General features: G+C 38.9%; 9 protein-coding genes and 3 pseudogenes across 16 annotated transcripts in view; 8 read left to right on the forward strand and 4 right to left on the reverse strand.

The window, feature by feature from the left end:
- The window catches only part of LOC145502209 (putative bifunctional dTTP/UTP pyrophosphatase/methyltransferase protein), a 2,490-nt gene extending 1,100 nt beyond the window's left edge, over positions 1-1,390 (forward strand). The window contains exons 2-3 of the mRNA XM_081481466.1: positions 190-465; positions 1,176-1,390. Of these exons, the coding sequence (XP_081337592.1) occupies positions 190-465; positions 1,176-1,390 (491 nt within the window). The remainder of the gene's footprint in view (positions 1-189; positions 466-1,175) is intronic.
- A 3,187-nt stretch (positions 1,391-4,577) lies between these two features.
- On the forward strand, positions 4,578-6,772 carry LOC145502606 (putative bifunctional dTTP/UTP pyrophosphatase/methyltransferase protein; annotated as a pseudogene). The gene is made up of 2 exons (XR_014051365.1): positions 4,578-5,255; positions 5,960-6,772. The product of XR_014051365.1 is annotated as a putative bifunctional dTTP/UTP pyrophosphatase/methyltransferase protein (transcript).
- A 1,587-nt stretch (positions 6,773-8,359) lies between these two features.
- Positions 8,360-20,474, forward strand: LOC145502607 (putative bifunctional dTTP/UTP pyrophosphatase/methyltransferase protein). Of its 2 annotated transcripts, XM_081481935.1 has the most exons (3): positions 8,360-9,034; positions 10,915-11,112; positions 18,311-18,435. In XM_081481935.1, exons 1-2 carry the CDS (start codon positions 8,773-8,775, stop codon positions 11,091-11,093), a joined length of 441 nt encoding a protein of 146 aa, XP_081338061.1. In that variant the 5' UTR covers positions 8,360-8,772; the 3' UTR covers positions 11,094-11,112; positions 18,311-18,435. The 2 variants fall into 2 exon arrangements, with proteins under 2 accessions (XP_081338061.1, XP_081338060.1); XM_081481934.1 differs by lacking the exon at positions 8,360-9,034 and having other exon boundaries at positions 10,478-11,112; positions 18,311-20,474.
- A 140-nt stretch (positions 20,475-20,614) lies between these two features.
- On the forward strand, positions 20,615-23,428 carry LOC145502605 (leukocyte elastase inhibitor-like). The gene has a single exon (XM_081481933.1). The coding sequence runs from the start codon at positions 20,869-20,871 to the stop codon at positions 22,030-22,032; it is 1,164 nt and encodes a 387-aa protein (XP_081338059.1). The 5' UTR covers positions 20,615-20,868; the 3' UTR covers positions 22,033-23,428.
- A 1,738-nt stretch (positions 23,429-25,166) lies between these two features.
- Positions 25,167-28,073, reverse strand: LOC145502839 (leukocyte elastase inhibitor pseudogene; annotated as a pseudogene).
- Positions 28,074-29,589: 1,516 nt separating this feature from the next.
- Positions 29,590-32,756, reverse strand: LOC145503423 (leukocyte elastase inhibitor pseudogene; annotated as a pseudogene).
- Positions 32,757-32,926: 170 nt separating this feature from the next.
- LOC145503420 (DNA repair protein complementing XP-C cells-like) lies at positions 32,927-51,315 on the forward strand. 2 transcript variants are annotated; one of them, XM_081482883.1, is made up of 27 exons: positions 32,927-33,253; positions 34,306-34,797; positions 35,273-35,402; positions 36,554-36,632; positions 36,873-36,941; positions 37,132-37,220; positions 37,847-37,898; positions 38,504-38,542; positions 39,762-39,821; positions 39,993-40,037; positions 40,778-41,528; positions 42,056-42,106; positions 42,704-42,796; positions 43,186-43,307; positions 43,430-43,463; positions 43,700-43,757; positions 44,155-44,189; positions 44,686-44,762; positions 45,197-45,241; positions 45,669-45,713; positions 45,836-45,925; positions 46,672-46,753; positions 47,445-47,538; positions 48,209-48,302; positions 48,811-48,900; positions 49,327-49,417; positions 50,338-51,315. In XM_081482883.1, exons 1-27 carry the CDS (start codon positions 33,022-33,024, stop codon positions 50,469-50,471), a joined length of 3,273 nt encoding a protein of 1,090 aa, XP_081339009.1. In that variant the 5' UTR covers positions 32,927-33,021; the 3' UTR covers positions 50,472-51,315. The 2 variants fall into 2 exon arrangements, 1 of the variants encoding a protein (XP_081339009.1); XR_014051463.1 differs by lacking the exons at positions 48,209-48,302; positions 48,811-48,900; positions 49,327-49,417; positions 50,338-51,315 and adding an exon at positions 48,082-48,202 and having other exon boundaries at positions 47,445-47,985.
- Positions 51,316-52,085: 770 nt separating this feature from the next.
- LOC145503424 (centromere protein K-like) lies at positions 52,086-79,132 on the reverse strand. Of its 2 annotated transcripts, none has more exons than XM_081482888.1 (12): positions 77,615-79,132; positions 65,015-65,055; positions 63,306-63,473; positions 62,607-62,684; positions 59,483-59,561; positions 55,885-55,931; positions 55,411-55,493; positions 55,012-55,113; positions 54,322-54,391; positions 53,905-53,964; positions 53,670-53,732; positions 52,086-52,252 (listed from the first exon to the last, which is right to left on the reverse strand). In XM_081482888.1, the coding sequence occupies exons 1-12, from the start codon at positions 77,631-77,633 to the stop codon at positions 52,094-52,096; spliced, it is 969 nt and encodes a 322-aa protein (XP_081339014.1). In that variant the 5' UTR covers positions 77,634-79,132; the 3' UTR covers positions 52,086-52,093. The 2 variants fall into 2 exon arrangements, with proteins under 2 accessions (XP_081339014.1, XP_081339015.1); XM_081482889.1 differs by lacking the exon at positions 77,615-79,132 and adding an exon at positions 68,162-68,333.
- On the forward strand, positions 68,391-89,175 carry LOC145503422 (HMG box-containing protein 1-like). Of its 4 annotated transcripts, none has more exons than XM_081482886.1 (9): positions 68,391-69,536; positions 75,114-75,305; positions 79,151-79,356; positions 82,623-82,883; positions 83,562-83,812; positions 83,921-83,978; positions 84,477-84,655; positions 85,251-85,392; positions 86,331-89,175. In XM_081482886.1, the coding sequence occupies exons 2-9, from the start codon at positions 75,152-75,154 to the stop codon at positions 86,361-86,363; spliced, it is 1,284 nt and encodes a 427-aa protein (XP_081339012.1). In that variant the 5' UTR covers positions 68,391-69,536; positions 75,114-75,151; the 3' UTR covers positions 86,364-89,175. The 4 variants fall into 4 exon arrangements, with proteins under 4 accessions (XP_081339012.1, XP_081339011.1, XP_081339010.1 ...); XM_081482885.1 differs by having other exon boundaries at positions 68,392-68,625; XM_081482884.1 differs by lacking the exon at positions 68,391-69,536 and adding an exon at positions 73,231-73,591.
- Positions 89,176-92,875: 3,700 nt separating this feature from the next.
- Positions 92,876-104,133, reverse strand: LOC145460200 (HMG box-containing protein 1-like). The gene is given in 8 exon segments (XM_081444944.1): positions 92,876-92,992; positions 93,932-94,073; positions 94,744-94,922; positions 95,427-95,484; positions 95,587-95,837; positions 96,474-96,725; positions 99,010-99,215; positions 103,673-104,133. Coding segments are annotated over 8 exon segments (1,275 nt in total). The 5' UTR covers positions 103,827-104,133; the 3' UTR covers positions 92,876-92,959.
- A 4,328-nt stretch (positions 104,134-108,461) lies between these two features.
- Positions 108,462-120,365, forward strand: LOC145460197 (HMG box-containing protein 1-like). The gene is made up of 8 exons (XM_081444940.1): positions 108,462-108,993; positions 112,576-112,781; positions 116,345-116,605; positions 117,265-117,515; positions 117,629-117,686; positions 118,187-118,365; positions 119,025-119,166; positions 120,107-120,365. Exons 1-8 carry the CDS (start codon positions 108,840-108,842, stop codon positions 120,137-120,139), a joined length of 1,284 nt encoding a protein of 427 aa, XP_081301066.1. The 5' UTR covers positions 108,462-108,839; the 3' UTR covers positions 120,140-120,365.
- A 5,691-nt stretch (positions 120,366-126,056) lies between these two features.
- On the forward strand, positions 126,057-137,655 carry LOC145502210 (uncharacterized). The gene is made up of 2 exons (XM_081481467.1): positions 126,057-126,500; positions 137,065-137,655. Exons 1-2 carry the CDS (start codon positions 126,057-126,059, stop codon positions 137,653-137,655), a joined length of 1,035 nt encoding a protein of 344 aa, XP_081337593.1.
- The last annotated feature ends 5,598 nt before the right edge of the window (positions 137,656-143,253 follow it).

Genomic DNA, 143,253 nt, shown 5'->3' on the forward strand with positions numbered 1-143,253 from the left:
CGGGTAACATATAAGAGGATTTTGCATGACCGTTGCAGAGGTTTGCGTGACTTCATCCGCTTGACGTTGACTCTCAGTCACGTAATTCTGGCTACTTAACGGCAATGGATTTTTTGGGTCTTATGCTGGATATCTAATTTTGTGGTTTCGTTCAAAATTCTAAACATTGTTATCATCTTATTTATCTAGGGGCTGCAGGAACCATGGCATATGCTTTGTGTCAGTACAATCCTAGCATGAAGATCACAGTTTGTGAACTGCCCTCAGTGGTAAACTGCGCTCACCACTTCAAGCCGTCCCTCGAGGCTTGCCCAAATCAAGGGAACGTCTCTTTTGTGGCTAGTGATTTCCTCCAGTCTGATTTACCAAAGGCTGATTTGTACGTGATATGTCGTACACTCCACAATATGTCTGATGAAAAAGTCGACTTGATTCTCTCGAAAGTTTTCAAAAGTTTGCCTTCAGGTATGCATTAGAACTCTTATGTATATGACTTTCTATTATGCACTAACTGCAGTTTTCCATTGACCCCTTCAACACCATTCGTGCACTTCCGTTGGGTTGCTGTTCCTTCACTCCAAAAAAACACACTTTCCAGAAAAAAAAGAAACAAAGAAAACGTTTCTGCAACATAATTTGACCAATAGGAGAAAATATATATAGATTATTGACCAAGCGTGAGGTCAAGATGGCTGGATATTGGACAATTCTTGCGTGTTTAGCCACAGCGCCGGATTTGGTTCATCTTGCCTTCTGACGGAGCAAGCCATAAAATAAGCTGTGTTTTTAACCAATCAGAAGGAACAAAACCACTCGCGACGTCGTATACGCTCGTTTTCCCGCGCTTAGCACGTGCTACCTGTTAAAACTTTGATTCTGATTGGATTAGTACGTCACCGTACGCTTACCGTGATTGGCCAGACTTTTCCTATGTTTTTGGCTTCATATCGTCTCTGACGGAAATTTTTCACAACTTCAACTATAACAACGCGCTAACTTTGATACGTTGCATTTAGAGAATTAAAAGCACTGTAACCATTGACAGTGAAAATTTCCCTTGATACTAAAACGGAAGTTAAGGTTTCCTCAAAGCTCCAGTTGCAATACCTATAATAATGTTAATATAATAAGTGGTATATCTACAAATGGTTACATTATTGCTGCATAATATTTAGGTGGCGCTCTTCTCATCTGTGAGCAATTTTTAAATGAGGATAAAAGCGGCCCGGAGGACGCTCTCTTTCAGTCACTGAACATGCTACTGTTATGTGAAGGAAAGGAAAGATCAGCAAACGAATACAAACATATTTTGGAGAAGCACGGTTTTGTCGACATTCAGGTGAAACTAGTTCACCTTACTATGGATGCCATTTTATGTAGAAAGATTTAAATTGTTACTCAGCATGGGGCGGGGTACGGGGAAGTGTTAATGATACCATTCTAAGTTTTCTGGGCTTCAATAAGTTTTATTATTATATGGCTTGTTCTTGTAGCCGATATAATGCGCGCTTTGATTGGCTAATTGTATAGGGCATTATTTAGCTCTTATTAACCGAGCAGGAGGTCTATTTGGGAGAATATTGACGGAGGTCGTGAGTACAGACCGAACGCAGTGAGGTCTGTACACACGACCGAGGTCAAGATTCTCCCATACAGATCGACTTAGCTCGGTTAATAAGATGTTTATTATGTGGCAAAGAAGAAAACTTCAATTCGTTTAATGTAACTGGTTTGCTGACATTTTGCTTGCGAACGGCGATGAGCTTAACTTAAACCTGCCCGGCGAAATTTGCTCATCCTCTTTACTTTTTTTTGTCATCAGGCTTTTTGGTACTTCCATAAATGATTGAGAAGCAAATAAAAGAAAATGGTGAACATTTTTGTATTTTAGTTTGCTACTTTTTCAACGTAAAATGAAATTGGTCTACATGCCGGTCTAGATGGGAAAATCTAGACCGCGGTCAATATCGCAATCAAATTCGCGAATTCGGTAGTTCCCAGTCCTTGTGAGACACAGCCATATAATAATCTCCCGTAATGCCCATGGCCCGATCACGGGTTTGCAAAAACATAGCAGAGAGCCATATAATAAACAACATATTAACCTCCAACATTCGGTCTTTACGGGAAAATCTCACGCCTCGGCCTTGCCGTATGCGGCAAGGTCTCAATCTGAGATTTTCCCGTAAAGACCTCACTCTCGGTTAATAAGTAGTTAATAATTTAATAGGATTCCGGGTTTAAGTTTTCGGGTTAAGTTTTCTAGGTTAATTAAAATAGGCTTCGAGGCTAGGCTTCAAAATGTGTTAGTCTAATGTGCAAATTGCAATTATACCTACATTTTGTATTGCTGTAGTTTAGCTTAGAATTTATCACCGTTTCAAAGATCAGAAATTTGGTTTTGTAGTTCAGAACATCATGACGAAACTGCATACATCAGAGAAAGTTAAAGTAAACTCGTGTTTACGAGGTCAGTTGCCAAGAACGTTTGTGGTTTGGATAACTTTATTTCCATTCAGTAAACAGAACTTCAACGTGTCTATCTGATTTAAGTTTAGCTCTTGTTAAATTAAGGTGATTCCTCACATTTGCATCGCGCATCCTTACTGCGCATAATTTATGGCGTCATTCGCGCGCGCTCGTGAAAGCATGGAGGATTTGCCTTGATATTGAGTTCTGTCAGTTGAAAATGGCTATAGCTCACTAACGAGCTCAGGTACCCCAAATTTTTTTCCAATCATTTTAATCAACTAATCATTAGCTTTGCGTGAGAAAAGACTGATCTGATTTCTATTGTTGAGAATTGAATAAATAAGGAAAATAGCAGCTGCACTGTAGTCTTTTCTATTTTGCAGTTTGATAGCAGTGGCAAGCAATTTAGTTCCAGCTTGAAGAAAGAAAAAAAAGATCATCGTCATTTCCTTTATAAGTGTCATCTTTTAGGGGTCATAAAAATCTCGAGTCACGCCCGGATTGCCCTCTTTTAGGCGTTTAATACAAATTTTCCGACGAGGATCTCCGACCTTTTCATTTGGGAGTTCCCCCGGGTTATATTTTGTTATTCTTATGTTATTCGTATTGTTATGTTATAGTCAGCCATCTTTGGGTTATGCATCCACGTTAAAAATGCTTTATAGTTTATACCATTCATTAAATGAGCTGGGGCATGACAGGAATATAGGACTGCAGCCAACTGCACGTTCAGGTGCTCATAAGAATACGTGGGTGTTTATATCATGCTCTCACGATCAATCTCCTGATGGTTTTGCTCTGTTCTCCCGCATTCTATTCGTCGGCGTCTCAGAATACGTTTTTTACCTATTGATCCCCCTTCCCCACCCCGGACTATAACGGTGTATTTTCCATATCCTCACTAGTGAGGATATGGATGACGTTCAGTTGAGCAACAGTTGAATGAAAAAGCTTCATCTGGTTTCTTAAGCTTTTAATGAAAAATTCACTTCTTCGATTTAACGAGAATGTAGGCAGACAAAGTCAAAATTACTCAATGAAAATGCATGCAAAGAAAGTCAAAATACTCAAGTTTTAGGAAACATCTTAGGTTGGCAAAAGTCAAAGGCTCGAAGTACGGTTTGGATTATTCAGAATAATGTTTACATGGCTGAAACTTCAATAACAGGAACTCGCAGCTAACTCGGCGGACATTTTGCAGCTAAAATGAAACTGCACACGTCATACGTCACGGCGATACGGCAGCCATTTTGAATTATATTTTCAAATAGCTATTATGGGATGCTCAGGGGGCAAATTAGTATGTATTTCCCCCTAAGTATCCCATAATAGCAATTTGAAATAAGAGAATTCAAGATAGCCGCCGTATCGCCGAAAAGGTCCATTAAATAGAGATTTTTACCATGATGGCCCAATAGGAATTAGGTTGGGTCAGTGTGCACGCTATATCATGACTTACATTACCAGTTATATGCTTATACGTGAATAAATTTAGTAAGCAGTGATGAAAACAAAAGAGACTTTTTCTGTTCACTGAACCAGTGATAATGGGTGTCACACCATTATCACTGCACTATTGGTTGCTAGATTGTTTTCCGCTCTATTAATTTCTCAACTTCTCATATATGCTTGGTCAAATTAATGCTTCAGCAATTAAATAATAAATAATTTCTTGTACTCAGAGTGCAATAAAATTCAACAGTAGGATCTGTCGTTGGGCTCAACCGATCGTAATTAGCCACGTGATTTTCACGTGATGTCATCTTCGTCATATTGGATGACATTGACAAAAGATTGCTCAATAGCTTGTTTTTCGTTTGTGTCATCCAAGCTCCATCAGACCTTGCCATTTCAACCAAACGATATATTCCTAAAATCGACCAGGATAGAAGACCTGCGTGTAAACCAGCTAAGGCTGATGTGCCGTACTTGTAAATTTATTAAAATTTATTTATATGTAGTGGTTGAGGTGTGGTAAAGTTTGCTTGTCCTTTCGTTATGTCTGTCCCTAATGGACCATAACTCTTTTATTTTGATTTGTTGTTACGTTGTCAATAAATGTGCACCTCTTTTGTCTTCGTTTGGCCTAATTAATATACAGAATGCAGGTCGCCTCCCTTCAGAGCCACTGCCATTCAAGATTTTATTCTTAGTATCCGTCGTTTCAAAATCGCTTGGGATTTGCTTAAAGTGAGCTAAGAAGCGCAATGGACGAAAGAAAAGCTGTGCAAGAGCCTTTCGCTGTCTCTGACAAGATTATGTATTTAATTCACGCTTACCGAGCTTCACAAGCTTTATTTACGGCTTGCGATCTTGGCATCTTCGACATACTGCACACATCATCAACTCCTCTATCGGCACAAGTGATATCGCAGAACTTGTCCTCGAATCCAGATGCTACAACTCGACTCCTAGACAGCCTCGTTTCCCTGGAACTGTTGGAAAAGGCCAAACAAGGTGACCTGTGGTTGTACAACAACACCACTATCGCAAACAGTTTTCTAACAAATGCAGTCGTGAATCCCTTGTGGATTTTATAGCCATAAATAACAAAATAGACTACCCTATGTTTGCCAACTTAGAAAGCGCAGTTCGAGAAGGGACAACCCAGTGGATGAAGACATTTGGACGGTCCTCAGAGGAACTGTGGAAAGAACAGTATGGAAGCCAAGAGGCTTGTTTAAGATTCACGGGTGCAATGCACGGTTCTTCACTGCATGGCTGTGACGCAGTGGCCCAGGCATTTGATTTAACAGCGTACACAAAATGCTGCGATTTAGGAGGTTAGATTTGTGAAGATGATGTTCAGTGTTCAGCATGATTTGTTTCGAGTTTCCAAAGGACAGAGAACTATTAAGGTTAGAATATCGGGAAAGGTACTTCAAGTAAGGGAAATACTAGTTGTTGATTTAATATGTGCGTTTAAGATGTCGATATTTTTGTCAGTTGGACACATTATGACATTCAACTTTGTCACTATGTTAGTTTTGTGTAGGGGTGGGCGAGGGAACATATGAACTCCTTTCCTGGGGTAGGTGAGGCAAGTAGCCCTTTTGGAAATACTAAGACCTTGCCACTCTCCATTTCCCAGAGATTACTAGGGGCTTACTGTCTTTGTAAATTTGCTTATTTTAGAGGGTAGAAGAGAGTTGTTTTCTTGATCGCAACATCCAAAACAAATATGGCGTCATGTGTCGAGGTTTTTTGATGAAACCAAAACCAAATAACATGTTTATTTCCAATCCATTTTAAAAAATTGCTATTACTTATCGTGTCAGGAATTGTTGGTATTGGATCGGGGGTAACATATAAGAGGATTTTGTGTGACCGTTGCAGTGGTTTGCGTGACTTCATCCGCTTGACGTTAACTCTCAGTCACGTACTTCTGGCTACGTAACGGCAAAGGATTTTTTGGGTCTTAGGCTGGATATCTAATTTTGTGGTTTCGTTCAAAATTCTAAACATTGTTATCATCTTATTTATCTAGGGGCTGCAGGAACCATGGCATATGCTTTGTGTCAGTACAATCCTCGCATGAAGATCACAGTTTGTGAACTGCCGTCAGTGGTAAACTGCGCTCACCACTTCAAGCCTTCCCTCGAGGCTTGCCCAATTCAAGGGAAGATCTCTTTTGTGGCTAGTGATTTCCTCCAGTCTGATTTACCAAAGGCTGATTTGTACGTGATATGTCGCACACTCCACAATATGTCTGATGAAAAAGTCGACTTGATTCTATCGAAAGTTTACAAAAGTTTACCCTCAGGTATGCGTTAAAACTCTTACGTATATCACTTTCTATTATGTACTTACTGCAATTTTCCATTGATCCCTTCAACAACATTCGTGCACTTCCGTTGGGTTGCCGTTCCTCCACTTAAAAAGAATACACCATACTCCAGAAAAAAGAAACAAAGAAAACGTTTCTGCAACATAATTTGACCAATAGGAGAAAATATATATAGGTTATTGACCAAGCGTGAGGTCAAGATGGCTGGATATTGGACAATTCTTGCGTGTTTAGCCAATCACTGCGCAAGATTTGTTTCATCTTGCCTGCTCACGGAGCAAGCCATAAAATAAGCCGTGTTTTTAACTAATCAGAAGGAACAAAACCACTCGCGACGTCGTATACGCTCGTTTTCCCGCGCTTAGCAGGTGTTACCTGTTAAAACTTTGATTCTGATTGGATCAGTACGTCACCGTACGCCAACCGTGATTGGCCAGACTTGTTTCCTTTGTTTTCGGCTTCTTATCGTCTCTGACGGAAATTTTTCACAACTTCAACTATAACAACGCGTTAACTTTGATACGTTGCATTTAGCGAATTAAAAGCACTGTAACCATTGACAATGAAAATTTCCCTTGATACTTAAACGGAAGTTAAGGTTTCCTCAAAGCTCCAGTTGCAATATCTATAATAATATTAATACAATAAGTGGTATATCTACAAGTGGTTACATTATTGCTGCATAATCTTTAGGTGGCGCTTTTCTCATCTGCGAGCAATTTTTAAATGAGAATAAAAGCGGCCCGGAGGACGCTCTCTGTCAGTCACTGAACATGCTACTGTTATGTGAAGGAAAGGAAAGAACAGCAAACGAATACAAACATATTTTGGAGAAGCACGGTTTTGTCGACATTCAGGTGAAACTAGTTCACCTTACTATGGATGCCATTTTATGCAGAAAGATTTAAATTGTTACTCAGCATGGGGCGGGGTACGAGGAAGTGTTAATGATACCATTCTAAGTTTTCTGGGCTTCAATAAGTTTTATTATTATATGGCTTGTTCTTGTAGCCGATATAATGCGCGCTTTGATTGGCTAATTGTATAGGGCATTATTTAGCTCTTATTAACCGAGCAGGAGGTCTGTTTGGGAGAGTATTGACGGAGGTCGTGAGTACAGACCGAACGCAGTGAGGTCTGTACACACGACCGAGGTCAAGATTCTCCCATACAGATCGACTTAGCTCGGTTAATAAGATGTTTATTATGTGGCAAAGAAGAAAACTTCAATTCGTTTAATGTAACTGGTTTGCTGACATTTTGCTTGCGAACGGCGATGAGCTTAACTTAAACCTGCCCGGCGAAATTTGCTCATCCTCTTTACTTTTTTTTGTCATCAGGCTTTTTGGTACTTCCATAAATGATTGAGAAGCAAATAAAAGAAAATGGTGAACATTTTTGTATTTTAGTTTGCTACTTTTTCAACGTAAAATGAAATTGGTCTACATGCCGGTCTAGATGGGAAAATCTAGACCGCGGTCAATATCGCAATCAAATTCGCGAATTCGGTAGTTCCCAGTCCTTGTGAGACACAGCCATATAATAATCTCCCGTAATGCCCATGGGCCGATCACGGGCTTGCAAAAACATAGCAGAGAGCCATGTATTTTCCGCTGTTATTCCAAGTAATTAGTCGCAGTTGTTTTCGTGTCACACCTGCCGCATCCACTATTGTGCATTCTGTTTTGCATGGATGTCCTGATTGGCCAGTTATTAGTATTTATACTCTACGCTGTCTCTTGAGTACCATTCACGCTCGCGGTTCCATACAGTACAAAATGCTGCGATTTAGGAGGTTAGATTTGTGAAGATGATGTTCAGTGTTCAGCATGATTTGTTTCGAGTTTCCAAAGGACAGAGAACTATTAAGGTTAGAATATCGGGAAAGGTACTTCAAGTAAGGGAAATACTAGTTGTTGATTTAATATGTGCGTTTAAGATGTCGATATTTTTGTCAGTTGGACACATTATGACATTCAACTTTGTCACTATGTTAGTTTTGTGTAGGGGTGGGCGAGGGAACATATGAACTCCTTTCCTGGGGTAGGTGAGGCAAGTAGCCCTTTTGGAAATACTAAGACCTTGCCACTCTCCATTTCCCAGAGATTACTAGGGGCTTACTGTCTTTGTAAATTTGCTTATTTTAGAGGGTAGAAGAGAGTTGTTTTCTTGATCGCAACATCCAAAACAAATATGGCGTCATGTGTCGAGGTTTTTTGATGAAACCAAAACCAAATAACATGTTTATTTCCAATCCATTTTAAAAAATTGCTATTACTTATCGTGTCAGGAATTGTTGGTATTGGATCGGGGGTAACATATAAGAGGATTTTGTGTGACCGTTGCAGTGGTTTGCGTGACTTCATCCGCTTGACGTTAACTCTCAGTCACGTACTTCTGGCTACGTAACGGCAAAGGATTTTTTGGGTCTTAGGCTGGATATCTAATTTTGTGGTTTCGTTCAAAATTCTAAACATTGTTATCATCTTATTTATCTAGGGGCTGCAGGAACCATGGCATATGCTTTGTGTCAGTACAATCCTCGCATGAAGATCACAGTTTGTGAACTGCCGTCAGTGGTAAACTGCGCTCACCACTTCAAGCCTTCCCTCGAGGCTTGCCCAATTCAAGGGAAGATCTCTTTTGTGGCTAGTGATTTCCTCCAGTCTGATTTACCAAAGGCTGATTTGTACGTGATATGTCGCACACTCCACAATATGTCTGATGAAAAAGTCGACTTGATTCTATCGAAAGTTTACAAAAGTTTACCCTCAGGTATGCGTTAAAACTCTTACGTATATCACTTTCTATTATGTACTTACTGCAATTTTCCATTGATCCCTTCAACAACATTCGTGCACTTCCGTTGGGTTGCCGTTCCTCCACTTAAAAAGAATACACCATACTCCAGAAAAAAGAAACAAAGAAAACGTTTCTGCAACATAATTTGACCAATAGGAGAAAATATATATAGGTTATTGACCAAGCGTGAGGTCAAGATGGCTGGATATTGGACAATTCTTGCGTGTTTAGCCAATCACTGCGCAAGATTTGTTTCATCTTGCCTGCTCACGGAGCAAGCCATAAAATAAGCCGTGTTTTTAACTAATCAGAAGGAACAAAACCACTCGCGACGTCGTATACGCTCGTTTTCCCGCGCTTAGCAGGTGTTACCTGTTAAAACTTTGATTCTGATTGGATCAGTACGTCACCGTACGCCAACCGTGATTGGCCAGACTTGTTTCCTTTGTTTTCGGCTTCTTATCGTCTCTGACGGAAATTTTTCACAACTTCAACTATAACAACGCGTTAACTTTGATACGTTGCATTTAGCGAATTAAAAGCACTGTAACCATTGACAATGAAAATTTCCCTTGATACTTAAACGGAAGTTAAGGTTTCCTCAAAGCTCCAGTTGCAATATCTATAATAATATTAATACAATAAGTGGTATATCTACAAGTGGTTACATTATTGCTGCATAATCTTTAGGTGGCGCTTTTCTCATCTGCGAGCAATTTTTAAATGAGAATAAAAGCGGCCCGGAGGACGCTCTCTGTCAGTCACTGAACATGCTACTGTTATGTGAAGGAAAGGAAAGAACAGCAAACGAATACAAACATATTTTGGAGAAGCACGGTTTTGTCGACATTCAGGTGAAACTAGTTCACCTTACTATGGATGCCATTTTATGCAGAAAGATTTAAATTGTTACTCAGCATGGGGCGGGGTACGAGGAAGTGTTAATGATACCATTCTAAGTTTTCTGGGCTTCAATAAGTTTTATTATTATATGGCTTGTTCTTGTAGCCGATATAATGCGCGCTTTGATTGGCTAATTGTATAGGGCATTATTTAGCTCTTATTAACCGAGCAGGAGGTCTGTTTGGGAGAGTATTGACGGAGGTCGTGAGTACAGACCGAACGCAGTGAGGTCTGTACACACGACCGAGGTCAAGATTCTCCCATACAGATCGACTTAGCTCGGTTAATAAGATGTTTATTATGTGGCAAAGAAGAAAACTTCAATTCGTTTAATGTAACTGGTTTGCTGACATTTTGCTTGCGAACGGCGATGAGCTTAACTTAAACCTGCCCGGCGAAATTTGCTCATCCTCTTTACTTTTTTTTGTCATCAGGCTTTTTGGTACTTCCATAAATGATTGAGAAGCAAATAAAAGAAAATGGTGAACATTTTTGTATTTTAGTTTGCTACTTTTTCAACGTAAAATGAAATTGGTCTACATGCCGGTCTAGATGGGAAAATCTAGACCGCGGTCAATATCGCAATCAAATTCGCGAATTCGGTAGTTCCCAGTCCTTGTGAGACACAGCCATATAATAATCTCCCGTAATGCCCATGGGCCGATCACGGGCTTGCAAAAACATAGCAGAGAGCCATGTATTTTCCGCTGTTATTCCAAGTAATTAGTCGCAGTTGTTTTCGTGTCACACCTGCCGCATCCACTATTGTGCATTCTGTTTTGCATGGATGTCCTGATTGGCCAGTTATTAGTATTTATACTCTACGCTGTCTCTTGAGTACCATTCACGCTCGCGGTTCCATACAGTTTATTCATCTTTCTGGTTTACGCCCCCCACCCCCCCCCCCCCTCCCGTTTACTACAGGTTTCGTCATTGGTTTTATCTTTCAGGCCGTAGAGACGCTTCTGGCGACTTCTTTCGCTGTTTCAAATGCGGCAAATTTGGACACTGGGCCAAGGACTGTAGATCCATGTTCTGGCCGGGAAGTTACCAGTCCCCTAGTTACAATTCTTGCCCTGGAATCTCCTACAACAAGCCAACCGCAGGCCAATCAACTCAACCAAAGTAATGAAGATGACTTGGCGCAGGTAGATCAAATTACACAGAATTACGAACTTGAAAGCGGACATTCATTAAGTGTTAAGGGTAATTTGAAGAATAATTTAGGTTTCTGGAGATCTATAGGTGCTCCGGATTTTATTTTGTCTATTATTGAAAACGGCTACAGGCTGCCGTTCATCAGTTTTCCGTTGGCCGTAAAGCTAAGAAATAATAAGTCAGCTCGACTTCATGCTGATTTTGTGGACCAAGCTGTTCTTGAGCTTGTTAACTCTGGTCGGGTGCGTATGGTTAATGAGCAGCCTTTTGTTGTAAATCCCTTGTCAGTTTCTATACAGCCATGGGGTAAAAAGAGGTTAATTCTTGATTTGCGCCATGTCAATAAGTCATTAATTATGCAAAGCGTTAAATACGAGGACTGGAAAATTGCTATGGCTTATTTTGCGAAAGACGCGTACATGTTTTCCTTTGATTTAAAAAGCGGTTATCACCATATCGACATTGCGCAAGAGCACCAAACTTTTCTGGGGTTTTCATGGCGGGCGTCTGATTCCATTAATGAAGTATTTTATGTTTTCACTGTGCTCCCGTTCGGTCTTTCCTCTGCCCCTTACGTTTTCACAAAGGTTTTGAAGCCTTTAGAAAAGTATTGGAGAATACAGGGTCTTCGTATAGCCATCTTCTTGGACGATGGTTGGGCGATTGTTCAGGATAGAGAAAGTTGTCGCACTAAGGCCATAGCTGTAAGGGGGGATTTGTATAACGCGGGCTTTGTCGTTAACGAAGACAAATCGGTATGGGAACCCACCTAAGTATTGGACTGGTTGGGTATAACCTGGAATTCTGCACTGGGTACTTTAAAAATTGTAAAAAGAAGAATTCTTAAGGTCATCAATACAATTGATCATATTATTGAAGCCGATTTCAAAGTGTCTGCCAGACAGTTGGCCTCCTTCACAGGTCAAATTATTTCCACCGGGCCTGTAGTTGGTAACATTGGCAGGATAATGACCAGACATTGTGTCTTGTCCACCTTGTGCAAAGATAACTGGGATTCTATATTCCGTCTCGACGATTACTGCAAGGAAGAACTGTATTTTTGGAAGGAAAATATGGTTAATATCAACTCTAGGTATTGCTTTGTAAGTAAAGATCCTAGTTATTTTGTATATTCGGATGCCAGTGCTACCGGAGGTGGAGCAATTATTGACTTTAACAATGATTTTGTGTGCCACAAAATGTGGTCGGAGAACGAGAGAGTTCAAAGTTCAACGTGGAGGGAGTTGTCTGTTATTGAGTTTTCATTGCAATCATTTGCCTCAGTGTTGGAAGGATCACACGTTAAGTGGTTTACTGATAGCCAAGCAGCTGCTAACATTGTTGAAGTGGGCAGCATGAAATTAGGTTTGCATAAGATGGCCCGAAGGATTTTTGATATTTGTATTCGATCGGGGATTCATTTAGAAGTGCAATGGATCCCTCGCACTTCGAATCAGCAAGCTGATTATATAAGTTGTTTAATTGATACTGATGATTGGCAAATTACTGAAGAATTTTTTCTTTTTCTTGATGGCCGGTGGGGCCCGCATAGTGTTGATTATTTTGCCAATTATTATAATCACAAGCTCCCCAAATATTTTTCGAGGTTTTGGAACCCCAAAACTTCGGGTGTTGATTTTTTCTTTCAGTCTCTTCGAGGAGAAAATTGCCTAGTAGTCCCTCCAGTTGGTATCTTCCCATGCGTATTGCATTATTTGAAATCTCAGCGGGCCGTTGGTACGCTCGTTGTACCTCTTTGGCCTTCGGCTCATTTTTGGCCTTTAATTACACACAAGTATAGTAGTTATCTTGTGGCTCACAGTATTCATATCGGGAATGAGGTTCTAACCCGCGGAAGAAACCTTAATTCGCTCTTAGGGTCTGGTCCTTTCACAGGAAATATTATTGCCTTTAGATTGAAATTTACTGAGTAATTTATTGAACGGCGTGCCCATTAGCCTAATGATTATTTACATTTGGTGGCGCTGGCCAAAGCAATATGTTGTTTATCTATGTGGCACTGGCCTAATTAATAGTCTGTCATTTCATGTGGCGCTGTCTTAAACAGCGTATAGTTGATTTATGTGGCGCTGGCCCAATCAATGGTTTTTGATTTACGGGGCACTGGTCCATTCAATAGTCTATCGTCTGATGTGGCACTGGCCCCAACAATGATCGATTTTTATACGGCTCTTTTTTTTGTTCTTTTATTATATATGTTTTGTTCTTGTCTTTCCAGGTAATCTTATCAAGTAATTCCTGGAAAGGCTTTCAACAATTTTCTTCAATCAACGTTTATGAGGTTTTAGAAGTTATGTTGAAGTCCAGGGCGGATACAACTACTAAAGCCTACGTTCGCGTTATTAGAAAGTTCTTGCAGTGGTCTAAAAGTAGACATTTCAACATGCAGTTACCTTTTCCCCTTAGTGTTGTTTCTCTATAGTTATTTGAAGTTCAGCAGTCTTGCACCTCTAGTTCCTCCGTAATTTTAGCCCATGCTGCCCTTAAATGGTTACATTCTTTTGGATCGTAATCCTTTGGATAGTGAATTTTGCAGGAATATTATCGAATCTGCCAAACGCCAGAAATCACAGCCAGTCATGAAAAAGAAGCCTATTACCACAGACATCATAAGGAGTATTTTAGATACTCATAACAAGAAAGATGCTAATTTAAAGAACCTTCGTATCGCTGCGTTATGCTCTTTAGCTTTTGCAGGATTTTTTCGTTACGACGAATTATGCAATATTGTTCCTAAGCATATTGAATTTCACAGCGATTATATAAGAATCTTTGTACCTCGTAGTAAGACAGATGTTTATAGGGAAGGGAATTTCGTCTTTATTAGTGCATCCAGGTCTAAGTACTGTCCTGTTGGTGTTTTACAACGGTATTTAGATTTATCTGGTTCACCGTAATAGTTCTAGCTATACCCTGAGAAGTGGAAAGATTTCTTATACTACTTGTAGAGATATCTTAAGAGATTATAAGCACTGTAACCATTCACAATGAAAATTTCCGTTGATACTAAAACGGAAGCTAAGGTTTCCTCAAAGCCCCAGTTGCAATATCTATAATAATATTATTATAATAAGTGGTCAAGAGATTAGCAAGGTAAGAGAGTGAATACCCCATATAGGTCCTCTAATAAGGTAATCCCTCTTAAGTTATTTTTAGACATGGTACCCAGTTCTTCCGAGGATGCTACTCGCGTGATGCGTCGACAACCGAAGCGATTCTCTGGAAAGTACCTGAGACGAAATGGCGGGAACGTCATTTTATATTGCTTGATTTCGTTTCATAGCAGAGATCATTTCTGCACTCTCAGCCGTCTTTTTGTTCGGCCGGGCTTTCGTTTGCTTTGTGCTCGTTTGGCTGTTCATTATTTGGCTGTTTATTCGGTTTTATGGAGTTTAATTAAGGAAACTTTAACGGCAGCGGGAACGAGTACAATGGCTGTGTAAGCGTGCGTTATAATTCTTTGTTCATTTCTTTGCCGTTGTTTACAAAAGGTCACAAAACAACAACGTGAAATAGCCATATTCTGCATATTCGAGATAACGAGAACTATAAGACGGCCAATTTTTAAAATTCCAATTTCGAATTTTGACGCTGTCTTACTTATTCTGTTTGGGATATTTCTGAGAGTATAGACACACGAGTCTAATTTCTCACGAGATTCGTAGGCTAAACATTAAGTCGTTTTTAATCGATGTTGCCTTTGGGGTTGCTGCTGTTGCTGCTTAAAGTGCTTTTGCTACTTGCGCAGCGAGCGTCCTCCTGCACTTTCGACCATTTGTTTGTTCGGTTGTGGCTAGCATGTGTTTGGGCGTTTGTTTGCTTTGCACTCGTTTTTCTACGCATTTCTCTGCCGTTCATTCAGTTTTTATTAGAGAGGTTAAGCGTGACGTTAGGGAGTTTAAGCATGACGTTTACGGCAGACAGCAAACGGCAAAGATAACCTCTGATTTTTTATTCTTTTCTTCTCATCCTTAAATAAATCACACAAAAATAGAAAAATGTCTCCTACTATTTACCACAAATACAAATATTTACACTCTACTGTACAAACAGCTGAAGACAGACGGCAAAAGTTTCATTTTTGCCGTTTGCCGTTTGCCGTTTGCCGTAAACGTCATGCTTAACCTCTCGGTTAACGGCAGACGGCAAACGGCAAAGATAACTTCTCATTTTGAGTTTTTTTCTTCTAATCCGTAAATAAAGCACACAAAAATAGAATAACGTCTCCTACTATTCACTACAAATACAAACAATTTCACACTGCTGTACACACAGCTGAAGAGAGATGGCAAAAGTTTCATTTTTGCCGTTTGCCGTTTGCCGTAAACGTCATGCTTAACCTCTATTGTTTGTGCAGGGGACATCCGTCTCTAATTTAAACTCCTATTTAAGTTTCGAGATGCATTAAAACATACCGAGAGCCGAAGCTGCTTCTGATCAAATACCAAAGAAGACATCCCCACAGCGTTGGAGGTTTTCCTTTGCTTTGAAACAAAACGAAGCGAAACATAAACAGATCCTCCACGAAAACATCCACGCAACGCGCGTGTAATATCCGCGGAAGAACTGGGTACAATGTCTAAAAATAACTTAAGAGGGATTACCTTATTTACAGGACCTATACGGGGGAGTCACTCTCTTACCTTGATAATCTCTTGAAGTGGTATATTACAAGTGGTTAAATTATTGCTGCATAATCTTTAGGTGGCGCTCTTCTCATCTGTGAGCAATTTTTAAATGAGAATAAAAGCGGCCCGGAGGACGCTCTCTCTCAATCACTGACCATGCTACTGTTATGTGAAGGAAAGGAAAGATCAGCGAAAGAATATAAACAGGTTTTGGAGAAGCATGGCTTCGTCGACATTCAAGCGAAACTAGTTCACCTTACTATGGATGCCATTTTATGCAAAAAGATTTAAGTTTAAGACAATTCTCTGTTTTAAAACTTAATGACAGTCCTTTAAGGGTTTCAAAGTTTTGGGGGGCTTTAACAATGTTCATAAATTTCAGTCCTTGGCTTGGGGGGGGGGGGGGTGGGAGGGGGCACTGTTAATCATACCCTTCCAAGCTCATTTTTCTGCGCTCCAATAAGTTTTATTATTATATGGCTTGTTCTTGTAGCCGATATAACGCGCGCTCTGATTGGCTAATTGTAGGGCATTATTCTCCCGTAATGCCCACGGGCTGATTCTGGACTTGCAAAAACAAAGCAAAAAGCCATATAATAAACAACATATTGACCTCGAAAGTTCGGTCTTTACGGGAAAATGTCAAAACCTCAGCCTTGCCATATACGGCAAGGTCTCGGTCTGAGATTTTCCCGTAAAGACCTCACTCTCGGTTAATAAGTAGTTAATAAGTCAAAAGGATTCGGGGTTTAAGTTTTCAGGTTAAGTTTTCCTAGGTTAATTAAAATAGGTTTGGAGGCTAAGCTTCAAAATGTGGTAGTCTAATATGCAAATTGCAATTATACCTACATTTTGTATTGCTAGAGTTTAGCTTAGAATTTATCACCGTTTCAAAGATCAGAAATTTTTGTTTTAGTTCAGAACATCATGACGAAGCTACACGCATCAGAGAAAGTTAAAGTAAAATCGTGTTTACGAGGTCAGTTGCCAAGAATGTTTATGGTTTTGGATAACTTTATTTCCATTCAGTAAACAGAATTTCAACGTGTCTATCTGATTTAAGATTAGCTTTTGTTAAATTAAGAGTAAAGATTTCTCAGTAAACCTAAGGATATATGACTCATTTAAGATTACATGAAATGTAACTGTTTCAAAATATTAATTCTGACTACACTAACACGAGACATTCAATGTGAATAGTTTTTTTGAGGATGGGTCAGTCAGTCATCTGTCATAGATGTATTACGTCTTACAACATAATCTGTATCCTTGCAAATTACAACTACTGGTGCTAACAATTAGAACTTGTACTACGCCAGATACGAAAAACCACTAAAATAAACTGAACACCCTTTGGATGTGGCCAGAAAATATGTGGAAACGGTTCCTCGGCTAATGCAGCAGCACAAGACCCCGAGGAAAGGGTACAAAATCAGTACCGTAGAACATTGACAACTATTCATTCAAGCTGTTATACCAAAAGCTTAATAATAACAAAACAAAGAGGACGAACACGAAGACTGACTAACCTAGAATGACCTAAATTTCCCGCCAAATGCCTAAATAGTCCTTAATCGTCCTATGACACCCCATGAGCCTCTCAATCGTGCCGTCAGAATAATAGCTTCTGACTAATTCGTCACTCAATGGTCATAAACTACGTTAGCTGGGTCCTGTTGGTTTCGTTTTCTTTTTTCTGCGCTAACCGCCTCAGAAGTTTAGCTCGTTTATGAGTATCTACTTCCCTAAACTGTTGATCAAAGGGGAAAAAGGTTTAAATTTGGTATTTTAATGGCCTATTCGTTAGCGGTACAGTGTACCAGAAGTTTTAATCCGGTGGTGAGACTCCCATGTGAAGAGATCGAGGATGCTCGTCTTGCTTAGGGATATAAATCACAGATTTTGATCTCGCTTAAGGTGTTCGGACTAAACGCCCCTGGTTATTTAGTCTTCAAAGTGTCTTTTAGGGTGCGCTTGAAGAAACTATATAAACAATCGTTGTCACTTCCGTTTTAAGTGGTATCTTTTAGGGGTGAAATAAATCTCGAGCCACGCCCGTATTGGTCTCCTTTAGGGGTTTAATTTTCCGACATGCATCTCCGACCTTTCATAATGTTATTCATATTGTTATGTTATAGTCAGCCATCATTGGGTTATGCATCTACGTTAAAAATTCTCTAAAGGGTATACCATTCATTAAATGAGCTGGGGCTTGAAAGGAATTCGCTCAGCCAACTGCACGTTCAGGTGGTCATAAGAATACGTGGGTGTTTATATCATACTCTCCCGATCAATCTCATGATGGTGTTTCTCTAATCATTTCGCCGCAGTCTGTTTCGTGGGAAATTATTCTCTGTAAAAGACGTAATGGTAATGCTAAGGATATTTCTAGGAAGTAATAGTGTTGCTACGGATATTTCTAGGAAGTAATAGTGTTGCTAAGAATATTTCTAGGAGGTCCAACAGCTTATCAATTATTAAAACACCGTAGTTTCGGATTCCCAGAAACTGACTAGTTTCTGTAACATTGAAATTTCAGTTTCTTGCCGTAAAATCCAACTTGGAGCAGTTATACACACCAGAAATCATTTGCATTGCTGTGAACTTGAAGCGCGAAAACCATAGCGCCGACGCCAACACGGAATTCGGATTTGTTCGCAGTCATGGTAAACGGATTCATTCTTTTCGGTCGCCCTGTTGTATTTGTAATACTGGCACTATTTCAAGGCGGTGTGTTGATAAATTTTCTTGTTAAGCACCACAGCATCAAAAATTGGTTCTTCCTTGCTGTACCGTTTCCCGCTTTTATAGCGTGGATCTGGCACGTAAACGACATAGCGGGACGTTTTCGCTGGATGTTTGTAGTCTGGCTGTTTCATGTTGGTATAGGATTGGTACCCTTCGTTGGAACCATATTTGCGCTCATCAAGAACAAGCTCATTGCAGGAGAACCATACGGTGCTGATAGCCTGAAATTGATCCTATGCGTTTCACCGCTTCTTCTGCTGATTTTATTAAACGACCCAAGCGTGGAAACAGACTCAAGTGATTATCGCGTGTTGATAACCGATCTTTCTTACAAGATGACCATCGATTTCTTCGATGGAGTGGACATGCTGAGTATCATTCTACAAGAAAACGAAGGCAATCATGGCATTCCAACGAGCTACGAAAGCGCTATAGTTGCTTTGGTGTGTATTAGCTTTCTGCTTTCTCCCATGGCTCTATTTGGGCACAAGGTAGATGAAAATGATCTTATTAGAAGCAGCAATGCAGTTGTAGCCGTCCGCATCGTCTTTCAAGTTTGTTTTAATACTCTGTTTCTCGCGCTTCGCGTGGTAATACACCTCAAGTACGGTGTAAATCTTTCTGTATTTACTGCCAAGAATGTGATTATGATTTTAATCGCACTTTTCAAGGTAATCTCCTTCTTAGAATGTTGCGAAAAAGAACATGAAATTGAAGTATAAATACTGACTTCCGCACTAAACTGGCGCTGAATTAGCAGCAGTTTCAAAGCTATACAACAGTGTATCTTATAAATATTTCATGATTTTTTTTCCCCAAACTTTCTCTTTTGACAAGTTCAATAAGTTTTCATATGTAACAAGATCAGGGTTAGATTGAAACTTCTCTTTCTTATTGATAATTCATCAAGTTAAAACAAAGAAAATCACAACCGTGAAGGAGGTTTGGATACCCGGTCTTTTAAATTAGCATAGATTTTGACGATTTTACTTCTCCGTTTACTCCTTAGTTTTTGTTTCGATTGAGAAGAAATATCAAACACTCGAGAAAATGTTTCATCAGCTATCCAAACACCTCGAATTTCGTCAAAATACTCCGCTGCGGGACGTATTTTCAACTCTCTTCTTGGTGTTTGGATGTCCCGATGAAACACTGTCTCCCGTGTTTTTGATATATTACAGTCGAACCTCGATTATCCGGATTTTTTGATTATCCGGACTTTTTCTCTAGTCCCAATTTTGTCATTAATATTTATTAGTCATGATCAAGATCCCTAGCAATGTTCTTTTTAAAACTATGGCGTTGAAAAGTGCAGTCAAAAGCGAGTTTATTTTGCTTTTAAAGAGCAAAAGCAGCGCTCGCACGCGTCGTAACTAATGAAGAACACTTGAATGAGCTCTGATTGGCTCAGAGTTAAGTGATTCAAGATGTACAGTAGACCATATTGTTTTCCAAACGATTTGTAAAAGTGTTGTTTCACAATTAAATGTTGCTTTATTTAAACAGTTTTGTTCTTCATTAATATTCATATTTTCGATTATCCGGACTATTTCGTCTAGTCCCAACGAGTCCGAATAATCGAGGTTCGACTGTACTGCAAAACATTAGTAAAACGAGAAAAAAGTTCTTAGATAGAATTTCAGCAAGACTGCGTTGCTTGTACGACAAGATCCACTCCTGCTATGATATTTTAGAATCAACAAATTTAATATTTACACGAGGTAAATAAATAAGTTTCCTCTGGTATCTTCTGTGAATTTCATGTGTTGTTATGAACGGAAGTGCAAGTCAAATATGCGACTTTTACAAATAAATATACAACTTAAAGTAAAGTGTAGGAAATCATCATGAAAGTTTTGCGTAGGAACACAATCTGCTACAAATGTAGGAGGTCTGCTAATTTTCTAACAAATAATCAAAATCTTCGAATTATAACAAAATATGCTGTGTCCCGCGTCATTGAAATTTCGGCTCAGTTAGCTATCTCAATCTCAGATTTTCTTCTTTTTTCACGGACCTCCTTTCTGACTAGAGACTGCATTGCATATTCAAGAAAGAACAAAATGCCCTAAACAACAACAGGTTTGTAACAAATGAAAAATTTAGAACATTTTGCGCCTCTAAGCGTCGCCAGGTTGGACAATGGTTGTGTTATTCTGAGCGAAATGTCTTGTTCTTGACGTATAGAGTATTAGGAGAAGTCGAAGCAACCTTATTACTGTCTTTTATTTTGTTAGCTAGGAACAAAGAGACCTCAGTTGGACAGTCGCAGTCCACGCCCCCCGACACACCCTGGCCCCATGCCACGCCTCCACTTCAAACGCTCGGAAGAACTGGTAACTAATAAAGATGGCTGCCTCTAAAAGTGGCTTCGTACCAGGAGCGACGAACAAATTCGCTCTTGATCTCCATAAATCCCTGGCAAATGACGATCAGTTTGCCAATGACAACCTTTTCTATTCTCCCGCAAGCCTTCTCATTGCTCTTGCGATGACATGTCATGGAGCGAGGGGAAACACTGCTGCAGAGATAATGAAAGTACTCCATGTTGCTTCGGTTTCTTCACCTGACCTCGACAAGAGCATGAAGAAATTCATTGACTCGTTGAATGGAGCCAGCGACGAGAACAACAAGCTGCTTACAGCAAACAGGTTGTTCGTTCAAAAGAGTTTTGAAATCCTGGAAGCCTTTAAAACAGGAACTCGTGAGTTTTATGATGCAGAACTCGCTCTGGTTGACTACATCACAAATGCAGAGAAAGCCAGAGAAGAGATTAACCACTGGGTGGAGCAGAAAACAAATGACAAGATCAAAGATCTCATTCCTCCCGGAATGTTGAGCTCAGATACAAGGCTGACTCTCGTGAATGCTATTTACTTCAAAGGCTTGTGGCTTGAGCAATTCAGCAAGGATGGAACATTTTCTGGGTCGTTCTTTGTGTCCCAGAATGAAGAAATCAAGGTAGAAATGATGCACCAAGAAGCTGATTTCAAGTATTTTGAGTCAAAGGAGTTGGCTTGTCAAGTGCTTGAAATGCCGTATGTTGGCCGAAAGATGTCCATGGTAATCTATCTTCCCAAAGAAATCAATGGCCTTGCCGAATTGGAAGAAAAGATGACCTATGACAACCTGCAGAAGTCTCTTTCTTTGCTTGATGCCTCAAAGAAAGAAGTGGAAGTGGTTTTGCCTAAATTTAAGCTGACTCAACAGTTTGATCTCAATGACATCTTGTCAAAAATGGGAGCACAAGAAATGTTTATTCCTGGTAAAGCTGATCTCTCCGGTATCACAGCTGCACCATTGTTTGTCTCCAAGGTGGTTCACAAGGCATTTGTTGAGGTGAATGAAGAAGGTACAGAAGCTGCTGCAGCTACTGCCATTGGGGTGGCTTTAATGTGTATGCCATTGCCGAAGCCAATGTTCAAAGCAGACCACCCATTTTTGTTTCTTATTCGGCACAATGATTCTGGTGCCATTCTCTTCCTTGGGCGTCTTATGAAGCCTAGTGATTAAGTATTGAGCACAGTTGAATCTCTTGCATCAATTGTGGACAAATGGATTTAGATTAAGATATGCTTGATTTGCTTTGTGCTTATTTTCCCCCCGTTTATCTGTGTAGGGTTTTATTGGTTATAGAATCTGGCATTCTCACACTCAGTTATCTTAAACTCTCGGCCATCTTAAAATCAAATTATTTTCCCTTGAATGAACCTTTCAGTCATTTGTTTTCCTGTTATCTCAAACCATTTTTTGTCCCGGGGGGATGGGTAGGTAAAAGGTAAAGTCTGCATACGAGCCAAGTGGCCCATCAGGCCGGAGCTTATCCCGGTTTCTGTAGCATGAAGCAACTACGAGTATTTCTACTCCCCCCTGGATGGGATGCTAGTCCATCGCAGGGTTACCCTCAGCATTAAGTTCGCCGGTACCCATTTATACACCTGGGTGGAGAGAGGCACTGTGAGAGTAAAGTGTCTTGCCCAAGAACACAACGCAATGTCCCCGGCCAGGGTACGAACCCGGACCGCTCGATCCGGAGACGAGCGCACTAACCATGAGGCCACCGCGCCTCCCGGGGGGAGGGGACTCCCCTAAAAAAAGAATGGTGGTGCTTGTTGTACCTTTTAGGGTTTAAAAACAGGGTTTTAGTACCTCTTCAGGTGTTCAGCCTCAAAAGGTCCGCAGCAGGAGCTTTTGTGATACCTTGTAGGGTTTTGAGTTGAAAACAATATGGCAGGAAATAATGTGTTGCTTTAGAATTGGTAACTCTTAGGCGTGAACAACATTTCAAGCCACACCCATAACACAGGATCTTGGCACTTCTTAGGGATTCTTTTTAAAATTTCCGATGAGCACCCCAGTCCTTTCTATTTGCGAGTTCCCCCAGGTTTTTTTGTTTCTCTTGAGGGTTCAGGATATTGGGATTTCCTGAACCACCCAACACCCAATAAAGAGTGTACAACCTCTATAATATCAACATTTAGTTAATTGAATGGTGGTCTCTATTTTGGGGCTGGCATTGACTCAAGTTTGTTCTGATCCACCTGTTGTTGATATTAAGATGTTGACTACATTTGAAAATGAAAAAAGTGTGATAATTTGGCAATAAATAATTATTATGAATAAAAAAATTCTCAGTGAATTGCAGTATATATGAAGGTGTATCTGATAAAGGCAAAGTTCAGTTAGGTATGAACAGTGAAAAGATAAAATAGAAGTTAATTGTTCTCAATACTATTTAATTACTCTTTGACTTAAGATCACGAGTACTGCTGAGACTAAAATAATAATATTAATATTACATGATATTTTCATAAAATCCTGCGTGTAAAAAATACAGAAATGTTACTTTTTAATGTATTAGTAATGAATCAATGAAATTGTGGGAAATAAATAATTTCATAGTAATGTATTGAGTGGATGATTCAGTGACATAAGGCAGCCCCTGTTAGCAACATGTGACATGTTCTTGAAATAGCAACATTAGAAGTTGAAAAACATTACAACAAGTGACGTGATATATGGTTTTTGACCAAGTGTGAAGTCAAGATGGCTGGATATTGGCCAAGTTCTTTTTTTTTTTTTTTTTTGCGTGTTTATGGACTGAGATGGAGACGAGGTCCACAAACAGGCAAAAAAAAAGAACAAGGCCAATATCCAGTCATCTTGACAGAACAAGCTTGGTCAACAAAGGATTAATTTTATTATATGGAAAGAGAATACTATGTTCTTGTGGGACTCAGCAGGTGATCCAGAGCTGGCAAGATAGCCCATCTTGCTTACTTGGGTAGCCAATCACAGCACAGAATTTGGTTCATCTTGCCCGCTCACGCAGGTAATCATATAATAAGTGTTGATATTGTGACAGGGCGTTGAGGACCTTCTGAAGTTGCCTTGTGAAAGGGTCTTAAACTCATATGGGAGACTGATATATACCCTTTTATATGTAACAGAAACTCACTGATGGTTGGTGCACCAGAGTCTGGATCACGCAGTCTGGGTTCCAGTCTGTCCTCATCAAGTGACATTCATAACACAATATAACAACATGGACATAAAGACAAAGATCACTGCAATACTTTTGCCATAATTTTTGTGGTGTATGTTATGCTGTTATTCACACTAGTGACAAGACAACATTAATTTGTTTTTAAAGTGTTTTTTGTGGGTGTATGTCACCTCGCCATTGCTGTTAGTGTGGACCAGGCCTAAATAGGGATCAGAAACCTGTTATTGTAGTCTTACAAAATGGGGTGCTTGAGAGGGCCTGCCGGCAGACTCGCATGCGCTGTGAAGCCATGATAGATGAGCTGGCAAGAAAAGTGACCTCCCTAACTTATCTTATGTAGCTCCACCACTTCTTCCCCTGCTTACAGGCTAGGTTGGGAAGGGGTAACCTGCAATGGACTAGTATCGCATCCAGGTCACTTCTTGCTACTTGTCATCAGGTCAACACATAACCACTCGCCAGTCACCTTTGAACTGAGATTTTGACATGGAACTGAAATGAAAAGGGAGATTTCATTTTTCCCTATGATCAGACTAAAATAAAGGAGACAATATTGGTCATTTACTCTTATAGATTGACATAGTGGCTCCGAAGAGAACGGTTTTATTTGCTAGAAATGGATTCTACTCAGGCTTGTCATTCTCACTGCCGAACTCAAACTCGTTCTCAAATTCCTCATCGTTTTTGCTTCCTCCAGTTTCTGCCTTTGCTTTCCCCCGGGGGTAACTCCCGTATAAAAGGACGGGGATGCTCTTTGTACATTTCAGGGGTTAAAAAAGTGGTTTTTGTACCTCTTAAAGTGTTCACCTTAAAAGATCCACTACGAGAACTTCCACGATGCCTTTAAGGGTATTGAGCCGAAAAACATGACGAGATATTTGGCAATCAACTTGAAGGTATTCAAAGTTATCGTCTACATCGCTTTTTAAAATTATGAAAGTGTCAATTAATGTGTTGTTTTAGAATTGGTTTCTCTTAGGGGTGAAAAAAATCCTAGCCACGCACTCAAAACAGGAACTTTGAATTTCTTAGGGTTCTTTTCAAAATTTCCAACGAGCACACTTGTCCTTTTTATATAATAATAATAATAATAATAATAATAATAATAATAGACTTGTATAGCGCTAGGACTATACAAACATACTCAAAAGCTCTTTACATTAAGTTAAAATAAATGAATAAATGGAAATCACTAAACTTTAAAACTATTACAACAACTATGCTAAACTTTAAAACTATTTCCACAAGTCAAAAGCTTTCTTAATATATGGAAGCATTCCCCCTCCCCCCTCCCCCCACGGGCTGCGTTATCTTAGTGCCGTCGAAATCCCGCGGGACTTGAACAATCTGGTGACCGTGAGACTCATACTACGCTTTCTGGATTCATTGAAGAACCCAGAGGCGGATCCAGGGGAGGGGTTAAGGGGGTTGCAAACCCCCCCCCCCCAACTTTGATAACTGTTATTTGTTTAACTCACCATAGAAATACTAGAATAAAAGAATAAAATAGTTTGACGTAGTTTGTTTCACTTCCACCAACTGACTGACTGTCAAGTTTAGGAAACGAAACTGTGCATTTGGCAACTACAATACATTATTATGTTTGACTCTCTGGTTGATAAAAGAAAAACCCGTAATTTTATATCACGCCTTCACAAACTTTTTTCAAGTGTCAAACATACTGGAAATGGTGTTTCAGAGGGTAAAATCAATTTTATTTTATTTTCGGGCGCATGGCCTCGGAGCCCCCTAGAAGCTCAGGGTTACTGTGCTCGCCATCCACTCAGTGGCGACGAAAGTTAAGGTGGTACAAGCCCCTCGTTCAGGAATTCCTGGATCCGTCCTTGGAAGCAAGCAACTACTAGAATTGCTTTGTGACCACTTCTTTCCCGACCGAATGCCGTAATTTCCATTGAGGAGATTTATTTAACAGCTAGGCAAGCCGAAGCACTTGCCGCAGTCATTTTTTTCGGTTTGGTTGTAATTTATCAAGCACGAGAGACAGTGTTTCATCGGGATATCCAAACACCGAGAAGAGAGTTGAAAATACGACGCGAAGCGGAGTATTTTTGACGAAATTCGAGGTGTTTGGATTGCCAATGAAACACTGTCTCGAGCGTTTGATATATCCTCTCAATCGAAACAAAAACTAAGGAGTAAACGGAGAAGTAAAATCGTCAAAATCTATGCTAATTAAAAGACAAGGTATCCACACCTTCTTTCATGGTTGTGATTTTCTTTGTTTTAACTTGATGAATTATTAATGAGTTTGAGAAATTTATAGTCATCATAAACACTCTAGACACCTAGATAGAGAATTTAACCATGGACACTACCTCAGTCACAATTTTTCTACCTACCACCCTAGTAAAATGCCAAATTATAGATAGAAAGAAATGTTAAGTGTCTGTAGGGAAAACCAAGGTTTGACTGTACTACATTAAACTCGATGACTGAAATATTACTTATAATTTATATAAAATAAATAAACTGAATTTTGTTCTACAAGGGATTTTTCTGTGGTTAAAATGTTTTTAAAACGCGATGTTTCAGGCTGTGTTACTGATCTTCTTCAGGCACCGTGGTTCTGGCTCAATATGGTGACTGCCCGAGACGTCGACGCGTTTTAAAAACATTTTAACCTCAGAAAAGTCCCGTGTGGAACAAGACTCACTTGATTTATTTTACATATCAACATGACAGGTTCTGAAAGTTTAAGATAAACTATGAAATATTACGATACTGGCTTCATGAGACGGCCCATGAACAATATGGAGCCAGAGTCGCTGTGCCGAATAAGAAACAGGAAGGGGTGGTCAGCCTTAAATATCCACTGCGAATCCGTGACACATTTTTCCAAAGCTTCCTCAGTAATTGCTCCTGCCTCGGTTCCTTCTTCATTCACCTCGACAAATGTTTTCTGTGCCACCTTGGAGACAAACAACGGCTCAGCTGTGATACCAGAGAGATCGGCTTTACCAGGAATGAACACATCTACCGCTCCCATTTTTGACAAGATGTCATTGAGATCAAACTGTTGAGTCAGCTTAAATTTAGGCAAGAACACTTCCACTTTTTTCTTTGAGGCATCAAGCAAAGAAAGAGACTTCTGCAGTTTGTCATAGGTCATCTTTTCTTCCAATTCGGCAAGGCCATTGATTTCTTTAGGAAGATAGATTACCATGGACATCTTTCCGCCAATATACGGCATTTCAATCACTTGACAAGCCAACTCGTGTGACTCAAAATACTTGAACTCACTTGTTTGATGCATCATGTTTACCTTGATTTCTTCATTCTGGTTTACAAAGAACGACCCAGAAAATGTTTTATGGTACATGAATTTCGTAAGCCAGAAACTTTTGAAGTAAATGGCATTCGCGAGAACCAGCCTTGTTTCTGTGCTCAGCAATCCGGGAGAAATGAGATCTTTGATTTTATCACTTGTTTTCTTCTCTACCCAGCGGTTGATCTGTCTTCTGGCCTTCTCAGCATTTCTGATGTAGTCAACTTGAGCGAGTTTTGCATCGAAAAACTCGCTTGTTCCTTTCTTGTAAGTTTTCAGGATTTCAAAACTCTTTTGAAGGAATAGTCTGTTTGCTGCGAACAGCTTGCTGTTTTTGCTACTTGCTGCGTTCAACGTATCAATGAATTTCCTCATGCTCTCGTTGAGGTCAGTTGGCGAGATCGAATCAACATGAAGGACTTTCATTATCTCTGCAGCAGTATTTCCCCTCGCTCCATAGCATGTCATTGCAAGAACAATGGTAAGGCTTGTGGGAGAATAGAAAAGGTTGTCATTGGCAAATTGATCACTATTTGCCAGGCATCTGTGAAGATCAAGAGCGAATTTGTTCGTCGCTTCTGCTATAACTCTACTTTCTGAAGCAGTCATTATCACTAAATTGCTGGTTTGTGCAACAAGTAGATGGGAAGTAACTAACCACAGTCTGGAGAGTAAAAGAGCCCAATTTCTTAATTAACTCTTTACTAAAATGTTCCAATATATTTTATTAATCATCATACGCGCGACACTTGAACAATACAAACTACAAGTGCACGGAGAGAAGTTATTTATGTTCTACCTCATTGACGGTGATACTCACGCAAAGGAATATAAGCAAGTCGAAACAATCATTTTTAAAGCTTATTTTGACGTAGAACTTGCTAGTAATGTTAACTAGCTACGTAAGGAGCCCTCATTTTTATAGTAATTCAGTCTGTTCCCTTCAGTGTTATATTCCCGTTTCAAACGCTTTCCAGCAGTCGAAAGACTGTCCAACTAGGGGGGGGGGGGGGCTCCCCTGGGTTACACGAGTCAGTGATGTCACGCAGTTACTTTAAAAGGCCACATTTCCGCTCAGAATAAATAGGGTCCAACATAGGTTTGGCGGGATGCGGGAAAAGATTAAAATCGAGGCGGGGTGCGGGATGACAAAAATTTTAATGGCGGCATGCGGAATGAAAACACTTCGAAGAGAGCGGGATTTGCGCATTTTCACGGGTGGGATGCGGGATAGTTTTAAAATTGACGGCGGGATACGGGATTCACAGGATACGAATGTTATACGGAGAACTGCGCCTATAACCAGGGGGATCTTAATAAATGTTCTGAGCGAAGCGGGATGGCGGGATTGAGCCAAGAATAGCAGCGGAATGCGGTATTGAAAAAGCGTATGATCGACCCTCAATAAAGGTCTAGACTGTTCGTAATTGACGTGTCTTGGACAGTCCAAAAATTGTTACGCGCAATATTGAATATACGCAATATTGAATCTAGTCAAGTCCTGTAACATTTTGGCCACTGATTATAGGGGTTCACGGCGCACGAATGAAGAATATTGCGGCGAATATTGCACGAAGCTCTCCGTGGGTATGTCCGCGCCTTTTTTGGGGAGCAATTTTCCGCCCCCTAAGAGAGAGGACGCTTCCGCCTTCAAAGTGGACGGCAACAAATCGACTTGAGAGCTCTGCTTCCTTAGAAAGCTGTGAGTCAAGCCCTGTAGCTGTGGAGTGGCTAGTGAAGTGATCATAAAGCTTTTTTCAACATGCATGCATACAGTGAGAAAGTCTAAATGAACATAAGACGTATGTTTGTTGCAGTGTTCGAAAAAAACAAACGAAATCACTAAATCCCGTGTCATTAAGAAGCAACAATCTCTCATTCTTTTGTGTACAAGTATAACATTTTTCACTCAGTAAAATCTGAGGATGTCGAGCCTCCCTTCAGGCCCAGCATACAATTATTCGAGAATGTATAGTCAGAAAAACATATGCTTTGCGCTCGTACATGTAACGCAGCGTTTAATAGTTAGCGTGAAGACTTTTATATTTACATTTTTTTTAAATTACCTTCGGTTTAAAATTAAAGGAATACCTTTAAACCAATTTTCGAACGAAATGTTCGAACCGACGTATTTCGTGCGTCTAAACGTTTTCACAAACCCATAGTGAGACACCTTAATTTGATCAGCCAGTCGGGATATTTTCCACAAGTCCTGGGAAAATCACTTCATCTTGAACATAATAACTTTTTAGTGTTTTCTTAAAGTTTAGTGGGCAACTAACTTAGGTTAAATTTATTGAAATCTTAAACAAATCAAGAATATATCGTTGGAATTCTATGAGTCCATGTTGGTGTTGCCAGACCTCATTCTTACCGAATCTCCAAGAAAAAAAAACCCCAAATATCATAACTGTTGTGGATTGAAAGAAAGTCCCTTTATACTGAACATAGCATCTTAATTATTTATTAGAACTTCTGAAAATTATTAATTAACGAAAAGAAGTTAAAAACAATTATTTTCATCACAACTTTTGATAAATGCCATTGCACATTTTTAGTTATCTTGCAAACTTCCTTACTTTAATAGTAATTCCCGTCAATATAGTTTTTCCCTTTCATAATTACAATTTAAATTAAATGAGTCCCTCTGTATCAATAAAGTAATATTTTCTTACTCAAAAGCCCCCTAAACCAATCTTATCATTTTGTAAATCACCAGCAACACATTTCAAAAAATCATATTGAAGAAAACTAATAATATTATTATTAATACTCTCATCTCTATGTTTTCAGGTTCATACACCCTCCCTTCATTTAATCTGATACAGCTCCACTATAGTATTTAATGCCAGTATAATTTTTTTCTCTTTCACAATTACAATATATTAAAATATGTGTCATTCTACATTAATAAAATATTCTTCTCTACTCACAAGCCTCCTAAACTAATCTTATTACCGTATTTGGTATATTATTAGCAGCACATTTCAAAAGATCATATTAAAATTAAGAAAACAAATTTTAAACAAATTAACTAAAAACTAATTCCTCTAAGTTTTCAGGTTCATAAATCCTTCCTTGTTTAACTAGATACAATTTCACTGTAGTATTCAATGATTCACTTGCTAACAGTAAAGTTTGCTTTTTTCAATGACTATCAAGAACTCCAGTGTAGCACTTTGTTCTGTCTGAGTAAACTCATCAACTTTGAAACTAGATCAACGTTGTTCTTCAAAGTCAAGAAAGACAAAAAAACCAAAACAAAGAAAAAACCCTCCTAATATTTCCTCTCCACCACCTGCACTGCTTCATTTCAATTTGAAAATCACTTTGGAACAAAATACCCATTCATTAAAGTATCTCTACTGAACATTATAAAATGAAAATACCGAGAGCTGTGTCTACACCGTAGGAAAAGGACTGCAGGAGCTGATAGTGTATTCGAGGAAAACACCTACATGTATGACCCAATAAGTGGACAATATTCTGTACCCAGCCACCTTAAAAATTAAAGCCTCAGAAGAGCCAGCAAAACTTTGGGGGCCCACACCTTATAAAGAAGTCTGGACGTATCCCAGACAAAGACCAGTGCTAACATTGAACTGCAATAACATAAAAATGGTTTCTGGCTTGAGCCCGTGATCCAATTGAAAACCAGTACCTGGGTAGAGGATAACTTAAAAAAAAAAGCACATGATCTTGACAAGATCTAAACCTGAGCCTGTGATAAGGCAAGGTGATACTGGTCAGCGGATATCTTGTTTTGACAGGTGTCAATTGGCGATAACAATTAACCATAACATTGATGTCCAATATCAAAGATAAATGCTGTAAACCAAGTTTGCAAGCCTCGGTCAAGTTATTAACCTGTGATCCATGCTGCTGGCCATGTTGACCTGCATGGTTTTCTATTTCTACAGTATGTGTGCATGTAGTTCTGTTCCTACGTGCTATTTTTTCAATACAAAAGACTCATTCTACAGGGACAGTCCATCTTACATCACTGCTACATGGCTTCTATCACTTCCTCAAAATGTTACAATATATGGATAATGATCACATACATTAAGTAAACGATTGGTTCTTCTCTATTGTGAAAACAGTACCTAAATAACTACATTTTCTGGCAAATTCTGCATTGCACCTGTAGGGAAAGGTTCAGTTGTACTGCATTATGTTTGAGTTGGTCTTACAAGATGGCCCAAAAACAGTATGGCACCAGAGTTGTTGTGCCGGATAAGAAACAGGAAGGGATGGTCAGCCTTGAAGATCGGCTTTGGCAACGGCATGGAAAACGTATTCATACCAATACCCGTAGCAGCTGCTGCCTCGGTACCTTCCTCATTCACCTCAACAAAGGCCTTGTGAACCACCTTGGACACAAACAGTGGCTCTGCTGTGATACCAGTGAGATCAGCTATACCAGGAATAAACATCTCTTCTGCTCCCATTTTTGACAAGATGTCATTGAGATCAAACTGCTGAGTTAGCTTAAATTTAGGAAAGAACACTTCCACCTCATCCATGGAGGCATCAAGCAAAGAAAGAGACTTCTGCAGGTTGTCATAGGTCATCTTTTCTACCAATTTGGCAAGGCCATTGATTTCTTTAGGAAGATAGATTACCATGGACATCTTTCGGCCAATATAAGGCATTTCAAGCACTTGACAAGCCAACTCTTGTGACTCAAAATACTTGAACTCACTTGTTTGATGCATCATGTTTACCTTGATTTCTTCATTCTGGGACACAAAGAACGACTTAGAAATTGTTTTTTCCTCCTTAAAGTTCTCAAGCCACAAGCCTTTGAAGTAAATAGCATTCACGAGAGTCAGCCTTGTGTCTGAGCTCAGCATTCCGGGAGGAATGAGATCTTTGATCTTATCATTTGTTTTCTGCTCCACCCAGTGGTTAATCTCTTCTCTGGCTTTCTCTGCATTTGTGATGTAGTCAACCAGAGCGAGTTCTGCATCATAAAACTCACGAGTTCCTGTTTTAAAGGCTTCCAGGATTTCAAAACTCTTTTGAACAAACAGTCTGTTTGCTGTAAGCAGCTTGTTGTTCTCGTCGCTGGCTCCATTCAACGTGTCAATGAATTTCTTCATGCTCTTGTTGAGGTCAGGTGAAGAAACCGAAGCAACATGGAGTACTTTCATTATCTCTGCAGCAGTGTTTCCCCTCGCTCCATAACATGTCATCGCAAGAGCAATGAGAAGGCTTGCGGGAGAATAGAAAAGGTTGTCATTGGCAAAGTGATCGCGATTTGCCAAGCATGTATGGAGATCAAGAGCGAATTTGTTTGTCGCTTCTGCCACAACAGCAACCTGCTCCGAGGCAGCCATGTTTGTTCTGTGGATGTCCAGGTCCTCTCAAGTTTCCCCTTCAAGTCGAGGCAGGACATCCTGTCCCCCAGCCCTGTCCCCACTGGTTTACAATTCCGATTTTGAAAGATAAGCCAACAAACAAATCATATTTGAAAGTTACCTTCACATTGGTCCAAGGGATTTACGGTTTTGGTTTCACTGTGTTCGTAAACTTCTCGGAAAAGTACTTGTAATTTAATTCTTCCAGTTCGTTTCATGGCACGCCAGTCACGCAACCTGCGACGCTTTGATCAGCGGTATTCCATAGGAAACACGGGAAACCCGCGAAAATGGCCGCCTTGTTGTCTGGAAGATAGTATAGTGCGTCGGCTAAATTGTATCAAAATATGGCAAGAAAGAGAGCTCAGTCCGCTAAAGGACAGAAGGGAAGCAGTAAGAAAACGTCCCCAACCCCCAGAGGTGGTGTTGACAGGAAATCCAATGCGATTTGCACGAAGAATTCCCGTTCTTCCACCACACGCGCACGATCAGTGAAGCGGGACTTGAAATCGACAGATACTCCTTCGAAGAGAACGCCAGTTAATGTAGACGATTCAATCGGCATAGCGAAAGAAAAAGGTAGGTATTCTTTAGACAAGGATTGCTGCGAACTGACACCAAAGCTACACTGAGGGCTTTTGTGAAGTAATTTGCTCGTAAGCTTATGTTTGTTAACCGATAAAACACGAATCAAAGATCGCCTGGATCTGTTACGTAACGATGTACCACAGAATCGTTGATATGTGCAAAAAATTGGTGATTAAGGTGATTAAGATGCATAGAGACCTTCTTAGCTCAAGTTTACAATGAATCACGTTTTGCAGTTTCTGCTATTAGCAATATTTGATCATTCCACCATGGGATAACATTTGGTTTGAAGAGTGAAGTCTGTACAAATCTTAAAGCTTGTGGGGGTTGGGGGGGGGGGGGGGGCTGGGGATGACAGATTACTCGTTGATGTCGGCGCGTTGACGCCGGTTTTTGCCGCATGATGTAGATGCCCGTAGGGAAAATTTAAATTTGAGGGGACCTGAAGGATAACACTGCTAGTGGTGTATAATGATCAATGGGCCAGTGGCCACACCCATAGGGGGTCTGGGGGCATCTTCTTGTAGGAAATTTTGAAAATGCCATTTGTTGCATTTTAAGACACTTAAAGTAAAATTTTTTGTCATCGTTAAGCTATCTTGAAGTATATTTTCAAAATTGCATTGCCACAATTATAGAATACATCAAGGCCTCTTGCAATAACACATTTTATATCCACATAATGGTCTACATTGTCTATTTTTAATTTACATTCCCTTAGAAAGTTAAGGTGCATCTCCATCTTGGCCACCCTGTTCCAGTAGGGGTGAAGTGACTAAGGATAATGCTATTATTGGTATAATTCTAGTCTGTTGTTGGTTCCCCCCCCCCTCCCAATTCTTGTCCAGACGTTTTTGTCACGTTGTCTTAGTGCCCATTCATACCGTACCCCTGGGTGAAGAGAGTTGCCAAGAGAGAAATGGTTGTCCCTCCCTAACTATGACTTAAGCATGGATTGATTCAAGACCTACATGACCTAGCAGGAAGTGGTAAATGAGGCTTACAGATTTTCATTTGGTGTGTCATTATTTTGAATTCCATAGGTGCCTCTCTGCGTGGCAAGAAAAGGAATTCATCCGTTCAAGATCTGTGTGACTCTCCTTCAAAAAAGCCCAAAATAGACTGTGCAAAGACCCCAAAGCAGAAGGGTGCTCAAATCATAGGTGATGACAAAAGTGGCCCTTTCCAAGAACAAGGTAAAACAGCTGCACTGTCAAAACGAGCATCAAAGGGTGGTAAACATAAAAATGAAATTACACTGCAGTCTGGTTCATCAGATCTACAAGAAGTTCGCAGTGCCGCTAAAGCAACAAAAGATAAAGGCAAACAGAGGAAGGCAAGTCCTTTGAAACAAAATCATGTAGCTACTCCAGAGGATCTCCAAAAGTCACCAAGGAAGGACACGGTTGTGGGGAAAAAGTTGAAACTGGACCTAGAAGGAGAAGTCAAAACAAAGGATGAATTAAAGGCTGGAGAGAAGAGTTCATCTGAAGAGTCTAGTGATGACGAGGGCGTGGCATGGGAAGATGTTGATGGTGAGAGGAGTATGCAGTTACACGCTTGTTTGATTGGAACAAAATATTTGTTTGCTCGTACAAATTATAGCCTTTCATTGCTGAACTATATTAACTATACTTTGGTTCATTAAAAAAGCAAAAATGGTATTACAGTAAAATCTCAATTTTTGGAATACTTAATTTTTCAAAACTCCCGATTCTTTGAATCAAGTCACTTCCCTCCACTAATTTTATCCTCAATTTCTTCAACTACTCGATTTTTCTAACCATTTTTTGTTTCCCTTGCAATTTCAAAAAATTGAATAATTTCCACTGTCAATAATAATGATTTAATTTGTTTAGCCATGCATTAGCTTTCACATACATTGAACAATGAAACTGCCCCGTTAACATACAGGCATTTAATTTATGGGGTCTGTGAGAATGGCAAGTAATAAATTATTATGATATACGTTGTACTCTGATAGATGTATTCCTTTTTTTTTTCTTATAGAGGCAAAAGTTGTTGACCATGTGATGGATGATCATGCAGCCTCAACATCACACCACCAACACTCACCCAGCAAAAAGAATGTTGAGATTAGCATCACAGTACCTGGAGCAAAAAAGAGGAAGAAAGGATGGTAACTTAGCATCTTGATGAAAATAGCTCTTGAAGACTTTTCTTGCAAAAGTCAAGCATGCTATTGTTAAATTTTCTGAATTGCATTTTCACCCAGTTTTGGAGGCCAACCATTTTCACTGGCACTCAAACTGGAAATTGTGCTGCTCCAGAAAACATCTGTCCTATATTTATACCCCTCTTGTGGAGTGTTCTTTGATTTGAAACCACCAGCCCCTTGCACCCCCCCCCCCCCCCCCCGCCTTTGAATTTCCAGCTTTGGTTCATGCTTTCCTTTAAAAAATTTGGCCTTTTGCACCCCTCTCTCTAGAATTTCCAGTAACCCTCCTTGGGGTGGGTATGGGTATTTTCTGGAACCACACAATATTATAAAGGCCACTTTAGTGCTCTTTCTATCCCTTGAATAAAAAGAGACTATCAGTATTCTGGGTTGTGCAAAATAATCTTTAGTTAATGGTAGATTATTGGTATGTACACTATTTACATGTAAGCTTATACTGCAATTTTTTGTGCTGGCAATTGCAAATAAGGTTTACATGTATGTGCAAATAACACATGTACCTCTACAGTGTTATGAGCATGCAGTACAAGACAAAAACTGTTATATAGAGTAATAAATTAATTGTTTATTGTTAATGTTTTATAGAAAGAAACATACTAAGAATTGATAAGTTAATAAAGATGGTGAATTTTAAGCTCGGTAATGAAATGTGAACACCGGGCAGGTGCTCTATCCACTGAGCTACGAGAACTTATGGAGAGCAAGGTCATTTAACTGAGTTCATTTAACTGAGTTCACTAATCATGTTGATTAGTTCTCCTTCACATTTCATTACCGAGCTTAAAATTCACCATCTTCATTAACTTATCACTACTCACAATGACTTCGATAGTGTTGATCCTAGCAGTATGCAGGACACCTGTCATATATGAACTCAGTTAAATGACGTTGCTCTCCATGAGTTCTCGTAGCTCAGTGGATAGAGCACCTGCCCGGTGTTCAGGAGTTCATGGGTTCGATTCCTGTTGGGGATTCAGAATTTTTCTTTGTCCCACGCTCGTGTCATGTTGATTAGTTCACCTTCACATACTAAGAATTTCTGCTAATAATAATAATTGTCTTCCTTTGTGTCATTGTTTTTTTTTTTCCAGGAGTCAGGAAGATGTTATGAAATATATTAAACGAGCAATCAATAGATTTAGAAAAGATGTTTCTATCAAAGTTCATAAGGTACTTGGCAAAATTTTACAGCCTTTAGATTATTTGCTGACTGTTCCAAATGTATGCACATGCACATGTATGTTGTCTTCTTCTAATCACTAATGTGAGGAAAAGAAAACAGCTGTAGTGTGCTGACAGCATTAAATTTGATACATATATATCATGGCAGACCTCTTAAGGTATGTGTTTGTTGAAGCAATTACAGCTGATATAGATCTTTTTTCACCTTCCTTTCATTATTCCCTTTAGGTTCACCTGTTGACGCTAGTTGCTCATGGATTTTTCAGAAATGGTGTCTGCAATGAGCCACTGATCCAGGTACATACATGTTAGAGGTATAAAATTAGTAGTTTATAATTGTGCAGACTGTGCGGAGTGACTGTGAGGTAGGCCAGACAGGGGTATAATATTATACTTTCATGTACAGTGTTTAATTTGATATCAGGGATGTTAAATTATAAGGTATGTTTGATCATATAATGTTAACAGTTTGTCATTCTTGCTCTAGGCTGTGCTGCTGTCACATGTTCCTGGTGATTTTATCTCTGGAAACAAAAGAAAGTGGGATGTTTCACGGCTGACAGACTTCTTGAAATGGTTAGTCTCCTGAACATCTCATGATTTTGTGAGTGGAATTGAAGGGGTGTGTGAAAAAAATGCCCTGATTGACTCTTGATCTCATGTCAAATTCTCCTTTTTTGTACAAGGAATCTAAAAGCAATTTGCTAGGAGAATCTTGTGGTCTATCAGATGTCCTTAGGGTCTTTTTCCATGCACCCCTTCAATTAATATTAATCTCAGTAACATTTTCTAACATTGCAATCAATGTAGTTAAATATTTTATATTTGATTCAATTTTATAGTTATGTTATATGAATTTGTAGCGACAATTACATGTAAGTACATTTAGAAAGTAACAGATGGGTTTTCATTTTAATCATGTTCAATAATGTTTTAAACATAGTAGCATACACATGTATGCATTGCAGACCTATGTTCTTTAAAATACATGTGGTGCTGTTTTATTACCAAGTTCAGTCAGTCGAGCCTGATACAGTAGTAGTTGAGAATGGAAAGTTTTGCAAGATTTGGTCACTGTGTTCTTGCTGTTTGTGATGACTAGCTTGTTGAAACATTGTTTATGAGCAAGTACCCAGGAAAGCTTGCTAAGATATTTTTTGCTATCAAAATTGTAATTTTGTGTTCTTTGTTTAAAAATACAGGTTTCAGAGTGAGTTCTCAAGCACTGATGATGCAAAAACAGGTGACAAAGAGGTACTTAAAATTATAACAGTTAGAGTATACAAAGCATAATTTCGGCATTTGTTGTTCAAAGTTTCCTGCTAAACATCACCAAGGTCTTAAAAAGGGCTCAGTTTCTTTGACCTTTTAGTGGCCCACAACAAAAAAAGTGACATCTGAGTCAGTTTTTGTCCTATCTTTATCTTTGTTTGTACCTGTATTTTATGGTTGCTCAGGGTTGTCCTGAAGTCTCAGCTGAGAAGAGATAATCGCTAGCTGGATTTTGCCAGGCAATCACTTATAATCATTCGATATCTGAACCATATCAAACCGTCTAAATGAAAAGTTTGCAATAAATTCCTGTCTACCTCGTGTACTGATGCCACCATAACAAGTAAAGTGATTGAAATAAAATCTTGTTTTGGGCACTTGTTTAGCGTGTTCTCTTTTCGTGTACTGTGTGTACCATCTTGCAAATGCGAAGCTTGGTAGCCCCACATTTAAAACATTGCAAAAGATTGGAAACAAAAAAATTTGTTCCAGGACTTTCGCAAAAAATGCTGACTGGTTCAATGAAAATTGTATCCGCATTTCGTAGCTACATCCCTAGTTGCTAATTAATTTCTTGTCTTTTCCAGACAGACAAGCAGATATCCAAGCTGCTAAACTTATCTGAGGTTTGTGGGGCTAATTATTTTTTTGACTACCAAATTGAGTACCAAGTTGATAAGTTAAACCTGAATGACCAGTGATTGAGAGTCCTGTATGTAATTCAGTCATTTTTCCCTTCTTCAATCAGTATAACATGTATTTCTTGAGCACAAATTCTTTCAGTGTCAGCTCTTGTATTAGGCTACATGTAAGTGATGACCATGTCTACTTAAGGTGGCTCAAAACAGTTTCCAACACTTAGATTTTGATGGGTCGTTATAACCACTCTTTATCACTTGATGCTACAATCATGGTATCAAAAAACTGCCCAATCATTTAAGGTGGCTCTAAACTGTACCTAGAGAGTTTTTGAATTATAAGCCCCTAAAGTTGTAATAAGGGTGCTTTTAGGAGGTCATACTGTTGCTATGGTAACCTATTGCATGATAACAATGTGTTCACTAATGATTGGGCAGTTTTTTGATACCATGATTGTAGCATCTAGTGATAAAGAGTGGTTATAAAGACCCATCAAAATCTAAGTGTTGGAAACTGTTCTGAGCTACCTTAAATCAGCAAAGATATATCTGCCTTCAGTTTTCCCCCAGTACTGGAATGCTCACTTCCCAGTACATAGCATGGTCTCTTTTGTCAACACAATACCTTCATTCACTTGATTGCAATTTATCCACTGTCATTATCTCACTTTGGACAGTTCAAGTGTACATGTAGTATGTTAACTGCGGACGAGCAGAAATAAAAAGCAGCTAGATCTGTGGCTATTGATTCAGTCTTGAACTGGAGGCAGCATGGCCGAGTGGTTAGGGCGCCAGACTTGAAATCTGGAGGTCACGGGTTCAAGGGCCACCCTTACCACTAAGCTGGAGTTGTTTCTTGGTAGACCCCAGTTCAACTCCTGGTCATGCTTGCAAATAGCCAGCTGGTCTGCCTCCAGCCAGGTGGGATATTTAAGCCTGTTATGTTTATTTGCAATATTTGTTTCTTTCAGGTTAGTGGCATACCTGAAAAGTAGCTAGTTGTAGCTAAGTGCATCATCTGCTATAAACATTCAACATTTAACATTTAACTGTGGACTGAGCACTCTTCTTGTTTTACAGCTTAAATTACATGTAGCTTAAATTGCATCGTGCCATGAAATAATTATGACATGAATTGCGAATACTGCGACTCTGTGATGTATCAATGTAGGAAATTAACAGGAAGTTACCATCCCTTTTTCCCCAGGTCTTTGTTGCCATTCTCAGAGCCCATGGATTGCTGACAAGGCTTGTGTATTCTTTGCAGGTAAGAGATTTTTGTAGGAAAAAATTGTTGTCCATAGTTTCAACGCAGTGCAAACCTTCAGCAGGACACTGGTTTGGGGAGAATAAAGTGACAGACATTTTAGGCCAATATAATTGCATGGCATTAGTGTATGACTCTGTTTTGACTCTGTGTTAACATTTTTCATGTCAGCCTATCTCAGCAAAAGGTGATGCCGAGAATAAAACAAGTCCAAAAGTAAGTGCTAAAAGTAAAAGTAGGAAATGGAGTCTTATACAAGGTCCCTTTGCAACTTCAGCCATATCACACTATGTTTTAGAGAGATCAGTCATTTTTGGTTGGTTGCATTAGCTGGAACTTTTGTGTTCATTAATCGACTTTTTGAATCAGTATCATGTTGCATCTAGAATCATCTGTGATCAAAATTCAGCAAGCCAAAAGTCAGCTTTTTTCTTCAAAGAACCCATTCAACTAGCCAAAGACAGTACTTGACTCCAGTAGAACCCAGAAAATAGCCTGATATTTACTATCAACTGCTTCAACTAAATGTCATTTGAAATGTAGTTATAGGTGTATGGTAAAATCCATACAGTCTAGTTTGGGTGATTTCAATGAAATCACCCAGACTAGACCACAATTGAAGTTGTAGTTTGTCTAAGAAGAGTAAGACCTGAATCTACTGTACATGCAGGAATATAACCTTAGTTTATGGTAATGGAAGTGAATTTTGCTTTTTAATGTACCTTTGTCAACAACAACAACTAGAATGACATAATCACATTAAGGAATAGATGTTAGAAGAGGATCTGATTAAATGTCAGGTGTAGCTAGTTTTCATGTAGGGAGCCAACAAGAAACGTTCCCTCACTCAGTCAGTTGCACCAACTTGGATTGCCTATAGCTCAATGTATACTGTTGTATATGTGCTCATTAGTGCAGTAACATAAACATACTAGAATGATAACTCTTTTGTGCAGACTACAAAGAAGACTCCCAAAGGAAGTAAAACAGCACTAAAAGGCACTCCTGAGGGCCATGCAAAGAATTCAGCACAAGCTAAGAAGCAGAAGGATACCATTAAACCAGAGGGCATCAAAACAGAAACTGAATCTGATCCACCAGCAACTAAATCAAAAGATGGCTCTCATAGTGGTAAATTAAATAAGGAACAGACAGAAAAAACTTTGAAAAAGAAGAGTGAGAAGTTATTAAATAACACAAAGAGCGCTACAAAGAACCCGAAAAATAATAGTAAAGCCAGTAAGGCTGAGTCAGAAGACAAGAATAGTACAAAAGACATAGCACTGAAGCAAAATAATAGGAAAAGACCATTACGCAAAAGAAAGAAGGTAGACTACTCCTCTTGTGGGAATGAGAGTGGAAGTGAAGCAGATGAGGAATGGAATGAAAAACTGACAAGTGAAAGTGAGGAGTCAGAAGACTTGACCAACTCTAGGGAGAACTCTAAGAAGAAAGACAAAACTCCTTTGGTGAGGAGAAGAGTGCCTTCTGCAGACAGTGGTGGTGGCACACCAAATGAAGGGAGTGGGACCTCATTTGTTGATCTTGTGGATGATGATAGTGATTTTGAAGTCTCAAGCAAGCCATTGGTGAAAAGAAGAGTATCTGCAGGTTCATCAGGAAGCAAGAAAAAGGCCATGAAGATTATTAGCTCTGATGATTCAGATGAAAGTCTCAAATGTCTTGGAAGTGTTTGTAATGAAAATGGTAAATAATTAAAATAGGTACATGTAATTGCATATCTTTTTGATGAGGGTTCAGCCCATTTACCTGAATGTGTGAATTAAAATTATTGTGATGCTTTATTTACCAAATAGAAGATGCTCTCTAACAAAACAGCACATACTTGAGGTCTTGAAAAACTGCTGACCTCAAATTGACCTCAAAAGTGCATTATCTCTCCTATTTGGTTTAGGATGTGACGTGAAAAAAGCGAAAATATTTACATTTGAGAGGGAGCTATGATTGCACTGGCAACACAGCATCCACGGGTATACAGCAGCTACTGTATAGTCTACAATAGAGTATTACTATACTGTACTTCTAGCCTCCAATACTTTATAGCCTCCAACAATAAAGCACCCAGTTTAAACAACAAACCTATTATCACTGCCTTGATTGATTGATTGATTGATTGACTGATTGACTGATTGATTGATTGACTGATTGCCTGAATGAGAGTTTAAAGACTAGCAAGCATGTGATACATGTACTCTTTTTGTTTTCTTGAACAGATATCAATTGGTGGACAGAAGTGTATTTGCCTGTCGACAAAAAATGGATATGTAAGTGTACAATTGCAAGCTTTAATGTTTCCCATTTGCTTAAAATGTAAGAAAAAAGATAGTGAATGAAGGACCTGGTTTACAAGTTACACGGCTAGAATGGTTAGTTTCTGCAGCAACTGGTGAGAGATGGTTGCAAAGAAACAAGCTGTGTGTGTGTCATGGAGGTTGCTAGTAAAGCCAGTTTCTCTGCACATGATCCCTTAGTGATGTATACATCATCAGTTTTCTAACCCTTTAAGACTATAGTTAGCAATAACAAGCTAAACAAGTGGTATTGCCTTGTGAAGACTATTATTTTCGATGCAATTAAAAGAGTCTGTTGTCACAGAGAAGTAGGTCTATTATTTTCCAGAAAGGCATTTTTTATTACATTGAAGCCTAAACTAAACGTACATGTGTCTACCCTTGCAAATTGAACCCATTGCATTTAAACCCTGAAGCCTATCCACCACCTCTGTCACATACAATAACATAACTGTTTGCAATGAGAGGCTGATTTTACCCTAAAACCAAGTTATGCTCCAGTGGAAGCTAAGAGGTACCAACCAAGAGACTAGTGTAACTGTTTTCTTCCATTATTTCATCTGTTTTCAGGTGTCCACCTTCAATCTTCCAGCGTCAATCACCCCGAGCTCTGTGAAAAACAGGCAGCCCAACCTATGGTTTATGTTGTCTCATTTGATAACAGTGAGTACAGCGAACTTGAAAGCTGCAGTATATATTCATTACATGTATATGTACCTATCTCATTCTTCCCACGCCAGCACTTAGCCATTTGACAGCTTGAGAAAGATAAAGGTAAATCAAAAACTGCTGTCAGTAACAAGTTAGGTAAGGTACAATGTAATGTTCTGAACATTACCTGTAGTGAGTTTCTTGTGCTGACAAGGGCCTAGCTCTCAAAGCATCATCTTCAGTAACTCACTGCAATGGTTAATTTACCTTCACCTACTTCAAACTGATAAATAGCTAAACATTTCACTTGCCTGCTGATACAGCTTCACAGTTTCTTAGAAACATGGAAACTAGTAACGAAAATGGATTTTTGCTTCATCTTTCATTTGTTTGTTTTTCAGAAAATGCTATCAAAGATGTTACCAATAGATATGCTTCTTCCTGGATGTCTAAGACCAGGAAACTTCGCATTGATTCAGATTGGTGGGATGACACCCTTCAGCCTTACAAATCAAGAAATAAGGTATCTTAAGTTGATCCCTTCACAAGCAACTCATGCAGTACCACTCAAATAGACATTAGTGTCAGTGATGACCTCTGTTTTATGCAACTTTTTAATATTTCAATTTTAATCTTTCTGGACAGAAAATGGATCAAATGGAAGATTCACTCCTTGAAGGTGGGTTTACTAGCTACCAGTTGCTCAGAGATAATGTTATCTACATGTACCAGAGACGTATTTTCAATGTCCAGTACTTTGTGGGATTTATTTGTGTAACTAAGAACTTAACTGATCGAAAAAAATTATTGATTAGTCAATGGATTGATTGATTTATGACTGATTACATTTTCAGACATTTTGTGCAGCCATGAATCTATTTCATTCATACACTTTTCCATTATTATTCCCTCCAGATCAGCTACTTGAGAAACCTTTGCCTACCAGCATAACTGAGTTTAAAAACCATCCACTGTAAGTATCAATAAATGATAATTTTTGCTACGTTAATTATAAATCTGTGTTTCCGTTCAGATTTAACAATGGGCCACCTTTGTTTCAAGGCCTGAAACAAGTACCCACGAGGAAAACTTGTAGTACAAACAAAAAGAGTAATTATGAAATATCAAAGTCAACAAGATGATAGAGTTACCAGTTTGAACTCCTCTAGCCTCACAAATCTTCCTATGGAACTGTTTTAAAGTAGTAACTGCTCGTCACATGAAACATCATCAACCATCGGCAACAACCAGCAAAGAATGTCTCCTATTATAACAGGAAGTACTAAAGTTTCAAACATGTTTTGAGATTGACATGCTGGCCAGTTTACTAGCTATTAAGTTGCAAAACACATATTTCTGGTTGTTTGCAGATATGTGCTACAGAGGCATGTCTTGAAATTTGAAGGTTAGTGTGAGGTAGAACAACATTACTGCATGAGGTTATCATGGGATATAATCGCCATCCATGTTACTCTGTTAGTGCTTGTTTGCAGTTTCTTCTCCATGTACAGTACCTGATCGCTTCACACTAAATAGGGTTTCAGCCATAAGGTTTCAGTTGTAGAGTCATAGATGCTCTTCTCTTTGTACTAGATTACTTTCTTTCTTCATCTTCGGTCTTTCCCTCCATTTCTCCCTTTCTTTTGTCTTTTTTTTTTCTGTCCATCAATCTCTCTGTCCATCTATCCATGCATGAATGACACTGTCTCAACAAAAATTTTAGTGCTCTATCAGTAGTAACTGGGGTCACTGAAGTTTCCATTCCAGTTTCATGTATGTACTGTCATAGCCAGCAGCACCGTTACAATCAGTCCTATTGCTCCATGTAATTTGGAAGGGTAGGTGACATCCTGATAGTGATTTATAATTTATTATACTGATTTGTTTTGTTTATTCCATAGCCATATACCCAGAAACTGCAGCCATTTTAGGTTACTGTCGTGGTGAGGCAGTGTACTCAAGAGAATGTCTTCATATGGTTGGTTTTGATACTAAGCATGCCCATTCGGCAAAGTTAATATTTATTTCAACTGCATCCAACACAACCCTTTTTGCCACAATACATGTTATATCATGTATCTCTCTCCAAGATGTTGGTTACAAGATACTTAAAATAATTATGTTCTTGCCAGTAGCATTACTGGACACAGTTTCCTGCCACTAAATTCTAAAAACGCAATACAGGAATAAAAGAAAAACCAAGATCATCTAGTTGGACTGTACAGTTTCCTACAAGCCAAACATTCATCCGTAGTAAAAAAAAAAAATGATGTTTTGAAGCCCAACATCTGGTCGTTTTACACTACGATGCAGAATGAAACACCTCTAGGGCATTTGGAAATTTAGTCTTGATATTGAGTTTATCAAAAATTATCTTAAGTTAATATGTTCTTATGTTGTTTTTTCTTGTAGCTGCACACAAGGGAAAAGTGGTTGAATGAGGCTTTAGTTGTCAAGGTACATGAAACCTCAGCTCACAGTGCTGTTTGTGAGTTGACATAATCACGAGATGCAATTTATCACGTCATAACCCTGGCTTGCTGTTAATCCCATTGGCGGTACTATCTACCCTTGATCATTTAGTGTCTGTTTTAAACAAGCGTGCTTAGTTGTCTGATCTTGGCCTCAGAACTGGTACAGCTTTTGATTGCAACAAAATCAACTTTACAAACTCGACCATCCTAAACTTGCCTATTCATTGTATATTCCTTAGGTTTTTACCGTGGTGGGGGTTACAATGAAATTCTACACGTGGCACATCTTCCTTTAGCCCATTATGAATGATTTGCAATATAAATGGAGCAGCCAATGGTCTAACGTGAACATTGATGCAAGGAAGCTTTTTTAATTATTGGAAATGATTGTACAAACATTTTTTTTTCAGCAAGGGGAGAAACCATACAAGATTGTCAAGGGACGACCAAAACGGGTAAGAACTGTACAGTTATGAAGTGTTGCCAGAAACTTGTTGTAGGTATTGTTTAAGTTTTTGTTGTTTAAGTAAACATCGCCATTAAGGTTGTTTTTTTGTTGTGTGGTGTGGTATTATAGAATCAACCAATTCATGAGCGAGATTCTGTGACCATTGACCTCTTTGGCAGATGGCAGACGGAGAAGTACAAACCACCACCAGCTAAAGATGTGAGTGAATTTAATGACCCCCTCCCCTAACAATGAAAATTCATAAATTTCTCATGGCTGATTAATATTTGATGAGGTAAGGTTTGCTAGTCTTGGTAAATCTGTCCTGGTGTAGTCTAGTCTATCTCTAGTTTAGTCTAGTCTATTTCTAGTCTTTTCAAGTCAATTCAGTTGTAGTCTATCTCTAATCAAGCGTATAGTATAGTATAGTCTAGTATAGTCTAGTCTAGTCTATTTGTTGTTTTGTTTTATTATTTCCTCCATTCGTTATTGTATTACAAAGATATTTTTTTACATTGCAAAGTCATTATTATAGCACAAGATATCTTTCTTTAAAAATATTTAAAGATATTAAAGAAAGCAAGAAATGGAGAAGACCAGAATATAGTAAGACTAATTAATGCCCTTAAAATACTGTATAATTATTACCAATTTTTAAAACACAGATCACTAGTTTAGTCGATTCAAGTGTAGTCTATCTCCAGTCAAACGTATAGTGTAGTCTATCTCTAGTGTAGTGCAGTCTACTCTATTCAAGTCAAGTCAGTTCAGGTGTAGTCTATTTTAGTCTTGTGTGGTGTAGTCTATTCTTTTCTGGTCTAGTCAAGTCAATTCAAGTGTAGACCATCTCCAGTCAAACGTATAGTGTAGTCTATCTCTAGTCAAGAGTAGTCTTGTCTAATCTAGCTCGCATTTTGAGGTGTGTACACGTATAAGTCAAAGTCTTGGTTGAATTTACTTTGTAGGGAAAAGTACCAAGGAATGAGTATGGCAATGTAGAGTTGTTCCTGCCTTGTATGCTTCCTCCAGGAACAAAACATATTCAAAGTACGTTGTGATATTTAGCCAATGGAATCATTCTTGTCGCCTCCATCTTCACTGACGATTTCACTACACATCCCTTGCGATACGTAACCATTGTTGCCCAATGGTAGTTTATAGTACAATGAAACCTGTATTAAGCGGACCCCATATTAAGCGGACACCCTCTATTGAGTGGACACCAGCTTGAGTCCCTAAATTTTCTTCCCACATTTACTGTAAAATAAACCTGCATTCAGCGGACACCTCTGTTAAGCGGACGCGGACACCAATATTAAGCCATTTTGTTGCAGAAAACCTGCAATAAGCGGCCTCTTCAAGGGCTTTTTGCTTCTACAAGTTCATGTCAGACTCCTTTAACATTGTTCAGCGATGTCGTTTTAAAGCTAAGTAGATTATTCCAGATTGATGCATTGACTGATTGGACATTCTGCTATGAGCAGTCTTCGACCTTATTGCACAATATATTAGGACCTGTTTAGAGCGGACACCCTGTATTAAGTGGACACTAGTGAGTGGCCCAAGGGTGTTCGCATAATACAGGTTTCACTGTAACATTCATTTGAATGTCCAGTGTATACGATGTAGCCTTGTAACTGGCGCTTGCCTGGCTGTGTACGTGTAGTGCTTTAGGTTGCTATAAGATGCAACGAGAAATCAAAACTAAGTGTTATTTCTTTCATTGTCTGTTTTTAAGTTAATGGAATCCAACGAGTTGCAAAGAAACTTGGCATTGATTGCGCCGGAGCTGTGGTTGGATTTGATTTTCATTGTGGCTTCAGCCATCCAGTGTAAGTATTCACTGTAATGTTATAGCCTGGGGGAACTACCATGTGGAAAGGTTGAAAAACGTTGAATTAGACCCCAGAGTGGACCAGTTTGGGCGTGGCTGGAGGTTTGTTTAACCCTTAAAAGATACCACTTGAAACAGAACTGACAGCGTTTGTTTTATTATTACTTCAAATGCACCCTAAAAGATACCTTGACGGCAAAAAGTAGTGGCGTTTCGTCATCAACACCCTAATTGAGACTAAAACCCTGTGAGTTACACCCCTTAGAGAGACGAAGAGCGTCCCCGACCGTTTCACGTGGGAGTACCCCTTCCCCAGGTATTGTCTTTTCGTTAGCAATCCTTACATCGACAGATTTTTTGCTATTGTGAAGCAATCATATGGTGAATCTAGTTTTGGTTGCAGTAGTGTGAAGATAAGCATTGTTTGTTGCATTGACGCTTTTTCGTCCTTCAACAGAAATTGTTTTGAAGCCTGTAGCGCACACACAGCAGGCAACAGTTAAAGTCTTTAATATTGCAGATAATGGGAGACAATTCAGAGGCATTTCTTTTTTTGTCAGTAATCGGCATGAGGAAGGAACGATCATTTTGGAACCGTTTTGAAATGAAACTCTTTAATGTTAAAAAGGAAATTAATTTTTACATATGTTGTGTTGTATTTATAACAGCATTGATGGTGTCGTGGTTTGTGAGGAGTTTGAGCAAGTGCTGCTGGACGCGTGGCAAGAAGAAGAGGAACAAGCCGAGAAGAAGAAGGCAGAGGTATGGTTATAACACTGTCTATAGAAACCTTAATGTACTGCATATTAAATTTCTAATCTACATTGTCCCTGTATATCTTGAGCGGTATTCAATTGACTGGCGGAAAACCAAACTCATAGTAATCACTCTGGCCAATCAAAAAAGACACAGACAATCCGATGAACCAATCAAAACTCAAAGCAGTTACATCTAGCTGACGTGAAGCGCGGGAAAACAAGTGCGAGCGAGTCACGAGTGGTACGGGCTCTACTTCTTATTGGTTAAGAAAGTAGCACGAGTTTTTTTTTAAGCCAATCTCTTAGCGAAGTAATGGAAAACCAAAGCTTTCAACAGTCACGTGAAAACCGCTCCAGACACAAGTTGTGCTCCCAACCAGGGTAGTAGATATGCCACCAATTGTAGAAAAATGATACAGTTTCAAAACTGTTGAGCAGAAATGAAGCTATTCGTTAAACTTGTAATGCCTTTTGTTTCTACAATTATTAACATTTTTGCTTTTGCTCAACAGAAGCGTGAAAAACGTATGTTGGCCAATTGGAGGCTTTTAACCAGATCGCTTTTAATAAGAGAGCGACTCAGGAAAAGATACGATACGGAGGTAACTGGCACAGTAAAGTGTGGAAAGTAACATCGCTGTTGACCTTTAGATTTCGCTATGTCACGCAGCAAATTGTAAACATTTTAACGCAAATAGTAACAAATTATGACGCAAAATGTAACATTAACCCGAAATGTAACAACTTTGAACGCAAAATGTCATCTACAAAAAAAATTGTGTTTGTCATGGTAAGTTGGTGACTGTCCGAAGAAGTTGTTCCAATTTGCTTTCAGAAATTAATACATTTCGAATGAAAGAATCGTTACAGTTTGCGTGGTGTTATTTACATTTCGGGTTTATGTCACATTTTGCGAAAAAATGTTACTTTTTTGAGTTACTGTTCTATCATTTTGCGTTGTTACCACTCACGGCGTAGCTAGTACTTTTTCTTCGGCGTAACAACATTTAGCACTCTTTTTTTTCTAGGAGACCAGCAATGCAGAAGCTTCAAGCAGTGCCAATGGAAATGACGATGTAGTAACAGACACTTCAGTTTCATGGCCTCTTAACAGACAAGGTAGCGTTATGTTGATTCAGTGTTAGAAGTATTTGTATACACCATTAGTAAATAGCTAATTGTGACCAGAATGCTCAATCGTCAACTAAAATGCTGGTCGTTCATAACTTTGACAACAGCTTCCTCTGTATAGCATACTTATTTTACAAGCATGCGTTAAGTTTCCTAAGGAACTTATCGAAAACACCCAGAAAAGTAGTGCCCCTCGATCACTGCTGCACGCAGGGTGAAAACAGAGCGAGCAGTAGAAGTCGGGTCTGTTGTCTATACAGCCGCAGCTTGGGGTACTTCTACTCCCTGGATGGGATGCTAGTCCATCGTAGGGTTACCCCCTAGCAATGAATACCCCAGTACCCATTTATACGTCTGGGTGAAGAGAGGCACTGTGAAGGTAGTGGCTTTCCCAAGGACACAACTCAACGAGTCTGCGTGTGTGACATGTTGTTGCTAACAGTAACTTGCCTGCAAATGGCTTGTTTCCAGTTCCTTTGTATTTGATGACGTCACATAGGACCAGGAAAAGGTTGAATGAAAATCCTAAAACGACCCTTTTTCCTGCAGTCATCTGTAATGATTAACTGTTGCAAGACACTTATCAAAAGGCAGGGTTTCTTGCAAAGTGACACAATATTTCATGTTTTTTGTTGTTTGTTTTGCAACAACCTTACAGAAGGGAGCACCTTATTCCATTGTAGCAATCTAACAATCCCTTACAGGGGCAGATCTATGGGGAGGGTGCAGGGGGGGTGCGCACCCCCCTCCCCCTTAGATGAAGCCTTCTTCTTTGTATTTGCTTTTAAAATTTGTTTACCTCACCAGTCAGTTATGCCAATCCTTAGTGGTACACCCCTCCTAAAAAAAAATCCTGGATCTGCCCCTGCCTTAGTCAAAACTTATTACTTTCTGGGATGTCTTTGCAGAGGGAAAATCAAGTGTTGCAGGTGAGGGACATTGTCATGTCTTTCCAAAGAGTGGACACAAGAAGGATGCAGTGACTGGAGAATGGACCAAATCATGCGCCTGTGGATTAACTCTTCCATTTGAGAAAATGTAGACAGAGAAATCGATCTCTGCTCTTCACTGCGATGATGTAGTGAAATGAAGGGAATGGCTGCAGGAACAGGTTCCATCTGCAAGACTGTGGAACCATCCTTGCAGGCCACTTTTTCGCAGTCATGCAGATCATCAAGATTAAAAAAAAAACCAAAAAATATATTATATCTATCTGGTATAGAGACACTATTTTTAAGCTATTTTATCCTAAAAAGTTGTATCATTTAATCCCTTATTATAACACTGCTCATTGTCATGAATAGTACTGAATTTCTGAGTGTCAAGGTTTTCCATCCAGTTCCACTCTACCTGTACTCCCAAACTAATGGCAATTTCCTGGGCAAACTAACGGAAATTGTGGTATTTATGCCACGAAAACAGCACGCTACAACAATGGGAATATCAAGCATACTTCATTTTTATGTAAAAGTATATTATCTTCCATTTGTACATTATCTTTTTTTTTTTTTGATGTTGCAGTTTTTCAAAACCAAAACGTTTATTATGTTAACAAGGTTATCCTTTTTGAGAACACTGACAAGCATTGCCAGAGGATAGCCACTGGCAGATATACTGTACGACCATGCTAACATGAACAGTTTACTCACTACAAATACACTGCAATGGTAGCAAAATGGTTCATGAAAAGACACTTTTATTCATTATTTTCTAATTTTTCTTTAATTTTTTTTTCTAAACTACATTGGCAGAGAATCTCTGTTACCATTGAGTTGCATTGTTCAGTTGTTTAGTTTGTGTAAGTTACCACTGTTATAGACAAATAACCATCTCTGCATATTTTGATAAATATCATCTCCTTTAAGAAAGGGGTTGGCAAAGATAAGGTCTGCAAAATTAGGCAGACCTCTGCACATTTCTATCATGTATGTCAACCAAAGTAGATGAAATTTGGAACAAAATACCATGTTCTGTATGTTTTGGGGTTAACTGATATTTCTTTTACTTTACATTGTATTCTTATTAAAATAAAAGATTTGTAATCTAGAGCAATTACTTTTCTGCTGTCATGAAGTTCTCTGCTTGCACTGCATAGGCATTTATGTGATTTTTCATGGGTAGAACTTCTCATTTTTAAAACACAAAGCTCAAACTACAGTTAACTTTCAGCCCAGAACCAGTATATGACAACATGGGATGAAGGGTCAAAAAAAGAGAACAGTCCAACGTTGTATCAGTCTAATAAAATTAACACTGTGATTATTATTCTCTCTTCAAACTTGCAGTCAGGTTTTTAGAATGTTGGGTCTTGACTGGCAAAGAGTTTGGAGTACAAAAACTAAATCTACCAAAACAAAACTGTTAAAATGTTTAGAATTTTTTGGCGTAAACCTGTGGAGATCTTGTCCCTACAAGTGTAGCTGTAGTTAAAAGGCATAAAATGAGAGCAGCTGATTGCCAATGGGAAACAACTTGTCTCAGATACCACAGTTTGTCTCTGCAGGATGGCTTTTTCTTTTGTATCAAGAAGTTGTGGCAGGCATCAAGAGGTTTGAGACATGCTCACATCAAGACTGACTGAAAGCTTGCAGAGCAACTGCAAGCCTTTTGTCTCTCGCAAACTGAGAGATTTTTTTCTCCTGAGTGGCACTGGCAGTCAGCAGACTATCGGTTGAAAGCAACAAGTCTGATAAGATTGCAGTCTTGAGGATGTCGCTGTGCTACACCACACCTTAGTAACAGCTCAATGTAAGGTGGCCAGTGAGCATCCTTAATTCTTAAGTATGGGTCATGTGGTCTACTGTACGACATGTTCATCAGGTCCTGTTAAGACAGAAATATTATTCTAAAAGAGGCAAAGGGAGAGCTACACGACATTAACCTTGAGAGTATGTCCAAATATTCTGACCACGTGTAGTATTTTCTTCCTCTGCAGAGGTAGAAAATTGAAGTTGGTATCAGAAAAAACAAATGTTGGGTAGCAGGGATGGGCTTGAGGGTTGGGGTGTTAACTGTTATAAGCACTGTTTGGGAAGAACGTAGAAAAATGCTTGGAAGTAAATGCTTTAAATCAGGAACAAAATTGGTACAGAAAACTAGAAATATCATAAGTACATTACCAAACATATCGCAAACTTTGCACAAACTTTTGCAAAGATTGGAAGATGGCCCAAATTTTCAGGCAACATTTATGACTACATAGTATTTCTCACTGTCCTCACCCTTGTTTCAAACAATAACAAAGATACTGTAAACTGCCACTTATAAGCCCCCACTCTTATAACCTTAACTACCCTGGTTATAGGCCTGTCTAACTGTAAACCAAAAAATACATATGGGTTATTGACCAAGTGTGAGGTCAAGATGGCTGGATATTGGCCAAGTTCTTTTTTCGCGTGTTTATGGACCAAGACGGAGTCAAGGTCCTTAAACTCACAAAAAAAGAAGAGGCCAATATCCAGCGATCTTGACCGAATAAGCTTGGTCATTAAAGGATTTATTATATGGCTTTCGGGGAAATCTTTTCTTCCAGGACACAGTAGGTGGTCCATCTTGCCCGCTCGGGTAGCCAATCACAGTGCAGGATTTGATTCATCTTGCCTGCTCATGGAGCTGGCCATAAAATAAATCTGGTTATAAGCCCCCTCTAGGTTTCCTTGTTTTGAGTTTGTTTTATTACATATGATGTTTAAAAGCTTAATTAAAACCAGTAAATGAAAAACCTTTTTCAGTCAACACAGCTATAGCTCATTTTGAAAATTATTTTATTCCAGATTTTAGTCCCCTCAGATATAAGCCCCTCCGTTTATAAGGCCTTCTAAAGCCCTTACAAAGTTGAATAAAACCGGGGATTACAAACCTCAGTTTATGGTACTGTAAATGTATCACAAACAATATTGCTTGCCTGCTCTTCGTTGGCAATTTCAAGTTCTCAAAACAGGCCCAGTTGTTTTTGTACTCAGGCAGTTTGTTATTTGGCATGGCAATGAGTTCTACGTGATCCTAACTACAACAACAGTGCAAGCAAAGGTGAAGCTTCTTTCATCTTTGTGCTTGAAGTTCACAAATCATTTGAATGGGCTTAATTTAACCTGGGTTGATTTTGTAGATCATGGAATTCAGTGCAATGCATCTGATACAGGGGAGGAAACAGAAAATCTGGTCAAATGGGTAGACAATGTACTAGTGTCCTGACATAGGATGTATGCATAACTTGGATAATTCAACATGAAGTACTTGCCTCTGTCAGCTGTTGTAGTGAAATGTACCTGATGTCTGGATTTAAAGGTGCTCTTGCTAGATTCTAAAAGAAATGGGTATGGAGAAAAGCTATTATGGAGAAATGCAATATTATAAACCATTTTACGTTCAAGATTTGGGTGCAGTTCCTAATTTGATGCAGTTCAGTTTCCCTTTCGTATGTGTAGGTATGGCTAGATTGGTTGTCAATTTTAAAAACTGCCAAGAAAACTTACCTTGTTTCCTTTCATGTCAGCAGCTGATGGGAGAGGAAAGTTTGAGGACAAGAAGGAGCCCTAAAAATAATGTTAAAGCAATATTCAGTTATCAATGTGTGGTTCCAGAAAATATCCATACCCTCTCAAAGGTGCTTATTTATGCCCTATGACCCACTTGGCATATAAAGGACAGATGACCCCAAGGAGGGTTATTGGAAATTTCAAGGGGGAGGGGGTCTCGAGAGCCAAAACTATTTATAGGAAAGTATGAATCAAACCTGGAATTTCTGGGTGGGGGGGGGGGGGGGTTCAAGCCCCCAAAAATGTCCAGGAATGGAGGGGTATGGATATTTCCTGGGACAAGACAGTAAATAAACTTAACCACACAGACAGACAAACGGACTGAAAAGCAATACACAAAATAATAATACCGACCAGTTTCTTCATTGTCTGGATGAGATAAACATCTGCAGCTTTCTTTTGTCTTTCAAGATCCTTTATCTGACTGAAAGAGAGTTAATTCAAGTATGAATACCTGTTCAATTCTAGCCTGTGGACGCAGACAGACTTCTGGCTTTTGTTTCATGTTGCCATGAAACAAATCTAGAAATCTGTCTGTGTTGCAATTGGCAGGCTAGTTCTTCTCTGAATGTGCATATAGCAGAGTATACCTGTACTTATCTAAATGAATTATTTGGAGGCTGGGTTTCTTGTAATAATTATTTTGTCTTCCTTCACAGTTTCTTTCCCCAGAGGCTTCCTCCCTAAAGACCACTGCTTCTGAGTTCTAATTCAGTCTTGGTACAATACTAAGTCTGTGTCAGACCAGCAGCCCATACAGCCCAAGTTTCTTCTGGTTTCTGTAGCTTCCAACTCTATGTAGGAGTATTTCTGCTCTCCCCTGGATGGAGCAAGGCACTGTCAGAGTAAAGTGTGTTGCCTAAGAACACAAAGCAACTGACTCCGGCCAGGGCTCGAACCCGGACCTCTCAATCTAGAATCTAATGCCTAGCTACAGGTGTATTTCTGATGTAGCTTTTCTCTCTAAACACTAAAAACATATACTTGTCATCAGCAAACTACACACACTTTTTACATTAAGTCCAGAATCTCTAAACTCTTTACCTTGTTACTTCTTTCACATTTTCTTTCTCTTGCTCTAGGCTATCAATTTTTATCCGAAGAGCATTGCTGACTTCCCTGTGTTGCTTGACAATCTCTTCTTCCCTGTGTGTCAAAAGAACATTCTATTTAAGGTGGCTGGCAACAGTTTCCAGCACTTTCCAGCACTTACTGTAGACTTGCTGGGAGCACACTGTGGTCATTTTCCTTGAAACATCAGATTACCATAGCAGTTCAGTATAACCTGTCAAAAAGACCTTTTACATCTGCACCAAGCAATAATAATTTTTTAAAAGAAAATCTCCCTTAGTGATCAAGCTACATGTTCATTTTGAGTAATCAACTATATATTGCATGTCATATATTAAATTATATATTGCAAAAAATTTATAAATTTCTTACCTTTTTAGTTCATCTTCCACTTCTTTACGCTGCCCTTTGACAACACCCAGTGTCTCCTCCAACTGTCTAACACTGGTCAGCAGCTACATTTGGCAAGGTAACATGACAACAAAAAACATTTTTAATTATTACTGCATTTTATCATGCTGATGGTGCAAGAATGCTGTTGAAGTAATTTCAAGCTGCATAATTGCCTCTTATTGCTTATGTTACATGTATGTCCACCACAAAAAACCTCATTATTGGAAAGAAGAAAATGAAATTCACTGGCACAATGAGCTAGTAGATTTCAATTTTTTTCAGGACTGCCTTCATAATGCAGTCAAGTACTGCTTAAAAATGCTGTACATTGAAAAAATGTTAAAATTTAACAAATAACGGAACTGGAAAGTCTCAACAAAGATTGTACAACAAGCTGAATTCATCAGTTTAAGCTATTAAAGTCAGCAATAACACTATGTTAAAAAATGTTACCTGGCTTTTCAGGTGGGTTTTGGTGTATTCAGGATTGGTTGACGTCACTGGTAATGAAAAACAAATTGCACAAGTTAAGGAAAGTTTTCTAACAATTCTTTTCTTTTAATGCACCATTTAATACTAAAAACCAAATCAGGTAAGTTGACGGAGGAAGTCCTACAGTTGGACTCTGCAAATTCGCACTTGGTTATTTCAAACTACCTGTTATTTCAAACTCAAAACCATTTCCTTTGATTTACCCTTCAGTCATTTACTATCAGTTTTTTTCCTTCCATTTCCCCTTAAAGTTCGAAATAGCAGCCGGGTTTGACTGTACATGTATCAGTAGCACTCACACAGCACTCCAAGCCCTGGGTTCTCGCCTTTTGATGACCTCCTTCTGTAAAATGGTCGCCACAGCGGCGCAGGAAAAACCTAGGTCCGATTGCCCGGGGCAAGTAAGTTTTACTCTTGGGCAAGTGAAAATGGAAGATCAATGATCCAGTGAGAAAGTGAAATTAGCCTCAGTAGTCTTGTTAGTGATAATTTCCAGTCAAAAACAATTACAAAACTTCAGACTGCAAGATGAGCAAAACAATGAGTTGAAAGCATGGATTTTGTTGAACAGTCTTAACTACTGTTTATGAAAGTAAATAAAACAATTCAAAAAAGAAATTTGGCTTGGTAATTGTTCCACAAAAACCCTTGTTGTTGAGCAGTTATCCTTTTGTACAATGTACTGCTCTAGTAGACCAAATTAGCAACCTGTTCATAAAATTTAGTTGTCATGGTCACCAAAAAGGACACAGCTTGGTGTACTGTCAAATAACAGATGAAAACACAGAGTTTGCGCATGGTTGAGACAGTCACAAAACACACTCCAATGTCCACTGGGAACTGACAGACACAATAACTGAGTACCAAGGGTATCTAATCAATGACATCCATGACATCAATGAGTAATCAATAGGCAATTGATGGGTAATCAGTTGATTAGTCATTGATTTTTGCCGATGATCAATGAGTAATTGATGAGTAATTGATAGGCCACAAAATCTTTAGTCATTGATTAGTCATTGATTGCATCGATTAGTCATTGATTGCATTGATTAGTCAATGATTTCATTTACTCGTTGATATAATCTTGTGCGTAATTATCGAATATGAACAAAATAACAACAACTGACTCAATTAAAACATATTTTTTATTTATTTATTTATTTATTTATTTATTTATTTACTTATTCTTTCTCACGTTTGGTACTTATACATTCGAAGCACCAGAAGACATGTTGCTTGCATCTCCATCATTATCTCTGGCCCATTGCCATTTGTTGTTGAACCAAACCTTCACAGTTGCCACATCAAGGTTGATTAGCTTAGCAAATTCTCCCATCACCCCTTGACTTTCTTTAGACAATGCCTGAAGGGCCGTGAACAAAGACATGAACAAAGCAAGGAAAGCGACATAGCCTGCAAATATACCCGTCCACCTTTATGTATTTGATTATGATGGTTCTTCGCTAAGACAAAGCAGTTTTATTTTCTTGACAAACGTTTGCTGCAAGAAATATATAACGACATAGTCGATTCCTGTGCTTATTAGTGTCACTTTCAGACTGGTTACTGTTCAGCTATTTTGTTAATTAATAAATAAAGTGAAATTTTACAAATCTGTATTTACGGTTACTGATCTACATGTCTCAACATGCTGATACATTGTTTGGCCTTTAGCGTAGGTGTTATTACACTATACATAAACAGGAACGCCTGTGAAAAAAGCCCAACACTTAAAAACACAGATAAAAGAATAACCAAAATATCGGTATCGGTCCAAAAAAGCAAGAAATTTGTAATATTAGAGCAGGATGATAGTTGATGTGTAATCAATGGGTAATCGATGAGTAATCAATAGGTCATCAAAGAGTAATTAATAATATCAATGGCTAATCAATGTCATCAATGCCATTGATGAGTAATCAATAGGCCACAAAATTATTGGGTTTCGATTACCCATCGATTACTCATTGATCAAAGCTAATAATCAATGAATAATCGGTTGATTACCCATCGACTGCTCATTGATTATTCATTGATGTCATTGATCATAGATTAGATACCCCTGGTGAGTTAAATGACTGACATATTGACCACACTATTCCTATATACAGGGTCATGATCTAAAAATGGAATGAAAAGGGTTTTATTACTCCTCGCGCATGCATGTATAAACAGGTCCCAGCCTACCACTGTGTATAAGCCTTCAGGGCTTGCATGTACGTATTCATTACATGTAAATACACTTTTTATCGCTCAGTAGGTGACAATCTCAGTAGGGCAACTACGTGTAAGGGCAAGTTAAGGCAGCTGTATGCATCTTAAAATACCCTGTGGCCATAAGAACAGCAGATGGTGAAAGTTTTAAAATAATAGAATAAATGACTGGCAGTCAGACTTAAAACAATGTAAAAGAACATTACAATTATGAGCCCACAAGTACATGTAAGGTTGAACCTGGGTCAGCTGCACAGCAGACGCTAATTATATCATGACCACTGAGCCACAGAGGCCGGCTACAACTTTGCAGAATAAAATAAAAATAATAAAATAATTTAACATGACAAAACCGATCAGCGGATCCATATCAGTAAATGCTGGCATAAACAAGTGATCAGTAAATAAAAGATACATGATGCTGGTTAGATCGTTATACAAACTAAAAATCAAATACAACGTTGAAATAAGAGGAATACCTACACACTGCATTTTTGTTGTGTCTTATCAAAGTCAACTAAGAATTTAAAAGTTTTAGTTTTAAAAGTTCTCAGGGTATTGCAGGGGTGGAGTTGTTAGGGAGATTGTTCCATTCCTTTCTAGCAGTGTATTAGAATTTGGCTTGGCCCATAACCGTTTTGGTTCTCGGGAGATGAAGATCCCTACTGTGTCTCAGGGCCTTACCATGGACTTTGGATCCCAATAAAAACTATCCTTACATCAACCTTGCATAATTAATTATGATCATTCACAAGTACGTGTATAAATTTGTTACAAAAAGTTACAACACTTCTTGGTGTTAAATACATATTTTGACAGTAACTTCTGTCATCATCAGTTACAACTTAGAGTGAATTTGAATATCATTGAATGAGTCAATATACATTCAAGTTCTAAAGAATAGCTGTTACCTAGTAGAATAACTTACTTAACATAAATAAAATACAATAAGGGAAACTCTAGTTGTAATAAATGATGACAGAAGTTACTGTTGAAACATGTATTTAAAACTGAAAAGCATTATCCTTTTTTTAAATTTACCTGTATTCACGAGTAGCCTGCTGGTAACAAGACATATGTATATCGTGTTACTGTCATTGTTATTTTTTTAATGCTAACTGCAAACAGGTTAACCGGAGTTATATTCAGGCTGAACGCAATGCTATTCACAGACAGGCTAACCGGAGTGCTATTTAGGCTATAACCAGGATGTACAGTAATTATAACTCAGCCTAACCTATTAAAAAAAGTCTGGACTACCAGACATTTTGTCTTTTTAAAACCTTGACCAACTACCAGTCATTAAGACACTTGGTACTATAAAATAAGTGTGTCAACCCACCCTGAAGTCCTTGGTTTTCCAATGCTAAAAGTTCTGTTTGAAGTTTTTTCTCTTTCACTTTTAAGACTCGTTCAAGGACCTGTACAGATGTATCAAAGAATTAAACCACTGATGGAACTTAACTGTACATGTCTCTATTACCTTGACTTACACAGTGCACATAGATGTGTATTTTAATACACATTTACCACCATTAAAAGGATGTTGGCACTAAAATATTTGAATTTTTTTTTTTCCTAACTTATACATTGTCAAGATATTAAGTTCCTTAAATGTCACAGATGCAACAAAAAATATGGGGTTCCCAACTTTATTTCAGAGATAAAGTCAGTGGAAAAAATGTCCTGATTTGCTCTCCAGGGCCCAGTTCTTCAAAACTGCGATTAGCGCTAATTGGGGATTAAATTGCTTGACCGACGATTAAAATTTAATCTACAATTAGATTTGCGTTGCTCAGAGCCCGATTAGTGCTAATCAAACTCTAATCAGCGGGTTAAATTTAATATACCTCCGTAGGAGGATAAACTCCCTAATCTGCCGATTAAACTTAAAGAAAAATGTCCAGCTTGTTGTTTCATCTCCCTCTCATTGGACAAATGTTATCGATATAATCATAACATACTCGCTTATAGAGAGCAAAAAGCTTCAGACTCGTTAGAGATTTGGGGGAGTGTCCATTGAATACATCACAAACCTCATAGAGGCGGATTTATGGAGAAAAACGAAGCATGGCCATGCTCTTCCACCAATACACCAAAGTGCTGCTAGCACTAAGATTTTATGCTAGTGGCAACTTCTTTCAAGTTATCGGCGATACAGTTCGAGTAAACAAGGCCGCAGTTTTACGGGCAGTTTATTCATCGGGGGAACCATTTGAAAACAAAAGTTTCGCGCAATTCTATGACGTGAAATAGCGTAAGAATACATTATAATCAATTAAAATAATCCGCTTAATCACGGATTAGTTAATTGGCCGATTAATCTCCTTTTGAACTGTTTTCTAACCCCAGATTAGCAAACCCATGATTAGGAAATTTGATCAACAATTAGGTTTAATTGGAGGTTAGTTTAATCGCCGGTTTGAACAACCAGGCCCAGGGTTTTTGGTTAAAAATATCTGAGGTAACCTTAATCTTGTCACATTCAGTGGGCCTGTTACCTCAATAATTTCAAATGTTGTTATACTTTGTTTCAAAATTTAACCCTTAAAGATCATTTAAAACTACAATAATTTATTGTAGAGCTAATTGAAGAGCCCAAAAGATCTAGAGGTCAAGCAGATGTTGCAGGAGCAAAAGTTTCAGACTACTGATGTAGAGCTTTTTCTCAGTTTTGATCTTTCAAAAGAAAACTACATGTAAGGGTCACCAAACAAACAAGGTTTTTAACAGGAGGGCATCAGGATGTAACATGCGGGCAGAAAATCCAATACAAGGGAAATAATGCATACTATAACAAGCAAATTTGTGTTGTTTTTTTTGACTTAAAATACATGTAAGCTCAACTTTAACAAAAAGTGAGTACCATATAAAATATTGATGAAGCAGCCGGGCAAAGTTCTGTTCACAGCCGGTCAATTTGCCTGGTGCCTAGCCCTTAATAAGACCCCTGAATTCACACATACATGTGTTAGTAGCAGCGGCCACTGTGTCGCTAGGCGTAGCACTATTATTGTTCGATTCAGAACTTAATGAGTATGAATCTTGGTGTGGCATGTGGATTGTGTCCGTCTACAATAAGGGCACACATGCACAAACAATTAACACAAACTTCCTCAAGGTCAACAAACCTGAGGGAACAGTTCACAGAGACTTATTAAACAGTGGTCACCAAATATTCAACATGGTTAAATGCACGTAAAGGTTTAGCAGCGGCCAATACAAGTTGTTGCACTATTGTTGCTCATTTCAAAATGTTGTGTGTTTGATGCTTGACGTGGTGCATGGAACATGTAGTAATTTGGATGCATATTGCCAAGCAATTAGCACAAACTTCCTCAAGGTCAACACCCCTTGAGGGAACACTTCTCAGAGACTTACTAAAAAAGTGGTCGCCAAATCTCCAAGATGGCTAAATCCACACAAAGTTGTAGCAGTGGCTACTAGCACTATTGTTCAGTTCATAAGGAAATGTGTTCAATGCTTGACGTGGCTTGTGGATTTATGTATTCTAGTAGTGAGAAAGCACATGTTTAAACAATTAGCATGAACTTCCTTAAGGTCACCCACACAAGGGTACAATTCTCGGAAATTTATTAAACCTAAGTGAATCTTTCTCAAGTGCAATATCTCAGACTGAGATAAATCCCTTCTAGGTCTGGTTTCAAGGATCCTGTGATCTACTCTATGATCGTCACATGTACTTAGTTATTTTACATGCAGGGACCACACTATTAAGTTTTTGACAGAAATTGGTAGTCCGCAGTGAGAGGCTTGACACAGAGTGGCACACAGCATATGCAGACGTGAGATACATGCATTTGAACAAATCTGTAATACAGAAGGTAAAAATACTTACTTTCTTTTCTTATTATTTACTTAACCTTTTAGATGGGAAAAGGTTAACACTGCATTTCAGATCTGAGACTAGAAATGGGTAATTCACAAGGAGAGGTTTAACACCAAGCAGCACGCAGCATATAGGGGCGTGAGATATTTGAACAAATATGTAACACGGAAGGTAAATATCCAATTTGTTGTGTTAAATTTGTTACTGAATAACCTTTTTAGATAGGTAATGCTAACACTGCATTTTAGATTTTAAAGTTTTAACAAAACAAATTAAAGAGGTAATTAAATGCAAATCGAGACTGAGAACATTCATGGGGGTCAGGTTACTACATGTATGACTGAAGTTCACCATTTCTGTCAGTAGTGAAAAAAAAAATTAAAAGGATAAAAAAGAGCCGCTGGGGTATCCTACATGTCATTAATTTTTAGTATAGAGTCACTACTTCAAAAATAACTGAAAAGGCTGAGTTTACTTTGATGTTCCTGCACATCCAGCTTGATATTGGAGTAAAACAACGCAACTGTACATTTGTGTACATCTAAGTGATAATTAATAATTAATTACACCAAAAAAAACATTATTTCTTAATTAACTGTTTGTTAAAATGACTCACCCTTGAAGCATCAAACTCTTCTTCATCCAAGCGAGACGTATTATTATTTGTAGAGCTAGCATCGAGACAAGTGTGGGTCTGCAATGAAACAGAGCACAAAACATAGATCAAATAATTCTAAGCACTTGCCCAAATGTTTTGTGCCTTCTTTGGGGTAAAGAAAGGGTGGCTTGCTTAGATGGTAAGCACTTTTAAAATTCAGTTTCAAATCATACATATACTGTAGCTGCAGCATTTTTCTGGTCACAATAAAAATATTATTTTGAAAATTTTCACTGTCATCAAAAAATGCCTGCACGTATAGTTTTATTTTTGGTAATGCACTAGTGCCAATTTGTTTGACAAGCGACCATGTGATTGCCAGCTGCTGAATACGTATCAAAAAATGACAAAAAAAAATCCAATGATTAATGTGCAATTTTGGTACAAACTGTATTGTGTTTTGAGATACGTGCATCACAGATTATTTCAGTTCAGTTTGATTTATTCTCTGTTTGTTGACCAGATACTTACATTATTTTATTCTTCGCACACTTTAATCTTTGAACATTTTAATCAAGCTTAATTCACAAAAAAGCAATGTAGTATTGTTGCCTCAATAATATTTAGTTTAAATATTTCACAAATGAAAATACAACACAAATGCAAAACAGATGAATATGAAATACAACACCATTGCCCGGTTCTTGCTGAACTTACACTGTTCAACTCTTGCCAAAGGTTTTCACAATCATTCCTCAACTGTGCCTCAGCTGGAATACGTTCAACAGAGATCTGTGCACGTTCTTCAATACCTTTGGTGGTATCTTGATCGTCCAAAGAAGTGCTAACATCAAAACGTAAGGAACGCCGTGCATCTTTAACAGTCTTTGAAAAAACAGTACATAAAATACGTGTAATTAATATAATAATATAATTAATATAATATTACTTCTTACATGGTGAATTCAAACCTCTTCAAAGGGGAATTTGTCTATTGAATATTCCAATTGATCATTTTCCAAAAATAGCTATAAAATCTCAGATCTTTGATACCTTAATAAGTAGATATTATAGATACTGAGCTTATTTCGTAGACATGTGAGAACAGAGACCAAAATTGCCAGAGCAAATGTCATTAGTCATTTGTTTAAAATAAAATAATACAGCTATAAAAGTGCTGACTAACTGGGTAGACCATTTTAGTGTTGAAGAAAATTGGATCCCTTTGAGAGCTGTTACATGATACAGTTTGAATTCTTCACATACTGACTGGCTAAGATGCTTAAAGTGGCACCAGGTAAGTGTTATTGCTGAGGGTAAATCATGTTTACAACATAAAAAACTGTGATTTACTATTTTGTGCAAATTAAATTTCTATCATTACATGTAGCATATAAAGACATCAGAGCAATGTTACACTTATCATGATAGAATTGTGAAAAAGTACTGTATATACTTAAGGACCAAACCCAAGTTTATTCATTTTTCTAGTAGTCAACAACTATATCTCCTTGATAGAAATTACAAACCTAAAAAGAGTTCTCCTACTTCACCTCAATTGCCAATAATTATCTCAAAATACAAAACTTATTTTGCTAGACAAGAAATGTATGGGTTTACACGCACGTTTTTACTGTACATAGTGCAAACACAAGTCAAGTTTTATAGGACAAAAGTTGGAAATTCAGTGGTAGACGTACTGTAACAGATCAAATATTACATTACAAGTGTATTATTATCGTTTTAATTTTATACTTCTTAAATTATATTATTAACTGTGCTATTGAGAAAACTTTCTTGGGCTAGTGAAAATGATTTTACTTTTACCGATTTTATTTGCACCCAGCCAGTGCCATATTATTATTTTTGAACACTTTTGAATTTCTTTTGCTTTCAAAACTATTCATTATTATCATAGGAAGAACTTTAAAGACCTCACAGAGCACGTTGCTAACAAATAATCATGGGAATATCTCATGAAAATTTTTCATGCCCCGGCAACTAAACATCTATAATCCTAAAATAACTTGTCCAAACTGGTACTTGAAGGGATGTATGAAACATTAAAGGACCCTATGGTCAGCCTCCCCCATTTCTGTTGCCATCAAAATCATTGATATTGCATGGTGAAACGAAATCTTAGTATTTTACTGTAAGTTGTGTTCCTGAAAGTATGTTTAATTATCTTAAGTAGTTTCACAGTGATTTCCTTTATTTCACCATGCTCCAAATAAAATTTCACAGCCAAACTCTCGCATGTAAACAAAAACAAAGGTGTGGCTGACTAAGGCCCTTTAAGAAGAATTTCTATGTTGACGTCAGGGCCAAAAGGGTTAAAGATAATCATAATTCTCTCAACTAATACTATAGTGAATGTGCACAGACCATCAAGGAGAATTTGCATGTACATCAACAACACCCCTTACCAGTTGATCTGAGGTGTTTCCGGACATACTGAGTGCAAATTCTGAGGAAATAAAAACACAACATGGCAAAATGAAAAAAAGGCACTATGTGTGTTAGAGTCAGTTAGGATACTTGTGTCTGTAAGGGTTACTACTTGCAATTAGTATGGCGAGCTAACCACTGTCGCGTGAGTGATATCTAGGTTAACCTATGTACTATTAATTTGAGCGAACGATAAATCCGGACACTAGTAAGGCTAACCATAGTGCTGTTTTGTCATTTTGCAATTACATGCTTTGTACATGCATAAAGCAAAATGTTGTTTGGCTACAGAAATAATCTAACAAATAATTCACAAGCTGTGCACTTTGGTGTTTGTACAAGGAAAAGTGTATTTAGTTCCTCCCCCAATTACTTGGCTCCCTTCCACTTTTAATTAATATATTTATGTTTTAGTTGATGTGTTGAATCCTTGCATCATTAGCTATCCCATACCCTGACACCATGCCCTCTGTTTGCAAATGCCACCATTTTTGGGCAGTGTTTTTAACTGTATCTGGTTTTGGTGAAAACAATGAGAATTTTATATCAAACCACTGGGGAAGACAGGCGAGAATGCATCAACGGAAATGAATCAGCGAAAAATGTATTGATACCATAAACACAATAGTGGGGATAGAGGCTTAATCCATGAAAGCTAGGAAAACAAAGCCCTTATTTCGCTGTGACAATATGACTCAGCTAACTGAATAATTTGCCAGAACTTGTTTGGGCAAGCCCAACTTTTTGTGTCACATGAAATCTTAAATCTTGACCATCTTTTGTTTTATTTTTATTTTATGACTTTTTCTGCACTGTCTTATGTTACGCTGAAGAAGATGCATGTCATCCAAAGTAGCGTAGTTTTACAGTTCAGTAGCATGTGTATACTATGGCAGAAACATTAAGTAACATTTCTTACTTTCTTACTGAAAGGGATGTACATTTGTACATGCCGCTCAGCAAAAACAGACCATAGTTTTAGCCATAGTTTTAGTAAGCAGAGTGACTGATAACCAAATTTCACAGATGTCCATGGATTTACACGAAAAAGTTAATTTACACGTAGTATTGAACATCAAATACATCAGTTGGCCCAAAGGATTAATTCTAGATACATGCATAAGTTATATCATTGCACCTGAGTTGCTGATAAACAATGGAATTAAATGGTGGGACTTCTCAGTACAAACAAATGTCATTTTAATTTGAGAATTGCAGGCTCTTCACTCTTGCAACACTGCATATGATATTTCAATGGAAAGATTCCAGCATATTTCATTGGCTTGCTTTCATATGTCATAAACAATACATGTAGAAATATTCAATGCGCTAATATTAAATTAAAGTTACCACTTGCACATGCCCCAAGCCCTATGAAAGGACCCTTCTATGCCAAACCCATCAGAGTCAAAACATAACATTTCGTTGGTTTTCATGTGATGTTGTCATACTGCAAAATAAAAATTATTTAAGCCTTCTGAGGTTTTAGTTTCGTTAGATATAATACTCTCTAAGAACTTACAAAGTTTTATCTCAACAGGGCTCATTGTTTTGCAATAGAGCACTTTTGAATTTTCAAGCATTTGCGTTTCTTGATGTCAAATGGCAGCCTGAGAAGGCTGTGGTATAAATAAAAAGACAACTTGTCTTTAAAATTTTTGCTAACTGATCGGTCATTTCATTGGATGAAGTACATGTATAAATTTCAATGTGTTGAAGCCCTAAGGTAATAAAGTTTAATGGCAAAACTCAACGACAGATGTTTTTGACAGTTATTTAAGAGTCACCAATGTTTGTACCCCTCTAAGAGACACCAACACGGTGTCTCCACGCAAAGCTCTGTAAATTTGGTAGTCTGTCACTGCTACCCTCAGCGAAAAAAAAAAAAAAAATCAAACAGGCCCATCTGTGTTTTACTGTTGTTAAATAGTGTTCAAGGTAATTGACTTTTCCAGGAATGTGTGGAAAATGACCTGATTGGTTGATCGATCATTCGCAGTTTAATGAAGTGTGGTATGTTTGTAAATTGTTGAACTCAACACTTTGCATTTTATCAGTCACGCTGACAAACATCTCAAGCGTTGGCTGCAGAGAACACAATGGAAATTTTCTTCACTTTGAGACTGAGATAGAGATTTAGAATTTTGCAGTGGAAATGCCAGATTAATCAGCTAAACAGCATTTCAAGGCAACATTTCATGGCTCAGCAAATTATTTTGTGAGTTGTCTAATTTTAACCTGTGAACATTCAAAGGTCATGAACTGCTTCATACAAAGATCACATGTAGAGAGTGAGTTCCTTTGCTGTCTCTACCTGTCACGTCAGCCGTTGTGACACTGAAGTAATCGTTTGATGCCTGGATAATTTATGCAAGGGGCACGATTATCAACGGCAACACACAGATGCCCTCTACGATTTTTCTTTCAGGGAGGGCAGCCATGACACAGGCTGGAAATTTGGGTGAGGTACCTTACCAAATAATGCACATAATAAAAACAGCATAGACCTAAATCTCAATTGGTAAGGTTGTTTATATGTCAAGTATCAATCACACCTCAGATTCCTGACTTAATATACGGAATGGTTACCACGCATGTTTATTTTTGATAGCATGACAGTGAAAACCAGTAACTGAAACTGCCAGCCACTTGTACACTGGATACATGTCTTACAAGCAAAACAAATAACGATTTTCGATCTTTAGACAAAAAAGAACAGATCAGATTTATATCTGATGGTAAGTTGTGCTTGCAAGTCAAGGAAGTAATTTTCCAAGACATTTCGAAAAATAGGCAGGAAACCAAAGAAAACAAATAAAGCTTAGAAATTGATATTAAGCTTAACACCGGCTATATAAGCTCGATGAGGAAAGTTACTTATTTTCAAGACGCGAATATGATTTGATTGTTGGTCTGTATCCAAGCTAGAAATTGCATGAACATTTTATCGAAAATTTCACCTGATTGCCGTTAAATCTTTGATGTTTATTTCTGATCTTTGTTGGGCGCCATGTTGTTTTGAAATGGCGGGAAATTGTCATCGTCCAAGCCACAAGCTTTCTTCGAACAGTTAAGGCTTACCTTGGGTAAATTGAGCCTGACTAAGATAAAATAAGGTTACTTACCTTCACGTTCGATGTACAAACAGCGATCTCCTAGAAAACACGGCCAAAATTTGATCTTTCGTCATTGGATCACTTGTGCTTTCGAACAAGGCGCCTCCAAACCTCCGATATTGACAAGTCCAGGCAAGCTCTTTGCGCGCGTAATCATAGCATGTCACGTGATGTAAACGTGAGTGACATTACTCTATGAATGAACTAATTTTGTCATGTAGATTGTCATCATTAGCCAATCAAATCCGTTAAATTGGTGTTGATATGGCAACTCGCGTAAAAAAATTGAAAGGACAATGGCGTCGGTTACGGTGTAGTAAAGATTTTTCTGCGTTCGCGGCTGGCGGTAGTGAAGGTTTTGATTTTCCCGCAATCTGGACGAGAAACACAGCAGAATCCCCACTTCCCGTGGAAATTTTCACAGATCGTTTGCAATTGCGCTTTTTCCTGGCACCTTTTGCGAAAAATTCGAGGTAAGTGTGAAAATTTTCATTCAATTGCATGAGCTGCTCGATGTTTTGTAGGGCAGCTCGAAGATCCAGACCGCACAATATCCTAAAGATCCGAGCTCGCATGCGATCAGTTTTTTTCCACTTTTGGTGTTCTCCTGATGTGAAAATCGAAATCGAAATGTTATTTTTCACTTTGTGGATTGAACGTTCGATGATGTAACCATGTCTGGGCGCAGTACAACAAGACCGGTGCCAGTAATGGAAAGTAACAATAGTACAATAGTTTTATATCGTAAACAAGTGACTGAAAGACAGCTTCGATCCTTGCTACTGCTCGTTTTGAAAACTCACATGCTTCGTGAATGAAAAGATTGTTCGTTTATTGCCTTGAAATGTTAGATTCGGAAACTTTGTTCGGGGATTCCCCCAGGACGTGACGACTTTTAACTGAAAAGGTTTCCTTCGTGAAATCGGCGCGATCTTGTTTTGCCTTCCGCAGGCCGAAAATGGTTGACGCAACACTCGTTTGCAAATAGGAAGCAACGCTAAGACTGAAGCAAAGCGGATAATCTCGCACGTAGATGTTTTGAAGTGTTTTGCGTAGTGAAAATTTCATTTACCTTCTTGCGTTGCATCAGATGGTTTGCGATAAGAAAGCCGACCGCTCAATGACATTCCTTTACACAATGCTTAACCGCAAGATATGCCCAGACAAGACTTTTATTGCAAAATCAACTCATAAATCCTCAGTGAAGGTCATTTCAGAGATTAGGTTCAAAAGATCTGCTAAATTTTATTTGAGTTCTTTGTGAAATTATTCGTTTTTGTTTCATTCCGTCGCCCTGATGTCGAGGAAACAAGGTTTATCTGCGAGAAGAAGAAACAGTGAACGGATATTTTGAATGTTATTGTGATGCAAATTTATCGATCAGGTGAGGTTAACTCTATTGTTCATTGTTTTGCAGTTCAAAACAATAAGCTCTTTCACGATAAGAAAAGAGCCCCCGCGCAACCGGAAAATGACAATTTTCAACCGATTTCTGTCAAAACATACAACCCTGTTAAAGTTTCTGCAGAAAACAAACAGTCACGGGGGAGGAAATGAGAATTACGCGATGCATTTTTCAGCCTCTCTCAGGAAAATTTATAGTTCTAATGAAGCAACCAGTGATCGCTTCATCGATCGATTAACAGAGTTATTTTTCTAAATAGTGATTCGATTTGACAGCTCTCATATAAACAGAGTGTGTACCAAGCTGATACTATTCGGCGGTTTGGAAGTAACCTTTCGAATCAGTATCGTGCAATCCTTTCGTCATAATAGTTCGTTAATCATTTTACACAAAAGGTCAGCTCGCTTTTCGCCGGAAATCTTAGAAGCGGAGTAATAACGGCTTTTATTTCACACCTGACAAATTAACGTACAGCTGGGGTTTAAAAAATGATCTAATGCAGAGAAGATTAGGTTACCGTCGTACAGCACAGATGTGATTTGAAATTTCTGCTAGGCAATGTCTTAAATGACGACTCTGGTAATGATTGCATATACCGAGTGTCCCAGTAAAACCACTAATTAATAGTCAGTTATGTTAACGAGTCGGATTCCATCCAGGTAGAAATTTATAGGTTAAATGAAAACGAAAATGAAACTCGCTTGATTTCGCCTTGGATTTCCGAGTGCATTGAAATAATTCATTATGTCTTTCTCTTAGGATATGCCTGATAAAATGATTTCATGTCCAAGGTTGTATCTAGTAACAAGCAAACCGGGGCACTGGCCTCAATCATTTTTTGTTGTTTTTGTTATTTATAAGTCTCATAAACACCTTAAGGAAAGAATTCAACCATGGACATTGCCACAATTATAATTTTTTCATGGACATTGCCTAAGTCATAATTCTTTTACGGCTTTGGCCCTGATGTCGAATGCACATGCTGTAGTTGGAATTACACTGTTTCTCTTGATCTCTCTGCCCGCCATTTAAATGGAATTGTAGGATGTAATATGCTATATTTTAGTGTTTAATGGTGGCTTAGATAAAGCTGATAAAGTCTACAACAAAGTTTGAAAAAGTCTTCAAAGTGGTTACGTGCCCCGCTGTATTTGTAAACTCAAAGCTTCGAGTCCAAAACATCGGTTTTGTGATACTTTTGAATCTAAGTAATGACAGCCTCGTTCATTCCGCGAAGGAGGGCCTGAATAAAAATTTCAGTTTTCAGTGAATTTTCGTTCGCACAATTTCTGTTCCACGTCTTTCATTGTATTAAACTGACCAAGAATTCAAGATCTGAACTTGTTTTATAAATCAGTACAGCTCTCTTCAGTCCTTAATTCGAAAAGTTTTATATTAAAAATTGCTATAGTGGTGTTCAGAGTTCCAATTCTTGCAGAATAATAGTTGTAATTCAAAGCGGCTTTTAGTTTTACTTCTGGCAAACTTTGGTGTTATCCCTGTGTTGTAAATAGATTATTTCTATTGCTCTCAACGTCCTTTTGCCAAGTATTGCTTTATATATCCTAAAAAAGAGCAAACATTGCAATAATGCAAAACGAGTGTAATGTTTATTAAACATCCGTTCGGTAAGGATCAACTCGCTTCAACACAAACTCAACAATGACAACACAATTTGAAGTTTGTTTCAACTGAAGTAGGACTTTTTTAGTTAGCTTTTCAGTGATGTGCATGGTCGGCTATTAAATAGCTAGGCACTTGCTTTCAACCTGTAGGCGCCGGGAAAGAAAATTGGTTGCTAGTTTCAATAATAAGAAAACAGTTTTCGGCCAGTATGACGCCCAATTCGGCGTTTGTTTGTTCAAGGAATTGACATATTTTCGCATATATTAGGCTGTTTGAATTATTGTAGACATGAAGTCTGATGTTCTAATTTTATCGACAGTTAAGACTTCTGAGTGGTTGAAAACTTTATCATGTCGCGAGAGTCGCTTCAATTCTTTGCCTGGTTTGTCACTAAAAGGACAAAAAAATTGCAAACCCTTTCTCGTTTTCTCGGCGTAGTTTTCGCTTCTCTCCGCAGCCTATAATCAAATAAGTTCATTTAAAGTACTTCCTACAATGCAAACCTACATGGGCGTGGGACTTGTACAACTCGGTAAAATTTTCTCACAGGAATATTCACCCTTCCGGTACGACAACTAATGAAATTGACAGGTTGTATATGCTTCAGTGCTTTAAAAACCTTGAATGAATCGGTTATTTGTTTCATTTCAGACAAAGAGCTATTCATGTAAAATTTCACAGAATATTGATGATGGTGAAACATGTACTTTGTATATACCGAGTCTGAAAGGAAGAGAAAATGTTGTTCTTTCTTGTTATTTGGAATTGAGAGGCGTAACAAGGAAAAATGAAGAAGTAAAATTCTGTTTATTCTATCTAAAACTTAAGTTCGAGTTTGCTTAGTTCGCAACGGGGTGGTTTTCAAGCGTTCAGAAAATCGGAACTGTGCTCGCATGCTCTCGAAAGTACTCTTTAAAACTCATAAAATATGGAATGGCATCTGTAGTTTTGAGTGTTAACCTGAAAGTGCCACGGTCCCTTTACTGTGAATAGCTGGGTTTTACTTGAAGTCGGAAAACATGATTATCTTTGCACGACTTTCCTGTATTTAGACAGGCTGAATATTGTTTTCATCTCAGTGGTTTGAATTATTTCTTTGTCCGGCAATTCAAGTGCTTGTCGCACTTCAAATGTGATTGACGCTCAACTGATCGAAACGACAAAGAAGTTGTACGATATAGAATTAAATAATTTGTCAGTTCAGGGAAACAAAGCAAATTAACCTTTTCATTTTCTTGAGAGAGACAGTTTCGGCTGTCATTCTATGGAACGTATAAAACAATCTTCCAAATGTACTGAGGGAGGAATAATATATTTTGAATAATTTTGATACGATATTTCTGGGAATTTTTATAGGAGTCCATTCAAGCTGAAATAATTTCGGTACAAACTTCAGTGATGTATAAAATATCGGCCGCCTATGGAAAACAGGAACTTATTTAGCACTCTCAAGAGAAAATGAGGGGTATAGACACGAAAGGATTATCGTTAAATGGAAAAGTTTCTTTTGAACTTTAAAAGCGGTGTTTCAACAACAACAATCGTGATACAAGTGACAATAAGTCTTTATATGGAACACGTATGGACTTTATGAATGCACGCTTTGAGAAAATTTGTAGTCCTCTCGCAGTGATCGGGAAAATCATTTGCCCAGGCAGCACATTTTTAGAAATCAGATTTTCCAGAAATTAGTTGTCCTTGGATTTCGCTAATCAACCTAAGACCGGGCCAAACTTTCCGCTATCACCTTTTAACCGGTGTATTTGATCGCGGAAAAAGGCAGGAATCGCAGGTAACTTAAATATTTTGACCACATTTTCTACAGAAATCAGTACCTAGATTATTTCGTTAATGAAGATTCGGTTTCAATTGCTCGGGGTTTTACACTCTGTTTGCGCTAGTTTATGCAGTGAATGCTTTCATTTCGAAAACCGCAAACCTGAAAAGGCTGCGAATAGACATTTTCAAATGTTTCATCTTTCCGCACCAGCATACAAATTTCTTTCCAAAAGTTTTTAAAGTTCTTTGCAATCTTAAATTGACAGTGAAAATTGAAATTGCGTGAGAAAATTCTCTTGAGTACAAATTGCCTGATAAAGCTTACACTGCTATGGATACGCATGAAAAATCCTACAATGTTAATTGCCCCCGCAGGAAGTTTTTATTTGGAACAATAGGCTGGTTGCGTAAGAAAGTTTACAGTGGTCTGATCAGACTTGTTCCGATGTTGCTTCGCTTCGAGAAACGTGATTCGCTGAGTAGACTTGGTGCACTTTGCCATGCCAAGTTATCTGTTAGTGTCTTATCTCTTGAGTAGTTTTCTTTGTTGCTTGATCGAGTGGTAATTTCACGAAGATCTCCGTCACGGATCCCAAAGTGAAACAATCTGCAAGTCGAGGTTTGAATCAGTTGAGTATTTTCGTGTACTTTGTAGGTAGTTTTCAGTTTGTATGTTTTGATAAGCTCTGCCAGTAGCGCTTTGTATCGGTTTTTCTTTGAAACAACTTGCCGGTATTTTTAATGGTTTTTTTTCGTGGTTTTGTCGGCTTCCTTCAAAATTATACTTTCACGCTTGGCGATTCGAGAACATTTTTGCTTTAGCACAGTGCCATCTTCCGAGAAGTCTCTTGCAAAGTTTGCAAGCCGTGTCAGTTAGACAATTTAGTTTACGAGTGTTACACAGTCTTTACCCGGCCGGCACTACGAAATTTTTAAGAACTCATCCGCCACCACTTGAATGTCGAACTGTGAGTCAGGCTTAGGGGCTGCCGCAGGTTAAATTCTTTAGGAATTTGTCGAAATATAAGCGATCATTCAACCTTCCACTCAGGAAGTGAAATTAAAAGTGCCTGGTCAGCATTAAATTTAAATGACTTTCAATATAGCTGTAAGGAATGTGTCGAATCAACATAAAATGATGTTAAGCGAATACAAACTGGAACCCATTGAATGTGAAGAAAGGTTTCCTTGTAGAACTGAGAAATAGACAAATGTTTTTCCAGATCTGTCACGGAGTTTGAGACTTTCAAGCTTTCATTTAGCTTACATAATTTAAACAAGTTTAGTCAAAGGATAGTAGAATTATATAAACAATTGCTGTGTTCTCTAAACTAAAAGTTGCACTCAGTGAGGAATATATTGCTTATTTTTATTTTTATTTTTTTTTTAATCACTGCTTGGACTTGTTTCGATTTCGGCGGCGTATCGGCTGAATTTTCAAGGTCTCTGCACGGGTTTTAGCCGACTGGCTATGAAATTCGATCAAAGGTCGACACTACCGCCAGACCGGTAGATCAGTTACCCCGTCTCTCAAAACCTCGCGCACGCATCGATTCAGTCTCTTCTATATTTAGCAGACCACAAAATCAGAATTCCTTAACGAAGATCGATTGAACGGGGTTTAAATCCCATGTCAAACTGTTTGTCGAAACTGTACATACAGTCTGTGTTTACTTAAATTTGAGAAATTCACGGAAATTTGAACAGCTTTTCCGCCCGATTTAAGCGTCCAATACTGGATAACAGTTTTGTCAACCTGTACACGTTTTTCACGTATGTTTATTTAACATTAAGAAATGTTCCAGAATTTGCTAAAATGATATATTCGTTTCCACTAATTTTAACCTATTTCGTTTAATCCTAAGGGTTTCTCGGCACCAAATGTAATCCCTATTGTATTTCCGCCCGGCTCAAGTCTGCCAAAAGATTTAATTCTTCAAATTCTGCTGCGAAAGGATGGAAAGTTCCTTTAGAATTCCGCAATTAAAGCATGTGATTATTAGAACAAGTCATAGCCCATTTCTCAGACCATCTTCGCCGGGTGGCCTTAAGACTACAAAACCGGCACTTTGGTGTCATTTGGTTTCATCATACCCAAGGGCACTGTCGTCAGTTGCAATTATAAATAGGTAATCTTCCTTTTTATTTCAGATATTTAGATCGGGCCTGGTTAGATATATCACCCGCCAATGCAACCGTTCAAAGAGCGACAAATTAAACCGTACCGCTGTAGAAACTGCCAGAAGTCGTTCAAGAGCTCGAATGGCTTAAAGTACCATTTGGATAAAGTGCATTCTAACGAAGCGAACAGGATGGAGCTGGGGAACACCGGTGAAATGGAGGGTAAGTTAAGAATAATTTTCACGCAGTTTCCCTTCCATGTAAACAAGCCTTTGCTTGGTGAGAGCAACTTCCGATATGTGTTTTGAGTAAAAATAGTGTACTAGACAAATTGTTGCTTTGTTAAACAAGAAAAGAAATAGCTGTTTAATGGAATTGCCAGACGTTACCCGTTAGGTAATGTACGTTAAAATTCAACAGAAACTAGTGCTTTTAATCTAGTTAAGCATCTTCCTTCGTGTTTTTTTGTCGTCTGTTTTTTTTTTTTTTTTTTTTTTTTTTTTGCTAGAAAGAACTTTTCAACACTTTGATTTTATTGTTGAGTACCTTGTAAAACATTTGATTACATAGCTGTTGATACATACATCTTTCGCGTTTAAAAAAAACTAAAATCCTCGTCGACATCTATGTTGATCGAAGTTGTGTTTGACCGAGAATGAACTTCTTCCTGCCTTCGGCACCATTTTTGTTTTTTTCTTATGGTGTACATGTATGAAATGTTTGGGATTCTCTCTTTTGTTTTTTCACTTTTTTCATTCCACCGTACAGGTGACTCTTTTCGCGGCGTAAATGTATTGTTGGAGAAACAGGCTGATTTGTCGCAGCTTGCCAGACAGTCGATAATAGCTTTGTAATAGACTCGTTTTGATGTGTTAAGGCTGAATAACTTGAAAACTGAATAACCGAAAATTCTGGGGCTAGAAATTTGCTACTGGCGAAGTTATTGAAACTTATTGACAAACCAAGTTTCAAGTTTGTATAAACGAGATCTGTGCTCTTAGCCTTACTAGAACACGTGTCAAATTCTGTTTACACGTCGACAAGCATTCCTGATCTGTATTTTGACTCGCCCTAAGGCAGGCCAAATTACTGCACGACTTATAAATAATATACGGACTAATTATAGAACGCTTTCGAGTGATATAACGTGCAATATCCCACTTGTGACTTGTATTTTCTCGGTAGACCTTTAGGCGAGTCTGTATACCGAGAAAATACAAGTCACAAGTGGGAAGTTCCATGGTATACCACGAGAGAGTGTTGCATAACTGTTTACACCACGCCATAGAAAATACAGTGGTCAAAACAATCAATATGCACAACACAAGGTCGGATGTGATACCGTCGAATGCAATGCTTCCGAGAGGCATGCGATCGAATATCCCACGGGTCACTTGCATGTTTTTGGTGTGCACACGGGAAGATACACGTGAAAATTGGGATATTACGTGCTTTACCAAGAGCCACCGTTGCATAACTATTTTAAACCATGCCACAGAAACTTCAGAGGCCAACAAAACCAATACAGCGAACGATAAAGATTGGTTGTATACTTCACACTTGGTGTTTTCATGACAAGTGCTAAACGTTATTTGTCTCTGATTTCACTCTCTTTTTTTAGTTGAAAATAAAGTTACGTGTAGCTCTGAGCTTATTAATTTGATATTAGATATCGTTGATCAAATCTTAGAAAGAAAAAAAAAATGAATTAAGCCGCATAGAGTTTTTAACAAACTTATCATTTAAAGGAATTTAAGCTCTGTGCTCGCCATGTTGATTTATTTTGTCTCCTGCTGATTATACCACAACAAATGGTAATTGGCCATCCTGAAATGTCAAATAACCCATTAGCTTTTTGTTAAGCAACTGATAATTGGGCAAAACATTTTACAGAAAATATAATTAATATTGATTCCAGAACTGATGAGATTTTCCAAAAGTCCAAGTTCCATTTCCCAATAGCTAATTAAGGGTACGTTGAATTGGACGTTCGCAAGAAACTCGACTCAGATTAGTTGGGGGTCGCTTGTAAGTCTAGAAGTCGCTAAGTTACGGGTAATTGCAAATTTTAAAGTGATTTTCCACGGCCTAGCCAAGCGCTTGACGCACGGATAATTAACTTTGTGTATACAATGGATTAATCTGGCTGGTGTCTTGCATGATTTCAGATTGATGCGTAGAAAAATAAATGAACCTTTTAAGGTCAATAAGTTTAGGAAAAGACTGATTGAATTCCATGGCATTCGGCTGTCACCAGCTTCACCACTTAACGTCATTTGCAGTCCTGTCAATTGACTTTTTTTTTACCACCGCAGTTATGAAACTGCCTTTCATAAAAACCCCCTCAACCACGAGACTCAAAGCTGACCGGCTATAAATACCATTTTCTATTTCTTTTAAGTCAAATGACATGTCTCGGGTTGCATCCGCAGTGATATTAACAGTCATGTGAACTTACCGTTTTAGCAATAACAAAGTTAATCGATCGTTGATTTGGAAACAATGATGAATCCTCATTAACACCGGCTTACCCGTGCTTAGCCGCCTCATTAACGGGTGTAAATGTCCGCTCGAGGAAACAAATTAACAACACTTGTTCGTTTTCATCTATAGCGTACCATTGCACGAAGAATAAAATAAATTCATATTTTTAGAAGTTGACACATATTGCACTGATGTGATTGTTTACTTTCAAATTGCCGCTGGAGCTTTCATTCAATTCTGTGGGCTCGAGATTTGCTGGAAGCAATATCTGCCATCTTTTGTCACCTGAATGCAGAATTCTTGCGCAAAAAGAATTCGATTAAAAGTAGTGATGAGTGAAATCACGAAATAATTTCACGCGCGTTTTGTGAAAATTCTAATAATCTCCCGAGCCTTATTAAAGCTAGGCTTACTCTTGCGCTTCGAAAGTCAAGAACTTAGTTACACTTATGACATGGCGTGAGCCCGTGAGCGGGCTAGATGAACCAAATCCCGCGCTGTGATTGGCTATCCGAGCGGGCAAGATGGCATTATCTTGCGCAATCGGGACTACCCGCTGTATCCCGCAGTAAAAATTTCCTCGAAAGCCACACAACAGATCCTTTATTGACTTCGTCTCGGTCCATAAACACGCAAAAAAAAAAAAAAAAAAAAAGAGAACAAAGCCAATGTTCAGCCATCTTGACCTCACGTTTGATAAACAACCCATAAATATAGACTCGTGTACTGGGAACACTGAAAGGAAAGTGAATGCAAGTAACATTAATTTTAGTGTCCTGGCATTTTGCGACATTTTAGTGTCATTGTGGTGTCTTCATTAAGCCGAGTGTAGTCATTTTGAAATTTCACTTTGAGTTGGAGAATTCTTCCACTAAACTCACGTTATGTAAATTCGACCCGGCAGGAATTAAAAAAAATTGAAAATTGACCACAAACTTGCCTCAACTTATTTACCGCCCCTTTTTTACTCCCCGCTGTTCAGAATAGAATCTGGGACACACGAAAGGTAAATTCACCTTGGCCTTAAAGCCACACGATTTTTAATAGAGTTTTTTAAAATCTACATTGAGGCGCTCTCGTGGAAAAGGTTGCCCCAGAGATTACGAAATGCTGGTTCTACAAGGCGGTTTAAACGAAGCGGATCAAACAAATCTCTGATATAATGATTGCGACACGGCAATCATGTACAACATCAAGCCATTTTGTACTATTTTTTAGTATGACAGATGAGCTTACCGTGATCATAATAAGTAAAGTTTATGTTATGTTATGGCTTGAATTTACTAAGCGAAGACGGCGTCTCGTTCACAATCTTGGGAAAGAACACAGTACTCGTTTTCACTGCTACTTATTTTAAGATGTCGTCGTCACGAGTCACCTAACACGTGACCAAATGAAACGGAGGCTCTAAGAACGAGAATGGGGATAGGACGTCTTGTGCGCCTGCGTTCTAAGAACATTTGACGATCGCTGATAGCAGCTACCCTCATTTGATTTTTCCTTTTATTTGATGCTTAGCTAATTGAAACCTTATTACCTAACTATACCGTTTATTTATTTAGTTTTTGTTTTCTTTGATACAGAAAACGCGACAATAATGCTTACAAAACCTCGGAACGTGCCTCCGGCGCTAACTTTACGCCCCGAGGTAAACTTACTGACTGAGTTTGCAGTGATTGCCACCAGTCCTCAGAGTCCTTTGGTGCGGGAGGTCAGCGGAGAGAACGCAGATGCCAGGCGTCGTGAAGACGATAGTCCACCTCCTCAACTTGTTGACCCCAAGCAAATGGTATGTGATAGGGGAGTCCCAGTTCCCTTTTGTAATCACGAGCCCGGCGCGGCTGTGTGTGCAATAAGCATGACATTTTAGATTTTCTAAGGTTTGTAATTTATGGCTTCGTTACCAAAGAGAAACTGAACTGCTTTGAGAAATGTTATTTAATAACAAGTTTTAAAACCAGTTTTCACGCTCTCGCATTCGAATGTGAACTGGCTATAACAACGTGTGACCAACTTGTCGGTCATGTTCATGGTTTGTTTAATTGGGTTTTTTAAATTGGGTTTTTTTTAATTAGATTATGAGCTGGCAGGGCGTAGCCAGAGTCAACTTTCACGCGATAGAAACCCAGAGCGAATAATCTAATTAGCTAGATAAACGAGTTGACTCGCAGAACTGATAATCTCATATTTAGATTAATAGATATCAATCTGGTTTATAAATCTACTGGTCGTTTAAAACTTTATCTAAATCCTTTTTACACACACTTCGAAAACGCCAAGAAGCGGCCGCCAGTTTGTTAACAAGCGCTCACTGCTAGGCTACTCACTATCCATAACAGAATAGATAGTGAGTAGCGTAGCGAATCAGAGAACGCCATTCGCAATAGAACGCTAGTAGATTTATACTAATATGCCATAGAAAATACAGTGGTCAACACAATCGATCTAAGAATCGTCGAGTATTCAACTGTTTTCCTGCATTCTGATTGGCTGTATTTTCTATGCAATGGTATTAAAGCGATTTTTTTATCCATGTGTGAACACTAAAAGCGAAAAGCGTATTTGTCATGGATTGACCAAAACTTTGATATAGCATGAAGAATATATCTGAATTACATGATTGGTTTTGTGGTGTGTGCTAAAACTCGACTTCGCGAGTTTGTGCAGTTTTTGCAGATAGAAATGTATGAGAGACATGACGTTACGTAATCTAGTTTGCTGTTTTTCATGGCATTTCTCGAAATGCGTTTGTCTTGATGGAATTTTAGCTACTGAAAAAACTATTTTGCTACTTATATTACGACTAATAAGAAAAATGTTTTCGTGGTTTAACAAGCCATTGCTTTGATATTGGTGTTCAGTGTACAAAGTATTATTGTTTCAAGATAAGGAACTTACATCACGCATCCGACAACTGACTACATGTATTAATGTTCCGACCACACTAATTAATGCGTTTTTAAGAGTATCCATTTTCGTCTCAACGAAAACAAAGGAAACTATTTTCGATCACACTGGCGTTTTCGCTTTTTTTTTTTTTTTTTTTTTTTTTTTTTTCACACGTCCACATTGATTCGTTTTCATTCAAAAACGCATATTTTTTGATGCGTTTTTACCTATTATTCAGACTAAAATGACCGAAAACGCTGATTGAAACGACAATATATGACGCTTTTTTCGGTACCGTTTTCAAAAGCCTCCGTTTTCACCTATCCAAACTGGAAAAGGAGCGTTTTCAAAACTACGCTTTTTTAAAAGGTTCCACTTTTGAAACCGTTTTCAAAAGCCTCCGTTTTCATCAGACCTTTCGGGTTTTTTTTGTAGGAATATGTCTCTTAAAATAGACAGACATGTTACGCTGGAAATAACTCACTTTGTTTTCTATGGCGACAATCCCATTATTTGAAATGTAGACGATACAGCGTGCCTTTATTTAACTTACACGTGATATGTCTTGACCCATCTACGGCTTGGCTTTCATAAGCGTAAGTGCAAGGTCCATTCAACTACACTTACTCTGCAGACATCCTTTGAGGTTCGTGCGACAGTTACGCGTGACTTGTTAAAATGCTCCTATGATCAAATTGTCGATATCCATTTCTTTACATTTTCGTGCACAATAGGTCTTGCCTAGGTATCTTGCCAAATTTCAATGTATCGCGAACATTAGAAACGTACGTTTTTGGACCTTTTTCCGAGAATTTACGGCCGCCATTAATTTTCCTTGTTCCAAGTCTTGGTTGAGAATTGGAGTATATGACGTCAGATTCTCAAAAATACCTCACGGGTTGAAATTAAAATAACAATTACTATAACAACTCGCATAAAGAATAACAAAAACTTCGGCTCTTATATTCGTGCAATTTTCTACACTAATTGTTGTTATAATTTCAACCCGTGTGGTATTTTTGAGGATCTGACGTCATTTGCTCCGATTCTCAACCAGGACTTGACACAAGGAAAATTAATGGCGGCCGAAAATTCTCGGAAATAAAGGTCGAAAAAACGTGCCTTCTACTGTCCGCAATAGATTGAAATTTAGCATGCATAATATCTAGGAAAGACCTATTGTGCACGTGTACGAAAATGTAAATAAATGGATATCGAAAATTTGATCATAGGGGCACTTTAATTACATCGCAAAGAACGTTTGCGTGAGAGGGTGTTAAATCACCGAGAAGAAACAGACATCCAAGTTCAAAAGGTTTTGAATCTTATGATTGCGGTGGCGTTTCTTAGCGTTCAGGTATGCACGTGTTTTTCGCCTTCATTACTTATGAAGACCATGCTTAAGCAGGTGAGATCAAGGGCGGGAGAAACTCCCAACCTGTCGACAGAAATTTTGAAAAGAACGTACCAAAATCCTGCTTTGTGGGTGTGGCTTGAAAATATTTTCGCTGTGGACCTTTTGAGGCTGAACACCCTACCCTATAAGATACGAAGAGCATCCCTGTCCCTTTTATGCGCGAGTTCCCTGCGGGGGAGAGGCGGGGGCGGGGGGGCGAGATGCGAGACGAGAACAATAAGACTTAGATTTTGTTGTCAGCGCTTCAAACTTTGGAGAATTTTTCTGGTATGTCTTACTGAGCTAAAAGAAAATGCTGGAATAAGCTAAGACGATAGAGATTTGTATAAATTTCTCTATTCTGGGCCATTGAGCAGAACTGCAGAAAAATGAAAATTTCAGTATGTTGCTCGAGGCAACATGTATTCCTAATAGCCGAGTTGATAGACTCCTCGGGAAGTTTGTAAAGGATTCTCCGAGTAACCTTCTGGACATTTCTCAAACGTTTTGCAAATGTTTCCCAAGCGTTCGGGAATATTTGGAGCTGATTTGAATAATCTTCGGTTGAGTGCTAGATAACATTCGGAAATCTTCGGCTGATCTTCGGTGATCAGAATATGATTTTGACGTGCCGCGCATCGGTGTTGCCTGATTAAAAACCAAATTGTCACTTCGTATACGGGCCTATCTCGGTAGTTGATAGGAAAATAACAGATCCCGCAGCTAGAAGTGACGTATTTTTGGTTAACACCTAAGTTTTTTTTGTACAGGATTTTCAGACGAGCAACTGCCGACGGGTTTTAGAAACCAGTTCAGAATCTCCAACACAAACAGCGCTATCGCAAGAAGTGCCAGCTGCAAAGTGGCGCTGTTTTATGGCGGGAACTAAAATCAATTTCCCGGATGAAAATAACTGGACTTGGAGAACTGTTGGCGATTTAGACATGGAGGACATTTTAGCAGATCTGTTTCAGGATGGACTTCAAGTGGTTGATTATGAGAGAATTAACGCAAGACACAACGAAAACAGCGTAAGTTGAGTTTTTTGAATACTCAATTACTTGATTTGAGATCGTTTTTTCTAATGTATCTGGTTACCACGCTTTTATTACAGGAGAAGACCATGCTGAATAAGAGATCATCTACGTTATGTTTTAAGCTGAAAGGCAAAACAAAAATATTACTTGTAAATACGTTTCGAGCCCACGTCCTTTGCCAAAGCGATGCTTTGCATCTGGGTGAATGAACCGTGAAGATTTCCCCCTATTATTTCACTCATAGTTAACATTCGTGAGTTACTTCATAGATGTAAAATATCAGGAATTTTCTCTGTTTCGGTGAGAGGTGGGGGAGGGTGGGTGTGGAACTGGATAAGGACTAGGTAGTTCAGATGAGCAACGTACATAAACCAAGGTACATAAATCACGGTACATAAAAGTACATAAATCAAGGTACATAAACCAAAGTACATAAACCAAGGTACATAAATCAAGGTACATAAATCAAGGTACATAAATCAGTTTAAATTTAGAGCCAGTTCACAGTCCAAAACTACTTTTCAGTTCCTTTCCGAAGACGTATTTGACATTAACGTCACGTGTTTTTGTTTCTTTATTCATTTCTGTATCTATTGATTGATTGATTGATTAATTGATTGATTTATGATTGATTGATTGATTGATTGATTGATTGATTGATTGATTTGTTAGCAGGAATGGATCGTCTCCTTTAAATCGTGTAACGACCAAACGAGCCTGCAGGCGGAGATCACCGCCGACCATCCATTCTTTGTCAGGGGAACAGGCAAGCCAAGTTGGGCTTCGTTCAGTCCTGCTGCCACTGAATTGCGTCATGGGATAAGCTGTCAGATATTACAAAGGGGTGACGTTTGTGTGTTGCCATGTGACTCAGATGTTCCTGGAAGTTTTAACGGAACACAACGTGAAGGCGACCAAAAATCGTAAGTCCACTTGGAATTTTTAATTTCTCTTCAAACCTCTCTCTTAATCTTTGATATTTCTTCTTTGTGCCACATTTTGTTTACAAGCCTTTTTTACATATTTTTTAGGTCTGAATTCACTGCTATGGATTCAACAGCGGTACTTACACTTAGCAGCATGGCTAAGGTATGTTCTAACGAATTCCACAGCCAGATAAAGGAATTTGGACGTGCGTAGCCCTTTATAAGCTGTCCAGTTTGGTACCAGAGATGAGTCAATTTGGGGGAAGGGTCTCAAAAAGATTTCATTAGGGTTAAAATTACTTGTCATAGTTCAAAATGGGGGTAAGCAAGTCTAATTTCAATTGTTGCGTTACGTTACGTTACGTTACGTTACGTTACTCCAGGTTACTATTCAATGTCCTTGCACGTACATTACACATCTTGCAGCCCTGACATTCCTTACTGGTCCTCGGTAGTCTTTAAGGACGCGTGAAATCACCTAATTCCATGGTTTTGCAGAAAAAAAAAATGTATGTTCAGCTAAATAGGCCAAAGTTTCTGAATCAAAGTTATTGCGAGATGCTGCCACATTGAAACGAAAAATCATTCAAATAAAGGAACGTAATCCTTCACAACAAGAAAATTTCTTTCAAGCTTAGAAAACGTTTTATATTATTGACAGGATAAAGAAGAACACAGCCACCGCCGAACCAAGCTTCTGTCAGAGTCTCATTGTCCTTCAAGCCCAGTGAAAAGAAACAACATAAATCAGTTTACCAAGAGGCCAATGAACGCATTCATGTTGTTTGCTAAACGCTTTCGAGTGGAAATAACCCAGGCCCACCCTGGGAAAGATAACAGGTAAACCCTTAGAGTGCGTGTCATATTGACGTGTGGGCCTTAAGCCAATCAGAAGCTATAAAACAGACCATACCTGTAACTGCTTTAGCTAGTCAAGAGAGAACCGAGGATGCTCTCTTTGTCTTATTTGTCAAACTCATTAAATATAAGTATAAGATAGACCAGTTTTGTGGTTGAGTTGAGAGGTAGGATGTCGGGGACAAATTAAATTTGTATAGCTACAGAGTGGGTGAATCATCGTTTACGCTGAATGCATTTAGACTCAATCACGACTTTCGTAGCCCCCATAGTGTTACGTTATCTAGATAGTTTAGACAATATGATGCGACTAGAAGTATTTCTACTCCCCTTTGTTTGAGATTCTAGTCCATCGCAGGGTTAGCTCAGAATTTAATTCCTCGGTATTCATTTATAAACCCGGATGGATACAAGTACTGTGAGAGTAAAAAGTCTTGCCCAAGAACACAAAGCGATGGGCCCGGCCAGGGTCGAACCTAGACCGCTCGATCAGGAGTCCAACCCGAGTCTTATTAATTACTGTGTTGTCAAATTCTGAAAATTAGCCTGAAAGAAATTTAATGTTTGCTTTGTTCAGAGCAATCAGCGTGATTCTGGGAGACAAGTGGAAAGCCATGAAGCAGGAAGACAGAAGAGAGTATGTTATTCAAGCCAAGCTCTTGGCGGATGAGCACAAGAGAGTCAATCCAGACTGCTGGAAGAGAAAGAGAAACTCTGAGGTCAGTCAGCAAATTCTCTTTACTTATCTCCATAATTTCCTTATAGGACTATTTGGGAAACTTTCGTGGCGTATTAACCCACAAACATTTAAGTCAATATATGTTTCTCATTACAGGACTTTATACATTTCTTTAGTATTAATCGGGAGAATTTGATCATTCATAAAGACATTTTCCATCTTTGATCTTTCAGAGCTAATTTTTTCTCTCTTGCCTGGGTATTGAATTTCATACATGGAGAAATTTTTTATTGAGGGAAACCTTTCAGCCAAATGAATATTAACTTAGTGGAGAAAAAGTAATTTTAAAAAAACGTGGCGTGAAAATCGTCGCTGAAATAAACCAACAGAAAGTACGGCAAGGAACCCCGATAAAATTAATTGAGCTTAACTCTGAAAGACTATACAATATATCATTGCAAACAAAAAGCACTATAAAAGCAGTACTCAAATTCAACTGCAAAGCCTACAAAGTTTATAACTTCTAATTTCTTTGACATTAATCATTTATTACTCTTAATCTTCGAGCCCAAAGTTCTTTCGAAAGAATTCCGTAGTGTGTGATCGAACTCCCTTAGTTCCTAGGTCTCGATATTTCGCCTCGACCAATGGTTTTCGGTTTTGTGCGATAACCAAGTTCAATAATTGTTTTATCATTCGATCACAAGTTTGTTTTCATGTTTAAATTACTCTCTGACAGCTTAGGGAAGATCTGCCATTTTTCACCCGAGAGCGTGGTTAAAATTACGCATGAGCAGAATATTATTTGCAGGAAAACACGTTTAGACGGTACTACGCGTGAGCGGATCATTATTTGTAGGCAGTTATTTGCAGGTCACGAGGTGGGCTCTCGGCCAATGGAAAGGGAAGAAAATATGCATCGAATGGTAATAATAATTGACACTTCTAAATAGTCCTTTGTTTCTTATTCTTCTTTAGGGTTCATCAAAGATAAGCTACAGGCGGCCATAGGAGAGTGCGACAATGGTTTATCCCGGCATAGCTTAATATATTTTCCGTCTAGATTTTCTTGTAATATATAACTATATATTTTTTGCCATAAGCGGAGTATTTTTTCATTGTTGAAAACACGAAGCAAGTCATACCGTGTATGACGTATTTAAAAAAGCATTCTACCTTGTATATAGTTTGAACATAGTTTTGAAATGCGCATATTTGGGTAATGATATTATAGAGTATGAGAGGACCTTTGTTAAGTTACTTAGTTCGTAGGGCAACTGGCCGCAAATAAATGCTAAGGCTTAAAAATATCCTCAATGTGTGTGGTTTGTCTCAAATAATGGGCGTATCATTATCACTTTGTCGGGCATTGTGGCGCATTTTGTGGGCTAAAATGGAGAATTTGGTAGGCTAAAATACATTATAGCTCTCTGAAATGAACCAATGAAACCTGAGAATCAAACAATCGTATGATGTAAGCAGCCAATCAAAATCAAAAAGCCATTACAATGTTCGCGCCGCTATTCTTGGAGCGAAGCGTAGGTGAAAGAAATCACGGCGCCGTTTTCAACGGACAAAACTTGACATGTTACATAAAGGATAGCTCAGCCTCACAGAAACGTGCTTTTTCGGACATTCTTAGTCGTCCGTTTCTTTCAAGAGAAGCTTCAGATGTCAATACCGCCTGTAGTAGCTCCATGGCCGGCGGCGAAGTGCAGGTAAATTTTGCGGCTACAAGCCAAACGCACTCAGTTCAACCAACTAAGATTATGCCAAACTGTCAGTTTAGCAATTGAACAATTAGTTTCAACACTTCCAAATAAGCTTTATCGAACTTTCCTTTCACGTCTTTTATAAATTTTGAAAACTCAAATGGCAAAATTTTGTAATTTCTAGCCAGCTTCGCTTGATGTATTGTGTATTTTCATTGAGAGAAAATAACAGCCATTCAACTTGTAAACGCTCGCGTGATCGTTCAGACTGTTTTGTTGTCTTTTTTTTTTTTTTTTTTTCCTCAATGCCCTCCAAAGTGATAATAATAGTAATACAGTTTATGTTCTCGGGCATAAATATGTTTTCGGCCCTTCTCAGCTCATTTTAGCCCTCGCCTAACGGCTCGGGTTAAAATGAGTCTGAGTCGGGTCCAAAACATATTTATGCCCGCGAACATAAACTTTATTGTTTTATTATCGTAGAGGGCGCATATTTTGTTCGCAGTTATTGGGGCGAGATTAATGCTTAAAGCGGAAATCTCTTAATGATAATGCCCTATTCCAAACCGAATTCCACTCTCTCTTGGTTACTCCGATAGTTTTGCTACTACCGAGGCTAAGAAAAAATGCCAATTAGAGGTTATATAAGTTAGCTGAAAGCCTGTGGGTAAGCGTGTAGAAAAGACAGGGATTCTAGGCGGGCTGGTGGTTTGAGAAAGTCATTTTTTTGTCATCTCGTCGATGTGTTTGGCCCGAATCCATGGAAAACCCAGAAATTAAATCCATGGTGCCGCAATGGCTGCTGAAGGCGATGCGGAACGAAAAGAAAAACATCCTCCGTTCAGTGTAAGTATACAATCGCAGCCTCTTAACATATACCACTCATCTGAAATAGTATTTTTTGGGGTGGTCCATTTGGGTAGTAAATTAGGGTATTCCATGGACTAGGGGTCAGTGTTTTGCCCATGACCACCGTCCACTCAGGAAGTGAAATTAAAAGTGCTCTGTCAGCATTAAACTTAAGAGCCAGTTCCTGTAAATACCTAGAATGAGATGACAGTCGCGAAATTTTCGATTTCTTCATATTTTGCCCAAGTAACCTCTCGTGCATGTCTTGCTGTTTCTAAAGCATTAATTTGATTAGCAAAAGCTCCAAGTTTAATAATATTTTAGGCCGATAAAAGTACCTTCATCGAAGCTCATAAGCGCAATGGCTAATTTTAGCTAATTTCAATACCATCAAAAGCCCACTGGTACATTGAATTTGAAGACGAAACTACAATTTTCTGAAAGCCCATACAAAAACAAAAATAAGCGAATGGAAACCTTTTTCGTCAATATGTTTATTTTTGAAGGTTACAACCGTAGCACACATTATTCGTTCCATATCGGCAGTTTTAACTTTTGTGGAACACCCATGGCCACAGCCGAACTTGTCTTTGAGTAAAAATAAACATTTTCAAACGTGAAGTTTGAGTAAACAATCGGTTACAGTTGCATCCATCATGTTTGGTGTAAATATTCGAACACAACCATTTCATGTAAACAGGTACACTTTACTTTAAAAACAACCGTCTCATCGCAGCATTTCTTGAAATCCTGGTCTGAGACCAGGTAATGCCGATAACAAAGCGCGAGCAGTTGACGAAACTTCACGATCAACTATCGAAACGTTGTACTTGTGGAATAAGCAAGATGATTCAACCTGTGTATTTCTTACCCGTGTGCTTGCAATTCTTATGGATACAATTGCCCCTGTCTGTTTAATACCACCAGATTTATAAATGAATCGTTCCTTTCTTTAGCTAATATGGTACATACCTCTGAACAAAACACATACTGTGACATCATTTTTCTTGGAGTGTTCCAACAGCCGTCCGCGGCCACTTACAAAGCGTAAACAGCAAGACAGAAAAACCACAAAGGCTTCTTCGTCAATCGCACTACGCTTTCCAGAGTTCTTTCTTACAAAGTTTCCAGACCTCGCTCTCTTTTAAAATTCCAAGACTTCGCCGTTCTGTTGGCCAGTCCGAATAATTGTCGTGGTGTTAGTTGAGTAAGTTCTTGACTTTGTTTGGTGGTCCCAGTTCAGACCATCCGGCAAATGTGGATTGCGTGACAATCGGCCAGTGTACCAAATATGTCGATATCTGACGTTTTGCAAAGTGGGTGAAGATGGCAACGTGGACCTCGAGGGGAAGGGGACACCCATATAAGAAGGGCGGGGGTGCTCCTCAAGTACAACGTTTCGATAGTTGATCGTGAAGTTTCGTCAACTGCTCGCGCTTTGTTATCGGCATTACCTGGTCTCAGACCAGGATTTCAAGAAATGCTGCGATGAGACGGTTGTTTTTAAGTAAAGTGTACCTGTTTGCATGAAATGGTTGTGTTCGAATATTTACACCAAACATGATGGATGCAACTGTAATCGATTGTTTACTCAAACTTCACGTTTGAAAATGTTTATTTTTACTCAAAGACAAGTTCGGCTGTGGCCATGGGTGTTCCTCAAAAGTTAAAACTGCCGATATGGAACGAATAATGTGTGCTACAGTTGTAACCTTCAAAAAGAAACATACACTAGGCGGAAGGAAAATCAGTTTCAGGGCGATATGCGCGTGCCGGTGATCGAAATAAATTTGCATAACATTACAATGTACCAAAAGCAGCGTCTATTTTGATTTAACTGCAAATGTTTGCAAAAATTAATCATGTGGTTAATCTAAAAGGGGAAAAGAACATTACAAGTATCCTTATTGACGAAAAAGGTTTCCATTCGCTTATTTTTGTTTTTGATGAAGGTAGCTGGCCAAGTTCCATGTTGGTTTCGCGAATGACGAATTTACAAAAATGTACCACACGTTTATGTCTCTCGACGGGTTAGTTTTTTCGGGCCGCGGAAGAGACTTTCACACATCATAAGATAGAGTGTGGGCTTTCAGAAAATTGTAGTTTCGACTTCAAATTCAATGTACCAGTGGGCTTTTGATGGTATTGAAATTAGCTAAAATTAGCCATTTCGCTTATGAGCTTCGATGAAGGTACTTTTATCGGCCTAAAATATCATTAAACTTGGAGCTTTTGCTAATCAAATTAATGCTTTAGAAACGGCAAGACATGCACTATGAGCTACCCAAAGTATATTGATAGATATCATCCCGTTGATCTGTACGAGCGAAAAGAAAATGCACAATTTTCGGCCATCTTCAGCGGCGTCAGGCAGCTAAAATGGCGATTTTCAAACTTTCCTCGATTTCGAAAAAACTAAAGCGCTTCAGGACTTTTAAATGGTATTTTCGAAAAAAACTCACTACAGAGGTTATTTGGGCAAAATATAAAGAAATCGAAAATTTCGCGACTGTCATCTCATTCTCGGTATTTACGGGAACTGGCTCTTAAAAGAGAGCGAGGTCTGGAAACTTTGTAAGAAAGAACTCTGGAAAGCGTAGTGCGATTGACGAAGAAGCCTTTGTGGTTTTTCTGTCTTGCTGTTTACGTTTTGCAGGTGGCCGCGGACGGCTGTTGGAACACTCCAAGAAAAATGATGTCACAGTATGTGTTTTATTCAGAGGTATGTACCATATTAGCCAAAGAAAGGAACGATTCATTTATAAATCTGGTGGTATTAAACAGACAGGGGCAATTGTATTCATAAGAATTGCAAGCACACGGGTAAGAAATACACAGGTTGAATCATCTTGCTTATTCCACAAGTACAACGTTTCGACAGTTGATCGTGAAGTTTCGTCAACTGCTCGCGCTTTGTTATCGGCATTACCTGGTCTCAGACCAGGATTTCAAGAAATGCTGCGATGAGACGGTTGTTTTTAAAGTAAAGTGTACCTGTTTACATGAAATGGTTGTGTTCGAATATTTACACCAAACATGATGGATGCAACTGTAACCGATTGTTTACTCAAACTTCACGTTTGAAAATGTTTATTTTTACTCAAAGACAAGTTCGGCTGTGGCCATGGGTGTTCCACAAAAGTTAAAACTGCCGATATGGAACGAATAATGTGTGCTACGGTTGTAACCTTCAAAAATAAACATATTGACGAAAAAGGTTTCCATTCGCTTATTTTTGTTTTTGTATGGGCTTTCAGAAAATTGTAGTTTCGTCTTCAAATTCAATGTACCAGTGGGCTTTTGATGGTATTGAAATTAGCTAAAATTAGCCATTTCGCTTATGAGCTTCGATGAAGGTACTTTTATCGGCCTAAAATATTATTAAACTTGGAGCTTTTGCTAATCAAATTAATGCTTTAGAAACAGCAAGACATGCACTATGAGCTACCCAAAGTATATTGATAGATATCATCCCGTTGATCTGTACGAGCGAAAAGAAAATGCACAATTTTTGGCCATCTTCAGCAGCGTCAGGCAGCTAAAATGGCGATTTTCAAACTTTCCTCAATTTCGAAAAAACTAAAGCGCTTCAGGACCTTTGAATGATATTTTCGAAAACAACTCACTACAGAGGTTATTTGGGCAAAATATGAAGAAATCGAAAATTTCGCGACTGTCATCTCATTCTAGGTATTTACAGGAACTGGCTCTTAAGTTTAATGCTGACAGAGCACTTTTAATTTCACTTCCTGAGTGGACGGTGGTCATGGGCAAAACACTGACCCCTAGTCCATGGAATACCCTAATTTACTACCCAAATGGACTACCCCAAAAAATACTATTTCAGATGAGTGGTATATGTTAAGAGGCTGCGATTGTATACTTACACTGAACGGAGGATGTTTTTCTTTTCGTTTCGCATCGCCTTCAGCCGCCATTGCGGCACCATGGATTTAATTTCTGGGTTTTCCATGGATTCGGGCCAAACACATCGATGAAATGACAAAAAAATGACTTTCTCAGACCACCAGCCCGCCTAGAATCCCTGTCTTTTCTACACGCTTACCCACAGGCTTTCAGCTAACTTATATAACCTCTAATTGGCATTTTTTCTTAGCCTCGGTAGCAGAAAAACTATCGGAGTAACCAAGAGAGAGTGGAATTCGGTTTGGAATAGAGCATTATCATTAAGAGATTTCCGCTTTAAGCATTAATCTCGCCCCAATAACTGCGAACAAAATATGCGCCCTCTACGATAATAAAACAATAAAGTTTATGTTCGCGGGCATAAATATGTTTTGGACGCGACTCAGACTCATTTTAACCCGAGCCGTTAGGCGAGGGCTAAAATGAGCTGAGAAGGGCCGAAAACATATTTATGCCCGAGAACATAAACTGTATTACTATTATTATCACTTTGGAGGGCATTGAGAAAAGAAAAAGGGGGAAAAAAAAAAAAGACAACAAAACAGTCTGAACGATCACGCGAGCGTTTACAAGTTGAATGGCTGTTATTTTCCCTCAATGAAGATACACAATACATCAAGCGAAGCTGACTAGAAATTTCAAAATTTATAAAAGACATGAAAGGAAAGTTCGATAAAGCTTATTTGGAAGTGTTGAAACTAATTGTTCAATTGCTAAACTGACAGTTTGGCATAAGCTTAGTTGGTTGAACTGAGTGCGTTTGGCTTGTAGCCGCAAAATTTACCTGCACTTCACCAAAGACAAACCACACACATTGAGGATATTTTTAAGCCTTAGCATTTATTTGCGGCCAGTTGCCCTACGAACTAAGTAACTTAACAAAGGTCCTCTCATACTCTATAATATCATTACCCAAATATGCGCATTTCAAAACTATGTTCAAACTAATACAAGGTAGAATGCTTTTTTAAATACGTCATACACAGTATGACTTGCTTCATGTTTTCAACAATGAAAAAATACTCCGCGTATGGCAAAAAATATATAGTTATATATTACAAGAAAATCTAGACGGAAAATATATTAAGCTATGCCGGGATAAACCATTGTCGCACTCTCCTATGGCCGCCTGTAGCTTATCTTTGATGAACCCTATAGAAGAATAAGAAACAAAGGACTATTTAGAAGTGTCAATTATTATTACGATTCGATGCATTTTTTTCTTCCCTTTCCATTGGCCGAGAGCCCACCTCGTGACCTGCAAATAACTGCCTACAAATAATGGTCCGCTCATGCCTAGTACCGTTTACACGTGTTTTCCTGCAAATAATATTCTGCTCATGCTTAATTTTAACCACGCTCTCAGGTGAAAAATGGTAGATGTTCCCTAACCTGTCAGAGAGTAATTTTAACATGAAAACAAACTTGTGATCGAATGACAAAACAATTATTGAACTTGGTTATCGCATAAAACCGAAAACCATTGACCGAGGCGAAATATCGAGGCCTAGGAACTAGGCAAGTTCGATCAGACACTACCGAATTTGTTCGAAAGAACTTTGGGCTCGAAGATTGACAGTAATAAATGATTAATGTCAAAGAAATTTGAAGCTATAAGCTTTGTTGACTTTGCAGTTTAATTTTAAGTACTGCTTCTATGGTGCTATCTGTTTGCAATGATATATTGTATAGTCTTTCATAGTTAAGCTCGATTAATTTTATCTGGGTTCCTTGCCGTACTTTCCCTTGGCTTATTACAGCGACGATTTTCCCGCCAAGTTTTTTTTCAATTAATTTTTTCCCGCCAATTTATTGTACTGAAAGGATTTCTTCAGGAAAAAAATACCTCTATGTATGAAATTCAATACCCAGGCAAGAGAAAAAACGAGCTTTGAAAGATCGAAAATGGAAACTGTCTTTATGAATGCTCAAATTCTCCCAAATAATACTAAAGAAATATATAGAGACTTGTAATGAGAATGCATACATTGACTTAAATGTTTAAGGGTTACTATGCCATAAAATTTCAATTCTCCCAAATAGTCCTATAAGGAAATTATGGAGGTAAGTAAAGAGAATTTGTTAACTGACCTCAGAGTTCCTCTTTCTCTTCCAACAGTCTGGATTGATTCTCTTGTGCTCATCCGCCAAGAGCTTGGCTTGAATAACATACTCTCTTCTGTCTTCCTGTTTCATGGCTTTCCACTTGTCTCCTAGAATTACGCTGATTGCTCTGGAAAAAGTAAACATTAAACTTCTTTCAGGCCAATTTCCACAATTTAACAACACAGTAATTATTAAAAGTCGCGTTGAACTCCCGATTGAGCGGTCTGGGCTCGAGCCCTGGCCGGGCCCATCGCGTTGTGTGCTTGGGCAAGAAACTTTACCCTCACAATGCCTCTCTCTGCCCAGGTGTATAAATGAGGACTAGAAAATTTAATGCTGGGGGATAACCCCGCGATGGACTAGCATCTCAAACAAGAGGGAGTAGAAACACTCCTAGTCGCATCACACTAAAGTAGAGATAGTAGCCGGCCACAACGCTCAAAAAGAGAGACTACCTTTAACTTAATGTAGGTTAAGAAAGTCTTGATTGAGTTAGTTATTCACCTGACAGACTTGTTCCCCCGTCTAAATGCAGTCAGGTTAAACGTTGGTTTACCCTCTTTTAAGTCTATAGCAATTTTGACAATTTTGTGACAAACATACTCTCTCTCAACCACAAAACAGGTCTATCTTATACTTCCTTTCACAAAATGTAAATTTATCAAATTTAATAAATAAGACAAAGAGAGCATCCTCGATTCTCTCGTGATTAAGGCAATTACAGGTATAATCTGTTTTATAGCTTCTGATTGGCTTAAGGCCCACGTGTCAATATGATACGCACTCTAAGGGTTTACCTGTTATCTTTACCAGGGTGGGCCTGGGTTATTTCCACTCGAAAGCGTTTAGCAAACAACATGAATGCGTTCATTGGCCTCTTGGTAAACTGATTTGTGTTGTTTCTTTTCACTGGGCTTGAAGGACAATGAGACTCTGACAGAAGCTTGGTTCGGCGGTGGCTGTGTTCCTCTTTATCCTGTCATTAATATAAAACGTTGTCTAAGCTTAAAAGAAATTTTCTTGTTGTGAAGGATTACGTTCTTTTATTTGAATGATTTTTTGTTTCAATGTGGCAGCATCTCGCAATAACTTTGATTCAGAAACTTTGGCCTTTTCAGCTGAACATACAATTCTTTTTTTCTGCAAAACCATGGAATTAGGTTATTTCACGCTTCCTTAAAGACTACTGAGGACCAGTGAGGAATGTCAGTGCTGCAAGATGTGTAGTGCACATGCAATGGAATTGAATGGTAACCTGGAATAACGTAACGTAACGTAACGTAACGTAACGCAACGCAACAATTGAAATTAGACTTGCTTACCCCCATTTTGAACTATGACAAGTAATTTTAACCCTAATGAAATCTTTTTGAGACCCTTCCCTCAAACTGACTCATCTCTGGTACCAAACTGGACAGCTTATAAAGGGCTACGCACGTCCAAATTCCTTTATCTGGTTGTGAAATCCGTTAGAACATACCTTAGCCATGCTGCTAAGTGTAAGTGCCGCTGTTGAATCCATAGCAGTGAATTCAGACCTACAAAATATGTAAAAAAGGTTTTTAAAGAAAATGTGGCACAAAGAAGAAATATCCAAGATTAAGAGGGAGGTTTGAAGACAAAATTCCAAGTGGACTTACGGTTTTTGGTCGCCTTCACGTTGTGTTCCGTTAAAACTTCCAAGAACATCTGAGTCACATGGCAACACACAAACGTCACCCCTTTATAACATATGACAGCTTATCCCATGACGCAATTCAGTGGCAGCAGGATTGAACGAAGCCCAGCTTGGCCTGTCTGTTCCCCTGACAAAGAATGGATGGTCGGCGAAGATCTCTGCCTTCAGGCTCGTTTGGTCGTTACACGATTTAAAGGAGACGATGCATTCCTGCTAACAAATCAATCAATCAACCAATCAATCAATCAATCAATCAATCAATCAATCAATAGATTAATAAATAGATAAAGAAATGAATAAATAAACAAAAACACGTCGTTAATGTCAAATACGTCTTCGGAAAGGAACTGTAAAGTAGTTTTGGACTGTGAACTGGCTCTAAATCTAAACTGATTTATGCACCTTGATTTATGTACTTTGGTTTATGTACCTTGATTTATGTACTTTTATGTACCGTGATTTATGTACCTTGGTTTATGTATGTTGCTCATTTGAACTAACTAGTCGTTATCCAGTTCTACACCCACCCTCCCCCACCTCTCACCGAAACAGAGAAAAGTCCTGATATTTTACATCTATGAAGTAACTCACGAATGTTAACTATGAGTGAAATAATAGGGGGAAATCTTCACGGTTCATTCACCCAGATGCAAAGCATCGCTATGGCAAAGGACGTGGGCTCGAAACGTATTTACAAGTAATATTAATTTTTTGCCTTTCAGCTTAAAACATAACGTAGATGATCTCTTATTCAGCATGGTCTTCTCCTGTAATAAAAGCGTGGTAACCAGATACACTAGAAAAAACGATCTTAAATCAAGTAATTGTGTATTCAAAAAATCAACATACGCTGTTTTCATTGTGTTTTACGTTAATTCTCTCATAATCAACCACTTGAAGTCCATCCTGAAACAGATCTGCTAAAATGTCCTCCATGTCTAAATCGCCAACAGTTCTCCAAGTCCAGTTATTTTCATCCGGGAAATTGATTTTAGTTCCCGCCATAAAACAGCGCCACTTTGCAGCTGGCACTTCTTCTGATAACGCTGTTTGTGTTGGAGATTCTGAACTGGTTTCTAAAACCCGTCGCCAGTTGCTCGTCTGAAAATCCTGTACGGAAAAAATACCTAAGTGTTAACCAAAAATACGTCACTTCTAGCTGAGGGGATCTGTTATTATCACACCAAGCACCGAGATAGGCCCGTATACGAAGTGACAATTTGGTTTTTAATCAGGCAACACCGATACGCGGCACGTCAAAATCATATTCTGATCACCAAAGATCAGCCGAAGATTTCCGAATGTTATCTAGCACTCAACCGAAGATTATTCAAATCAGCTCCAAGTATTTCCGAACGCTTTAGAAACATTTGCAAAACGTTTGAGAAATGTCGGGAAGATTACTCGGAGAATCTTTTAAAAACTTCCCGAGGAGTCTATTGACTCGGCTATTAGCGATACATATTTCCTCGAGCAATTTATAAACATACTGAAATTTTCATTTTTCTGCAGTTCTGCTCAATGGCCCGGAATAGAGAAATTTATACAAATCTCTACCGTCTCAGCTTATCCCAGCATTTTCTGTTAGCTCAGTAAGATATGCCAGAAAAATTCTCCAAAGTTTGAAGCGCTGACAACAAAATCTAAATCTTGTTGTTCTCGTCTCGCATCTCGCCCCCCCCCCCCCGCGCCTCTCCCCCGCAGGGAACTCCCGCATAAAAGAGACAGCGATGCTCGTCGTGTCTTATAGGGTAGGGTGTTCAGCCTCAAAAGGTCCACAGCGAAAATGTTTTCAAGCCACACCCACAAAGCAGGATTTTGGTACGTTCTTTTCAAAATTTCTGTCGACAGGTTGGGAGTTTCTTCCGCCCCCGATCTCGCCTGCTTAAGCATGGTCTTCATAAGTAATGAAGGCGAAAAACACGTCCATACCTGAACGCCAAGAAACGCCACCGCAATCATAAGATTCAAAACCTTTTGAACTTGGATGTCGGTCTCTTCTTGGTGATATAACACCCTTTCACGCAAACGTTCTTTGCGATATAATTAAAGTGCCCCTATGATCAAATTTTCGTTATCCATTTCTTTACATTTTCGTACACAATAGATCTTTCCTAGATATTATGCATGCCAAATTTCAATCTATTGCGGACATTAGAAGGCACGTTTTTTGGACCTTTATTTCCGAGAATTTTCGGCCGCCATTAATTCTCCTTGTGTCAAGTCCTGGTTGAGAATCGGAGTAAATGACGTCAGGTCCCAGGGCTCGAAATTGCGACTCACTAGTCGCCAATGCGACCAAAAACTGAGCACTGGCGACTAAATTTTCAGAACTGGTCGCCAGCTGGCGACTAGCGACTCACGTTTTATCCGATAACTAAAGAAAACCACGACACAACGTTTGTTTTTAAATCTTTATATTAGGAAATCAATCGGATATGGTAGCTAGTATACAACTCTCCTTTCCGTCCCCAGTAAAATAATGTCTGAATATTACAAGATAATTGAAAAATTGAATGTATTTCGACACGTCGATACTGCGTTCACAGCGCGCCATATTGTTTCAGCGGCTTCTTCCGAAACTGTCTGTCGGCAGCGAAAGGCGTCGAGGAAAGCAAGTCGAAAATAAAGAACGGCATTTCGAAGAAGTAGCAAAGGGGAAATACGCAAGGACCCGTGTTTCTCTCACAATGAAAACCACGGACTTGAAATGTTTTATGCTTCGCTTCATTTAAAATGACTGTGGAGATAACCATCACTTTCGGACCAGAGACATATCACCTGAGAACAGCAGTAGCTTTCTGTAACTGTCACTCGTGTTGTTTTTAATTGTTTTCGCTCTTCAATTGTGACTTTTCTTGCGTGCGAAGTAACGTATAAAATCTTGTTCTTTTGTAAGTTATATATAAAATAAGTTGGCGACCAAAATTTACGATCTGGCGACCAAAATTTTTCCGTTAGTCGCCAGCTGGCTCCCGAACGAAAAAGTTAATTTCGAGCCCTGGATCCTCAAAAATACCACACGGGTTATATGAGATTATCAGTTCTGCGAGTCAACTCGTTTATCTATCTAATTAGATTACTCGCTCTAGGTTTCTATCGCGTGAAAGTTGACTCTGGCTACGCCCTTCAAGCTCATAATCTAATTTAAAAAAGCCAATTTAAAACACCAATTAAAAAAACCACGAACATGACCGACAAGTTGGTCACACGTTGTTATAGCTAGTTCACATTCGAATGCGACAACGTGAAAACTGGTTTCTAAAGCTTGTTATTAAATGACATTTCTCAAATCTTAGAAAATCTAAAATATCATGCGTATTGCACACACAGCCGCGCCGGGCTCGTGATTACAAAAGGGAACTGGGACTCCCCTATCACATACCATTTGCTTGGGGTCAACAAGTTGAGGAGGTGGACTATCGTCTTCACGGCGCCTGGCATCTGCGTTCTCACCGCTGACCTCCCGCACCAAAGGACTCTGAGGACTGGTGGCAATCACTGCAAACTCAGTCAGTAAGTTTACCTCGGGGCGTAAAGTTAGCGGCGGAGGAACGTTCCGAGGTTTTGTAAGCATTACTGTTGCGTTTTCTGTATCAAAGAAAACAGAAACTAAATAAATGAACGGTATAGTTAGGTAATAAGGTTTCAATTAGCTAAGCATCAAATAAAAGGAAAAATCAAATGAGGGTAGCTGCTATCATCGATCATCAAATGACGTTCTTAGAAGGCAGGCGCACAAGACGTCCTTTCCCCATTCTCGTTCTTAGAGCCTGCGTTTTATTTAGTCACGTGTTAGGTGACTCGTGACGACGACATTTTAAAATAAGTAGCAGTGAAGACGAGTGTTCTTTCCCAAGATTGTGAACGAGACGCCGTCTTCGCTTAGTAAATTCAAGCCATAACATAACATAAACTTTACTTATTATGATCACGGTAAGCTCATCTGTCACACTAAAAAAAGTACAAAATGGCTTGATGTTGTACATGATTGCCGTGTCGGAATCATTATATCTGAGATTTGTTTGATGCGCTTCGTTTAAACCGCCTTGTAGAGCCAGCATTTCGTAATCTCTGGGACAACCTTTTCCAGGAGAGCGCCTCAATGTAGGTTTTAAAAAACTCTATTAAAAATCGTTTGGCTTTAAGGCCCGGCTTTAAGGCCAAGGTGAATTTACCTTCCGTGTGTCCCAGATTCTATTCTGCGCAGCGGGGAGTAAAAAAGGGGCGGTAAATAAGTTGGGGCAAGTTTGTGGTCAATTTTCAATTTTTTTTAATTCCTGCCGGGTCGAATTTACATAACGTGAGTTTAGTGGAAAAATTCTCGAACTCAAAGAGGAATTTCAAAATGACTACACTCGGTTTAATGAAGACACCACAATGACACTAAAATGTCGCAAAATGCCAGGACACTAAAATTAATGTTACTTGTATTCACTTTCCTTTCAGTGTTCCCAGTACACGAGTCTATATTTATGGGTTGTTTATCAAACGTGAGGTCAGGATGGCTGAACATTGGCTTTGTTCTTCATTTTTTTTTTTTCTTTTTGGCGTGTTTATGGACGGAGACGAAGTCAATAAAGGATCTGTTTTGTGGCTTTCGGGGAAATTTTTCTTGCGGGACACAGCGGGTAGTCCCGATTACGCAAGATAACGTCATCTTGCCCGCTCGGGTAGCCAATCACAGCGCGGGATTTGGTTCATCTAGCCCGCTCACGGAGTTAGCCATGTAATAAGTGTAACTAAGTTCTTGACTTTCGAAGCGCAAGAGAAAGCCTAGCTTTAATAAGGCTCGGGAGATTATTAAAATTTTCACAAGACGCGCGTGAAATTATTTCTTATTTCACTCATCACTACTTTTAATCGAATTCTTTTTTCGCAAGAATTTTGCATTCAGGTGACAAAAGATGGCAGATATTGCTTCCAGCAAATCTCGAGCCCACAGAATTGAATGAAAGCTCCAGCGGCAATTTGAAACTAAACGATCGCATCACTGCAATACCGTTTTCTGTGTCAACTTCTAAAAATATGGATTTATTTTATTCTTCGTGCAATGGCACGCCATAGATGAAAACCAACAAGTTTTGTTAATTTGTTTCCTCCAGCGGACATTTACACCCGTTAATGAGGCGGCTAAGCACGTGTAAGCCGGTGTTAATGAGGATTCATCATTGTTCCCAAATCAACGATCGATTAACTTTGTTATTGCTAAAACGGTAAGTTCACATGACTGTTAATATTACTGAGGATGCAACCCGAGACATGTCATTTTACTTAAAAGAAATAGAAAATGGTATTTATAGCCGGTCAGCTTTGAGTCTCGTGGTTGAGGGGGCTTTTTATGAAAGGCAATTTGATAACTGCGGTGGTAAAAAAAAGATCAACTGCCAAAACTGAAAATGACGTTCAGCGGTGAAGCTGGTGACAGCGGAATGCCATGGAAGTTAATCAGTCTTTTGCTAAACTTATTGACCTTAAAAGGCCCATTTATTTTTCTACGCATCAATCCGAAATCATGCAAGACACCAGCCAGATTAATCCATTGTATACACAAAGTTAATTATACGTGTGTCAAGCGCTTGGCTAGGGGAAAATCACTTTAAAATTTGCAATTACCTGTAACTTAGCGACTTCTAGACTTACAAGCGACCCCCAACAAATTTGAGTCGAGTTTCCTGCGAACGTCCAATTCAACGTACACTTAGCTGTTGGAAAATGGTACTTGGACTTTTGGAAAATCTCATCAGTTCTGGAATCAATATTAATTATATTTTCTGTAAAATGTTTTGCCTAATTATCAGTTGTTTAATAAAATGCTAATGGTTATTTGACAATTCAAGATGGCCAATAAACATTTGTTGTCGTATAGTTCGCAGGAGACAAAATAGGGACCTTTAGCAATGACGACGAGAACGTGAACGTCACCGACCGGAAGTTGGGAAAACGAACTTCGAAGCTACCACGCATGCCCAATCGAGCACTACTCGTCGTCCACATCTCGTTCAGGACGCCATTTGCCGCCATCTGCCGTCTTGTCGAGAACGCGGGTATGTTTTATTTGTTTTCTAATTTCTACTTACGTATCTTAGGAATTTCTTCAATGTAAAGGGTCGTTTAGTGAATAAATACAGTGCCGAAGTAATTTGATGGTACCGTGATGGAACAAAAACTTGATTTCTTTCGAGTTGCAGGTAGAGCTTTACAGTATAAAGTGGAGAAAGCAATGGCGGATGATAATAAAAGTACTGCAGGGTACGTAGTAGTGCTTTTATAAATACAAATCGCGGGCATTTCGTTATAGTTTTGTAATTTATACCAGTTGGCATTTTTAAGAAGAGTTCTGGGCTTTGAAGAATATCCGAACTGCTCGGATCGACTATAAACTTAGCTTAGCTCTGAATCACTTGACGTTGATTACAACACTGAATAAACGTTAAATTGTTGTAGTGGATAATTTTTGCATTTTCAAATTAACGGAACATTTGACATTTGTTTGACATTTTCCTGTTGACTGCCACAGAAAGCTGCAGTAAAGGGTTCGTCCACGTAACGGGTTTACTAAAGTGTTTACGTTTCCCGCCGTGGACGACGGTCCCGTTCCAGGCCTCAATCGGCCATATACGTCGTCGTCCACGTTCTCGTCGTCATTGCTAAAGGTCCCTAATAAATCAACATGGCGGGCACAGTTTCGACAGTAATACTCCTTTAAATGATTAGTTCGTCAAAAGCTCTATCCGGCTTAATTTATTTTTTTTCTTTCTAAGATTTGATCAACGATATCTAATATCAAATCAATAAGCTCAGAGCTACATGTAAGTTTATTTTCAACTAAAAAAAATTGTGAAATCAGAGACGAATAACGTTTAGCACTTCTCATGAGAACATCAAGCGTGAAGTGTACAAGCAATCTTTATCGTTCGCTGTGTTGGTTTTGTTGGCCTCTGAATTTTCTGTGGCATGGTTTAAAATAGTTATGCAACGGTGGCTCTTGGTAAAGCATGTAATATCCCAATTTTCACGTGTATCTTCCCGTGTGCACACCAAAAACATGCAAGTGACCCGTGGGATATTCCATCGCATGCCTCTCGGAAGCATTGCATGATTAGCGTTTATGCCATGTGATAGAAAACACAACCAATCAGAATACAGGAAAGCCGTTGTATATTCGACGGTATCACATCCGACCTTGTGTTGTGCATATTGATTGTTTTGACCACTGTATTTCCTATAGCATGGTATAAAATAGTTATGCAGCACTCTCTCGTGGTATACCATGGAAATTCCCACTTGTGACTTGTATTTTCTCGGCATACAGACTCGCCTAGAGGTCCAACGAGAAAAATACAAGTGACAAGTGGCATATTCCACGGTATACCACTCGTAAGCACTCTATAACTAGTCTGTTAGTCTGTGTCTTTTACACAAGTCGTTAGGTAATTTGGCGTTTCCTAGGGCGAGTCAAAATACAAATCACGAATGCTTTTCCACATGTAAATGGAATTTGATACGTGTTCTTGTAAGGCTACGAGCGCATCGGCCTTAACACATCAAAACGAGTCTATTACAAAGCTATTATTGACTGTCTGGCAAGGTGCAACAAATCGGCCTGTTTCTCCGACAATACATTAACGCCGTGAAAAACGTTGCCAGTACGGGAGAAGGAAAACCAAAGAAAAAACAAAAGACAGAATCTGAAACATTTCATACATGAAAAAGAAACAAACAAACAAACAAAAAAAAATGCTTATTTAGATTAAAGACGCTGATTGGTATTGAATTTTAACGTACATTACATTGGTTTGGCCAGCCGAAATATAGTACACCCTCAAAAAATCATTTTACGTTGTGTCGGTTTTTGCTTTTGTATTCTTCATTACATAACGGTAACGTCTGGCAATTCCATTAAACAGCTATTTCTTTTCTTCTTTAACAAAGCAACAATTTGTCTGGTACACTAGTTTTATTCAAAACACATCGGAAGTTGCTGTAACTATGCAAACGCTTATCTATATGAAAGGGAAACTGCGTGAAAATTATTCTTAACTTACCCTCCATTTCACCTGTGTTCCTCATCTCCATCCTGTTGGCTTCGTTAGAACGCACTCTATCCAAATGATACTTTAAGCCATTCGAGCTCTTGAACGACTTAGGGCAGTTTCTAAAATGGAACGGTTTTATCTGTCGCTCTTTGAACGGTTGCATTGGTGGGTGATATTTCTAACCAGGCCCAATCTAAATATCTGAAATAAAAAGGAAAATTACCTATCTATAATTGCAACTGACGACAGTGCCCTTGGGTATGATGAAACCAAATGACACCAAAGTGCCGGTTTTGTAGTCTTAAGGCCACCCGGCGAAGATGGTCTGAGAAATGGGCTATGGCTTGTTCTAATAATCACATGCTTTAATTGCGGAATTCCAGAGGAACTTTCCATCCTTTCGCAGCCGAATTTGAAGAATGAAATCTTTTGGCGGACGTGAGCCCGGCAGAAATAAAATAAGAATTACATTTGCTGCTGAGAAAACTCTTAGGGTTAAACGAAATAGGTTAAACCTAGTCAAAACATCTCATTTTAGCAAATTCAAGAACATTTCTTAATCTTAAATGAACTTATGTGATAAACGTGTACAGGTTGACAAAACTGTAAACCAGTACTCTACCCTTAAATCGGGCGGAAAAGCTGTTCAAATGGATAGTTATTTAAACAGTTATTTTGAGCGAATTTCCGTGAATTTCTCAGATTGAAATAAACACAGACTGTATGCACAGTTTCGACAAACCGTCTGAAATGGGATTTAAATCCCGTTTAATCGGTTTTCGTTAAAGAAATTCTGATTTTGCGGTCTGGTAAATATAGAAGAGACTGATCGATGCGTGCGCGAGGTTTTGGAAGGCGCGGTAACTGATCTACCGGTCTGGCGGTAGCGTCGACCTTTGATCGAATTTCATCACCAGCCCGCTAAAACCAATCCAGAGACCTTGAAAATTCAACCGATACGCTGCCGAAAGCGAAACAAATGAAGCAAAATATTCCTCACTGAGCGCAACTTTTAGTTTACAGAACACAACAATTGTTTAGATAACTCTACTATCCTTTGACTAAACTTGTTTAAATTATGTAAGCTATATGAAAGCTGGAAGGTCTCAAACTCTGTGACAGATCTGGAGACTACATTTGTCTATTTCACAGCTCTACAAGGAAACCTTTCTTAACATTCAGTGGGTTGCTGTGTGTATTCGCTTACTACCGTGAACGAGCTACCGTGAACGGCCAACTCTTTTCCGCGCTGTTCCACGTTTAAACATTCAAGTTTGTCTAGAGAAACCACAGCGTTTTTTAATTGAACCAATTAACGTTTAGGGCGTGAACATGTCAAGTTTTGACATCTCCGCCTGAATGTTTCTGCACGTGAAACACAGGTTTTGACGTTACGTCGAGTTTTTTTTGCATGTTAGGGGTTGACACATTATGCCGGCATAATTTCGAGCATAATACTATATGTGGAGCATCGAGCATAATGCCGGCATAATAGTGCATTTTGCCGGCGTAATAGTGCTTTTTTGGCGGCATAATAGTGCCATTTTGCAACATAACAGTTATTTCCTTTTTAGAGCTACTATTGTCCATTTATTAAGTTAAAACTACAAAATTTCAAGCTATTTTTATGTTCTACATGGTTTCCATTACTATTGAGCACTTCACGGGGGTCCCGGAAAAAATTTTTACGGCACAATTATGACTCACCGGGGTCCGGGAAAAAACTTTTTACGACATAATTATAACTCACCGGGGTCCGGGACAAAATTTTTTACGGCATAATTATGACTCCCCGGGGTCCGGGAAAAAAATTTTTACGGCATAATTATGACTCACCGGGGTCCGGGAAAAAATTTTTTACGGCATAATTATGACTCACCGGGGTCCGGGAAAAAAATTTTGCGGCATAATTACGATTACAATAGTTACAGTCGAGCATAATTTGGAGCATAATAGTCCGTTTTGGGGGCAGTGCCAAAAAGCATAATGCTCCATTTTAGGAGCATAATGTGTCAACCCCTAGTGCATGTAACATTCTCAAGGACGTTCGCCAGCTGTACTGGAAACCATGTCGGTTGTGCAAGTCAAGCTTTTACATTCATATTACTCGACGGAAAGGGTCACTCCGATTTTTTTACAGTCTTTCCCGTAAAACCGTGAACACTAGAGAAAATTTCTGGAATCTTTATTGTTTCGTGACTAATCAGATGGGAGATAAAACCGTAAAAGGTAACCGCCAAACTGTCGCAGCAGCTTGACACGAAACAACGAGCTGCAGTTTCCTTCTTCTCGTTTACAAATACTGAAATTGATCTTTTAATTTTTTTATTTCAGCTTATGTATCAGCAAATAATAGATATGAACAGCATTTTACGGAGAAGCGATGTTGAATCGAGCAGACGGGATCAGACACAGCTAGACAGCGTGTCTGAGAGCAGAAATTGTACTCTCCTCTCAATTTTTATTTCGGTGTCTTCAATGTTGTGAATTATACGGGTAAATATTTTTGGGATTTATTTTTGTTTCTGTTCAAACAAAAAATAAAAAACGCCTTGCATAGTTTTCGCCTTACCTCACTTGGGTGCCAGAACACATAACGTAACACCTGCCATTACATAAGAATTCTCCGGCTCAAGATTTCACGCAAACCGTTAGTCTAAAGAATTGGTTCTGTACAACCGTGACGATTCTCAAATTCAACGAGCTGATTTCGTCGGCTCGCAGATTTAATACCCTTTGGAAGTTTCGAAATTTTTATCCTTATTTATTTCAGGGAGCTGCACTGTAGTTACAAAAAAACTCGACGCAACGTTTTCAAAACCTGTGTTTCACGTGCAGAAACATTCAGGCGCAGCTGTCAAAACTTGACGTGTTCACGCTCTAAACGTTAATTGGTTCAATTAAAAAAACGTGACAATTTGTCTAGACAAACTTGAATGTATTAAGCGTGGAATAACGCAAAAAAGTTGGCCGTTCACGGTAGTTTGAAAATGGTAGTGCATCATTTTATGTCGATTCGACATATTCCTCATAGCTATATTGAAAGTCATTTTTTAAATTAACGTTTAGAGCGTGAACACGTCAAGTTTTGACAGCTCCGCCTGAATGTTTCTGCACGTGAAACACAGGTTTTGAAAACGTTGCGTCGAGTTTTTTTGTAACTACAGTGCAGCTCCCTGAAATAAATAAGGATAAAAATGTCGAAACTTCCAAAGGGTATTAAATCTGCGAGCCGACGAAATCCGTTCGTTGAATTTGAGAATCGTCACGGTTGTACAGGACCAATTCTTTAGACTAACGGTTTGCGTGAAATCTTGAGCCGGAGAATTCTTATGTAATGGCAGGTGTTACGTTATGTGTTCTGGCACCCAAGTGAGGTAAGGCGAAAACTATGCAAGGCGTTTTTTATTTTTTGTTTGAACAGAAACAAAAATAAATCCCAAAAATATTTACCCGTATAATTCACAACATTGAAGACACCGAAATAAAAATTGAGAGGAGAGTACAATTTCTGCTCTCAGACACGCTGTCTAGCTGTGTCTGATCCCGTCTGCTCGATTCAACATCGCTTCTCCGTAAAATGCTGTTCATATCTATTATTTGCTGATACATAAGCTGAAATAAAAAAATTAAAAGATCAATTTCAGTATTTGTAAACGAGAAGAAGGAAACTGCAGCTCGTTGTTTCGTGTCAAACTGCTGCGACAGTTTGGCGGTTACCTTCTACGGTTTTATCTCGCATCTGATTAGTCACGAAACAATAAAGATTCCAGAAATTTTCTCTGGTGTACACGGTTTTACGGGAAAGACTGTAAAAAAAAAATTGGAGTGACCCTTTCCGTCGAGTAATATGAATATACAAGCTTGACTTGCACAACCGACATGGTTTACAGTACAGCTGGCGAACGTCTTTGAGAATGTTGCATGCACAAAAAACTCGACGTAACGTCAAAACCTGTGTTTCACGTGCAGAAACATTCAGGCGGAGATGTCAAAACTTGACATATTCACGCCCTAAACGTTAATTGGTTCAATTAAAAAACGCTGTGGTTTCTCTAGACAAACTTGAATGTTTTAAACGTGGAACAGCGCGGAAAAAAGTTGGCCGTTCACGGTAGCTCGTTCACGGTAGTAAGCGAATACACACAGCAACCCACTGAATGTTAAGAAAGGTTTCCTTGTAGAGCTGTGAAATAGACAAATGTAGTCTCCAGATCTGTCACAGAGTTTGAGACCTTCCAGCTTTCATATACCTTACATAATTTAAACAAGTTTAGTCAAAGGATAGTAGAGTTATCTAAACAATTGTTGTGTTCTGTAAACTAAAAGTTGCGCTCAGTGAGGAATATTTTGCTTCATTTGTTTCGCTTTCGGCAGCGTATCGGTTGAATTTTCAAGGTCTCTGGATTGGTTTTAGCGGGCTGGTGATGAAATTCGATCAAAGGTCGACACTATCGCCAGACCGGTAGATCAGTTACCCCGCCTCTCAAAACCTCGCGCACGCATCGATCCACTCTCTTCTATATTTAGCAGACCGCAACATCAGAATTTCTTTAACGAAAACCGATTAAACAGGATTCAAATCCCATTTCAGACGGTTTCTCGAAACTGTACATACAGTCTGTGTTTATTTCAATCTGAGAAATTCACGGAAATTCGCTCAAAATAACTGTCTAAATAACTATCCATTTGAACAGCTTTTCCGCCCGATTTAAGGGTAGAGTACTGGTTAACAGTTTTGTCAACCTGTACACGTTTATCACATAAGTTCATTTAAGATTAAGAAATGTTCTTGAATTTGCTAAAATGAGATGTTTTGACTAGGTTTAACCTATTTCGTTTAACCCTAAGAGTTTTCTCAGCAGCAAATGTAATTCTTATTTTATTTCTGCCGGGCTCACGTCCGCCAAAAGATTTCATTCTTCAAATTCGGCTGCGAAAGGATGGAAAGTTCCTCTGGAATTCCGCAATTAAAGCATGTGATTATTAGAACAAGCCATAGCCCATTTCTCAGACCATCTTCGCCGGGTGGCCTTAAGACTACAAAACCGGCACTTTGGTGTCATTTGGTTTCATCATACCCAAGGGCACTGTCGTCAGTTGCAATTATAGATAGGTAATTTTCCTTTTTATTTCAGATATTTAGATTGGGCCTGGTTAGAAATATCACCCACCAATGCAACCGTTCAAAGAGCGACAGATAAAACCGTTCCATTTTAGAAACTGCCCTAAGTCGTTCAAGAGCTCGAATGGCTTAAAGTATCATTTGGATAGAGTGCGTTCTAACGAAGCCAACAGGATGGAGATGGGGAACACAGGTGAAATGGAGGGTAAGTTAAGAATAATTTTCACGCAGTTTCCCTTTCATATAGATAAGCGTTTGCATAGTTACAGCAACTTCCGATGTGTTTTGAATAAAACTAGTGTACCAGACAAATTGTTGCTTTGTTAAAGAAGAAAAGAAATAGCTGTTTAATGGAATTGCCAGACGTTACCGTTATGTAATGAAGAATACAAAAGCAAAAACCGACACAACGTAAAATGATTTTTTGAGGGTGTACTATATTTCGGCTGGCCAAACCAATGTAATGTACGTTAAAATTCAATACCAATCAGCGTCTTTAATCTAAATAAGCATTTTTTTTTGTTTGTTTGTTTGTTTCTTTTTCATGTATGAAATGTTTCAGATTCTGTCTTTTGTTTTTTCTTTGGTTTTCCTTCTCCCGTACTGGCAACGTTTTTCACGGCGTTAATGTATTGTCGGAGAAACAGGCCGATTTGTTGCACCTTGCCAGACAGTCAATAATAGCTTTGTAATAGACTCGTTTTGATGTGTTAAGGCCGATGCGCTCGTAGCCTTACAAGAACACGTATCAAATTCCATTTACATGTGGAAAAACATTCGTGATTCGTATTTTGACTCGCCCTAGGAAACGCCAAATTACCTAACGACTTGTGTAAAAGACACAGACTAACAGACTAGTTATAGAGCGCTTACGAGTGGTATACCGTGGAATATGCCACTTGTCACTTGTATTTTTCTCGTTGGACCTCTAGGCGAGTCTGTACACCGAGAAAATACAAGTCACAAGTGGGAATTTCCATGGTATACCACGAGAGAGTGCTGCATAACTATTTTATACCATGCTATAGGAAATACAGTGGCCAGCATAATCAATATGCACAACACAAGATCGGATGTGATACCGTCGAATATACAACGGCTTTCCTGTATTCTGATTGGTTGTATTTTCTATCGCATGGCATAAATGCTAATCATGCAATGCTTTCGAGTGGTATACGATGGAATATCCCACGGGTCACTTGCATGTTTTTGGTGTGCACATGGGAAGATACACGTGAAAATTGGGATATTGCATGCTTTACCAAGAGCAAGCGTTGTGTAACTATTTTAAACAATGTCATAGAAAATTCAGAGGCCAACGAAAGCAATGCAGTGAACGATAAAGATTGGTTGTACACTTCACACTTGATGTTTTTATGAGAAGTGCTAAACGTTATTCGTCTCTGATTTCACTATTTTCTTTTAGTTGAAAAAAAAGTTACATGTAGCTCTGAGCTTATTAATTTGATATTAGATATCGTTGATCAAATCTTGGAAAGAAAAAAAAAATGAATTAAGCCGGATAGAGCTTTTAACAAACTTATCATTTAAACTGAAGGAATTTAAGCTCTGTGCCCGCCATGTTGATTTATTTTGTCTCCTGCTGATTATACCACAACAAATGTTAATTGGCGATCTTGAAATGTCAAATAACCCATTAGCTTTTTGTTGAACAACTGATAATTGGACAAAACATTTTACAAATAATATAATCAATATTGATTCCAGAAGTGATGAGATTTTTCAATAGCTAAGTGTACATTGAATTGGACGTTCGCAAGAAACTCGACTCAAATTAGTTGGGGGTCGTTTGTAAGTCTAGAAGTCGCTAAGTTACAGGTAATTGCAAATTTTAAAGTGATTTATCCCCTAGCCAAGCGCTTTACTCACTGATAAAACTTTGTGTATACAATGAATTAATCTGGCTGGTGTCTTGCATGATTTCAGATTGCTGCGTAGAAAAAAAAAAAAAAAGAGCCTTTTAAGGTCAATAAGTCTAGCAAAAGACTGATTGAATTCCATGGCACTCGGCTGTCACCAGCTTCACCGCTTAACGTCATTTGCAGTTCTGTCAGTTGGTTTTTTTTTACCACCGCAGTTATGAAACTGCCTTTCATAAAAAGCCTCTTCAACCACGAGACTCAAAGCTGACCGGCTATAAATACCATTTTCTATCTCTTTTAAATTAAATGACATGTCTCGGGTTGCATCCACAGTAATATTAACAGTCATGTGAACTTACCGTTTTAGCAATAACAAAGTTAATTGATCGTTGATTTGGAAACAATGATGAATCCTCATTAACGGGTGTAAATGTCCGCTCGAGGAAACAAATTAACAAAACTTGTTGGTTTTCATCTATGGCGTGCCATTGCACGAAGAATAAAATAAATTCATATTTTTAGAAGTTGACACATAAAACGGTATTGCAGTTATGTGATCGTTTATTTTTAAATTGCCGCTGGAGCTTTCATTCAATTCTGTGGGCTCGAGATTTGCTGGAAGCAATATCTGCCATCTTTTGTCTCCTGAATGCAATATTCTTGCGAAAAAAGAATTCGATTAAAAGTAGTGATGAGTGAAATTAGAAAATAATTTCACGCGCGTTTTGTGAAAATTCTAATAATTTCTCGAGCCTTATTAAAGCTAGGCTTTCTCTTGCGCTTCCAAAGTCAAGGACTTAGTTACACTTATTACATGGCTAACTCCGTGAGCGCGCTGGATGAACCAAATCCCGCGCTGTGATTGGCTACCCGAGCGGGCAAGATGACGTTATCTTGCGCAATCGGGACTACCCGCTGTGTCCCGCAAGAAAAATGTCCCCGAAAGCGACAAAACAGATCCTTTATTGACTTCGTCTCGGTCCATAAACTCGCAAAAAAAAAAAAAAAAAAAGAACAAAGCCAATGTTCAACCATCTTGACCTCACGTTTGATGAACATGGACTCGTGTACTGGGAACACTGAAAGGAAAGTGAATACAAGTAACATTAATTTTAGTGTCCTGGCATTTTGCGACTTTTTAGTGTCATTGTGGTGTCTTCATTAAGCCGAGTGTAGTCATTTTGAAATTCCCCTTTGAGTTCAAGAATTCTTCTACTAAACTCACGTTATGTAAACTCGACCCGGCAGGAATTTAAAAGAAAGTGAAAATTGATCACAAACTTGCCCCAACTTATTTACCGCCCCTTTTTTACTCCCCGCTGCGCAGAATAGAATCTGGAACACACGGAAGGTAAATTTACCTTGGCCAAAGCCAAACGATTTTTAATAGAGTTTTTTAAAACCTCCAGTGAGGCCCTCTCCTGGAAAAGGTTGCCCCAGAGATTACGAAATGCTGGCTCTACAAGACGATTTAAACGAAGCGGATCAAACAAATCTCTGATAAATAATGATTCCCACACGGCAATCATGTACAACATCAAGCCATTTTGTACCTTTTTTTTGGTGTGACAGATGAGCTTACCGTGATCATAATAAGTAAAGTTTATGTTATGTTATGGCTTGAATTTACTAAGCCAAGACGGCGTCTCGTTCACAATCTTGGGAAAGAACACTCTCGTCTTCACTGCTACTTATTTTAAAATGTCGTCGTCACGAGTCACCTAACACGTGACCAAAAGAAACGGAGGACGTCTTATGCGTCTGCGTTCTAAGAACGTCATTTGACGATCGATGATAGCAGCTACCCTCATTTGATTTTTCCTTTTATTTGATGCTTAGCTTATTGAAACCTTATTACCTAACTATACCGTTTATTTATTTAGTTTTTGTTTTCTTCGATACAGAAAACGCAGCAACAATGCTTACAAAACCTCGGAACGTTCCTCCGGCGCTAACTTCACGCCCCGAGGTAAACTTACTGACAGAGTTTGCAGTGATTGCCACTAGTCCTCAGAGTCCTTTGGTGCGGGAGGTCAGCGGTGAGAACGCAGATGCCAGGCGCTGTGAAGACGATAGTCCACCTCCTCAACTTGTTGACCCCAAGCAAATGGTATGTGATAGGGGAGTCCCAGTTCCCTTTTGTAATCACGAGCCCGGCGCAGCTGTGTGTGCAATGCGCATGATATTTTAGATTTTCTAAGATTTGTAATTTATGGCTTCGTTACCAAAGAGAAACTGAGCTGCTTTGAGAAATGTTATTTAATTACAAGCTTTAGAAACCAGTTTTCACGTTGTCGCATTCGAATGTAAAATAGCTATAACAACGTGTGACCAACTTGTCGGTCATGTTCGTGGTTTTTTTAATTGGTTTTTTAAATTGGCTTTTTTTAATTAGATTATGAGCTTGCAGGGCGTAGCCCGAGTCAGCTTACATGCGATAGAAACCTAGAGCGAATAATCTAATTAGATAGATAAACGAGTTGACTCGCAGAACTGATAATTTCATATTTAGATAGATAAATATCAATCTAAATCCTTTCACAGACACTTCGAAAACGCCAAGAAGCAGCCGCCAGTTTGTTAACAAGCGCTCACTGCTGCGCTACTCACTATCTACAACAGAATAGATAGTGAGTAGATTTATAGTAGTAGATTTATACTAATATGCTAATTGATGCATTTTTAAAAGTATCCATTTTCGTCTCAACGAAAACAAAGCAAAATATTTTCTACCACGCTAGCCTTTTTGTTTTGTTTTCACCTGTTCACCATGGTTGGTTTTCATTCAAAAACACATACTTTTTGACACGTCTTTGTCTATTATTCACACTAAAATGTCCGAAAACGCCGATGGAAACGATAATGTTTGACGCTTTTTTCGTCACCGTTTTCAAAAGCCTCCGTTTTCACCTATCCACACAAGAAACGGGGCGTTTTCAAAACTATGCTTTTTAAAAAGGTTCCACTTTTGAAACCGTTTTAGAAAGCCTCCGTTTTCATCAGATCTTTCAGGTTTTTTTATAGGAATATGTCTCTTAAAATAGACAGACATTTTAAGCTGAAAATCACTCACTTTGTTTTCTTTGGCGACAATCCTATTAGTTGAAATGTAGACGATGCAGTGTGCCTTTATTTAACTTACACATGATATCTCTTGACCCATCTAAGGCTTGGCTTTGATAAAGCGTAAGTACAAGGTCCATTTAACTATACCTACTCTGCAGACATCTTTTGAGGTTCGCGCGATAGTTACGCGTGACATGTTAATTACATGGCAAAGAACGTTTGCGTGAGAGGGTGTTATATCACCGTGAAGAAACAGACATCAAGTTCAAAAGGTTTTGTATCTTATGATTGCAGTGGCATTTCTTAACATTCAGGTATGCACGTGTTTTTCGCCTTCATTACTTATGAAGACCACGCTTAGGCAGGCGAGATCGGGGGTGGGGGGAGGAGAACTCCCAAATTTTCCACAGAAATGTTGAAAAGAACCCCTACGATTGACCAAAATCCTGTTTTGTTGGTGTGGCTTGAAAATATTTTCATCCCTAAGAGGTACCAGTTCTAAAACAAAACATTAGGCTGATTTAGCAAGAGAACGGGAACGTTACTTGACGACGGCGCGCGCAGTACCAAATATGGTCAAATTAGAACAGAATCCGGGTTATTCCGCGTGCCATGCAGTCGTCATCTGACGTTCCCATCCTGTTGCTAAATCAGCCTATTATCTCCTGTCGGGACGGAGACTGTAAACGCGTACCATTTTTAGTATTAGGCCTGTCCCTTTCATATGGGACAATTTTTCTATTTTTAGAACAAATTGCGCCATCGCCTGCGGCACACGCACGTACATGCTGCGACGATTTTTGTGGATGTAGCACGGGGGAAATGGCGTCCGAAATCCTGGATCCCGAAATTTTTGATGCTTTTGGTCCACAGCTCAATACTTTATGTCTGTTGGAATTTTGCCAGAGTATTTTCGTCGTAAGCTGCTCCAATTTGAGTGAAGCAAGACCGTGTGGAATTTAGGTATGTCCCGCTTTATACCACTGACCAAGTTGTGTTCCGCTGCTTCTTTTACAAGAACTCTACATTTCTCCACTCTTAATTTCACATATGTTGAAGATTAACAGCTTTTCCATAACACAGCGAAAAACTAGTTGGATATATTTGAATATAGCGGCGTTTTAGAACTTCAAAGGTTTCTCTACTCTTACCAGACGCTTGCAAGGATTTCGCCAGAGTCTATCGCGACCGAAAAGTAAAACAAAATTAAGTGCAAGTTTGAGTTTCGCCTGAATTGTAAGTAACGCTTCATGTTTCATCAAGGCCCAATAAGTTTACGTCTGTAGATACTACTCCAGTAAAATGCCCGTTATCGATGAATAAGAGGGCCCTTAGTACAGTCAGTGACAGTAAACATGACAACTTGGAGTTCCGCACTTTGGTGTGAAAACGTACATCGAACTTATACAATATCTGTATAGTTTTTAAATATGTTTAAGGTTGATGAATGTTTGAGGACATTAAAAGCGCTTAGCTGAAAATATTTAAATACAGCAGAAATAATCAGCAAAGTTACGATAACGCTTTCTTTAATCAACTTCAAAAAACGATTTCGATTTTAATTTGTTGGTCGAAATATCAAAACTCCTTGTCTATTTTATCTTCGCAGTGTAAAATTTCACGATGTTGAAGAAACACGCATGATGTTAGTAGCCTTTTGGCGTTGGTGAAAATTGTTGAGCATCTCAGCACAAAATATAACGAAAGAAATCTTTGTCAAGACTTGTTAGCAATTGAAAACACCGCCTCGGACTTGAAAGTGCACGCGCTGCATTATGAAAATGAGTTACTTGTACGCGTCAGACTTTTTCAAAAACTTTTGCAAACTCACTAAACAAGGAGAAACAATAAGAAACCATCGAGAAACTCACAAATTATCTCGATACCAGAGTCGAGAGTTTTATTGCTATATTCTTAAGTCAGAAGAAACCTAAAAACATACGCGAAAGCTTACAACTAAAGCGAGCAGATCTTATTATTCATTCACAGCGCGAAATTGAAGTCTTGTTTTCGACCCTGAAAAACCCACCCTTTCCGTTAGCTCAGGGGATAAAACTATATATAAGAGCCCTGGTTCTTATTCCCTGCCTTATTCTCTGCCACGCTAGCGCTGTGAAAAAATCCTCAAGAGAATCTCGCAACTCTCACCATTTGATCACGTAACGTGACAACATCCACCCGAGAACCCACGACATGTGCGTGAATTCGCGCGGACATATATCGTCCGGATGGCGCAATTTCTTCTAAAAATAGAAAAATTGTCCCATATCATAGGTGCGCGCGGATCCCAAGACTTACCGTCTCTGTCCGCGATTATGGCTCCTGCTGGACATTTCTCAAAGGTTTTGCAAATATTCCTAAAGCGTTCAGAAATATTTGGAGCTGATTTGAATAATCTTCGGTTGACGCTCGATAACATTCGGAAATCTTCGGCTGATTTTCGGTGATAGAATACATTTTGACATGCCACGTATCGGTGTTGCTTGATTAAAAACCAAATTGTCACTTCGTATACGGGCCTATCTCGGTGGTTGATAGGAAAATAACTGATCCCCGCAGCTAGAAGTTACGTAGCTATAGTTAACACTTAGGTCTTTCTTTGAACAGGATTTTCAAACGAGCAACTGGCAACGGGTTTTAGAAACCAGTTCAGAAGCTCCAACACAAACAACGCTATCACAAGACGTGCCAGTTGAGAAGTGGCGCTGTTTTATGGCGGGAACCAAAGTCAATTTCCCGGATAAAAATAACTGGACTTGGAGAACTGTTGGCGATTTAGACATGGAGAACATTTTAGCAGATCTGTTTCAAGATGGACTTCAAGTGGTTGATTATGAGAGAATTAACGCAAAACACAATGAAAACAGCGTACGTTGATTTTTAAAATACACAATTACGTGATTTAAGATTGTTTATTCTAGTGTATCTGGTTACCACGCTTTTCTTACAAGAGAAGCTAAGACCATGCTTAATATGAAAATCATCTACGTTGTTTTAAGCTGAAAGGCAAAACAAAAATATTACTTGTCATTACGTTTCGAACCCACGTACTTTGCCTAACGAAGCTTTACATCTGAGTGAATGAACTGTGATTTCCCTCTATTATTTCACTCATAGTTAACATTGGTGAGTTACTTCAAAGATGTAAAATATCAGGAATTTTCTCTGTTTCGGTGAGAGGTGGGGGAGGGTGGGTTTGGATGTGGATGACGTCTTGTTAGTTCAGATGAGCAAGGTACATATATCAAGGTACATAAATCAAGGTACATAAAGCAAGGTACATATATCAAGGTACATAAATCAAGGTACATAAAGCAAGGTACATAAATCAAGGTACATAAACCAAGATACATAAATCAAGGTACATAAAACAAGGTACATAAATCAAGTTACACAAATCAGTTTAAATTTAGAGCAAGTTCACAGTCTAAAACTACTTTACAGTTCCTTTTCGAAGACGTATTTGACGTTAGCGTCGCGTGTTTTTGTTTGTTTATTTATCTAGTTATTTATTTATTTTTTATTAGGAGGAATCCATCGTCTCCTTTAAATCGTGTAACGACCAAACGAGCCTGCAAGCGGAGATCACCGCGGACCATCCATTCTTTGTCAGGGGAATAGACATGCCTAGCTGGGCTTCGTTCAATCCTGCTGCGACTGAATTGCGTTATGGGATAAGCTGTCACTTACTACAAAGGGGTGACGTTTGTGTGTTGCCATGTGACTCAGATGTTCTTGGAATTTTTTACGGAACGCAACGTGTAGGCGACAAAAAATCGTAAGTCCACTCGGAATTTTGGCTCTAAACCTCTCTCTTAATCTTTGATCTTTCTCCCTTGTAGCACATTTTGTTTGTACATGCACCTTTTTTAATTTTATTGTATTTTCTAGGTCTGAATTCACTGCTATGGATTCAGCAGTGGCACTTACACTTAGCACCATGGCTAAGGTATGTTCTAACGAATTTCACAACTAGATAAGGGAATTTGGACGTGTGCAGCCCTTTATAAGCTGTCCGGTTTGGAGCCAGAGGAGAGCCAGTTTGAGGGAAAGCTCTAAAAAAGATTTAATTAGGGTTGAAATTACTTGTCATAGTTCCAAATGGGGATAAGCAACTCTAATTTCAATTGTTGCGTTACGTTACGTTACGTTACGCTACGTTACTCCGGGTTACTATTCAATGCCCTTGCACGTGGACTATACATCTTGCAGCACTGTCTTTCCTCACTGGTCTTCGGCAGTCTTTAAGGAAGCGTGAAATCACCTTATTTCATGGTTTTGCAGAAAAAATAATTCTGTGTTCAGCTAAAGAAGCCAAATTTTCTGAATTCAAAGTTATCGCGAGATGCTGCCACATTGAAACAAAAAATCATTCAAATAAAGAAAACGTAATCCTTCACAACAAGAAAGTTTCTTTCAAGCTTAGAAAACGTTTTATGTTAATGACAGGATAAAGAAGAACACAGCCACCGCCGAACCAAGCTTCTCTCAGAGTCTCATTGTCCTTCAAGCCCAGTGAAAAGAAACGACACACATCAGTTTACCAAGAGGCCAATGAACGCATTCATGTTGTTTGCTAAACGCTTTCGAGTGGAAATAGCCCAGACCCACCCTGGTAAAGATAACAGGTAAACCCATAGAGTGCGTGTCATATAGACATCTGGGCCTTAAGCCAATCCGAAGCTATAAAGCAGACTATACCTGTACTTGCTCTAGTCAAGAGAGAATCGAGGATGCTTTCTTTGTCTTATTTATCAATTCAATAAATTTACATTTTGTTAAAGAAAGTATAAGATAGACCTGTTTTTTGATTGAGAGAGAGGATGCTTGTGACAAAATTGCTATAGACTTAAAGAAGGTAAATCAACGTTCAACCTGACTGCATTTAGACGGGGGAACAAGTCTGTCAGGTGAATAACTGACTCAATCAAGACTTTCTTAACCCACATTAAGTTCAAGGTAGTCTCTTTTTATGAGCGTTGTGGCCGGCTCTTATCTCTAGTTTAGTGTGATGCGACTAGGAGTGTTTCTTCTCCCTCTTGTCTGAGATGCTAGTCCATCGCGGGGTTATCCCCCAGCGTTAAATTCTCTAGTACTCATTTATACACCCGGGCAGAGAGAGGCATTGTGAGGGTAGAGTTTCTTGCCCAAGCACACAACGCGATGGGCCCGGCCAGGGCTCGATCCCAGACCGTTCGATCGGGAGTCCAACGCGACTTTTAATAATTAATGTGTTGTTAAATTGTGGAAATTGGCCTGAAAGAAATTTAATGTTTGCTTTGTTCAGAGCAATCAGCGTGATTCTGGGAGACAAGTGGAAAGCCATGAAACAAGAAGACCGAAGAGAGTATGTTATTCAAGCCAAGCTCTTGGCGGATGAGCACAAGAGAGTCAATCCAGACTGTTGGAAGAGAAAGAGAAATTCTGAGGTCAGGTAGCAAATTCTCTTTACTTACCTCCATAATTTCCTTATAGGACTATTTGGGAGAATTTCATGGAGTAGTAACCCTTAAACATTAAAGTCAATATATGCTTCTCATTACAGGACTTTATACATTTCTTTAGTGTTACTTGGGAGAATTTGATCATTCATAAAAACATTTTCCATCTTTGATCTTTCAAAGCTAATTTTTTCTCTCTTGCCTGAGTATTCAATTTCATACATAGAGATATTTTTTTCTGAGGGAAACCTTTCAGCCAAATGAATATTAACTTAGTGGGGAAAAATTGATTTTAAAAAAAAGGTGGCGGGAAAATCGTCGCTGAAATAAACCAACAGAAAGTACGGCAAGGAACCCCGATAGAATTAATTGAGCTTAACTATGAAAGACTATGCAATATATCATTGCAAACAAAAAGCACTATAAAAGCAGTACTTAAAATTAAACTGCAAAGCCTACAAAGTTTATAACTTCTAATTTCTTTGACATTAATCATTTATTACTCTCAATCTTCGAGCCCAAAGTTCTTTCGAACAAATTCCGTAGTGTCTGATCGAATTTGCTTAGTTCCTAGGCCTCGACATTTCGCCTCGGCCAATGGCTTTCGGTTTTGTACGATAACCAAGTTCAATGATTGTTTTATCATTCGATCACAAGTTTGTTTTCATATTTAAATCACTCTCTGACAGCTTAGGGAACATCTGCCATTTTTCACCCGAGAGCGTGGTTAAAATTACGCACGAGCAGAATATTATTTGCAGTCAAACACCTTTAGAGGGTACTACGCATGAGCGGACCATTCTTTGTAGGCAGTTATTTGCAGGTCACGAGGTGGGCTCTCCGCCAATGGAAATGGAAGAAAAAATGCATCGAATGTTAATAATAATTGACACTTATAAATAGTCCTTTGTTTCTTATTCTTCTTTAGGGTTCATCAAAGATAAGCTACAGACGGCCATAGGAGAGTACGACAATGGTTTATCCCGGCATAGCTTAATATATTTCCCGTCTAGATTTTTTATAGTATATAACTATAGTTTTTTGCCATACACGCAGTATTTTTTCATTGTTGAAAACACGAAGCAAGTCATACTGTGTATGACGTATTTAAAAAAAGCATTCTACCTTGTAAATGGTTTAAACATAGTTTTGAAATGCGCAATTTGGGTAATGATTTTGTAGAGTATGGGAGGACCCTTTTTAGTGCAGAGTGCACTATTGGGATGGTTATGGGGGTTGCCTGCCGCTAAGGAACTAAGTCGCTATGGCGCTTAGGTGTAAACTTTAATGTTTGTTTAATTAATTAATTTCAATTAATTAATTAGTCTAGAGACAAGGAAGTAGTGGGAGTAGGGTGGGAAAGGTACATGTGTACTCTACGTAAAACACATTCCATCGCCGTCGCTTAACTTTGAACATCGCAAAGCTATATATTTGTTTCAGGTAACCCCTTGCTCTCCTTGTGGTACCATTCTCCTTAGAACAAAACTAATTTGCCCTAAACGCATGCGTAGATTAGTTAGGGTTCGTGGCTTCTATATTAGGTGAAAGATACATTGCATACGGAATCACGCACAAATGTTGAGTGGTTTTCCTTATGGTAGAGCTCAACATGTAAGACGCATGCGTTCTAGCATTGTTAGTGTTATACACTATCTTTACACGCAGTATTTTATATATCGTGTCATGTGACCAAGGACGGCAGTTATTTTTCAGGTAGCGCCAATTGTCCCTTTTTATTGCAAAAGTGAAACGTTACTGTGGCTGCGTAGCTTTTAGAATTACAAACAGGTCGGTTCAACAAATATCATCTGCTGTTTTCAATCTACAATTGTGTGCTTGTCAGGGTTCAAATATATTGCTTCTCCTTAGCGACTTGTTTATTTCTTGCCTTAATTGTGTCTGTACGAGAGACCAAAAAGTTCTCAAGTTAGTGGCTTTAATACTCCGCAAATTGTAAATTTGTAACAAAAGAAACCAGGGAAATGCTCAAATATTGCTGCGGACGCCGTGGCACCTAATGAAAGTTCAAATTAATTTAATCAGTCTTTGAGGAGACTCATTCATATCGGCCAAGTAGCGCTGTTTATCTTCAATACTTTTCGTTGAAAAGCTTCTCAGCCATCAATATCGTTGTGTGTTAATTTTGAATTGTTTTATTGTTAACAACAAAGGTGGCAACAGAAAAAGAAAGTGGTATTTCGTGACTATCTGATAATTAAATTAGTTCTTGTTCATCGGTAACAATTTGCATTTTTAGTAAAACATCGTCTCTGTTCCGTTTCTTCATCACTACATCAGATATTTAACTTTCTTTCATATATCTCCAAAAAAACAAGGACATCTTCCGTATGTTCTGGAGAAAACAGGGGTTTCATATTACATGGCTTTGCGAGGAAAACAAAAGTATCAAGTTACAAAGTTGGCGTGAAGAGCTAAATTGTCACGTTTGCTGCTTCAGCGTATTGTTGAATTTAAAATGAACGAAAATCAACTTAAAGCACCAGTAGTAATTAATTTGTGCGTAATGTTTGGACCTTGAATGAAAATACAATCTTGAAACATACACACTGCAAAGGGGAAAAGCCGTAGCAGACTACCAAGGTAGACACAAACCGGAAGTGAACCGAGCAGGGTGAGTACTTATGGGACTACTGTATCAGAGCTATCAATTGCGCTCTGCACTATCTGAGATTGTCTCACTAGTTTAAGTTATTTAGTTCTTAGGGCAACTAGCTGCAAATAAATCCAAAGGCTTAAAAATACCCTCAATGTGTGTGGTTTGTCTCAAATAATGCTAATGAAAACCAGACTTCAGCAAACCAGGAAGGCGACGGCAAAAGGTTTAATGAGTAAAACAATAGCTGTGCACGTGCGTTTTTAATCTTTGTACATTTCTTTGCCGTCCTCAGCAAACAAGAATGTGAAATGACCAAGTTCTGCGTCATCTGAAGAACGCGAACGACGACGGCTAATTTTTCGTATTTCTATTTGGAATTGAACGCTGTCATCGCATATTTAGCCTGAGCGCGTTTTTTAGAACCATTGGCGAACGGCACAGATCCTCTCTCCGCAGAGGTTCGAATGTTCGTTATGTAAATCCGCTGTGCGAAGTGAGTGCACGCGCAATGTCGAACGAAAAAAACCCTTTGAGCAGTGCCACGATTTCTTTGATTTTTAGTGACAATTATTCTTGAATCCGTTCGTTTTTAGTGCCGTTTTATAGTGTTTTTAGTGCAGAGTGCACTATTTGGATGGTTTGGGAAAGCGCCATGGCACTTGCTAGTATATCAGATTACTAGCCGTTGGATTCAAGACGAAAGTGGAAATAATTTATCTTTTTGCCAACATCAAAAGGTAAGTTCTCTCATTTGGTTTTCAGCACCGGTGTTATTGAAATATTACAGTAGCCATTCGTTTCTTCTTTGTCGAAAACAAGGTGTCGCTAAACTCACCTGGGACATTGGTATAAAGTCATTGCACTTGTAGATAAAACAAATCCTTGATTTCAATGGATTTATAAGATTGTCAAAATACACTTAGTTTACGGCATGCGATAAGGTATCAACCTCTGATCGAGTCTATCGATCGATCATTTTAGAAATTCGGGTACAAACAATGTTCCAGATTTCTCATTTTGTATGTTATACAAGTTTCAGCAAAAAGTTTTAGGTGTCAATGAGTATATACTTGGATAGGCAGAAATTACACATAGCGAGCTTTTGTTTCGAAAAATCACTGATATGAAAATTTTAAATCTTCAACAGAAACCGAAACTCTGCTTTAAAACTCCTCGTAGTCATACCATTTTGTGGGATTATGCATAATCATATATAGCCGGCGATTATCTTGATGGGGTTTGAGTGATTATACTTTCCGTTGATCTCCGTTTAAGATATGGCTGTCGCGACGTCGCTTCGATCGTTACTACAATATGCCTGCCTTTATGTGACCATTGTCTGGGTGCTGTCACGCGATTCCCGCGTTTCGCGTCTCGCACTTCACCGTTGGTTATTAATTCGTGTTTCGCGTCTCGCATTTCACCATTGTTTACTAAGTTATTAACTTTTTGAATGTAACAGAACCGCGTGATAATAAACTAGAAACAGTTTTGTACTCTACGCCCTCTATACGCACTCTTCGTTGGCCTATGAATATCTAAGCCTATGAATATCTAATATCTTTTGAACACTTTTTGAGCATAGATTAACTCTGAGACCTACAAGGATGGGGGTGGGGGGGTGGGGGGGAGGGGAGGGTGATGGCTGCCAACTCTCCATAAAAGGGCGATTTACTCTAAGACACCGTAAATCCTCGAATTAGCGCCCGGGGCGCTTATTTCAAATTTAGGAGAAGACGGGGAACGGTTATTCGAGGGAGGCGCTTATTCGAGGCGAGGGGCGCTCATTTAAGTTTTTCCAAATCGTGGCCTGACATGATCATTTTTTTTAATACATCATTTGCGCGTAAACACCAGCATAAGCTGTTCATTGACATAAAAAGCTGACTCTTAAATTTAAATCGCGGCACCGTTAGTGCTTAACGTGTTCAACGGGTTCACTACTAGGAAACGTGCTCACAAACTGAAACAATGTACAAATCTAATACTACATGACGAAAACTATAATCCTTTGTTGTCTCATTACTCGTCCACGAAACCGGGGAGAGCGGAGGGGCGCTTATTCGAAGGGGGCACTTATTCGAGGAGGGGGAGGCTAATTCGAGGATTTACGGTACCGAAACTTGCAGTCCAATCCAAGATGGCGGATCAAATAACGTCATTTGACGTAATATGAAGCCATATCCAACAGCTGTGCTTTAAGAGAACGTGTGTGCTTTAACAGCTGTGCCTTAACAGAACGAAAACGCAAGGAAAGGGTGCCACCACCCCTCTAGCCCCCCCCCCCCCCCCCTTTTGCCCGTGTACCACTGTGAACGTTTGGCCTTGCTTGTACGTAAGAGAGCTAAGTTGAAAGCACGTCCATAAATTTCAGTTGGTAACAAGTGTCAAGAATAACTCCATCCTCACCAGAAACACACCAAATTATTTCAAAAAATAAGCCCTTTGGAAAGCAATCAAAACCACGCAGGAACTTGATTGCTTTAAATTTACAATTGATGGCAACCTAGGCGACAAAATTAACAACAGGTTAGTTGGAGAAGCAATGTTAAAGCAAAGCCTCCAATCGAACAGCAGCGAGTAAACGATGTTATTGTAAGAGAAAGGGACCCGATAACTAATGAAACAATTGACCACGATTGTCCAAAACACCTAATAGATCAATAGCTTAATGTTACCCCCGTCAGTCAGTCAGCTCTGTCCTTGACTTTCCCAGGAGGGAGTAAAAATACTCCTAGTCGCGTCATGTTACTGAAACCGGGATATGCTCCGGCCTGATGGGCCACTTGGTTCGTATGCAGACTTTACTTTTTTGAACGGCAAATTGCACTCGCATTCGTACGATTACCTATACTAACTGAATATACGTGAAGTGAGATTGGGTCAATTTACAAAATGCGGGCTATTGAGGAGTTCATTTTACAGTGACTTCCCATATTTTGGTATAGAGATCACTAAAAAGCTATAATATTAACTAAGATTTAACATTTGGTGATATTTACTCAGAAAGGCGTGCGAAACCTTTCGCCTCCCCCAAGTCACTTTCCAACCACAAAAACGCGAGAATTGATTCTGGTATTTTCTATTTCATTATCGGTTGGACCGTAAGATTTGAATCCGACTTGCGTTAACTTCTTCTTAACTTACACTGAAAATTAATTGATAACGTTTTGTCTACTCCTATGAATTTTTAATACAGTTACACTTTGGCTTAAAGCTGTTCAGTTATTCAAGATGACTTCGAAGTGTTTGTGTTTCTCATTCCATTTTTGCGGTTTCATGATCTGCGAAGCACTGGTTAAGCAGTCCCAGCAGTTTGATCTAAAATCACTGAAAAAACCGTATAGTAGGAAACGTTCACTTATTTCAGTGTGCTTCAAAACGTTTGAACACTGCGTTAATTAGATCAGAAATGCTGCATCCGTTTGGCCTTTCGTTTCCATGTAATGATTTAATTTTCTCCGCTTTAAGACCTCTTCAGTGCCAAACATATTAATTGTGCTTCCTGTTATTTACCATAGCAAGGAAGGCTTTTAACAAAATCTGGGGATTCTTTGATAATGATCCGATGTTAACGCGGTCGTACAGTGGGCTGTAATTCTTGGGCTTGGTTTTCCCTCAGATACTGTTTGCTGGATTTTTGTCTTCAGTGAAGTGAGATACTATGAAAATTTATATTTACAGAAATGATACTATACGCAAAACAAAACAATTTATTTGGTAGAGACTTAATTACGCAGACATCTTCTTGCCTTCTTCTGTTTTACCGTTGTTTTATCAGCTTGTGACATTTCAATTTTTCCATAAAAGGCGAAAAGAAACTACCTAAAATTTCCCTGATTTTCATTAAAAATTTCATTAAAAGTTGAACAGGATTTAGAAATGGTCGATTTCTTTCCCAGAGTGTCACAGCGCAGAATCTGTGATCACTAAGTTTTATTAAATTTCTCCTTAAATTCTGGTTCTTGTGTGAAAATGAGGTAAAAGATTGCTCATATGTTATTGTGAAAAAACAGCTAGTAATGGAAAAAATTTACCAGCTAGATTCATGCCAAAAATACGCATTTTCCAGCTAGGATAAGCTTCCGAGTTTAAACCAGTAAGCAAGCAATTGTTTTGAAGCGGGCTTCCCAGCAAGCTCCATGCCAGTGCATAAGAATCCCAGCCAGCGCACTAAGCCCTGCGGAGCGGATATTTTGTATATCGGCTCCGGTGAGCACTCCTGGTGTACGAACAGTTCACAGTTAAGATTTCTACAATGGCGGGTATTCTGTCCTCTCTAAAGAGAAAAATCAAGTCTATACGATTACCTTTCGTGGGACGCTTTGTAGTTCTCGCTCTGTTTTTGACTCAGTGTGGGTTTTTAGCCGCTTATCCAACATGGTATACAGATGATTCGCGTTGGATTGCTGTCATAATTTTGTATGTACCAGCAATATTGTACTGGGGTTATTGCCTGAAAACCGATGCAGGACTTATCAGAATGTTTTTCACTTGGGGATTGTACGTTGTGGTCGCTTTAGTACCCAACATAGCCATCACTTTTGGAGTATGCGGAGACGATCTCAACCCGAAAAACTTCCTTGGTCCTGACTGCTTGAAAGCGATTTTGTGCCTCACTCCAGTGATATCATCCAACACAGTGCTCGGTGAAACTGCCGGAACATCAAAGTTAATTCTCCAGCTGAGACATTTGAAAACCGTAGGAAACGAGTTCGGTTTTGATTACGGCCTGTTCCAATTTGCTTCAAGATGTTGGACCATCTGAAATGCTGAGTCCAGTTTACCTTTTCAGTTTAAGTAATAGCAAAGTTTTCTCTGCTTAGGGACCTCTTCGTTTTTGAATTGTGTTTCTTGAATATCGACAGAAATATTTAAATCATTGTTAAACATCAAAAAGGCAAACTTTCTGTGGATTTTGATGAAAGCTAGTGCTCTGTTGTTCTCGTGCAGTGAGGTATAATTCTCAAAGTTGGCTGATTTTCCTTTAGATTCCGTGTGTTGGATGCTTTGTTTAACGTGATGTGAGATCGTATGAAAGTTTTCTACATACAGAAGTAATGCTATGTAAACTTTACACTGTTATTTGAATGTTAGATTTAGTGTAAGATCGTGTAATAGTGCAGATTTATTTCTTCTTATTTTCTTATGTTGTGCTATTTTTACACCAATGTAATTGATCAGCTTTTTTTAATTTAAAATTCACACTTAATTGATACAAGGCGAAAAGAAACGACACAAGTGACCTCTTCGGTGTTGAACTGTGCTGCTTTCATCGAAAAGTATAGTTTAATTGTGTAGTTAGTGAATACCGATCAAATGGAATGCTAACAAGAAGCTATTTCTCAGAAAGAAATAGTGTTTCGTTTCCGGAAAGATATTCAAAGTCTGAGAAAGGCTGGGGTTTTGATATCTTGTGCACGAGAAGTCCTGGGGTGAGGGGGATATGAGCTAATGCGCCGCTTTGCATCGCACTGATCTGCTCAGTTGCCAGAGCCTGGGGTTTTTCGTCCAGGTGAGGTTTAGTACTTAACCTATTGTAAAAGAGCAAGGGCTAATTAATTTAAGTTGTCTACACATGTATCAGTTATTACAGTCAACGCGCTTCGAAATGTATTTACTTGTGGTACTTCACTTTGACTCTGCCCTAGGGGAGGGGGGCGGGGTGTTTCTTTTATATCGGCTATATAGGTATGTCTAGCGTCAGAGGGACATGTTTTTTTAAGACATTTTAGTCAGAAGTAGAGTATCGATTTTGGTCATTTTGGTCTCAAACTGGGTATGGTTTTTGCACTCTAGTCTTGAATTAGGTATGTTTTTTAGAAGAAGCTACTTTTTTCATCATTATCGATAAGACCAGCAACTAAAGCCATTCACAATACCTTTAACATCACTCTGAGCTAGAGAACTACAGCAAGTCTGAAACAGGGTATTAATTTAAGGGTCAGGCCATAATTAGGTTAGAAAAATCGCAGACTTTGGTCTTAAATAGGGTAAGTGCTTTGGGAAGCGAGCCGCACAGCCCCGCCAAATTTTTCAGAAATTCAAATTATTATTTGTGAGGCTAAATAAAGCTAAGAGGCAAAAGAATCTGACGCATAATTTTTCCATTTCTGTGCCGGGTAGTCCTTGATTCGAATGGATGCGACACTCTACGTTTCGTTGTCAGTGACGCAGTATATTTTTCTTTTCAAAAAGGACGCTTCATGTCTGACGACAGTTGTGCAATTATCGCTCCACTTTCGCTTGAATATTATGAAGCTAAAATACAAATGCTATCGGTGTTTTGATGGAAACTATCTCTTGAAATGCGCTCTGAGAAGTAAAGCTACTGGAACTGTGGCGGAAAATTCGAGAAATTCAACTAAATCTGGAAAATGTCGACACCTACGATATGAAGGAAACCTCATAAAAAAGCCATATTGTGCCTATTTTGCAATATACCAACCTCAATTAAATTAGAAGTTTAAGCATTTAAACTGTGGTTAATGAGCTCTGTAGTCTACATCATAGCTATCATCTAAGGTTGTCACCAGTTCTGTTATCTTCCTCCTCTTAGCCCTTGTGCAATAACCTTAGGTCAATGTCCAATGCAGCCCAATAGTTTTATCATATGGGAAATCATACGACAAAGCTCCCAGTGTTTTCCACCATGCTCTCATGTGATTTCAGCGTGCTATACCCCTCCCAACTCCTTCAATCCCCAGTTAGTAAAATCCCATTGTTTTCTGACCCTGTCCCAGTTGTGAGCTAGTATTCAAGCTAGGCCGTTCTCTCCCTAACATTGAGTCACCCAACCACATGCTTGTTTCCATTAAGCAATCCAAAACTGACCCCTTTCGCAAAGGCGGTACCTTAACCATAGCAAGGTCCACCACCTCCATCTGTTCTGTGATGGCTATGAGAGACTAGCTGCTACAATGTAAACCAGCTGCTACAGGCCCTTTGTTTATCTTCACCAATGGCAAGTGGCTCTCCCGTGCCTCCCTGACTAAGGAGCTCCGTTCTGTACTGCAAGGTTGTGGCCTACCTGCTGATCATTATTTCACACACAGTTTCCGTATTGGTGCAGCTACCACTGCAGCCGCAGCAGGGGTCCCTTCGTGGCTTATCAAGGTACTGGGCCGCTGGAGCTCAGACTGTTATGAACGCTACATCAGAACTCCTCAAGAAACACTATTAGCTATTCCTAAGAAATTAGTCATGGATAATTCTAATGTTGTAATTTAGGTCTACTATAAGATCTGCTTGGACCCTTTCAGCCCTATTATCAACATGCAAATTCTCCCCACTGGCTTACCCTATTTACTAACACTAGTCGGTCGAAAGAGATTGATTCCCAACAGGCCTTATTTTTTATTTAGCACAATTTCTTGTCCTTTACTGCCCACCAAGCAACAATAATCACATTCATTTCAATGCTGCTTGCACCATTGGGCTGAAAGGATCAGTCATTTCAGTTAATTCCATTATCTATTGATTTATAACTTTGTGAATCTAGTTAGTATTCACTGAGAACCATGCTTCCTGTACATCACTGTGGGTGGCAGACCTCCTACTGGTATGGAGGTCTACTTTGCTTTTCTTTCCTGTGGGGTGAGTGTGTTCACCCCCTCCCCCTCTCGGGCTAGCAGTGGGCTCACACAATCGTGGCAGGGAAGTGCAACCTAGGCTGCACTTTGCCCCACAGTAAGTGCTATGGCTACCCTTGGAAATAGGTCCGGATCTCTCCAGGATGGTGTCATGGTACCATCTGACCTATTGTCCTCCCAGAGGGGCACCCCTCTTCTGGTCCCCTTAGTAACATAGGTTGCCCTAGGGACGCCGCTACTCTAGGGGAGATAGGCTCTGTCTTCCCTGCCACCCATGTTTTGCCACCATAATCAGTGTTTCGTTTATGTTTCTTGTATCTACCCAGCAAAAGGGGAGGGTGGGTTGCAATGTTGTTACCCATATAAATATCCTCGCTGGTACTGTTAGATCTGCCCCTCCCCCTGTGGGTGTGGCTTTAATAATTTATACTAAATTGCACACCAGCAGGGTCTCATTAATTACAATATGATGAATTGTTACCTTCCACAATATATCGTATCTGCAGTATCTGCGTCCAAACGCTCCAAGTGCGTGTTCTTTTCCCGTGAACACCCACAGAAAAGGGGCGGGATTGTTATTCCTGACAAGTGTTCTGATTGACCAAAATTATGTCGCCGTAGTTGTGATCTTAATCACATGTAAATCAAGCACGGACACAGATATCTTCGTTTCTCTAGAATACATCGTTTCAGTAAGACTTAAGAACATTTAAGTCGCCAATTACTTCTACCTGCATGACATTTTAATTTCCTTTTCTTTCCGTGTCACGAAATAAAATTTAGTTTCGAGAAGTTATTTTTGCTGAACATGTTCACCTTGTGAATTACAAGCGTTTACCCTGGTAGCATTCATACTCACTATGTCAATAAATCACTCTGAAACGGAAAACAGTACCATTTCTTTGTTGAACTAAACAAAACTAACTGCTTCCAATTGAAATGTTCGGAACGCCACATTTTGTTGCGATGACCGAATTTCCACCGTATTGACATTAACAATTACGAACTTTACTCTGATTGGATATTACAAATCACTATATAAATAGTTCACCCCTGAACTGGAAAGAACACCGTTTCGTTTCTGAGGCAACGAAACAAAACAAATTCATTGTGGAGTAAATGGGAGTGGTCCAATGTACCGTGTAAGCTGTAATTCTCAAAGTTGAATTTCCTTTAGATTCCGCTCACTGGATGTTTTGTCTAAAGTGATGAAAAAGTAGTATATCAAAGGGCCGAGTTACTCGAAAATCGATTAACGCTAACCCAGGATTAAATTTTAACCGACGAATTAATTTTTCTTGCCTAAAAATATCTTCCACTGCTTATAATTATGATTTGTGTAGTTTGAAGTTATTCAAACTCTAAACTGAAGGACAAACAGTTTAAACAGAAAACTTCACCGGAAGGTTGCAAAACTGAAATCAAAATTCTCGCTTATCCTGTTTTAGCTTAATTGGCTTTCAACAACCCGAACCAGACATATAACCATTTTAAATTTAATTTAAATGTTATAGACTTAAACAAAGTTCTATTGCCGGGATAAACTTCTGGTTTGTCAATTTTTCTCGATTTCAGTGCCTTCTGAATCTTGTTGTATTTAATACCGTTATGACATTTGTACACAAATAGCGTTCCACTTAGCCTGAATATCACACAGGTCAACCTGTATAGCACTCAGGTTACCCTGTTTACAGGTAACTCTATCTCTGCTCGGAAATGGAAAATGGAATACGATATCAGTTAATATTAAAGTCTCCATTCTGCTGTGTGCAGTCTACAACTGTCATACACTCGGTAAACTTAGTCGATAAAATGCGAAAAGAAACTACCCAAAACCTCCCTGATTTTGATAAAATGTCATTTAAAGTTGAACGGGCTTCTGTAGAAATGGTCGTTTTCTTTCCCAGCTCCGTGTCACACTGCGCAGAGTTCAGGATCACAAGTTTAACTGAATTTATTCTAAATATTTGGTTCTTGGGCAAAAAATGAGGTATGCAAATTCTCCTTACGTCCGATCCGCTTAAAATAACTCAGTAATACTCAGGGAATGGTCGTTGAAACTTCTACTTGTTTTGCCTTTCGTTTGAATTTATCCTCAAGCATTTATCATACATTTCAATTGATGTAGAACAACAGTCACTTCCAAAGCACGAGTCAAGGAAAGTGTGAACTTCTCTGTTCGCTTGGTTATCAGGTTCGTCTTGACTCATGCCGAGCTGATTTCTTAGAAAGATTGAGAAAGGTATGATGTCATATGCAAAGAATTACGCAGTGCAAGTCTTTTGGAGAGCGTTTCTCGGAAAATAGCTTTATGACCTTCATTCGCACTTTTGTTTGCTTTCTTAGAAAGATCGTGCTTTGAGCTTCGCATAGAAGGGTTATTCAAAACGTCGCTGGAAACCTCAGTGCCTGGCATTCTGAACAGTCACACGTTTTTTGTTAACTCATGGCTTTACGTCTCGTTTGATTTGGACGGCTCGTATTTTTTGGCCTGGTTGGCCTTCAGTCGTATTCACTGGCTTCATATCCTGCAGAATATAAACATGATGATGGATTTTACGCATTGTGTCTCTTATTTGTCCCTGCTCTCGTACTCCGGTTTTATATCATGTGCGAGGAAAAAAAGCTGCAGGAGTACCAGTCGGATCCGCTCCGCAAAATATCCGCCCTGCAGACTAAAGTTGAGCTGGCTGGGAATTTTAGTATTAAACAGAATCTTGCTGAGAATTTAGCTTATCGAGAGCTAGCTAGCTGGAAAATTTTTTTTGGTGTTCAAATAGCTTACACTGTGGTTTTACTAATCAGTTCTGGCTGGAAATTACATTCCGGATGCGATCACTGACTGAAGTGTGTCACTTGACACTCTCTGACTGCTTGACCTTTTGTTTGAAAACATGCTTACAATATAATGTTAGTTGTTTATTAAAGTTTTATTTACCAGCAAACAATAGAAGTCTGTTCTGCTGTCATTTATAGTGTGAAATTAGATCCGTTTCTTTTCCCTTGACGCTCCTTTTTCCCACGTTCAGTTGCATGTTTCACCACCGTTGATCCGGTCGCGGAAAATCATCGTCTATTCTAGCTGCTTTCATGTTCTACCTTGAGACAACTGGTTATCTGGTGATGACGTTTGTTGGTTCGTGCAGTCTTTTCACATTTTTGCCTGAGGCCCGGTGAGACTCGGGTAACCTCGTAATATTTTGTAACTAAAACATTGTTCCCGTATAATTTTGTGTCCAACGGTCGGTTTCAAGCGCGATCAGATTTTGCCGACCAGTTGTTTGAGGGTTTGGCAGCCAGAGAACTCTGAGGACTCCACTGATAAATTCAAAGGTTCAGGTAAGAACTACTTTGGAGTTGAACTAGCTGAATCAGCCTATATATTTAATATTCAGTGATAATGTTTAAGCAATGTGTGCGGGAAAAGCCGGCGCAGGTTTTCAAACTGTATTCGCCACTGTATTGTATTTCAAACCCAACGGAAAGTGCAGCTTCAGTGAAGACAGTGAAAGCAAGAAAAGGCCTGATATGTCTCAGAACTTGGAAGGGTTTTCGAAATTGTCAGTGCATTCATCCACAGTGATCCTACTTCCAAGTGTAATTTCAATTCTGTAATTTTAACGACCAGTAAAATCCGATCCCGGTGCTGCAGTCGATGATGACCGCTTTTTAACGCGTCGAACGTTAAAACATGAGCTATTGAAACACATTTGCCGCGTATTGGACAACTGACGAGATATTGAAATGATTATTTTTTCCCGGTGTAAGAAAGTATTGTTTCCATCGGTTTCTTTACTGAAGTCCGATCGTGTTCTTTATATAACTGAAGGCTGATTACCTATTGCTGCCTTTTGGTATCGCCGAAAATTTGCCCTGAAAGAGCTGTTGACCAACACACCTGATTGATCCAGTTCAGTGCTAATTGTACTGTACTTTGGGATTTAAAAGGGAATACAAAGGCTTTCCATGTCAAAGGTGAGAAAAGACCAGAAGGCAATCATGTCATTCCAGATTTCGTTCTTTCGGTGTCGATAGCGCCAGGACAATAATGTGTAATTTAATTTCTTATGCGTTCCCATTTGTTAACGCGCGTGTTTTTCGCACATTCAGTTTCTGTTAGAGAACAAGTTATTTTGCATGCCTGCGTTGTTACCGGAAATGTAGACATTTCGCCTTATTGTCCTTCTTTTTATGATGGCACAGACAGTGATTTTGTGGTGGAACAGTCATCGCGCGGTTCAGTTCATGTAGCTTAGGCAAAGCGCGAAACATGGCACACGAAAAAATAGGGGAGGGGCGTGGCACCAGTTCACACCATTCACTGAATTCACGCTTCTGGGTTATAGTTTGATGACGAAATGAGTGGTAAAAAATTATTCCACAATTATTTTTCTTAAACAGTTAAATCCTTGCTTCTTTGACTTGCCCCAGGCAATGTAATTTTCAGTAATGTAACATCAGTTAAAATCTAAGACATTTCATTGAATTCTCTCATGAATGAGCTATTTTTGTGAACATAGTTCTTGATCTAGATCTTACATTGAGGGGCCCGATAGTATCACCAGTTTTGTATATTATTATGTGTCCGTGGCTGTATGCGTATTTGGATGCATGTGTGTGTGTGTGGACAGGGGGAGGACGCCGATATAAGAGGGATTGTGCAGTATGTTAAATTTTCTAAAACATATCATTTTTCAGGTGTAAAATTAACTGCGTGAACTATAAGAAGTACAGCTAAAGATGCTGCAAACGTTACCCGATGTCATGGACTGGTACCCGAGAAAAGATGAGCAAATTTGTTGATGAAATCACGAGATTAACTTTGTGAATCTTTTATGCTGATCGTCCAGTGTATATTTATGACATTACATTGATCTGATTGATACATTTTGTTAACGAGTTAACGAGTAATGATGCTGTTAATAGCAATACTTTTACTATGAACGGCCTTTAACATTCCAACAATGCCGGGGTCTTTGCTGCGAAACTTTGCACTTAACTGTGTGAAACTTTTACGGTGAACGGCCTATAACATCCCAACAATGCCGGGGTCTTTGCTGCGAATGTTCGCACTTAACTGTGTGAAACTTTTACGGTGAACGGCCTATAACATCCCAATAATGCCGAGGTCTTTGCTGCGAATGTTTGCATTTAACTGTGTGAAACTTTTACGGTGAACGGCCTATGACATCCCAACAATGCCGGGGTCTTTGCTGCGAATGTTCGCACTTAATTGTGTGAAACTTTTACGGTGAACGGCCTGTAACATCCCAACAATGCCGGGGTCTTTGCTGCGAAACTTTGCACTTAACTGTGTGAAACTTTTACGGTGAACGGCCTATAACATCCCAACAATGCCGGGGTCTTTGCTGCGAATGTTCGCACTTAACTGTGTGAAACTTTTACGGTGAACGGCCTGTAACATCCCAATAATGCCGAGGTCTTTGCTGCGAATGTTTGCACTTAATTGTGTGAAACTTTTAAGGTGAACGGCCTATAACATCCCAACAATGCCGAGGTCTTTGCTGCGAAACTTGGCACTTAACTGTGTGAAACTTTTACGGTGAACGGCCTGTAACATCCCAACAATGCCGGGGTCTTTGCTGCGAATGTTCGCACTTAATTGTGTGAAACTTTTACGGTGAACGGCCTGTAACATCCCAACAATGCCGGGGTCTTTGCTGCGAAACTTTGCACTTAACTGTGTGAAACTTTTACGGTGAACGGCCTATAACATCCCAACAATGCCGGGGTCTTTGCTGCGAATGTTCGCACTTAACTGTGTGAAACTTTTACGGTGAACGGCCTATAACATCCCAATAATGCCGAGGTCTTTGCTGCGAATGTTCGCACTTAATTGTGTGAAACTTTTAAGGTGAACGGCCTGTAACATCCCAACAATGCCGGGGTCTTTGCTGCGAAACTTTGCACTTAACTGTGTGAAACTTTTACGGTGAACGGCCTATAACATCCCAACAATGCCGGGGTCTTTGCTGCGAATGTTCGCACTTAACTGTGTGAAACTTTTACGGTGAACGGCCTATAACATCCCAATAATGCCGAGGTCTTTGCTGCGAATGTTTGCACTTAACTGTGTGAAACTTTTACGGTGAACGGCCTATAACATCCCAACAATGCCGAGGTCTTTGCTGCGAAACTTTGCACTTAACTGTGTGAAACTTTTACGGTGAACGGCCTGTAACATCCCAACAATGCCGGGGTCTTTGCTGCGAATGTTCGCACTTAACTGTGTGAAACTTTTACGGTGAACGGCCTATAACATCCTAACAATGCTGGGGTCTTTGCTGCGAAACTTTGCACTTAACTGTGTGAAACGTTTACGGTGAACGGCTTTGAACATCCCTTCAATGGGTATTTATGAAATGTTTACGGTAAACTACCTCTAGGAATGTGAGTGTCTTTGGTTGTTTAGCTTTCAAGTTAAATTAATTTGTGAAAGTTGTGTTGACAGTGCTTTGCAGTCTTGGGTAAGGCATGGATCAGTGACATGGACTGAGATGGATCACCAACATTCAAGGTATGTATTATCAAGATTTTTTTTACTCGTTTTATGATAAAGATTCTAATGTGGTTTATACACTTTTATCTCGCAATTCTAGAGTGGGAAGCTCAGAGAAGACAGTTGTCCAAAGAAAAAGAAAAACACGTTTTTCAATACTTTTGAGGTAAACATGGTGTTACTAATCAGCACTAAACCAGCTCCCTTTGGTTGTTTTAAGGAGCTGGCATAACCCTTTATTTTTCAAAAAAATCATTAGAAATAATTGTAAACTACTAAATCGGGGTAAACATATAAAGTGTGTTGCTGTTGTTGAAATTACAATCATTATTGGGCTAGCAATGTAGAAGTAAGGCCGATATGTAGTAATAAAGGACTTCAATATTATTTTTTGTTCATTTCCCTTACAGCGTTATATAAAAGTAATTTTGCAACAGACATTTCTTTGGTGAAAGCAAGTTTGATCTGAATGTCTAGAAGGATTAGCGGGATCTTATTTTAAACATCAGTGTGAACCGTTTTAGATGTCAGAACGTTAAGTGCCAAACTGTCACACGTATGCTGAACCTGGAAGGCATCTGAAGTATCGGAAAACAACGTGCTGGGAGACACCTTGTCCGATCCGCTTAAGACATAAATGGTAAGTTGTATTGTTTTTAAGTGATAACATAATCATAGAGTGTGACATAATGTAACATAATCATAGAGTGTAGAGTTTGCTCATAGCGGCAAAAATAACCACATATTGCTAATTTATCTCTAATAATAGTCAACAGACAATAGGCTGTTGAATAAAGGTCCTAAACAATGCGTTTGTTTTTAATCTAGGTCAAAACGCTGGCCAGAACATTTTTTCGCCAATCATTGCCTTGCTGGCATTTTCAATGTTACCCTTTACTGCTGGCTGGCTACTTGGCTAATTGCCATTTTTCTAGCTCGGTATTCAAAATTTTCATTATGCCTGGCTGGGAGTTTTATGAAATAAAGTCGATCTTGCTAGCAGTGAAGAGCGGATATTTTTTTCCCAGGAAAGTTAATTATTAATGGTAATTGACGTGGGAGCACAGAATCAGTGCTTGGGAAGTCACATATTAAATTTCCAGTTAAAGTGTCGTTGGGTACTCCTGAAGCTGCAGTGGTTATTTGCTGTCTAGTTACTATACGTAGTTGCCTTCGTGATCCTCATCGGTATAATCTTTGGTGCGATCGAGGAGAAACTCGACAAAGAAAAGTTCTTCGGTCCAAACATTTTAAAGATGACACTTTGTCTGTCTCCTTTCATTCTGCTGCTCTTATTGAGCACGGGAACAGATTCGATTGCTTACAGAGAGCTGATTTGGATGTTGTCGTTACGAATAGCGCTGGATCTCTTCGACGGAGTGGAAATGTTGGACGTTATCATTGAAGAAAGTGAAGACAACAATGCAATTTCTGACAGCTTTGAAAAAGCCATGCTCGCTTTTGTTTGTATCAGTTTCCTGCTGTCCCCGTTGCAACTGATAGAGGTCAAGCTGGATGGATTTGACGATTGGAAATACCGCAAATGTACGATGATCTCCCGAACCACTCTTCAGATCCTTGGTGTCAATTGTGTATTTCTGGGTCTTCGCTTGGCTCTGCTTTCGAAATATGGTAAAGATGCGTCCATATTCATCGCAAAAAATGTTATTATAATTTTCCTTGGCCTTTTCGAGATATGCTCAGCGTGTAAATGTTGTGGCTGTGAACGTGACTCTGATTTTTGATGCTTTTTTTTTTTTCGGTTTTTGATCTAGATGATTGAAATAGACAGTAGACTGATAATGATGATGAGCCAAGATAATTAACAACGTTGCTGAAGTATTGACGAGATCTGCTAAGTCTAAGAAGTAATATATCAAACACAGGAGACAGTGTTTCTTTGGGATTTCTTAACACCGAGATGAGAGTTGAAAATACGACGCACAGTGGAGTGTTTTTGATGAACTTCGAGGTGTTTGGATAGCCGATAGTCGATACCTCAAATTTCGTCAAAAATACCCCGCTGCGCGTCATATTTTCAACTCTCTTCTTGGTGTTTGGAAATCCCGATGAAACACTGTCTCTCGTGTTTGATATATTACGTCAAGCTAATATCAGCTGAGAAAACTGAATACGCATGCTTGGATGGTCTTAATGTAATAAATTTGTCGAATAGTCTAGTAATTCATTAATGTGGTTTTAGTTTTATAGAGTGACTGGTTTTCATTTGAGGACTGAGTTACATATCAGTAACAGTTTAAATCTAAAATTCGTTCCATTTTGATTGTTATTCCTAACTGCATGGTGATACTACATTAATGAGACATAGTTGATATCTTTATTCAACTTGATGCAAATGATTGATGACAATAAATATTATTCTTTTCACGTCGTGTATTCTTTAAGTTATCAAGCGTAGTACTAATTTTAAAAAAGCAGTGCAAACATTTCCTTCGTCTCTCTTCTGGCTGTTTTTATTTCTTATTAAGTAATTCCCCTGATAATAACTGATCCGTGGCCACAATTGTATTAATTTTCTGCTGAAATTAAGGCCCGTCCCGACTGCGCCGTAGAAATGATTTGAAAACGGCGTTTTTACTCTTAAAACGCATATAATGTTTCCCTCCACACTACGCCGGAGAAATTTTTAAAACGCAACAATCACCGGTCATTTTCGATTTGTGTATGAGGAAAAACTCGAGCAGGAAAATCACGTGATTATTGTGAAATCATCGTTTTCGAAAAGCTCCGTTTTAAAAACGTTTTCCGTCCCGAACTAAAATGCAAAGCAAGCGGTTTCAAATTCCTCCGGTTTGCAGAGCGTTTTCGAAAAGCTCCGCTTTAGTGACGGATTAGTGTGGACGGTAGGCCTAACAATAGAAATAAAGCTGTGTTTTAAAATTTTTCCGGCGTAATGTGGACATAAATACGGGGTTATAGAAAGCCGCTGTGCGAGGTGAACGCAGGTGTCAAGTAACCCTGCGCCTGCACTCAAATCGTTCAGCTGATTCTCCCCACCTGGAAAACCCTTTGAGTCTCTACGGAGGAGAGAGCACCTTGCGAGTAGAGCCTCTTTTATCTCTTTTTTGAGCGGATATGTGCCGTAAGAAAGGGCTCTGCCTACAGGGTGAGGAGAGAGCTTTTTTTGTGATCTGCGGTGGTCTTTGCCCCCAGGTCGCACGGAACTGTCGTTAACGTTTTTTTAGCTTCTCCTTAAATTCATTCAAATACAACATTTCTCTTCGGTCGATTCGGGTGGGTGCACTGACATTTTTGGCCGACTGACGTTAACTTCCTTCAACAACATTTCGACAAAGCAATGTCAATGGCTGAAAATAAAGCACGTTAAAAAATATTAAGCTTATTAATAAAGAAAAATAGTGAAGAAAAAACTCTGAACTCTGTTGACTTCGGACGAGTAACTGTTTGCTTTATGCATTCACACACACACGCACAAGCTTTATACCCAGTATATATCAGGCGGTTTCGTTTAATTTATTCCGAATTAATGAAACAAGAAGTATAAGTGATAGAAACCGACGTTTCGGTGCATCCTGCGCCATTATCAAGGTTACGTAATGAATTATAAAAAGTGGTTTGCGAAGAAGCTAAGTTGAAGCGAATTTGCATAAAAGAGTGCCAAGCTAATTACATGAATACTTTAGCACGCAGAGAATCGGACTGTACATTCAGTGCTGGTTTAAGATCTTGAATACACAGCATTTCATTAACAAGGCAGTCAAATTTGTTCGTGCATTTCTTGATTACATTGACGCGTGCTAAGAAATTGTTCGGAACAGCAGTGTGATGTTCTTTGGAATAATGCTTGTAAATTAGATGATGCCTTTTGACGGTGTCCCTCAACGCGCATGTGAAGGTGGCCCTTTGTGTACTCGACATAGCCTGCATCACAGAGGTCAAAATTGAATAAATAAACAACGCATTGCTGGGTTACGATGTTAGGATTGGGCTCACGCAAGCTTAGATCTTGTTTAAGCTTACGCCTAGTAAACACGGGTTAGATGGTCTTTTGCTCCTTGCTGCTAAGATCTCTAAGTTGTCGGGAGAAATCTTGGTCTCTTATGACGTCACATCGCTTTTCACAAATGTACCCTTAGACGAAACAATTGACCTCCTGGCACGCAAAGCTTTCGAGAACAACTGGTTCAATGAAACCTATGATCATTCGTTTTCTCAACGTTACGAATGATGTTTTGCATCGCGCGCGTGCGCATTTAAAAGTTCCGGGTTGATCACTTGTTTGGAATGCACTTCTGACTAAAACGTTACCTATGTTTTTGTCGCGTTTGAATGAAATTAATGGAGGTTACGAAAAGATTTTACCAGTCGGGATCATTTTGAAGTAATTTAAAGTATTTTAGACTGATGGATTTTACTGCCTGGTTGTGAGGGTGAAATGTGAGGGTGAACGGAATTCTGTCTTTATTTTCCTTCTGTAACGTTTGTAGTGCTGACTGTCGATCAATTTGTTGGGCGCAATGACGGCCCGCTTGAACAACAGAAGCAGGATAGTCACGTTTGTCGAAGAAATCGCACAATTCCTCTGATTTTAAGGAAAAATCAGAGTCATCACTACAAAGACGACGAAGTCTAAGAAACTGAGAATAAGGAATTGAATTCTTGACATGTGATGGGAGTGAAGATGAATACAACAAATAACTATGAGAATCTGTGGGTTTGTAGTGCACACTGGTGCATAAATCGTTGCTTCCGATAGAAACTTTGATATACAGAAATGCTAAAGAAGTATCGGAAATTTCCCAGGCGTATTTAAGAGCAGGATGAAACGAATTGACAGCAGTCAGAAATTGATTGAGGTCCTTTCTGGTAGAAGAGGTAGCGCCGATACAGTCGTCAATGTAGCGACGGTAGAGTTCAGGCTTGGGGCCGTTTTATTGATTGAAAAATTGGTGTTCAATGTAGCCTACGAAAAGATTGGCGTAGCTGGGTCCCACTTTGGTACCCATGGCGACGCCCTTGATTTGTTTAAAATAATTGTCCGCGAATGAAAAACAGTTGAGTGTTAACACTAGTTCAGCCAGGCGGAGCAGTTTTTCCGGGCTTGGTTCCTTAACAGTGCGTAAATCAAAAAAAATGTTTGAGGGCTAGAAGACCTTCGCCATTTGGAATGACAGTGTAAAGAGATGCAATATCCATAGTGAAAATGAGTTTGTCTTCGCCCAGGAAATTGAAATCGCGAAAAATGTGAAGTGCCTGTTTACTGTCTTTAACGTATGACGGTAAAGATCTGACGATAGGTGCCATAATTTTGTCTAAATAGCTGGAAATGAGTTCCATGGGGTAACTACAGGCAGAGACGATAGGTCAAACTGGGTTGTTAGGTTTGTGAATTTTAGGTAAAAGAAAATACACGAAGTTCTAGGAGTGGTAATGATGAGATTGGTAGCAGTAGCTGGCAATTCTTGTTTGACTATAACGTCGTTAATAGTGCTCTTGACAATTTGTAGGTTAGTGGAAGTCAGATCTTTATCGACTTTACAGTGGCGGATCAGGGGAAGGTGCCCGGAGGGCCCGGCCCACTCCCCCCCCCCCCCCTTATTTTGGGTAGGAAAAGAAGAAAACGACAGAAGGAAGAAAAGTCGGCAGTAAAGTCGGCAGTGCACAGGCACCCCCCCCCCCCCCCTAGCTCAAGGCTCAAGGTCTGGATCCGCCACTGCTTTAGCATAAAAAGGGGTGTCAGAAAGTTGCCGCAAAGCTTCTTTTTGGTAGAGGTCGGCCCGCCAAACAACCAAAGCGCCGCCTTTGTCGGCCGCTTTGACAATTATGTCTTTGCGCTTACTAAGATTTTCTAGCGTCGCCCTCTCTTCGGAGGCGAACTGGCCCTCTGGGGGAGCCTACTTCGATTTTTGAGTCTGAAGCGTCTCGAAATTATCTATGTCCGAGGTGTTAGAATCATCCTCTTTATTATGGAAAAACGCTTTCAGTTGAACGCGGCGAAGGAATTTGTCAACATCTTGCTTAACTCAGAATTCGTCCAGTTTTTTGGATATAGGAACAAAATTCAAGTCCTTACTGAGGACGGATTTCTCTGAGTTGGCAAGCAGAAGATTTTGAGGAACAGTAACCACCGTGTTAAGGCTTTCAAGTGATTAGTCACGAGTAATTTGAGGACATATTAATTGTTGAAGTTTTTGGGCCTTAATTTGATGTAAATGATTAAAAGTTTAGAATTGACCTCCTGAATTCTGGCGCGAATAGATTGCACTAAAATAGCTGGACTGGTTTTAGACAGTTCAGAGCGATAATGTAGAATTTGTTTGTCGAGGTCGTCATGTTTTTGGCACATAGCCCTGATAGTAATCCTCATAATGTTAAGTGAAAGAGAATTTTTGAACTTACTGAATTTGGCGAAGATATTGATTAGAATGAGAGAGAGAAGATGCATGAAAATTAGAGCGAAAACCCATAGGAATAACTTTAGAATGAAGGCAACGGCCGATGAAGTTGATATGACTACAAAACCTAGTTTTAGCGAAGCCGAGAATAGCCAAACGGAAAGCTAGATTTTTGCTAATAGGAAGAAAAGGAAAAAGATAACTTACGATTTCCTGGCGTAGCTCCTTGGTGAGTTTCTTCAGGCTTGGCATCGTCTTGTGGTCGGTCTTCTGGTCCGAAATCTGTGGAATAACGAATACTAAGGCAAGAGGTTAGAGGTAAGAGGCTTCCTTACATCGAGGAAGCACGGAAAGCCGCAAAACTCTAGAACAAAAATTTATTTTTCAAATCGGCACTCTTAATCCTCACGGTATCAATGAACGTTTTTCATTCAACTAATTTATTCTGTTGTTGTTCACGTTACCATGCACCAACCAATAGCGTAGCTCAATCTTTCCGTATATAAACTACACACAACCCACAATAGGCCCTTTCAGCTGGGATCACGTGACTAAATTTTTCCTAGAAAATTTTTATATTATGGGCTATAACTTAAAGAATGCCAGAAATGAAAAGAGCGTATCGAAAATACCAAAATGGCCAAGTTTGAGGCCCCTGGAATTAAAGAGTAAGTTTATACGACAGTTTGAATTTTCGGAAAATTTAGAGGATTCGTATGGAAAATGTTGCTTGAGAGCAATGTCTTGCTCTCCAACAATTTTTTCCATACAAATCTTCTCACTTTTTTAAACATTCAGACTGTCATAAATTCTCATTCTTTAATGATGGGGGCCTCAAACTTGGCCATTTTGATATTTTCCACTTGCTTTTTCCATTTCTGGCATTCGTTAAGTTATAGCTCATAATTTTATGAAAAATAGGTCACGTGATGACTTACCTGCAAAGGGCCTATTCCTCGATTCGCT

This window comes from Orbicella franksi, chromosome 11 (assembly GCF_964199315.1).
Source record: "Orbicella franksi chromosome 11, jaOrbFran1.1, whole genome shotgun sequence".
In the NCBI taxonomy this organism is placed as follows: Eukaryota; Metazoa; Cnidaria; class Anthozoa; order Scleractinia; family Merulinidae; genus Orbicella; species Orbicella franksi.

Coding starts and splice junctions, on each gene's coding strand:
- LOC145502607 (XM_081481934.1), top strand. CDS start 18,435: ATGGTAAACGGATTCATTCTTTTCGGTCGCCCTGTTGTATTTGTAATA.
- LOC145502605 (XM_081481933.1), top strand. CDS start 20,869: ATGGCTGCCTCTAAAAGTGGCTTCGTACCAGGAGCGACGAACAAATTC.
- LOC145503420 (XM_081482883.1), top strand. CDS start 33,022: ATGGCAAGAAAGAGAGCTCAGTCCGCTAAAGGACAGAAGGGAAGCAGT. Junction 43,464..43,699: donor GGAAGATTCACTCCTTGAAG/GTGGGTTTACTA, acceptor TATTCCCTCCAG/ATCAGCTACTTGAGAAACCT. Junction 44,190..44,685: donor GCATGTCTTGAAATTTGAAG/GTTAGTGTGAGG, acceptor TTTATTCCATAG/CCATATACCCAGAAACTGCA.
- LOC145503422 (XM_081482886.1), top strand. CDS start 75,152: ATGCAACCGTTCAAAGAGCGACAAATTAAACCGTACCGCTGTAGAAAC. Junction 75,306..79,150: donor GAACACCGGTGAAATGGAGG/GTAAGTTAAGAA, acceptor TCTTTGATACAG/AAAACGCGACAATAATGCTT. Junction 83,979..84,476: donor CACTTAGCAGCATGGCTAAG/GTATGTTCTAAC, acceptor TATTATTGACAG/GATAAAGAAGAACACAGCCA.
- LOC145503424 (XM_081482888.1), bottom strand. Junction 62,685..63,305: donor TTTGGCAAGAGTTGAACAGT/GTAAGTTCAGCA, acceptor GTTTCATTGCAG/ACCCACACTTGTCTCGATGC. Junction 55,494..55,884: donor AAACCCACCTGAAAAGCCAG/GTAACATTTTTT, acceptor TGCCAAATGTAG/CTGCTGACCAGTGTTAGACA.
- LOC145460197 (XM_081444940.1), top strand. CDS start 108,840: ATGCAACCGTTCAAAGAGCGACAGATAAAACCGTTCCATTTTAGAAAC. Junction 117,516..117,628: donor CGTGTAGGCGACAAAAAATC/GTAAGTCCACTC, acceptor TGTATTTTCTAG/GTCTGAATTCACTGCTATGG. Junction 119,167..120,106: donor AGAGAAAGAGAAATTCTGAG/GTCAGGTAGCAA, acceptor ATTCTTCTTTAG/GGTTCATCAAAGATAAGCTA.
- LOC145502210 (XM_081481467.1), top strand. CDS start 126,057: ATGGCGGGTATTCTGTCCTCTCTAAAGAGAAAAATCAAGTCTATACGA. Junction 126,501..137,064: donor AGCTGAGACATTTGAAAACC/GTAGGAAACGAG, acceptor TTTGCTGTCTAG/TTACTATACGTAGTTGCCTT.